Source organism: Tamandua tetradactyla, chromosome 10 (genome assembly GCF_023851605.1).
Source record: "Tamandua tetradactyla isolate mTamTet1 chromosome 10, mTamTet1.pri, whole genome shotgun sequence".
NCBI classification, from domain to species: domain Eukaryota; kingdom Metazoa; phylum Chordata; class Mammalia; order Pilosa; family Myrmecophagidae; genus Tamandua; species Tamandua tetradactyla.
Genome location: NC_135336.1, coordinates 85953999 through 86076597, shown reverse-complemented (window position 1 = coordinate 86076597; position 122599 = coordinate 85953999). Strand labels below are relative to the sequence as shown.

At 37.1% G+C, this 122599-nt stretch overlaps 1 protein-coding gene and 1 non-coding gene across 2 annotated transcripts; one reads left to right on the top strand and one right to left on the bottom strand.

Annotated features, from left to right (window-relative positions):
* The first annotated feature begins 6833 nt into the window (after positions 1-6833).
* On the top strand, positions 6834-64185 carry ADAMTS5 (ADAM metallopeptidase with thrombospondin type 1 motif 5). The gene is made up of 9 exons (XM_077118785.1): positions 6834-7155; positions 7473-9326; positions 20729-20861; positions 32509-32676; positions 40773-41056; positions 42894-43077; positions 43733-43908; positions 45548-45723; positions 57598-64185. Exons 2-9 carry the CDS (start codon positions 8223-8225, stop codon positions 58163-58165), a joined length of 2793 nt encoding a protein of 930 aa, XP_076974900.1. The 5' UTR covers positions 6834-7155; positions 7473-8222; the 3' UTR covers positions 58166-64185.
* Positions 34963-35079, bottom strand: LOC143649028 (U5 spliceosomal RNA). Its single transcript, XR_013158906.1, has one exon. It is a non-coding gene; the product is annotated as a U5 spliceosomal RNA (small nuclear RNA).
* Positions 64186-122599: the final 58414 nt, after the last annotated feature.

The window sequence follows — 122599 nt, the reverse complement described above, 5'->3', positions numbered from 1 at the left end:
GCCCTTACGTCGGGGGGGGGGGGTCTTATGGTTAGTTTTGCTAATAAACTGTAAACAGAGATAAAGTAGGCGAGGCAGGAAGAGAAGGGGTGCCTTCTCCACTCCCTTTCCTTTCCATGGCAGTCCTGGAGGTAACAGGTTGAGGATGAGGCAGAGTCACAAGATGGAACAAACTTGTTTCTGATCGACTGCTTAGAGTAGCACCCTGCCTGCCATCAATCTACGTTGAGCTGTGATATAAGCAAAGAATAAATTTTAATTGAGTAAGGCCACTGAGAGCGAGAGTGTTTATTATAGAAATTAGACCTGTCTCTTTAATGCATGGTCCTTAGACCCTTTGACCTCAGAGAAAATGTGCATTTTACCTAACGACTCAAGCAAATGTCCTGAGTGGGAATCCAATGGCAAAACTCTTCCTGGAACCAAGTGCAATGGCCAAATGTGGGCACTGAGTGGCCAGATTTACTATCAAGTGCCCAGATCTGTGGCCCTGAGACAGACAGACATGCGGTCAGCCTTACTCAAATACGTGGGCTGGGTTTCCCTGGAAAGGTGTTTTACACTATTAGAAAAAGGATGATAAAAAAGGTGGCAGATAAATATCATTAGATGCCATATGTGTGTATTTGTAAACATATACATACTTTAAAAAATAGCTAGCGCATCTGTTGTACATAGGTAACATGTATCTATTCATGCCTTTTTGTCAGCTGCTGACCTTCAAACTGGAGATACAATGGTGACAATGGCGGGCATGGTCGCTGTTTTCACAGAGCGTACCTCTAGTGGGAAGACCAACAAGAAAGAAACAACGAAATTGAGAGAGGGAAAGAGGAAGGCTGAGAATAACTCTTAGACATTGAGTCATCTTCAGCATACAAATAGTTTAGTCACATAGGAGGGGCCCAACCATTAGGCTGTTGTCAACAATCAAAAGCAAAACAAGAGTTATAAGAGAGCGGAAAGGGAAGAAAAAACAAAACTCATAGTCTCAAAAACCTATTTTGCATTTTTTGGAGGTTGAACTGATTAGCTGGAAGCTAACAGTGAGTCCACAGAGAACAGCCCGTTCTTTATACTTGGCTGATGACCAGCATTAAAAACAATTATTAGTTATGAATTCTTTGAAAATTCTAAAAATTTTAATTGTGAAATATATGTAAGAGGTTTTCTCTGTGTTATAACTCCCAATATCCTTACTTTGGTTTGATCTGCAGCATTTTCCTTATTCAAATTTTCTAAAAGAAAGATCTCTATTAAACTGATAAGTGAACTAATTCCCTATTTAATTAAGGTTTTGTGTTGAAACAAGTAAGAAACAAGAGATGCAGAAAAATACAGACTAGAGATTGCATATTTAATTGTAAACATGTGTTTAGTAATTTATTAGACTATGGGTAATTAATTTTATATTGCCATGAGTCTAAAGAACCCCTTCAGGGGGCGAGGCACGTGGCTCAGCAGGCAGAGTTCCTGCCATGCTGGAGACACAGGTTCGATTCTCTGTGCCTGGAACCCCTTCAGGTATCATTCAATAGACTCACTGGAACCATTTGGACCCCAGAAGACATGTATCATCAAGCATGTGATTCAACCTTTGTGGACAGATCTGTGGAAGTCTCCTCTTGGGGGACGATTTTGAACATGGACTTGAGTCTCATGAGTGATGGCATAACAAACTCATCCTTTTTTACTCACTTCTGTTCTCAAAAAAATCTTGGTACCCTAAATCCCTGAAAGAAAAAGAGGACATTGATTCCTCTGTAGCACTGAAGCCAATTTGTGTGGGAAACTGGAAAGGGGTACATGAATTGGAAGAGAAAGCTGAAGGGAGGAGAAATTGGAATAAAAGTGAGAATTTGCTCTTGAGAAGAACCTAAGGAAAACGTGAGTGCCAAAGAAGGTCCCCAAAGATATCACTCTAATGAAGCTCACTTCCTTTTCTTCTTCTCCTACTACCTTCAACACATCTGCTCATATTTTGGAAGACCAGAGCGGCAATTTTGTTTGGACCCTGAGGTTCTTTAGCTAGTGGTAAAAGGGGAATTTTGAACAGGTGCAAGCCTGACCAGCTGGAAGGAGAAAAGGTGGAGGGTTGATGGTTTATTGCTGATTCCTTCTTGGGACTTAGAATCAAATCTTCATTCAGTCAATAAGTCATGGTGGTGTTATCACGTCATGTTTCCAACATGATTTGGGGGTTGGGAAGCAGGGATATCAGAAAGAATGATGTCTTCTATGTAAAAAAAGAATTAAAACTTTAGGACTTTTATCTGAACTCTTACCTTCATTTAGGATTATAAACCAGAATAACTGTTCTTCCCCCTATTAGCAAATGACTGGGAAAAGTGTGTGTTACAGAAGTGATTGCTAGATCAGGGATGGTCCTGAAAAAAAGAGACTGTATATCTCTTCCGTAGATCATGTTAAAAGATGGTTCTAAAACTAACCTTAAAACAAAACAAACAAAAATATAGTAATTACTGGGCTGAAAGACAATGATGGCTACAATAACAAATGTAACTACAACTATTACTTGTTCAATCATTTAGAATCTTTGCTTGAAATTTGCCATCACAAAGGGAAAAAAATACCTCAAATGTTTCAAATTACTTTTGGCTGGAAATTCCTGATTTTCCATGTGTTTCCAGTAAGGTTTGCTTCTGAGATGATTTCCGGAAAATCAAAAAAAAAAAAAGGAACTCGGGTAAGTCATAAAAGCAAGTAATATGTGCATAATCACGTGAAAAAAGTTAAACTAACATTTCACAGCTGGTAAGCATAAAAACTGACTTGTCGGGTTTAGTTTACAGATAACACCTGTATGTCTTAAATAATACATATGTACATTACTCATTTGAAGACTTTTAAACAGGGTAGCATTTCTGTTTAGAAGAAAAATGAAAATATACCTCTTCTACAAACTAATTTTTTTATAATATCAGGAAAACTGATTCTCAAGCATATGTTATTCTTCACAACAGATACTGTGTTCTTATACATCCTAGTCAGCAGAGAAAAGGGTTTGGGGCTGTATCAAGCAAATAACTAACTTCTGTGAAAAAAAAAATTTATATGGCAGATCTTAAGAAAGTCTTCTTTGCAAAAATTGTGGGGAAAGGAGGGAGTTGGTGTAAGCTTCTCTCCTATTAACCTAACTCTGATCAGAACTTTCTATCCACCCACCAGGGAGTCCTAGAAGGGACCACGAGTTAAGGGCAAATGTGGGCGTGTACTCATATATGCTGACCTGTATGTCGTGTATGCTAATACGTGTGAGCTTGTGCGTGTGCACTGTTGAGGTAAGATGTATCTTCCAGAAGGGGCATAGGAGGAGATGGAGAGTGTAATGGTTTTAATCATATCCCTCAAAAGATATGTCCAAGTCTTAATCCCTGGTGCAGTGGATGTGAACCCATTTGTAAATAGAACCCTAGCAGGTGTTAATAGTTAAGGTGAGGCCAAACTGAAGCTGGGTGGGCCTTAATGCAATATGGCTCAAGTTTTTACAAGGAGAATAAAACTGAACACAGTAGGAGCAGGAGAGAGATGGCTATGTGAAGGAAGTAAAGATTGAGTTATGGATGCTGTCAAGCCATTACCAGAAAGTTATAGACTTCTAAGAAAGCATGATCCAGTCAACACATTATTTTGGACTTCTAGCCTCCAAAACTGTGAGAACACGCAAGTTTCATTGGTTAAGCCAACTACCCCTAGTGTCTGTGCAAGGGAGAAAATATTAAGAGAGCTCAAAAGATAGAGTCTAGAGGATGGATCTTGATGTGCGGAAAGAAAGCTATTACACAGAAGTGGAAGACTGTGATTCTCCTGCATGGGAGGTAAGGAGCAGGTGTTTGGCTGGCGGGAAATATTTTAATGTCAGATTTTTCCCCACTCTTTACGATTAAAATCATAGATTTGGAAGGAAAAGGGAAATGACACTTTAGCAAATGGAAATTTGAGAAAACATTATTTACAAGGCCAAAAAATCCTATGGAATGAAGTTGTACTGGAAAGACATAGCTCGGAACACCTGCAGGACTTATTCCTTTGCTCTATTTCCCCTCCATATTTTCCAGCTTGTATTCCAAGAATCTGTTGGTACAACTGGCTCTATCTCCGAATGCTTTGAGAATTCTGAGCTCTTTGAGAATGTTAATGATGGCTTATTCATCTTTCTATGTCCCCACAGAGCCTGATATTGCAGTTTGTGGCAGTCCCTCCAAGGAGCTTTATTCAGTTGCATAGATTGTATGAGTTGTTACAGATTGAGCACCAAATAAGAGTCAGGAGGTTTTAGGAGACCTGGCCACAAGTGGACTTTAAAACTTCAGGCAATTGACTTTGGACATCAGGCCTCAGTTTCTCATTTTTGATGAGGAGGAAGTCAACTTAGATGACCGCCAATGTTACTTCAAACTGTAACATTCTAAGAATAGAGAGGCTTTCTTAATTTGGGGAAATGCAAAATTGCATATCAGTTGTATTTGTATCACATTCTATAAATTTTATGGACATTTCTCATTAAATATGTACAAATAAAATTGGGTTTGGAATAATGAAAGAATAAAGTAGCTGTTGGTCTACCTAAATATGACTGTTAATGTATTTATATTTCTACTCTAAAAACAAAATAAAATTCAAACTTTGGCTACTTTCTACAGTGCAAATTACTTCCTTAGACTGAACAATATTAATTTTTTGGATCATAGCAGCTCATCCTAATTCACTAGAATAATATTTCAAAAATTTTAGCAAACTTTCTAAAGTGTCCAAGTTACTTTCAAAGAAAAAAAATTATAGCCAACTAGAAATTCTGAATATATGAATGCATAAATAAAATTTATAAATTATAAATATATTATGTTTATATTATAAATATATAAACTAGTAAACAAAGTTTATATTTACTAATTTATAGTATTACACAATGCTATAAATTGTATAAATACTAATATATATAATATATATTAATGCATTGTAATTAATATTATATTAATATATTAACAATGTCATATATTAATATATTTATATATTACTATTAAATATGTAAACATAAGAATTTGCTCTCATTAAATTTATAAGGTTTATTAGTTACTTTCCTTGTGAATATGTGGCTGTAAGAAATATTTACTACATGGTAGCCATTATTGGGACTTCATCAGTTTCTAGTCTCTTCTTCAACATACTTCTAAACATTTGTATAATCTGAGTGCAAATGTCAATATGTAATTAAACTTAAAGACATAAAATTCAAAGGCATGATCCATGTGATAAGTTCAACATTTTTGAAAGAGGAGAAAAGACTTCATTATGAAAAAGATCTAGTTGAATTTCCTTAAATGTTAAATAAGAACATCCATGAATGCAAGGAACTGCATTAAATACATTTAAACCACAGTAACCCCAAATGCCTGTTTATCAAAATGATCCTTTGAGAGCAACAATGATGAAATGCCTACATTTACTGAATCAGGGTTGTTTTCTAGGTGGTATTTAGTGCAAAATACTGTACTATTTCTTACTGGAACTAACACAAAATAATGCCAGCTATCTAGAGGTTCAAAGCAAAGACCAATGGAAGGAGAATGGCCAGTATAAGGCTTGTAGACAGTTGGGAGGATGGCGGTCACAGCTGGAACCTAGGATCTTTTCCTCTATATGCTGACCTGTAACCTCCCTGGTTCCTCTTAATAATAGTCAACTCTTAGTGTTGGCCTTCGGCAAGGGACCACTGAGAGACTGAGAAGTTGTGGAATTGAACGGCAACGTCTTCTGAGACTTGTGGTATTTCAGAAGCCACCAGGAGCTGTCAGGTGTTCTGTGAACCCCAGTGATCACTTAATTTGTAAGCAAAAACAGTAAGTACAGCAGGCCACAAATTCACTCTGCCTCCCATACAACTCCAGAAGGTGCTCCCGACACAGGGCAGTGGGCATCCTTGTTGGGCAATTCTGGGATTCCTTCCAGAGTTTTAGTCCCACTGGAAGATGTCAAAACAGTCCAAGAACCCTCCAGATTCGCATCCTGAAAAAACAGATCAGTTTCCCTTAAAAAAATGATCTGGGAAAATTATCAATAGTTTGGTAGCCAGTGAGCCCCACCCCCAGCTAATCCCAGCACCAATATAAATTAGACAACTGTGAAAGGACAGATACGGGCTAATTACACTGCATTCATTCATTGGTGCGTTCCTCACCTCCCCATAATAATGATGCAGGTGAGAGGCGCTCTTGCCCTCAGGGTGGACCTTTTAACCACTAGTAATTAGAACGTCCAGTTGTTTTCCTTTTTCCTTGTTAATGATGATAATTTGAGAAAACTCAAAAGAGGAGGCAGAAACTGAGTAGCAGTGACAATGCCAACCCATTATGAATAAACAACCCCTCGCCCAATGTATTTTTTTTCCTCTTAAAAGGAATTTTTGATGACAATAAGTTACAGCCTAGAGCAGTAAGTGGTTATAATAGGAGAAATATATGCATTTATAGGTCACTTAAGCAGAAGGAAGAAGAGACAGTGTGGCACCGATTTTTGTAATCTTTTGGGGAAAAAAAATAAGCGCAAGTCCCTTCAAGTATTAACTCTTTCAACCCTTGCCCTTTTGAAGCCAAGGGCGTTCCAGTCAGCCGGGATTAGGTGACTGACTGTGGGCACTGGCGAAAAGGCTCGCCGGCGACAGTGGGAGTCCGCCGGTTGCACACAAAGGCGCGGAGTTCCCAGGCCTCCGGCCGCCCTGGCCTGGCGCACCGCAGCGCTCCGGGAGCAGGGACGCGCCAGGAAGCGCCTGCGGCTCTCCGGTGGCCCGGCCCCTCTGCTGGTGGCCGGGAGAAGTTAGTCACCCGGAGCCAGAATCCGACGAGCGTCCGAGCTCGAAGAGGTCGGGGAATGGAGAGGGAGGAAACCTCGGACCCAGACAGCGCGGACGAGGCTAAAGGAGCGCGGGGGCGCGGGGGCCACAGGGAAAGCTGAAAGCCCATCCTGGTGGATGCAGTGCCAAGGTCTGCGGGGGCAGAGCTCACGGTCGTGCAGAGGGAAAAACACGCGACGGGAACTTCCTACCGAGAGAAAGAAAAGCAGGAGAGAAGGCAGGGAGAGACTTGAAATGTCTCAATAACTTTAAGAACACACCAAAACACCAGTTCAGGAGATGAGGTAAGCCGAGGTTAGCCAACCCCGATTGGTTGTGAAATATCATCCCGACCCGGGGCCGCTGTGGCTTTAAATGAGGCCAAGGAAGTCTTCTGTTTTTCTTACCAAAATACTTTTTTCCCCCCTCGCCCTTGCTCCCGCCCTCGTCCCTCCTTCCACCTCGCCGGGTCCCTTCCTCCTTCCCGGTCTCACTTTCCTCGATCAACCCCCCTCCCTCCCCCATCTGATTAGGCGCGGAAGGGTTAGGGTGGGAGTGGTGGGGGAAGCTCTCCCTTTAAGAGGCAGCGTGCAGTGACGAATTGTTGAAATTGCCATTGCAGGATGGCATGCCGCTATAAATTCATTGTTCCACCTCCTCGCATCTTCACAGCGCTCGCGCTGCTCTCCGCGCTCGCAGCAGCCGACTGGGGATGACCGCGAGCAGGAAGACACCGCATCCAAAGGAACACAGCCGCACCGCTTCACCGGCTCGCCGCAGGCCGCCCCCGGCATTTTTGTTTTAATTTTTATGACTTTTTCCCCCTTCTTTCTTCCTTTCCTACTGGTTTCAGCAGAGCCAAAGAAACCCACAAAATAAGAAAGGAAGTGGGCCCTGGAGCTTGAAACCCCTGCCGCCGGCTGGTCCAGAGGAGCGAGGGGCGGGAGGCAGCGCGCACCGCTTGTCCGGCCAGTGTGCGGCACCTTTCTTACTTTTCTTGGTGCAGCGATAGTGGGTGCACTGGGGGTCGGAGTTGGAGTCTTAGCTTATTTTTTCCACCTGGCCCGTATTTGCTGAATCTCCACTGCCGGCTTTTTTTTTTTTTTTTTCTTCCCTTTTCTTTTCTTTTCTAACCTCTTTCCGGGGCACGAATCCAAACATTTTTTCCAAACCAACAAAGAAAAGTTCGCACGCTGGCACCGCGGCCGGGATAGGCTGGCGCTACTGCCGAATCGCCCTTCCTCCGACACTTGACTCAACCTTGCTAGCAAGTGTGTGTGTGCCCCCCTCCCCCGCCCCGGTAACTTCCTTAGCGAATAACAAATACCCATCAAGTCCCGGTCCCGCAGCCCCTCCCCGCGGGCAGCGCACTATGCTGCTCGGGTGGGCGTCCCTGCTGCTGTGCGCGCTCCGCCTGTCCCTGGCCGCGGCCGGCCCCGCCGCGGCACCTGCCCAGGATAAAGCCGAGCAGCCTCGGGCCGCTGAAGCTGCCGCCCAGCCCCACCGGCGGCAAGGGGAGGTGGAGCAGGAGCTGGCCGAGTCTCCCGGCCATCCGCACCCCCCGGTATCCCGGCGTAGGAGCAGCGGGCTCGTGCAAAACATCGACCAGCTCTACTCGGGCGGCGGCAAGGTGGGCTACCTCGTCTACGCGGGTGGCCGGAGGTTCCTCCTGGACCTGGAGGGGGATGGTTCGGTGGGCGCAGCTGGCCTCGTGCCCGCAGGAGGCGGGCCGAGCGCGCCCCGACGCCACCGAGGCCACTGCTTCTACCGAGGAACGGTGGACGGCAGCCCCCGCTCGCTGGCAGTTTTTGACCTGTGCGGGGGTCTCGACGGCTTCTTTGCGGTCAGACACGCGCGCTACACCCTGAAGCCGCTCCTGCGCGGACCCTGGGCAGAGGCAGAGGCCGAGCGCGTGTACGGGGACGAGTCCTCGCGAATCCTCCACGTCTACACCCGCGAGGGCTTCAGCTTCGAGGCCCTGCCGCCGCGCGCCAGCTGCGAGACCCCAGCTTCCCCGCCCGGTCCGCGCCAGCGTCTTCCAGCGCACGACAGCCCGGAATGGCGTGGTGCGCTGCCTCCGTCGCTCGCCGACCAGTCTGTGCCCTCGCCAGCTGGGGCCCCTGGACCACAGACGTGGTGGAGGCGGCGGCGCCGCTCCATCTCCCGGGCCCGCCAGGTGGAGCTGCTCCTGGTGGCGGACGCGTCCATGGCGCGGATGTACGGAAGGGGTCTGCAGCATTACCTGCTGACCCTGGCCTCTATAGCCAACCGGCTATACAGCCATGCCAGCATCGAGAATCATATCCGCCTGGCCGTGGTGAAGGTGGTCATGCTGGGCGACAAGGACAAGAGCTTGGAGGTGAGCAAGAACGCAGCTACCACTCTCAAAAACTTCTGCAAGTGGCAGCACCAGCACAACCAGCTGGGGGACGACCACGAGGAGCATTATGATGCAGCCATCCTGTTTACGCGGGAGGTAGGTTCAGCCTGGGTGGGTGGTCTCAGCATTGGTAAGGAAGCAGGTCAGAGAAGTAGTCTTACAGTCTTCTTGGCTTCACCCACAAACCTCCTGTCACTAAACATTTGCATAACATTTCTTCCCGGAAACCCAGCTTGCCTCCAACTCTGCCCCTGAATTCAGGGTAGCCGCAGCAGCAGTTCCCACCTTAAATGACCAGAGCTACTTAGACATTCCATCATCGGCCAGTCAGACAGGGTGTCAGCCAGTCTGAGATACGGTAGCATAGGTGCATAAACATGAAAAGAAGAAACTAGAAAGCTTGGACAGATATACACAGTTCAGTGGGTAGAGGGGAAAAGCAGGATTGTGTGTGGATTTATGGGTCTGCTACTTTGCAATGTAGCCCAAAGTATAACTGGTCCAACCTATTAGAAAGGACTTGATGGTTCCACCCAATGTAGTCACATTTATCCCATGATCTTCCTTTGTAAAATGTCCATATCTTCTTACTTAGGACACCCTCTGTTGACACAAGTAGAGGAACTACTCTCAAAAGGCCTTGTTTCTCAATTTGGCTTCCTAATGGGGTTCTAACATATGTTTCTTGGCGGCATCTCCATTCCTGTGAAGGAATGAATGTGAGAGGCCAAAGAGATGCAGAAACCCAATCAGCTGATGGGAAAAACTTGAGAGGATTTTTAGCACCTCCTTTCCTTTTACCCAGTCGACCAGTGCACTGCAGACTTTCTCCTCAGCTGTCACTGAAAGTTCACGTCCAGCGTGCATATTTGGCTTTGGATTAATATGTTTCTGAAGCCCCAGGGTGGGTGAATTACAGGCATAGAGTCAACACATGAGGAAGGAATGGTTTCCCAGGATTTCCCCTTCTTTCAGAAATGTTAACAGGGAGAGAAATTCATCTTTCTAGGCCCCGATGCCCTGGAAGGAGCACGGTATCTACTGACACATTCATTAGACCACCACTACCACACAAGTGTGACAGTTGGGCACAAAGTCTCGATTGCTTTTGAGCCTGTCTTGATCATAATTCTGAGCTTCAGACTTCACAACTCTACTCTGAAGAGCATTTTTAAGCCATGTCTCTCAAATGCCTGGTAAGAGTCAACTTTTAAAGCTCACTCTTTAAGTGTTTGAGACCCATCCAGGAAAGATGAAAAAAACTTGGAAATATTATGCAAAATCATGGTACAAAATGGAGCAAACAGAGCAAGGATAGGAAATGAATGATGGATTGCAGGAGAGTTCTGAATCACACCGCTCCACTACCTATTTATTCTATTTTTACCACAGCACCCCTGGTATGAAGGAAAAGTGTTGATAAATTTGGAGTGGAGAAACACTTGTGGTTCATGGAGTAGACATAAATGTAAACCGCATGTAAACAAAGACAGCAGAGGGCAGCAGTTTAGGGAGAAGCAGGCAGTGTGTAACACTGCACACAATGGAAAATCCTTCCTGTAATTAAGTGATCTTCTGGAAAAAAAATCCTTTAATTTTGCTGCATGATGTTAGTCTTTGAAGTGGTAGAACATTCGTTTTCTAGCCTTCCTTGTGAAATGAGATTCTCCTGTAAAACTTCCTTTCTTAATTGGTTTCTAAGTCTTTTTTTTTTAAAAGCAACTTTCCATGCCTAGGTTTCCTTGCTTTGCTGCATCACAAGAGGCTGCCCGCCAAGAAGGATGCTTAGGAGAGTTTAATGGAAGGTGGCTCTTTAAAAAGAAGAGGAAAAACATACTTTTGTTGGCATACTGCTCCAAATAGTCATTTTAAGATTTCCTTTCATATTTGAATACAAAGGCATATTGCAATATAATTATATTGCATAATTATAAAATAAATATGAATTAGAAGAGAAAGCCCTTTACTTCTGCCTTCCTGTCTGTATTTTCCTAATTGCTTCCCAGAATAAAGGAAACTAGTCAGTGGTTCTGAATGATCTGTCTCTAGCTTTTTTTCTGGATTTTTTTTCAGTAGTTAATATTTTCTGTTTTCTAAGCTCTGAAATATTTTAGCATATTTTAAATTGATAAAAGCAAGAGAGAAATAAATTGTCTTTCTTAATAAGAACTGTAATATACATTCTTCAAACAAGTCTACACCTGGAAAATATTTTAGACTACTCCTTCCTTTCCTCTTTGCCAAGCAGAAGCATACTTTTAGTAAAGTAAATCTCATTTAGTTTGAGGTTGGCGCTCTGGTACATACATATAACTTGATGAGAACCAAATATTTGAAAAGCATGTGCATTATGAATATATGCACCCAATTTAAAAGAGTGCTATTAATTTGGGAGTTGAGAGAAGATTCCAAAACCTTTATGCAGACTGCATCTGAGAGTACTTTAAAATGTAAAGTTAATTTCCATCTAATGTTTCAGAATGTAAAAAACAAGAGGGTTGGAAGAAAAGTGGCCTGAGTTTCTAGCTATCACATGGAAATCAAATATCTTAAGTCCTAAAGAAAAATTTTCATGGTTACTTCTTTTTCAATGAGAAATACCCAGAGTTGGCACCAGGACTCTACTTTTACAACATTGTTTTGAATGTAAAAAGTATGTTGCTTAGCAGCCAGACGCCAAGCCATCAAAACCATGTTTTGATGGGCTCTGAGCACTGTTCAAATTCTGTGTCCAGATGTCTTCTCCTAAATTGCTTGTTTTTCAGGCATGAAGCAAATGTGTGAGGGTATGTTTTCCACCCCTGTTTGCTAGCTGAAACCACCTTGAACATTATGTTCGAAAGCCAGAAGAATAGTGTTAGTAATTCATTTATCAAAGTAACGCATTTTCCTGTGTATACTAGCACTCTGGCAGGGTTCTAATTAGAGAAACTTAGCACCAGTCAATTTTCTGGCATAGGAGCCATTTTCATTCTGGAATGGCACTTATACTGGAAATCACACCATTTCTGCCATCAAACAGTAGGAATCTGACCTCCCCAGGATTTAATTTGGCTTTTCCAGACTCTTTCTTGGTTCCTGGCTTCCTCTTTTATTTTAAAACAGTTTCTTGAAGGAGAACCTGTGAAACTCATTTCACAGACCATTCACTCTTCTTTTAGAAACAAAAGCCCTACCTACTTGATCAAAAGCCTGAAAATTGTTTATCATCCCTCCACCCCTGCACAATACCAATGGAAGCCTTGCTCTTTTGTGTCTGGCAGGCATTGGATTGAAATTGAACCATCTACAAGACCATGCAATATAAAAGGTTCATTCACTTCCATTAATTATCCGTGTTCCAGTTAATAGCCTGTTGGCTTTCAGTTAAAAACCCTCCTCTAAGTTTTGCCTCTTGATGTTGGGTGGAACTCAACAGACTGCTTTTCTCCTTTACCAGCTGGCTCCTTGTTAGGTTCTGACAACAGAGGTCACAAGAGGGAGACCAGAAGTCTGGAAGAAGGAGAGGGATGCACTTTTTCAAAAAATTTGCTTTGTTGGACTAATGAATGCAATCGCATATTCGAGCTTGATTCTCCTTTAAAGTCAAAAGTGAGTCCTTATCAAGTAATAGTAGACTATAGGTTAATCCCAATCAATAAAAGGCTAAATAACCCAGATGTGGGAGACTGGGGGTGGATGAGGTGACTGCAGTCGGGATTTACTAAATAAATTGTGATGAACGTTAAGAAAAAAATTTAATCTGTAAGAGGCTGTACACCACAAGACAGACCTATTTTGCTGTTGTGTTTCTCACATTAAATTTATGTTTATAAGCACCTCTTATATGTGGGGCACTAGTTTAGCAGCAAGATGGAAAATACCTGATTTCTGACCACAGGCTGTTATCACTAGGGAAGAGGAAGCAGATACACGCATAAACCACTGTAATGCTAGGATAACTGATAAAGGCTACTTGTATAAACACAGTCTGTGAGAGGAAGGGGAGGAACAATTAATTCTGCCTATGGATCTTTATATGGATTTTATTGCCAATGTAGAATCAAATCCATCTTCAAAGGATGGATATTTGATTTGGAGTCAACCAGCTCTCATTGAACATTTCTTTAGGAACTATCCAGGACCATAAGCCATTTCAAAATTAATCCTTTCAGCAGTCTGCATCCATAGCATCATCTTAATTTGACAGGTAAGAATATTCATGTATGGATGGGCAAAGGTGGCTCGGTGGCAAAGTTTTTGCCTGCCATGCGGGAGACCTGGGTTCGATTCTCAGTACCTGCCAATGTATATAAATAATAATAATAATAATAATAATAATAATAATAATATTCATACAATGGGAAATGAAGATAATCTTCTCAGAGAAACAGAGCTGGCAAATGGCAGAGAGAGATGATAGTCCTTTCTAGTGCTCTCTAAATTAAAAATATTTTGACTAGTTTATTCAAACATTTGGTATGTTCCTAACAGGCAGGAAGGGATTCAGAGATTTAATTAAAAAACAGCCCCTCTGCTGAGAAGCTATTCTGGGAAACGGACAATAAAATGGATAATTGTTGTACCAAATGATGAGTTTTATGATAGAGGTGGGCATAAGATACCATGGAAGGGCATAAGAAGGTCACCTGGGTGTTTGGATAGGAGTGGAGGATTGGATGGAGACTCTGATGGCTTCCTTGATAAGTAACAGCTGACTTCAGTTTCAAAGAAAGAGTAAGAATTAGCCAGACCCAAAAGAGGAAGTAGGCATCGCAGACACAGCAAACCATCATATACAGCATCCCTCAGGATGGCATGGTGATTCTACAAAATGTAGGTACTTGAAACCTAACCAGGCACACAATATGAATATTGGTTGGCAATAGGTTAAACTGGATACAACCATAACGACCAGATTATAGAAGAACTTGTATGCCCTTTGCTAAGTGGTTTAAATTGTAATTTAAATGGGGTGGGACTCATCTAAAGAGCAGTAGTGGGCAAACAGCAGTGACTATGTGTTCTGGAATGAGCCTACAAGTCAAAGGAGTTGGACTGGATCCCGTGAGGCCTTTGACAGGGTGTTGCAGTAATCTCCAGAAGGATGCTAGAGGTGTTCTGAACTCAAACAGTGTCACTAGGAATTGCAAGGCAGTGTTCCAGTAAAAAATGTTCAAGACAGGTAAATGTGAATATTTTGAGCTTAGTTTTGGGGGCTGAAAAGTTAACACGATATGCAGCAAATGGTAGACAGGAGGGAGTATGAGGGGAAAGTAGAGACTGACAGGAGGACTGGAGTTGAATTGGGTACAGTTTTGAATGATAGGGTAAGGTCGGTGTGTCGTCTGCCTTCATGAGGATTCATCAAAAGTTTCAAGTTTTTTGGGACCAGAGGAATCTTAGATCTGTACTCTAAGAAGATAACTGACTACACCATTGGATAGGGAAAGGAGCAGTGAGAAATTGCACATGACAGCACAGGGAGGAAGGAATAATGGAAGAAATGAGAAAGGGAGGACAGCTACCTACATGAGACATTTGGTACATGGAATCAGTAATTCCAATGACAGATCACATGCGGCAGGTGAGGGAGAGATGCAGGTTAACAGTGTCACCAGGTTTCTTAGCCTACACTTCCATTTTCTTGTTTTCTAAAATATTTTTCTTAGTGCATTTTGTATATATTTAATATGCCTCTAAATCATCGTAGTTTACTAAGCATACCATAATAATCATGCTGTTCTTTATTTGCTCTGAAAAGCAATTTACTTGACCACAAAAACAAAACATAACAAAGTGTCTTTTTTCTTTTTACAAAACTTGTGCTTCAGCCAGGTTTATGGCAGTTTTCACTCGGAAAATGAAGTCTCTTTTAGGTGGAAGGGAAATAAATTTTCTTTGCCCAGTTTATAGAGACAGAGTGGACCTTCTTATATGAAGCACGCCACTTGATTAAAAAGAAGGATAGATAGTTATTCTTAAACTATGGCGAAAATCAGATTGGTTCTGAGCTGTAGCAGTGTCCTATCTAATTGGCCCACATTGTAAAAACTTCTAATATTTATCAGAGTCCATGCTTCAAATCCCACCTTTGTCTCCGAGGCCCCCATGGTTTGCCATAGATAGAATCATGTTGAGGTCAGCAAAAAAAAAAGGCCCCATTTGGAATCAGGTTGAAGAAATGACTTTCTCACTCATCAAAATTCCACACACGAATCTTTAATCAATTTCCAATGTATTCTCAGGCTGCTGGTTGGAAACTTTTGCTACCCATACCACAGAGGAATTCAGAATCCTAAATAAGCAAATACCTTCCTTATTGCCTGCCTACCTTTCTTTCTGTTTCTCACCTACCTCTTTTCTATCCCCAGTTGCCCCTCACATAACATCTAATATTGATAATTAATACCTACATTATAAAAATAAATCTGTTAACTCAAAATTTGCATCAGAAGATAGTGGTGATAGTAGGAAGCCCCGTGCTTTCTTCTGGTTATTTCCACATGACCTAGTATATCAAAAAATCCAAGAATCAGCAGCTGCAATTTGGAAGTGCAGTTTTATTACAAGGTAATTATAAATATATTTCTCTTTTTATGTCCTCACTCTAAATCATTTTACACTGTAAAACTTAAAAATAAGTTGAAATGTATGAACTGTGTTAAAAATCTAGCTCAATCCAAGGGCAATATGATAAAGCAATAAAAACATGGGCAGATATGAAAATAAAGAAACCTGACATTATAAATTTTGGGGGTCTCATTTCTGTTTTGAAATGTAATTGGTAAAATAAATTTTGAGAATAACACACATTAATATAACGGTGCCAAATGAAGTAAGTTGGGAATTGGACTGTTCAGATCTAGGTTTGAATTTCACCTTTGCCAATCTCAAGCTTTGAGACTTTGAAAACTTAGTGCCCCTTAGCTTCATTTCTTTATCTATGAATTACAGGGAACACTACAAATCTATAATGTAATTATCAATATGCATATACCTGAAACGAAACCTGCCTGGAGATCATCAGGTCCAAATTCCTCATGTTAACAATGAATGAGATTTGTCTTGAAGCATAATAAATGATTTACCTAATGCTTTTTACAGATAGCATTAGAAATTAAAAAAAAACAATCTACCTTCCATTCACTGCTTCTAGTCAGCTGCAATTCCTGTTCTCCAAAATGGCTCTTCCAAGCATCTACTCCCTTTAACCCCCAACTTGCTGCCTCTCTTCTTCCCCCTTATTATTTCACATTTCTAAGAGAAAATTTCTTATCCTGAAATTCTGGACCCAACCTTTATTTCCAACTTCACCTCCTAGCCTTTCACTGAACAAAAACCGTACTCCAGTCACAGCATACTTCTTGTCATTCCCTAGAGACCCTGCCATTTGCCATTCCATGAGGCCTCCACTAGTCTTTCTTGTTAGAATTCATCCAAGACTGCCAAACTTCTATTCAACCCTCAAGACCCAGTCACCTCCTTTGAGACACTTTATTAATTCCCCCAAGGCAAGTTGGTCACTTACTCTTCCATATTGTTTCAACCATCTTTTCATGGTAGCACATTTTCTTCTCTCTTGAAATATGTTTTGCCCACTAGCTCATGATATCTTCTAAGGGTCAGGACCAGCTCTTTCTTAACTATAGTGTCAACAGTTACCATGCTATAGGATGGATTGTAGGCACTCTAATCCCCTTAATCCAGCCTAGTTCTCTAATGTTTGGTATGACTTAGTTGTACCCAGAGAAATAGGTAGTGATTTCATCACACGGGTAGTTGTAATTGTTGGCCTGACAACCTAGTTAATAGTAGTCCCTGGTGAGATCCAAACTCATTAGCGTCATGATTGGGGATTGCCATATAGATATCCAGAAAGGTGGTAATCTCCCACAAGTCAGATGTACAGGTCAGATAAGCTTGGGGGAAGTGTAAGTATATTTGTGTATACTATACATATGACTAATATATATACCACACCAAATTAGTTCTTCTGTCATTGATCTTTTGTCCCTAGGGATTGGTAAAATCTGCTTTTCTACAGCTGGGTAGAAATCTCAAGCCTATTTTAATACTTTTCTATGCCCTTTCCTTGAGCTGCGTGCTTGCTCTTAATGAGTAGTAATACCTGTAGAAGCAGAAATTGCTGTTATTTAATTCTAGACTCTCCTATACAAGGTGTGTATCCTTAATTTTGCTGGCTGATGCTACGGTTGTGATGATATCTGCTCTTATCAGCATTTATGTTTCCTATAGCTCCTTCCCTCAGCACATTTATGCTCCATGGAAGTCTGAGTTCTTAGTCCAGGCAAGAAATCCTGTAACTCTTGTTATTTGCCCCACTTTGCATCTTCATCTCTGTTTGTTTCATTTTTCCTGCCTGTCACAGACCACTGGGATATTCCAGGTCATGCCATCTTCTGGACATCTGCTTATCAAGGCAGCTTTCTTTGTGGGCTCCCCGCCAACCAACCCTAAGACTAGGTCTCAAGTACCAAACCTAAATCCCATGATAAATCACGGGTTTTGCCATATTCATTGTTCTCTGAAGGCTGCACCTGGTGAACTATCTTAATGCCCATGTCCTCCCTGTCGAATCATTTTGGGCTTGCAGACCATCTCAGCAGTAGTTTTCAGTTAGACACAGTGTCCCAATCTTGTCCCCTGACCAAAACCTATCCACATTTACATCTCTGCATACTCTCGCAGCTCTTAAATTTTACTAACTCTTCCACTCCATACATAGTTTTCTTCACACTGTGGTGCTAAGATATTGATCCTGTATGAAAAAAAAGCCATCTTTAATGTGACAAAAATGTAACTGACCTTCGTATCACACTGACCAAGCAGAAAAGCTCTTGTGAGCACTTTTAATTCATTTAACTTTATGTGGATATTTTTTGTGATTCACATTTCTTCAGGATACAGCTGCCTTTAGATTAACTTACATATATAATTCACTATATAGAAAATCAATGATATATATAATCAGTTTCTTCCGATTGTGTCTTTACCCCTGAATTTTTAAAAATGATAATTTTTATAAACTTTTAATAAGATTTATACGTGTAAATGCTGTTAAAAATCACCATCAGAAAATAGACAATTGTGTGATATGCTGTAATAATTTGATACAGAAGGTGGGTTTTAAGCCATTGCAATCACACTGAATCACAAAGAAATACACATTCCATTTTCAGTCTTAGGATGAAATAATAAATTTGCTGCCAAGGTTTGAGAAATGCATGAGTGAGATGAAAAATTTACCAGTTTATGTAATTACAGTTACAGAAATAGATTGTGTCTATGTGGTCAAGGGGTTAAATCAGTGTGGTTAAAAAAAATAACAAGTGCTTCCATTCATAATTTTGTCATGTGCACATATTTCCATGGCAAAGGGCCACGTGCAATTCAAGGATGGAAAGGAGGGCTGATAGCCTCTAATGAGCTATTGATTGATTAACAGTAAACAAAGAAATATTAAGAAACCAATTTAAAGTCCATTTAGAACAGAAGGGTCACTTCCTTTCGCTATGGTGCTTCGCTTGAAGCTTATCAATGAAATATGGAGTAAGAAGAAGACACTTAATTCTTGTATTTTATTATTTGAAGATAATAAACTGTAATTTATGAAGATAATCATCAGAGAGTGTATGTGTGCAGAAATGACCCCACAGTATTTAGCAACTCTCTTAAACCATGACCAGGGTCTTTGGTACTAAAATGATTGGAAGGAAAAATAATTTAAAATGTATTGTACTATATTATTTTCTCAAAGACTGATTATATGCAGAAGTGTGTTCCAATTCAATTTTAAAAACTACTAATTTATTCCCAACAGCTGTAATTTGAGTCATCCTGTGGGATGACCCATGAGGTTCCACAGGAAACTTTAGAAGGGTATTGTTAGTTTGGTGACTTGATTTGCCAAGGCTATTTGGCCAAGTTTTCCACTGTCTGAAACTACAATAACATGGTGGCCACATTGTAATTCATCACAGCTTGTAATTCATAGAGAACACAATGAAGACCTGAAATGCACTGAAGAGAAGAGTTTAGGATGTATCTTTTGAATATTCTTCACCTGGGTTGGATTTTTATGCAGTGAAATAGGAAAAGGGTTAGAAGAGACACGTATAATTGTATACTTGTTGCTTGGAGTCTGACAAAGTCCTGCTCAGCGTATAGCATATTAAAAGTATGTGAGGGGGCAGTGCGGTGGTGGCTCAGTGGCAGAATTCTCACCTGCCATACTGGAGACCCGGGTTCGATTTCCAGTGCCTGCCCATGCAAAAAAAAAAGTATGTGAGGAACACATTATACCTGACTGTATGTCACCACTTAATTTAATTAAATATTTGTTGAATTCCTACTATAAGTCAAACATGGTAGTCATTGTTGGGGATACAAAGACAATAGCTATAATAGTTGCATAACATTATTTCAGCTAACAAATGTTATCTTTCACTCTAATTAATATTAAAAAAAAATCCTTCCACTAGTATTAACCTATGGCTCACTAGAAATATTAGTTTGCTTTTTGGCATATAGATCTACACACTGTTCATAATTTCTAGTTGAACACAAGAAACTCTGTCAGTTGATGCTCAGATAGCATTTAAGGTAAAGTACATCATTAGCAACTCTGTCGTGTAAAAATTTTGGCTTGTATTTTCTCTTAATGCTTGATATCTTAAAAGTCTTATTGCTGTCCCTTTCATCTAAACCAATAATTTTTAACCATTCATGAAGTGTGATCATACTCCCCTTTGAGAATCTCTTAAAAGCTATGAAATTTCACACAAGAAAAAATGCATACATTCAATATCTTACTTGTAATTTCTGAAGATTCAAAGACCTCACAAAGATAAGTTCAAGAAATCCTACATTAAATGCTCTAAGAGTGCACAAATGGCAGAAGACAAGACCTCTGCAAGTTATCTCGCAAACATCCTGTGAAAATCGTCCTATGAAATTACAACTCAATTTGTAATTGAGGAGCTGGCCTTTTGAGGAATTATGCTTATGCATTAAAATTTAATTTCCGATCCAAATTAATGATAAATTTGAATTCTGCAGCAAATGCATCGTTGCAGTTAGCCCATGTGATGGAAAATAAATTATTAGGACAGGCTTTGGATAAATTTAGCATGGATTTAGGTCAGAATAGCAGTGCTTTCCTAAGCATGACCATATGCGAAAGTGATCCGTGACAGATGTGCTTGCAAATATGCATTACAGCTTTGTTAAGGCGGAGGTGGCCCTTCAAGGACAAGCTACAGTCCTAAGGCTCCTTTTAAAATGTACTTGAGTCCCCATCATCCTTCCATACTTTGGGATCCTAGAGTAGCTTAGAAAAATCGCTGCCTTGAGTTTGTCCTTGTTGCATTTCCGGAGGCGAACAGGTGACATCGTAAACATATCCCAGTCTTGCCATTTGGGGTGAGCAAGTGGCAGTACATGGTGGCTCCTGGATGTCAATTGATTTTAATGATTTCTTTCTTTCTCCTGGGCAGGATTTATGTGGGCATCATTCATGTGACACCCTGGGAATGGCAGACGTTGGGACCATATGTTCTCCGGAGCGCAGCTGTGCTGTGATTGAAGATGATGGCCTCCACGCAGCTTTCACCGTGGCTCACGAAATTGGTATGCAGCGCCTTTTCTTTTCCCTCGCCAAATCAAACACTTGTAACAGCTGCAGCAGGAACCAAAATACTTGGCAATTAATTCCAGATTTCTCCTGGTTCAGATATGCCATCAGGGATTACGTTTGTTTATATTTGCACTTTAGGGTTAACTAATAAGAGAGAAGGAAGGCAAAAGCAGGCATCCAGTAGATGTTTCCTTTCTGACAGTGTCACTTGAAAGCTTAACTGAAATTCGCTACCACTACTGCCTTTTTACTGTCTTTTAAACCATCCTTAAGTGATTCTCAGTTGAAATTTGAAATTTGTCACAGTTGACTATGGAATGTAGGGATGTCCTTTGAAAAGTGATTCAAGGCGAAATTGGCTCATCCAGGGCTAATGAGTTTGCACAGAAATATAATAGGATTTACTCCACTGGGCCTGATACTTGTAAATTCCTGAAAAAAGGTTATCATTAGCTTAGGGTAAACATTCCTGTCTTGTTTTTAATAACGAAAAAAATGTAACCAAGTCCAACACTCAACAGTTTGTTTTAAAATGTCACTTGCCTGATTTGTTTGTTGTAGGAAACACATTTAAATCCTAGAACTGTAAATTCAGAAATGAGTTAATAGATGAAAAATATCTCTGTGATTAGGAATGTCTTTCTTAATCATTGACCTAGGTTGCTAAGTGTGTGAGGAGTCTGCTTAGCACTTAAAATTAGACACGCTTGAGCTCAATTCTTACTATAATCCTTTTTACCTGTATCACATTTGTCTAATTATTTAAACTCTGAGCTTCAATTTTCAAATCTGAAATATATGCATAATAGTTCCTATTTGGGTTCAGATTGGTGAGGGTATGGATTCTAGCTGTTACCTATATCCATGCATACTTCTGCTTTAGTTTTTAGTTAAATAATATCCTTTTTTATTATGCTTTTAAATGAATGTATCACTTTTTAGCATCATCTTTTATGGGGCAAAGTATGGTTGGATAATTATTGATTTTTTTTGCTGTATTTTTATTAAATATATTTAGCTCTTTTTTTTTAGCTAACACCATAGTTTTCCCGTGGAAATTAAAATCTCTATTTCACTTTCCATAGGCGGAGAACATTTTTACAAGGTCTCGATTTCTAACTGCTGTGTTTTCTATGGGGAGTTAAAATAACTTCTAATCAAAGGTGTAACAGCATAACTCCATATATTGCAACAGTGAAACAGAAATCAGTAGTAAAATTTCAATTCTTAAGTAAGTCCATTACTTTAATTTTCCTAACTGACACACTTCTTACCATCTAAGCAAAATAAACACAAACATCACAAACATTACTGTAAATACTTGTCCATCCATCACTGATAATAATTCATTTCAACACTCTATTAATTGAGGTTCTTTGGCTTCAGGAGCAAAAGCTCTGAGATGGAGTCCCTACTCTGCCTCTGGATCCTCTGTTGCATTTGTTTTATTTCAAGCAGGTCATTTAGACACTGGGGTCTCTGTTTCTTCCCCTATAGGAACGACTCATGATGCGACATGGCTCTTGTGTGGTCCGCTAGAAAAGCTTCTGTGTTTAGAAGTGTTTTTAAAACTCCAAAATGCTAAGAAAGAATATTACACTCATGCCATTCGAGAGACTCGTGTCCTCAGCTATCTTTTACTCATGCCAATTATGCTGATAAAAATGCAGCCTAATATAGATCATTAACCAATACTGATTACAAATGCATGTATGTAAATGAGTAAGTGGAAGAAGGTGAGAGCTGTCCAAGGTAATATTCTGATTCTGCAGTGGAAACTAAGAAAAATTAATCCAAGTATTCAAGAGGTTTGTAATTACATAGAGGATATATATTTAAAGTACAACAGTAATTCATCACCATTTCTCAGAATAAGAGAAGCCCACAAGAAAGGTTCTCATCCCCGGGAAGGCAGAGGCAGATTGGTCTTAGTCTGGGTGGCACACTCATTGGGAATATGCAACAGAGGATTTTGAGCCTTAAATCTGGATTTTCAAAGGAAGAAATGACAAATTCTGCGAAGGAAGGGCTGTTTCTTACTTTTCTCCTGTAGCTACTTCTTTCACACATTGACAGCATCTTGGAGGTTTCCCTGTAAGGGAACCCATGTGGATATAAAGATGCAGCTTCTTCAGAGTTGCTTTAACACTGAAATCAACTCAGCTCAGCTAGAGATAGAGACTTCCAGCACCATCTTTCCCATCCTAAAAGTCTTGGGTTACATGGGCAGATGCAGTCTGAGATGTAGGACACCTGATGCTGATGAGAACAAAATTATATTAACATATTTATATGTGTGCATATATGTTTATATATATATAAACGAACAGGAAAGAAGGATGTGATGTGAACTTTTCTTAATAGTAGAAGATAGACATATTTATTTAAGAGAACAGTGGAGGCGGCATGTGGACTTCCATATGAAAATCCAAGGGGGAATCTTTGACTATGCCCTTGTGTCGACTTTAATTTCTTGGTTGAGTCATCTCTGTTTACTTCTTTGGAATTCCTTAGAAATCATTCTTCTCCAATCAAGACTGCCTACCTAATTTACCTTCCTGTGTTACACATGACCTAATCTGAGAAATTTACAGGCTGGCGGTGAGGGAACATGGGTTTAATTCGTTTTTCAGTAAAGGATCATTCACTTTATTTTCTAATTGCTTTATTATTTTTTTAATTTTACTTTTCACCTAACAATTGTGAACACGTGATATAAAGTATGAGCCTTAAAAAATTTAGAGAAAATAACCTTACAAAATGTCTCCCTATCATCTGTTTATTATGATTGTCTTGCCATTCTAATCTGTGTGATCTTGGGGAATGCAGCTCACTGAAGTGGTTCCGGGGCTTTATTTCTGTATTGTTGCAGGAAGCCATCAGCCTGAGCTAACCAAGCTCTGTATTCTAATTCTGCTTCACTGATCTCATGTAATGGCACCTCTTCTCTTTTATTAGACAAATTTCACATTTGGAGGATATGTATACAAGCTGGGTACGGTGATGAAAATGTCAGTTTGAAACCTCATTTTACCGGACTGCTTTGAGTCTGTTTGAGCCTCATTCCAAAATGTACAATTTGCTTCATGCAAACAAAGTGCAACTATGTTACCAAGTTCAAAACCTAGACTTCTAAAGAGAGCATCCAGGCTGCATCCATATTATTCTATGGATTCCTTCTACAAGTAGTGAGAGGACACATTTGATAAAAAGTAAATAAATAGCACCTTCATTAACTGACTTAACAGGTCCTCATGGGAGTACCCTACCATTTCTCTTTCTGTACATCATAGTTTAAAATACAAACTTAGGTCCATGTCATGCTGGAGCAAATTGAGTCAAAACAGTCTTTGTTCTTTTACCACCCCCCACACCCCTGCCATATCTAATTTTTCTAAATTGAGAGTTAATATGTAAGATAAATAGAGGCAAGCCTGAGGGTCCTACCTTGAACCTTTTCTATCCATGGAGTTAAATTACCTAAAGTCAGAGTGACATGGGTTAAATAAATAATTCTGAAAAGCTGCTACTGTTTTTTTTTAAATACCACATGCTAAGTAGACACTTCTCTTTTCCTTCAAATTCTTCCTAAAAAGAAACTAGATTTTGGAGGTATACAGTAAATGATATCAATACAGGCTTCTGGAAAACAAAGCTTGAATTTCTGGAGACTGTGCATGTCAACATTGACCAAATTAAGACATTTAAGGAAGTTGCTTTAACCTACTAAGAACACGATTCCCATCCCTAGACTTTGATTGAGGGTAGAATCTGATGACAACCATTTTACAGTCTAAACTCGAATAGCAGAACGTTTTGAGATAATGCGCTTTTACATTCTGCACCTATGTTTTTCATGAGTAGAACTTTTATTATTGACTTGTAATAATAAAGATTTCACTTGCTATACACATGGTTCTTAAAAATAATAGTTTCATTGATATTGGGCCAACTTCTAATATGCATCAGGGAATCATCTGAATATATTTACACTAATATAATCCGTAATTTGTAAATATGCCTAAGCTTTCCTATATAGTAGGAAAGCTATATAGTAGTTGATTATAAAATGTGCTAAGTAAATCTCTCCATTACAACGGATTCTAAAATGCTTCCTAAGCTAAAGTCAGATGTTAAAAAAAAAAAAAATTCAAACACAAGTATTCAGCCAGAGACTTAGGAAGTGGTTGAGACACAACAGCATCATTGCCTGGGTTTTGCTGTGGTTTGAGGGTGTTCTCTGATTGTGCTGATGTGTGTGTGACTGTGCTCCCGTAGATGATTAGATGAAACAAGGCCATGTTTTGAAAAGCTGCAGATGCCCTTGAAACTCCATAGACCAAAGCCAAGTACACAGAATCAGATGTCAGGACTAGCCAGATGTGAAGTGAAAAGGAAGTTAGGATTCAACTTGGTATTTACCCCCAAAACCATCACTTTAATCAACACACACTGACCATTTTTCTCTTTCCAGTTTGGAACAAGGCCACACTGTGTCTTCCTTGGCCCCCAGATGAAAGGTGGTAACAGATCTTTGCTCTATGCCAAGCAGCATTGGGATGTTGGGTGTTTATTGACAGTTTTTAAAAAATCAAATACCAATCAATGTGTTCCTAGACACATGGTTTGTCACGTGTGTGCAAACCCGGCAAGTTGAAGTTGATATAAAAAGTAAATCTATCACCTTTACTATGTGATTTTTCCTCTTACGATTAGAGAACTTTCCCATTCCTCCCAAATCAAGAGTTTCTAGGAATATCAAAATGTATTCAAAGCCACTGAAGTTTAGAATACTGTCAGTGAAAGTTTAACAAACCCAGGATCTCAGTGATGAGTATGAAGTTAACTAACAACTACTGAGCACTTGTTGTATGTCAAGCCTGTGTTCCAGGCACTTTGAATCTTTTATCTCTCATTCCACAAAAATACGCTGAAGTTAGTACTACTGGTGGGTGACCCCATAGGAAACTGACAACCCAAGAAATTGGGAACTGGTCCAAGGTCAACAACTAGTAAGCCCAAGATTTTGATTACTATCTTGTAATGGTTTGTTAAACGGTGTTCATGTTGAAGGATAATAATCTTGAATTTGATACAAAAGGACATTCACAGCTAAGGTCAAACTAAAAAAAAAAAAAAAATTAAAGATTTTTTTTCTCCCTTCTAAATCACATAATTGATACCACATTTGCCACTTATGTTTAGTATTGCGAAAAAGGAGCTTAAGAGTTTTATCACTGTATATAGGGAATTATGTTCAAGTAGACATGCACAATCCAATTATTGAGCTGATAGCTCTCCCCTTGGAGGATTCTAGATCCTGATCCCATGTGAGCTGTTGACTCATTTTTCAACCCTTGGCAAGACCTCCTTGCACCTCAGTAATCCCAGCTGGAAAATTAGATCAAATAAAAAACATGACTTCACTAAGAAACAGCTGCTTCATCTGAGTGGTACCTTCCAAGTAAACACATCATAGAGCTTCTTGTGACATTTTTTTTTTTTAGGATATGATGCTCTGTCCTCTTGTCCATTGGTTAGTCTGAGGTCAGGAGATGAGAGGTAGATATTCTGTTTAATTTGTAGACCCAAGTTGATAAAAACAATGAATTTCCCTCCTGAGGTTAATGTAAATCAGCCTTTTGAATAAGAACCTGAACCAAATTTCCTTTATGGTAAAGTTTCCTCATCTGAGGTGGGGGGATGTACAATCACAATTTTTCTAGAGCCAAATTCACTTGTGAATTTAAGGAAGCAAGATGCTCTTTAAATCTATATTGTGAAGATGAAGTTGTGTCATCCAGTTGTCAGATAAAGAAAGGGGATTATCATACTAGAGAAACATGATCAGGTGACTAACTTGTTTGCTATTTCTGAGCTAATAATATAATTTATAAGGATCTTGATTGTTTAAATTTATCTTTGACATAATTTGTTGTTAAGTTCATTCCCTTGGCATAATTTAAATTCCTTCCTGATGTTAACATTGTCTGATGGGCGCTCGTTAGCAGAACTGTTGTGGCACTAATATTTAATATATATTAAGAATGAATTGAAAAAAAAGAATGAATGAGTATTTGCTGCAAAGTGCTTACAATTTACAACTTTTGCTTATGATTTAAAATAGAGCACTGTGGCCAGCATCACTTGGGAAAGTACTTGTGGTTGATAGAGTGGCATTATTCTTTATATTTTACTTTGGCTTCTGGTTTCTCTTTTTATGATTTAATCTTTAGATACAGACATCATTAACAAGTACATCCACTAAACAAGTGTGTGTGTTCCTTAGCTGCCTCTGTATTTAGGTAAGAAGGTTCCAATTTTATCAATCAAGGATTAAGGATTTGCTAAGAAATATAGCTTTATAAACATTGCTTGGCATAATTAAAGAAAATAAACTGTTTTTCAATCCTTGGCATGTTTGCTGGATGGAAATATTCTAAATACAAATGCAATTTCTTCCCTAAAGCACAACTTGCCTTAAAGTCCTCTCTCAGTAGGGGACTCTACGTCTTGTTTTACTGAGGGAGCCAGGTAAGCTTGCTCAAGACCCCTCTGGTCCCATTTAAAAGTGCTCTGGATTGTCTCCACCCTTCTGTTCCTACACTTGAACTTGGGAAAGAAATGTCTTTCTGTCTTTCCAAGGCTTAAGATTGTCTGTCTCTCTGGGTTTCTGGATTCCATTCTCCTGCCTCCTCCAAGACTTTGCCCATCAACCGACTCTGTATTGCTCTACATTACTCTAAAAAGTCATCATAAAAGACATTTTGATGAAAACAATGAAAAATTAGTCGAAGAATTGTAAACATTTTCTACAGCACTTCTTTATATTCTCCACTTGCTGTTTCATTCTGAGACGCATGGTGTAAATCCCAACTGCTGCTCCTCCTCCCAGAAATTGCTTGTCAGGGCGATGTTTTACCTCCATTCCACACCTGTAATTTAATGCATCTCCATGGGTAACTTATGAGCAAACTATCATTGGAAAAGGTAGGTGTCTAAAAAGCTAAAGACTGTCCCAGGAAATCAGTGACATCAGAATAAGTTCCAATTCCCCTTCAGGACACCCACTCAAAATGCACTGTTCTCAACTGTGGCACTATAAATAAATTTCCTAAATCCCGGATTTTTTCTCTATTAATAAAAGTCTTAGTAGCATTGTACTCTACCTCTGATGTGAGTCTCTCTTCAGAATAACATTTTGGAGATTGAATCATATACCCCAAAAAAAGCATGTTCAAATCCCAATCCCTGATCCTTAGGGTGAGGACGAATTGTGAATAGGATCTCCTAAAGACGTTACTTCAATTCAGATGATACTCGACTGAGTCGGGTTGGGCTTTGGTCTGGATTACTGGAGTCCTTTATAAGCAAAGTGAAAGTCAGTTGGAGAGAGAAGCAGTGGGAACAGCCAGGAGCTGGAAGTCAACAAAACCTGGAAGAGATGGAAAAGCGAAGGAACAAGGATAACAAGCAGCCAGCTCCAGAATGCCAGCTCCTTTCTCAGGGAGAAAGTTTTGCCTGCTGTCTCACTTTTGAATTTCTAGCCTAAAAACCAGGAGCCAATAAATTCCTGTTACATAGGCCAACCCATTGTATGGTATTTGTTAAGGCAACTGGGAAACTCAATTTTTTTGGTACTAGAAAGTGGGGTGCTGCTATGACAAATACCTAAAAATGTGGAAAAAGTTTTGTAATTGGATAATGGCAGACACTGAAAGAATTATGAGGTACTTGATAGAAATAGCCAAGATTGTTTTGAAGAAATTTTTATTATAGATATGGTTATTAAAGCTACTTCTGATGAGGCCTTAGAAACTGGAGGAAAGGCAATCTCATTATAAAATGAGAGAGAATTTGGCAAAGTTGTATTCTCATGTCAGATTGAACGTGGTGCTTGTAAATGAAGAACTGTATATTTTTCCCTGGAGCAGACCACACCCTTAACTAATATTGATAAGGCATTATACTGAAATGAAATTACTGAAATGATTTAAGGCTTTGGAGATACTGTGATGGAGTGAATGCATTTTGCAGGTATTAGCAACAAGTTTTTGGGAGGTTCCAAGGGCAAACTGTTGGGGATTGAATCATACCTCCCACAAAAGACATGTTCATTTCCCAGCCTCTGGCCTGTGAGTGTGGACACATTGTAAATAGCATCTTTTGAAGATGTTACTTCAATAAAGGTGTGGCCTAACTGAACCAATTGGGTTTTAATCTGGATTGCTACAGTCCTTTATAAACAAGAGTGAATTTTAGACAGTGGGAGAGAGAGAAACCAAGAGGAACAGCCAGAAGCTGGAAGTCAGTGGATCTCAGAAGAGAAAGGAGAAGATGTCACCTTATTCATTGCTATATGACAGAAAATCCAAGGACTAAGGATCACCAGCAACCAGCCCCATAACGCCACAGTCTTTGAGAAGAAAGCATCAGCATGCTGGTTTCCTGAATATGGACATCTCCAAGCCTCAAAAACATGAGCCAATAAATTCCATTGTTTAAGCCAACCCATTGTATGTTATTTGTTTTTGCAGCTGGGAAGCGAAAGCATTGCATATGCTTTTGTACACACTTTACCATTACAGGGCTCAACCGTATTGGCAAGACTGTTGTTCAGACTGTTACACGTCTTAGCCTAATGGATGGGTGGCTCATATTTGAAAATGCCACTTCTTTCCCTGTTCACAGGCTTTAGCATGCAAGTCGTGTCTCTCCTGAAGAGGATCCAGACATCTCTCACCCTAATTATCTGTTTCAATTCCTGTCCAGCTCCTGAAGGGAAGTCGCATGGGCCACCTACTTTGCCCTGGTTCCAGCTACCGTGGAACTGGGTTCCTGCTTATTTGGGTGCTGAAAAGTTCTTTCCATTGCCGTGACTCTCACCGCCCTGGAGAGCGCAGTCCTCTCCCAGTCGGCTGACTGGCATCCCCATGGAGGATGGCGGTTTCATTGGCCCTCAAAAGACTCAGTCTCTCACAGTTGACCATCTGTTTCTGACCGATTTTTGGAGGTCTTAACAGAATCCACATTTCGTTTTAGCTTTTCTGAGGTGAAACACAAATGTGTTCATGGTCAGAAGGAGAGTCTTTTTTGATATAATTTCTTATATATATTTATATATCTCCATATATTATATATCTCTCTTCAAAGAGACAATTACATGACATTGATAAATTAGTAGATTTGAGGAACAAAAAATTCCTATTATGCCAAATAGCTTGTTAAAAGAGTCATAAACTATGCCAAAATATTTTAAAGTAAATTAAAAGGAATTTATATAAAAATTACATAAGTAAAAATTTTTGCTTATGTAATTGAAATGTTTAAAATGGCCTGTTTCACCCCTCTGTCTGAAAGAAAAAAAAGTTACTCACCCAAGCCCCTCGAGGTTAATTTGGTGTTTACCACATGGCCCATATTTTAAATCTAGAATCTAAATTCTACCCTCTAAATTAAGTGAAAATCCCTTGATGCAGTAATAAAAATGCATATGGAAAAGTGTTCTCTATTTATATAGCTTTAGAGGAAAATTAGCATGAATATCTTATGAAATCACATGTTTTTAAATATAAAACTTGGATTCAAAGGAATATCATGTTTCAGAGGTCACACTGAGCCACTTTAACTGTCTATCTTCCAAATTGGAGAAAAAATCTCAAATTTGAAATTTACATACAAATCTCACACTGTTAGCTAATAAAGATTTTACCTTGGAAACGTTCAGGAAGCACAAAGTGAATTCTCAGTATGAGCTTGATGATACTAAGTGACTTTAAGCAATTTTTAATAAGGCATGAATGAAAGATTCTGCTCTGTGAGCTGTGGGTCCCCTGAAAAAATTCGGCAGACAACTCCAAAATTGGATGAGTCTCTGCTGATATTCCTGTTTATGTTATTTGGAATACATTTCATAGACTGGTGCACATTCCATGATTATAGGTTACCAGAGACCAGGGGTGCAGGGGCATGAGTGAGTTATTACGTAATGGGTATAGAATTTCCGTTTGAGGTGATGAAAAAGTTAGGCTAATGGATATTGGTGATGATAGCACAACATTGTAATTGCAATGAGTACTACTGAATTGTACACTTGAAAGTGATTCAAATGAGAAGTTTTGAGGTGACTTGTACAGATATTGCTACAATAGAAAGTTAACAAAAAGTAGTGAGTGATGGTAGGAGAGTTTCCCAAAGAAAAATTGCTAGCCTGGTAAATAATATTGATACAAGGGACTGAATAAGTAGCATAAAAATGAGAAACCTCAGAAGGTCACAAAACCCTGGCCACTCAATTTCAGCCACAACAGCAGCCAGCTGCTCAGTGGACAATGTTTTTATAAAGTGTTGGTGATTTAGCTAGTTGGCCCAAAGGAGTTGGAATGAGGCCTGAAAACTTTCATCTCTGCCTCGTTTCACTGGTGCACATTGAACTACATGCTTTCAGGAACCCAAGGAGAATGTAGTAACCACTTGGCTATAATATTTTCCACATTCTTTTTAGTGGTTTGTATATGACTTTTTAAAGCTTTGCAAAAAAAAAAAAAAAAAAAAAAGAACAGTATTGGGGCGATTTGTTGTGTACCTTTTAGAGTTTCTACAAACTGCTGTCCAGAATTTTTTTAATAGCACTTTAGATCTATCAGAGAGTGCCATTTTATCCTTAGACTGAGAATTAATTTTATGTGGTAAAAAGCATAAATCAGTGGGATTATAAGAATATAGCTGTGTACTCTATGAAATAGTATCTGACTTGATGGAATTGAAATGCCACTGGTCTGGGATCCTGGGAAAACTGGTTTGGAGACCTAAGCAGAAACACCATATGGCTGAGTAGTTTAGGACAATTTTTTACCTCCCCTTTTTGTTTTCCCTTCAAATTCTAACCTCATTATGGACGTCTTGGTATTTTAAGCATTTCTTAACTGTAGTGAGATATATTTTCAGAATATGCCATTTATCAGTGAGACTAGTAAACATTCACAACTCAGCAAAATAACTCAAAGAAACATGGGCAAAGCAACCATATATTTGCATGGAACATGACAGTTACTAATTTCCCTTCTCTTTGTTTCCCACCCCTACTCCTGTCTTATGTAGCCACCTATTTACTTGCCAAGAACATAGTTTCTGCCATTCAGAAACCATCTTTTAAGTGTTTACAACTTGTAGATGTTGCATTGCCTACAGAGGTTTCAATGGTGGATAATGGAAGAAGATATTCATTACTCTCTGCTCTCACGTTGATCAGAGAAAGCAGAAAACTAAACATCACAATAATATGCAGTGAGGACGATGACATAATCCCACAGTTGCCTCGCAAATTCTGGATTCTAAATAAGAATTTGTTTCTCCATATCATTGAGCATATGTGATCCAGATGACTTATGGTTATATCCTTGGTTTAATTTTTCAGTTTTCATTTAAACGTTCCCCAACAGTGACTACTAATTTCATGCAGCTTTAGTTTCCCCTGGAACCCAGTTTCTGGGTGAGAAGACAGTTAAAATGAAATGACCTACAATTGTAAAAAAAAAAAAAAAAAAAGAATTAATGAAATAAAATGCTAGCATAATTGTTACGGAAACATAAAAATGTGAAATCACCCATTATTTGCACTTCCTATATTCTCTTCCTTAGGACATCTACTTGGCCTCTCCCATGACGATTCCAAATTCTGCGAAGAGAACTTTGGTTCCACAGAGGATAAGCGCTTGATGTCTTCCATCCTAACCAGCATCGATGCATCCAAGCCCTGGTCCAAATGCACCTCGGCCACCATCACAGAATTCCTGGATGATGGCCATGGTATGTATCATTAAGGACAGCACAGGCTCAGAAACAAAACTTGGGAATCTTACTTCATTGTATCCTTCCTAATGTTTAACTTGCCCTCTAAGACAGCGATTGTTTATGTAGTATCAGAAAAGGACCACGGGGATTGTCTATTGGTGTGTAGTGCCAACGTCTTTGGTGGCATTATAACTATGGTATTTTTGCTTTTGAATTGAAAAGTTCAAAAGAGAAGCAATGTGGGAGACCACACAAAATGCCTAGTTAGTGCCCTGAAAGCTTGGCTTTTATTCCCTCTTTCACCACTGGCTTCCTCTGAGACCTTTGGCAGACATCTTCATTTCCCTGCTATTCGTATGACTCTCAGAATTATTGTTACATGCCTATTAGAGGGTTGTGCTAAGATGTAGGTGATGATTCTGTTAGGTTTTCTTCATAGCAACATAAAGCCAGGAAAGGAAGCCCTTTCTCAGTTTGCATTGACTGAGAGAACTTGGGTTTGTCCTGCCAGGGGATTCTCTTAGAAGTGTAGTAAAAGCTGCAGAGCAGAATGAGGAAAAACAATTTAAATGATGGGAAAACACTTGAATTTCAAAAGAAATCCACGGGCTTTTTTCTGTTGGTACAATTCAAGGGCATAGTGTACTTTATTACTAAATTCTTTAGGTCTAGGATTAATGCAGCAAATTATATTTTAAAAATCCAGATAATGATTTTGGAAATAATAAGTTCCCACCCCTAAAGTCTTTGTAACAAGCTATTGCAAATTTCCTAGCATTCTATTTTTTTAAAAAAAAAATAACAGAAACTTAGAAGAATAGATATGTTGGAGTTGAGATGAAATCTTCAGATATCAAGGAATTCAAACTTTTCATCTTACAGAAGTGAATATATTCTTATTTCTTTTGCTTTCTTTCTTTTAAAGTTTGTCTCTTTCTAAAGCTGATGGTTACATTGAAAATAGCAGAAATTCTTGATTATATTTGTATTCATATCTTATGATGTATAGGTCAAAGTTGGATAAAAAGAATTTGTGACAACTGTTTTCTCCAGTTCCAAAAAATTTATGACTTCATGTTTTCTTAATTTTGTAGTGATTTAGCCATACTGAGCTTTGGCTACATAATGCCAAAACAAGTGATAAATAAATCAGCTTCAGACAAAATAAAAATTTAGCTATACAATTCTTTGTTTTAAGGTGGCCAAAATCAGTTCAACTCATTTTTTGTTACTTATAGCAGTTAATTGGCAATATTTTAATTACCTGCTCTGATCAAAATTTCTTGTTCTTAGAATTCAGGTTCAATTTGATTTCAAATTTCTCTCAATACCAAATAGATTTTTTTTTTTAGTTAAAAAGATATTCCAAATGTTTTTATTCCAATACTAAGAAACAGTATACTAAGCTTTCCATTTAGACTAATTATAAACTGGTAGTTTTCTGTTTAGTTCAGTTTACCATATACTGATTGAGCACTGATAGAGCCCTAAAGTTAACATTTGCCCAATTATCTGCCAGTCTGCATTGAACATGTCAATATTTAACTATTTATGCCCCCCTTTGGTAGAATCTTAGACTCCAGTCTTGATATAATTATTTGCAGTCCCCACCCTAAGGTTTTTCTGTAAATGAATTAACATTGATATTTTATTTTAAAATCACGCGTTACACATTCCAAGTGGTTGAGCTAAACTTTGAATCACTAAATGAATAGATTTAGTTGCTAAGGCAGCAAATACTTATGGCTAAAAGGGGACCATATTTTTTTCCTGTACAAGTATTAGGTCAGCTAATTACAATGCAGTGCAGAATTTTGTTCCTTCTTGCCATAATTTTAGAGTGATTCATTTATTTCATGTTTGTGGAATTTATGATCTTACTTTCTGTGCTGTAAATGTGTTTTCAACATTATCCTCACTCTTTTTTAACATATTTCTGTATTTAAATATCTACACTCTGAATTTTAAAAGTTTATAAAAAATTTACATATGCTACACATCTCTTCTGTTTCTTTTCCAAAGTACCCATGATAGAGAACAAGCAAAAACACAAATTTAGAAGAAATACATCTCATCCATTTGCAGGAATAAAATCTTCACCAAATTGCCCACATGTATATTAAATAAATAAATTCAATTACCAAGATTATTTGGACAGAAAATTCTTATTTTTTGATTTATTAATTTATTTTGCCAAATCTAGGTTCTCTCTCTCTCATCCTTCAATATGTTGTTTAGGCAGTCTTTTTTTTTTCTTTGTTTATTTATAAGTTAAGTTTCTATTTTTGGCAGCTTCTATTTGGCCTTACCAAAGCAAGACGTCAAAAAATTAGTCTCATAGCTAGCTATTGTTTCTCTCCACAGAAATCTTTAGTAAAAGGCGACAGGTTTACATGATCTGAAGAGAAACCTGAGTATAGGCAGTCTTTTTTTTTTTAACCCCGAATAATTCTATTTTATCAGTAGCCTACCATGATTAAGGTAATTTCAGAATAATAAAAACCAAAGAAAGATAGAATGGTACAACGGCAAATGTCAACACAATCTTGTTTCAAAATAGCGCAGGAGATATGGATTTGAAACAGCGATGCTCTCTGTGTTACACTGGTGTTTAAATTTTAATTCAAGTAATTAAGTATTTTTTAAATTGTGACCAAAATACTGATGTAAGTCGGTTTAAATTTAAGCATGGCCATAGGAAGTAATAGACCTGATTTTGAGATGGTCACCATTTTGACATTTCCACTTCAGGATTCAAGAAAGAACCAAGAAAAAAAGTCAAAGACTAAACCAAGGGGAAAACAAATACATGCATCTTTTTGAGAAGACTAAGCTATATAAAACCATATCATAAAACTTTTTCACTTGACTTATGGGGAATTACTCAGACTTCCATTCCGAGCACATTTATTCATATTTGATGGTTCTACTATTTCTGTTCTACTTAATTTTAAACAATAAAATAATATTAGGGAGAGTAGGATACTTCAGGCAGGTAAACTGAGTGTACAAAGTGGTATCATATGACAAAGAAAGAGTAGCCAGAAAAGCCAGAAAATGTAACCCTAAAACAACATAAAAGCATGTAACCTGGCATCACTTACCAAAAGGTCAAAACCTTGTCATACCATTGTGATTGCTGAAGCTACCTCTGTAGTTCAGCATGATACAAAAACTAATACTCAGAAAAGCAACTTCATTCATTTAGAAAAGGTTAAACTATTAAACTAATATAAAGACATCAAGGCAGTGACTGTTTTTAAGTAAGTACTCTCTCAAAATGTTACAGCTTTTAGACGATTCCTAAAAGAGTCAATTATCTGGAAAGTCCCTTTACGTGTACGATCTCATCCCTCATTTCCCTAACCCCCAGCAGTGCTGGAGAAATGAGGTCTTAGAGTAAAATTAAATTCAAAGCACTTGACTTATTTTTAGACTTATTAGCCATTAAGAAGCTGGACGTTTGTAGCACTTGGCTGCTGCTGAATTTAAATTCATTAATACTGAGTATTTCCTGAATTAGTTCCAGTGAGAAATACACAGCAATTAGGTTACAGCTGAGAAGACAGCATACATATTCTAGAGTAACTGGAGCCTGCAGATTTGTGATTCTGAAAGGAGAAGTCATGTCTCATGGGACCCCCAGCCTGGCAGAGATACTTGTGGACATTCTGTAGCATTTTACAAGTTAGTTCTAGGCAAGCTGACTAGGCGTGTGGTCCTGGAAAATGAAGGTAAGTACTGGCAGAGAAATTGTGCCATGAAGGCAGGTTATCGAATTGCCTTTCTCAGATGCTTCATAACCTTGAAGCCAAAAAAGTTAGCTATGTCTGCTGTAAACCCACAGCTTAGATGGTGAGGAAGGCCATTGCCTAAACAGATACAGGTCAAGTACACTGCAAGACAGGCTGCTCTGGAAAATCTAGAGACAGTTTTGAAAATTAACATATAGCCTATAAAAAGATCTAAGTTTACAGTCACTTACTGTATGCAGAACTTTTGAGATAAAACAGTATTAGAAACCCAGTTTTCTGTGTTTTTTGTTAGTATATATTGTAAAGCTGGCAATAAGATCTGAACATTCAGTTTTTTTAGGTAGTATTCATAATAGTCAAAGTTCATTATATCTTGATTTTCCCAATAAATATGTTCTTTAAAAGAGTGTACAAATAAGATAACTTATTTCATGGCTGGTTGACTTGTATTTTTTTTTTAAACCTAGGCTTTGTCCATTAGCAAAGAGAATTTTTCGTCTAATTTATTTGGCCTTATGTCTACTAAACAGTGCACAAACAGACCCCTTGAATTACTTTTGGTCAGCCACAATTGCCTGTCCTTTCCTTTGCCAATGCCCTCGATTCATCAAAGAGCAGACAAATGTACCAATTTCTCTTTTAAAGTGTTAGACATTTTAATAAAGACCAGAAAGAAGAAGTGCAGGGCAAGGAGATTGATGGTTTTAAGTAAAATGTGGAGACAATGCCCTGCTGTTAGGCTTCTTTGGATGAGTTTCCTTAGGAACTTTAATTGATTCCTCCTAGACCGTGGACATTTGGGCCAATGCTTGTGCACTGAAAAGAAGAGAAGACTGAAATAACGACAGTGCTAGAAATAGGGAAGAAAAAAATGAAAAAAGTGAAAAACGACCAGTCTTAATTGATAATTTCCATTAATCATTAACATGAAAGATGAATGGTGCTAGAACTCAGACATATAAAACCAGAGATCTTTCTGGTCCATTTCCTGGAGTCATGGGATTCTTTCCATTACCCGTTAGTGGAATTCCATCACCATAAAGAGACTAGCATATTCTTTTTTCCACCCTGTTCCCTTTTCAAATCACTACATTTTAATTTTTAATTGTTCACCTTACTTTAAGATTTAACTTAGCATTGAGGGTAAAAGCATACATGCAATATGCATGCGTACATTCCTATTGTCTTTATTTTAGAAACCATAGATTTATATACACAAACTGATAAGAAGAAAAGAAGGGAGAGAGAAAAAAAGGAAAGGAAGAAGGAAGGAAGGGGCAACTTGGCAATTGGAGTAACAGGACAAACAGGCATAATGTTAAAGTCCAGAGAGGATTTCAGACTAGGGTAAATAAAAAACCATTGAAGTAGATATGATTGATATTACATGTGAATGGAATTAAGAAAAAAATTAGCGGATTAGATGCCTTTGAAGGTCAATAGAAATGACAATAGAAGACTAATCATTTTCTTCTTTCACCCTTCCCCCAAATTGTATACTTTTAAAAATGGAGAAATGCATATTCAGTCCATTATTACTTAGATTTTAAATATCTATACCATGAGATTCAGCCTCAGGCTCTGCATTGATCTGCTACTGTGTTCCCTGGCACAAGTCCGCCAGTTGGTAGAGGTACCTGTACCTATTTTATTACAAAAGGACATATTTCAGCATAAAGATAAAGTTGTTTGACTATATATTTCAGTGTCAACAGAAACAGATCCTAATATTGAGATCATGGGTAATAAATGGAAATAAATCATTTTATTTTCAACAAAAAAAGCTACCCTCCAGATGACCTCTAGGAGAAAACCGTAGAGCTGATATACTGCAATTTTAATAGCAAAGCAAATATGGTATTCATTTTTAAATTTATCCTTCCATATTAAACCTCAGAAAGAAATGCCACATCTCCTCATTTGTAAGCTGCTTTTAAATTGTTTGCATTGTACATTTCTTTTCGCTCATCATCTACTGGTGAGGTAGAATGCATGTCAGTGGCTGTAGATCCATAAAGAGGCAGTGAGTTATTTTGGCTGTAGATAAGTGAGAAAGAAGCATGCAGCGTGAACCCACACATGTGAAAGACTTCCTGGCTAATATTTAGTTACCCAGCCTTATGGTCTGTGTTTTTTAGTTAAGTAAGAAGGTTTCTTAAAGCAGCACTTTTGAAGAATTGGAAAGCATTCATGCTGTCTCGGAGATTTATCGACAGTCTTCTAACATCCCTAATCTGCTAAACATTCCCTAGTTTCCAGAATGCTCTTTTTAATGTAGCAATGAAGATAACACTTTTCTTGGAGTTTGAAGAATCTAATCTTACTCTTTCTTCTAAACAAAGCTTAGTGGGGTTTTACTATCATTCTTTCCAATTGACTCGATGTTGATGTTTTTCTTTTAGCTTGATGTTTTTCTCCCAACGTTCTCTTTGGCTGCACATTTCTTTTTAATGCTTTTCCTGGCTTGCCTTAAGAAGCTTTACCTCTTCAAACGTTCTGGCACGGAAGTTAAATAGGAACTTTGCTCTTTAGTCATTTTCATATAATGTCTCCATGACAGATGGACAAATGCTAAGGTATTCTCTTTAAAGAAGCTTGAATGTAGTTTTAAAAACATTGCAGTATTCTTAAAATGTGCTGAATATTCTATTTCTCAGTGGAAAGGAAGACTCAAATATGATTTTCTTTTGTTGAATAAAGAAATAACTCTAATACATCTAAAAGGTTGTTAAATATGTCAGGCATGGTACCAATGAGCATGTGCTTTGGACTTTTCTGCTCCCCCCTATATCACTGCTAGCTCATTTTACCCTTACAGGATCATAGTCAGAAGAGAAACATTTCACAGATCTTGAAAATTAATTAGGGAGAGGTTGACTAATTCAGCCAAGAGTATTCAGCCATTTAATGTTTAGACAGGATTAGACTTTATTTAGACTGTATGCTTCTGCCATTAGACCCATTGTCCACCGTTTAAGGGCTCCCCACACAAACTTGTTTTCTAGCAAAAAAGAAAAACAGCAGGAAAGCGAGCCACGTGTTAAGCAGAGACAGGATGGCATGCAATGGTTGTCTCTGGACATTCAATTCTAATAGCTGTTTGACCTTGGACAAATGGTCTATTTTTTATGTTCCTCAGTTTCTTCTCTAAATAAAGAAAATCATAGAGTCAGCCTCTTAGGGTTTTGTTATGAGGACTGAATGAGCAAATACATGTAAAGTACTAAGAACAGTGTAACTGGGTAATATAATGGTTATTTTTGTAGCAGTGTTCCAGTTAAAGCACAAACCCTAGAATTGGAAACAGAAAACACAGAAGTTGATGTGCAGTGTGCACGCTAGTGTTTGACAAAAGATGACTGATGGTGGTAACTCTCTTTGGGCAGGGGTTTTTAGGGAAGCTTTTTTGGGAAAGGTGAGGCAGAATTCAGCCTCTGAATTTGCAGTCTGTGTCTCAGCTTCTGTTGATTCCTATCATTCCTTTTTGCCCTTTTGGCAGATGAACTTCAAATACCCCATGAATACAAATTCCAATAAATAGCAGGCACAAAGGAAAGAGAACAGAGAATAAATTTTTTTTTAGAGAACTGGCCTTGTCCAGTGTTACCAGATTGTTTCTTTTCCTCTTCCATTACTCATTTATTCTATGACTTTTGAAAGCTTTTTATTAAAATTCTTATCAGTCTGGAGAAATGATTTATTTAGCCTATCTCTTTCACTTTAATGGGAGATCTTCAGGAAAGAAATGGGTTTTTCTCCTGTAATCCTAATATCTGGTATGCTTTCTTGAACATCAGAGGTGCAAAGCAGATGCTTATGAGTGAGCACAAGAATGAATGCGATCTCACTTTGGTTATTATTTCTGGGATTAGTAGAAAGGGGACATGTAATGTCACATGAGGAAGCGGAAAACTGGAAATGGAGAACGGTGTGTAAATATAGGGCCAAGGACAAATCTGTTTCTCAAATTGGTAGAGTAAATACCTAATTTTTAAAGAAGTATTAACTCCACTGGCCCATTTCTCCCAGGTCCATCTTGATTTCTTTCAGTGCTTCAGTGCAATAGCTATTTTCATAACTAACGATTATAAAATACTTTGGTGTAATTGCACCACGGCCAGGCCCACCGCGGCTGTCGAAGCCCAGTGAGAATCGGGGAGGGTGGCTGATGAACTCATGTGGGCACCAGCCCCTGCCCGAACCCCTTCTCCAGAGTGGCTCACTGTAAACCTGTTTTAAACCTGTTTGGCCATGCATCACCACCAGCTGGAGAGTCTCACGTTTGGAGCCATGATTTCAGTGCTTCGAAACCTAGACTCGGAGCAGTGAGGGGTCTTATCTCGGTTATTCTTGCAGGTCACTGTTTGCTAGATCTGCCGCGAAAGCAGATCCTGGGCCCCGAAGAGCTCCCGGGACAGACGTACGATGCCACCCAGCAGTGCAACCTGACGTTCGGGCCAGAGTACTCGGTGTGTCCGGGCATGGACGTGTGTGCCCGCCTGTGGTGTGCGGTGGTACGTCAGGGACAAATGGTGTGTCTGACCAAGAAGCTGCCAGCCGTGGAAGGGACGCCCTGTGGGAAAGGCAGGATTTGCCTGCAGGGCAAGTGTGTGGACAAAACCAAGAAAAAATACTATTCAGTAAGTGATTTGCTTGTCACGCAGCGCCTGGGGACCCGAGATCTGAAGTGCATCCCTTTGCCATGTGTGGGTCCTGTCATCTGAAGGCTTTATTTCCTAGTCAAAATTACTTTCCTTTAGAAATCTATTTTCAGTTTCATGTTGAACCCGCGGTACCCTTCAAATACTCAAATGCTGGGTGGAAAAATGCAGATAGTAGGGTTTCTTACCAGCTATCTCCTTTAACAAGTAAATAGTTCAGATTTTGTTCAGCTGAGTCCCCAGAAATCACTTTCAGACTTTTCTTAGTAAAGGTATCTAAATACATTTTTCTGAATTATTTGAATTGTAGAAGGAGCTCACATATTGGGTTCATGTCTTCTTTCTTGTAACAAATTAATCTAACTTTAGAAGCTAAGGTAACCTACACCAGTGCCAGGGAAGCCCCTCCTCCACCTCACTCACAGGCCACCTTCAGGTCACCAGATGCCACCCTGCATTTTCAAAGCCCAAGCAGCATGTTTGTTCATTTTCACTCACAGGTGTTTCAAAATCCCTCAGTGGACATTACCATATTAGCATTGCTTATGTCTTTCAAGGCTGCTATGCAACCAAGCACATCAGATACCCTGGCACAGGAAGCCAGGGGATGTTTTTTACATATTCCCTTGGCAGAGGCGCTTGCACTGCTCTACCTTTTGGAGTCTCTTGGCTTCCTCCTGTAGAGTTTTCAGACTCATGGACCCGGAGTCTCACAGCAGGACTTTCAGTCGCTGTGGTGTGTGTGTGCATGTATAGGAATGAAAGCACAACGTTATTTGTCATATTTCCTCCCTTATGGGTGAGATCTTAACTTAATTAGGTATCAAGCCAGGCCCAAGTCACATCCCTTTATGTATGTTTCACAGGGTCTTTTCACAACAGCGTGTGTGATAGCAGTAAGAGCACCACAAAAACTTTAATGCCACAAAGGAAGAAAAAGATATCAACACCATCAAATAACACCCAGCATCATGCAAAATCTTTAGCATCATACAGTTCTGTATTGAGTCAAGATGAGTGGATAAAAGTTAACTGTGGTGATGTGTTTTCTGCATGGTTATGTACTACTCGTGATTTTATCAAAATTTCTAAAACTTAAATTACATGGTAAAAGATCTGTAAAGGGCTGCATAAATGTTAGCACATAAAGACAGCTGTAGAAGTTGAAGATATGATTGCTATATTCCAAATGTTTATTCCCACTCAACATATTGCCTTCTAAACTTTCTTTTGTTTGCTCAAAGCATGACCTTAAAGATATGTTTAAGTTGATGGACATAATACAGGGTTCCTACACTGTGTTGGCACATGTGGGTGGCCCTCTGTGTCCTAGGTATGTGCACACAGGTGAGTTTCAAGCTACAGAGTGAAAGTTGGTTTGGATCCTCTTCATTTCATTTGTTTAACTTTTCTGTTGTTTTTCTCTGCTTACATATATTCCTGTGAATAAATCCTTGCTAAGTTAACCCTTTTTAAAAAAAAGGTTAACTGCGCTTCACTAGTTTTTAACAGAAATATACCTATCAGTAAGCATAAGTATAAAATGACCCGAAAAACCAGGAGGCAACTTTTTACAGTGTGCTCAGTACTGAAGGTGAAGCTTTTCAGATTATCTAGTGCCAGGAGGATCTGGAAAGATTAATTGCCTAGAATTAGAAAGGTTTTGCGTTCCCAGTGTATCCAAAACTTACATCTATGCTAAATTCACTGAAATTTCAACTATATGTATGATGAAGTTTCCACTGGGTACTGTGTCATTAAATGCACGTGTTTTCCTCTCTTCTGAGTTGAAATATCTTCTGTTTTTTTATTTCAGACTTCTAGCCATGGCAACTGGGGCTCCTGGAGCTCCTGGGGCCAGTGTTCTCGTTCATGTGGGGGAGGAGTTCAGTTTGCCTATCGCTACTGCAATAACCCTGCACCCAGAAACAACGGCCGCTATTGCACAGGGAAGAGGGCGATCTACCGCTCCTGCAATGTCATGCCCTGCCCACCCAATGGTACGCTGCTCCCAAGTGTCAGCAATCACCCTGTGCCATGTGTCGTTTGTATCCTAACAGTAGTAAATAGGAAGAGGCTGGATAAATGGTATATTAATCTTGATCGCATGGTTTCACCACCATGCAAATCAATAACAAATACCAGAGTAATTTAATTTTTTTATCATGGACAATAGTTACAGTATTCAAGCAATTGGAAGAAAATGGTCACTATTTTCAACTCTTTGTATAGACAGATAAAATCTTTCAGTAGTAGTTCATAAAGAAGTTCTGCAAAAAAATGCTGCCATCTTTTCCTTAAAATTAATTATTTATTTGAATTTGGTTAAATGGGGAAATTCTAAATTGTATATATTTTATTAGAATAAGTTTTTTTTTTAAAAAATCCATGGAACTACACAACACAGACAGTGTCTCCCAAGGTAAGCCATGACTAGTTAAAGGTACAGTTATAAAAATATGCTTTCATCAGTTGTAACAAATGTACCACACCAATGCAAGGTATTGATAACAGGGTGGCATTTGGGAACCCTGTATGTTATGCATAATTCTTCTATAAACCCACAACTTCTCTAATAAAAATAAGTTAATCCGTGCACTTAAATATATCTAAGTTTTAAATCAGATAAAATAATATAACATGTTTGTTTTCTAGGTAAATCTTTTCGTCATGAGCAGTGTGAAGCTAAAAATGGATATCAGTCTGATGCAAAAGGAGTAAAAACATTCGTGGAATGGGTTCCCAAATATGCAGGTGTCCTGCCAGGGGATGTGTGCAAACTGACCTGCAGAGCTAAGGGGACTGGCTACTATGTGGTATTTTCTCCAAAGGTAACTAAACATTGATTGTCCAGAAACCATATGCATTTTGGGGGTATCTGCACATCCCAAATATAAAATTTTCTGGGTGGCAAGGTCACAAAGTGTTTTGCTTTCCTATATTTGCAAACGTTACACAATGGAGAAGCATTATTTTACAAACAGCACATAAGTATCGTAATGGCTAATTTTGAAAAATGTAGCTTTCTGTCAAGGAAGGTGAGGTGTAAGCTTAAATTCAAAATAACCATAAAAACAGCAAGTATTTCCTACTTGTTAAAAATGAAATGATTCAGTACATTTATAAAGGGGGCTGTAAGGCAAGAAAGCATTCTTATTTTTCTATTATTTACTTAAAAATTCCTTTGGTGATTCATGAATACAGTTTTCAAGATCCTTTGATGATTCATGAAAATAGTTTTCAAGATCATTTCTGATCCAGACTTTAAAATGTCTCCTGTCCTTAGCATGAATCAATGTCCGTCTAGTTACAAATGTTGTAACACATGTACATATATCCCTTATTTTTCACAGAAGATCATTTTCTAAATATTCAGCAGTTTCATTTCTTAAAACTCATGTTATGGAGCAACAGTTTATTTAATTTGCACACAGATGCTACATTTAAAACAACGTCTTAAGCTGGGCATTGGATATTAATGGTATGTTATGGAAAAATAAGCTAATGCCCAACTTATCTAATTTTTAAATAAACAAATATATATATGTATTACAAAAGAGAGTACATTTTCATTTTTAAAATTTTACACAGGAATATAAACAAACCCATCACCTGGAAATACTTCATTTAGATATAAGTAGTGTTAGCCTATTGAATCATATCCTACTTTGGTTGCCATGTGTGCACAAGCACACACACACACACTCACATGTGCACACTCATATATGAAAAGAAAGAGTTTGGTATGTACCTAAATAGAAAATATCAATGCTTATTTCTATATACTTACCTGCACCATATATAGTATTTTATAACTAACTTTTTTACTTTATATATATATTAATTCCTGTATTCAGTATATATTTGGTCTGTTCCAGTAAATGCTTTTCTCTGGCTGTCTTAGCATCCTTTTTGCTACACTAATCTGTCCATCTCTATTTTGGTGTCTGCTAATTCAACACACAATAGGGAATGCTTTCATCATGACGTGATTTTAAATGTCAGGTTTAGGGTTTCACATTTGTTGCTATAACAACAATTATGCAGCAACAAAAAAGGGTCTGTGTGTTCTTAAGCCTGCTCATATTTAGCTTTCTGTACCAGCGATAGCCCCAAACACAAAGTAAAAAGAATATATCTATGAGTGTAAAAGGAAACATTATACTGTGGGAACATAATATGCATTCAGACATGGAGACGAGAATCTTGCGTCTACTAATATGATCAGAATTAAGATCAAGTAGCGAAAAACAAAGTACATAACCTAGATTTATCCCAGATCATGCTGAGATGTCAAAGATTTATTAATTAGAAACTCCTGTAAACTATGTCTTTCTTTGTTTACTTATCAATAAACTATCTATCCCAGGCAAACTCAAAACTCACAAATTAGAACTTGCTGGTTTGCTAAAAGAACCAAAGACCTATGCTCAGATGTTTCACTTTGATGGTGTGTTTCTCACCACTCAGGTGACTGATGGAACCGAATGTAGGCCCTACAGTAATTCTGTCTGTGTCCGAGGGAAGTGTGTACGGACGGGCTGTGATGGTCTCATTGGGTCAAAGCTGCAGTATGACAAATGTGGCGTGTGTGGAGGAGACAACTCCAGTTGTACAAAGATTGTTGGAACCTTCAATAAGAAAAGGTAATATGATAGAACAGTTTGCCCTTTTATGAGTTGAACAAAGCTTTAGATCTTGCACAACTGATTAAGAGGGGGCTCATGTTACGTCATGCTCTGTGTGGGAGGAGCTCTAACGTGTTTCAGGTAGCGCATTATGAATATGAGAAGGGTAGAAGGGGATATGAATAATGCTGTGATTGCAGAGTGGAGACTTAGGGCGTCTCTAGAAGCAGATAAACTTGACTGGCTCTGGGACAAGGTCTTGCACAGTGCTCAAATGGAGAAGGTAACATGAATGGAAGTCCACTTTAGTAATGTCTTGTGGATCGGTATTTCCTGAAACATAATTTAGAGAAGGACTCCTGATTTCTATGTCAACTGTTTTCTTTACAAATTCTAACTGGACTGTATTTTTCTTGAAAAAAAAAAAAGTTTCTCATTGCAAAATGTAAGTGGACTGCAGTGTTGTGTGCAATTATCTCGTTTTATAGTGAACTGTCCTGATTTATATCTACCCTGAAGAAATACATACAATAATATCTGCCTCCTCTTCCACCCTGGGCCCTATGTTACACTTGTTTTAAATATACAAGTTTATGAAATACTGATCTCTGACATGAAATATGCTATCAGATAGGATGAGTGAGTCAGCTTGAAGAGTCTGCTGGGATAGAGAGTTTTTTTCTTCTTCACCAAACCACTCTTATCCTGATGATTTTGCAGTGTCTGTGCATTCTTGATGTATGTGCTATGTTATCCTTAACTTGAGGGTAATGCACAAACCAAGCTTACAATAAGGATGTATTTTAAAAATGGAAACATTTTTTGGTATGATAAAATATGCATGGTTGAAGAATTTATTCTGAGTTAAAGTAGGCATTAGCTGTGCTATTTACTAATCATATAATGATTATTCACCTAATTATGTTGGGCCATCTATGTCAAGTCAAATTATATCCTGCATTTTCATACATTTCAGAGGGGTAAGACAGCTTACAGATAGTCAGGTCCAAACTTCATCTTGCAAAATGAGGACACTGAGACTCTGAAAGTGTATGGTTTACCCAATTTAACACAGTTGATTAATGCTGGGACAGAGATCAGCATTTAGGTAATAAGAGACACATAGCTCATTTTGTAAGGAAAAAAAAGGAAAGAAAGAGAAGGAGTTGGAAGGGAAAGGAATAAAATTTAGAAGCCAAACCAGGAATGAAGATGTTTTAAAATAAAAATAGCAATAACCTTTGTATTAAATGCTTTGCATTCCTCTTGGATAAAGTTATAAACCACCTTCTAAATGATAAATTTAGAAATTTAAGTTTTTTGAATTGACAACCAATAATTTCATATTAGATGGTACAATTTAAAAAATGAAGAAATAGATTAAAGCAACATTTTGCTTGTAGAATAACCACTGACAAAAGGTTATTTATTTATTGCAGAAAAAAATCATACAGAAAACACAGAGTTCATATAATCACCCTCACACACACAGTTTTCCCTTTTACTACAACTTTGTATTAATGTGGTAACTTTGTTACAATTGATGAAGCAATGTTACTATAATTATATGACTAACAATAGACCATAGTTTACATAAAGGTTCACCTTTTTGTACAATCCTAAATTGATTTTTAAAATGTTTATTCTAGTAACATATATAGAACCTAAAATTTCCCTTTTTAACCTCATTGAAATATATAATTTAGTGCTGTTAATTGCATTCAAAATCCCCTACATCCATTAACAAAACATTCCATCACCCCAAACAGAAACTCTATCAATTAGGCATTAACTTTCCATTCTCTATGCTCACCCTAGTTCCTGACAGCCTAGATTATAGTTTCTGACTCTGAATTTGCTTATTATTTATCCTTTTATGTCTGGCTCATTTCATTCTGTTCATCCATGGTATTGCATATATCACAATTTCATTCATTATGTGGCTGAATGATAGTCCACTGTTTGTATATAACATATTTTGTGTAACCATTCATCTATTGAGGGACATGGGATATGTGAGTTGCTTCCATCATTTGGCAATTGTGAATAATGCCGGTTTAAAATACCTGTCCCTGCTTTCAATTATTTGTGTTGTATAAGAGGGATGGCCAGGCTATATGATAATTCTACACCATCTAGGGAACCACCAAACTGTGGCTACACCATTTTGTATTTCTATCAACAATAACCAAGTGCTTCTGTTTCTCCACATCCTCTTCAAGACTTATTTTCCATTTTGTAAAAATACTAGGCATCTAGGAAATACTATTGATTTGCATTTCCCTGATGGTTAGTGATGTGGAACATCTTTTCATGTACTTATTGGACATTTGTGTATCTTCTTTGGAGAAATGTATATTCAAGATATTTGCCCATATTTTAATTTGGTTGTTTGCCTTTTGTTGTTGAGCTGTAGGATTTCTTTATATGTTCTATATATGTAAAGATTTTCTTTCTATGCTTTAGATATATTTCTTTATATGTTGTAGATATTCTTTATATGATCATATATATTTTATGTTCAGATATGTGGTTTCCAAATATTTTTTCTGATACTGTCTGTTTTCTTTTTACTTACATGATGAAGTCTTTTGATGCACAAAAACTTACATTTTGATGAAGTCCCATCTATACATTTTTTCTTTTTTGCACATGCTTGTGATTTAAAGTCTGATATGCCATTGACTAATACAAATTCCAGAAGATGCCTCCTTAAGTTTTCTTCTATAAGCTTTATAGTTTTGTTCCTTATATTTAGGTCTTTGATCTATTTTGATTTAATTTTTGTAAATGATGTGAAGCAGGACTTTATCTCATTCTTATGTTTATGGGTATCCAGTTTTCCCAGTACTATATGAAGAGATTCTTTTTTCCCCATTGATTGGACTTGGCACTCTTTTCAAAAATCAATTGTCCATAGATATGAAACTTAATTTCTGAATTCACAATTCAGTTCTGTTGGCCTGTATGTCTGTCCTTATGTCAATACTATGCCACAGCTTTATGATAACTTTGAAATTGAGAAGTATGAGTCCTCCAACTTCATTCTTCTTTTTCAAGATGATTTTGACTCTTCAGAGCCCCATATCCTTTCATATAAACTTGATGATTTGCTATTCCATCTCTCCAAAGAAGGCTGTTGAAATTTGATTGGTGTTGCGTTGAATTTGTAAGTTAATTTGGGTAGAATTGATATTTGACAGTCTTCCAATCGATCTGAACATGGAATGTCCTTTCATTTATTTAGGACTTCTTGGATTTCTGTTATAGCATTATTTTGTGGTTTCCCATGTACAAGTCCTGTACAACCTTGGGTAAATTTTATTCTTGGATATTTGATTCTTTTAATTGCTGTTGTGAAAGAATTTTTTTCTTGACTTCCTCCTTAGAGAGTGTTGTTTAATTTCCATGTGTTTGTGAATTTTCCAGTTCTTCCTCTGTTATTGTTTTCTGCCTTCATTCCATTATGGTTAGAGGAGATCCATTGTCTGATTTCAATCTTTTTTAATGTATTGAGACTTGTTTTGTGACATAGCATATGGTCTCTCCTGGAGAATGACCCATGAGCAGTAGAGAGAATTTGTATTGTTGGGTAAGGTAGCCTATATATGTGTCCACTCAAGTCTTCTGTTTCCTTTTGATCTTCTGTCTAGATGGTCTATCCGTTATTGAAAGTGGTGTCTACAAGTCTTCAAATATTAACGTAAAACTGTCAATTTCTCCTTTCAAATCAGTCAATATTTGAATCATATTTTGAGTCTGTGCCTTAAGGTGCATATTTTTTGTGATTATTAAGTATTCTTCATGACTCCTCTGTTGGTGTGTAGTGACCCTCTTTGTATATTGTAACAGTTTTTTTTTACTTGAAGTCTATTTTATCTAATATTAGTTTATCTGCCTCAGCTCCCCTTTGGTTGCTATTTGCTTGGTATATTTTTCCATCCTTTCACTTTCAGCCCACTTGTATCTTTGAATTTAAAGTGAGTCTCTTGTAAACAGCATAGTTAGTTCCATGCTTTTTTTTTTATCCATTCTGGCATTCTTTGCCTTTTATTAGAGAATTTAAGCCATTTACATTTGAAGAAACTACTGATAACGCAAAACATTCTTCTGCCACAAGTGCTTGTTAAGCTTTGTGATTCTTCTGTCTTTTTGTATCTCAATTTTTCCATTAGTGCCTACTCTAATTTATTTTATTTTGTTGTATTGTGCCATTTTTAGTCCCTTCTCCTTTTTTTCTATATATATATTTTAAGATAGTTTCTTTGTAGTTTAAGCCTTGGAGCTTAAATTGAAAATTTTAAATCTGTAATGATCACATTTGATTTGATGCAAACTTAACTTCAATGGCATGCACGTATACTGTTCCTATACGCCTACTTTACACCACCTTTTTATTGCACATGTGCAATTTTTTGTCTTTGTATATTGTATGTCCAAAACCATAGATTTATCATTACTTTTTATGCATTTGCAATTTAGAACTTGCAAGAAAGAAAAAGTGATGTTACATACCAAAAAATGCAGTGGTAATGGCATTTACAGTTACCCATTTGCTTACCTTTACCAGAGCTCTTTATTTCTTTAAGCCATTTTGACCCACTGTTTGGTGTCCTTCCAGTCTGAAGAACTGTCCTCAGTATTGCTTATGTGGCAGATTTAGTGGTGATAAACTCCCTCAGCTTTTGCTTATATTGAAATATTGTAATCTCTTCTTCTTTTTAGAAAAATGGTCTCACTGGATATAAAATTCTTGGTTGGCAATTCTTTTCTTTCAGCACTTAAAATATTTCATCCCCCTGACTTCTGGCCTCCATGGTTTCTGATGAGAACTTGATACTTAATCTTATTGAGACCCTCTTGTAAGTAGGCTGATACTTTTCTCTTGCAGCTTTCAGAACTTTCTCCTTCTCCTTGGTGTTCAACAATTTGACTAACGTGTCTGGGCATGCTTTTCTGTGAGTTTATCCTGTTTGGGGTTGTTGGGCATCTCAAATAAGTATAGTTATTTCTTTCATTAAATTTATGAAGTTTTCTGTCATTATTTCTTCGAATATTCCTTCTACCCTTTCTCTCTTTCTTCTTCTTCTTCTGGGACTCTCATAATGCATATATTGGTATGCTTGATGGTGTCCCGCAGGTGCCTTAGGCTCTGTTCACTTTTTTTAACTGCAGATTATATTGAGATATAGTCATGTACCATATAATCTATGCAAAGTATATGGTGTTCGCAGTGTCATCACCTAATTGTGTAATCACCACATTCAATTTTAGACCATTTTCATTGCTCCAAAAAGAAAAAATAGCAAATAGATGTAAAATCAAGAAAACCCAAAATACCCCATATTCTTTATACATCCCCATTATTGACTCCTAGGATTGGTATTGTACACTTGTTACTGTCGATGAAAGAATAGTAAGATATTACTGTCAACTATAGTACATAGCTTATAATAGGTATTTCCCCCCATATACCAGTCTGTTGTTAATTCTTTGTACAAGTATGTACATTTGTACTAGTTCATGAAATAAATTATCCATATTTGTAGTGTTTATCTTAAACAACAATCCACCTCAAGGTTCACTGTATTATGCAATCCTATATTTTAACCTCTAGCTTTTTTTCTAGTGATATACATGACTCTGAACAACTCCTTTCAATCAAATCTACGTATATTTCAATACTGTTCTTTATAATCTCAATAATAAAGCTGCACTCATCTCTGTTCATTCCCAAATATTTAAGTTTAACGTAGTTAAAAAGTATGCGTGTAATAAGTAACTGCTCCCCATTCTCTAGCTTCAGTGTACCTCTTAGTAACCTATACTCTACATTTTATGACTATGAATTTACATATTCTAGTTAAATTCTTACTTGTGAAATCTTAAAATATCTGAACTTTTTGTGTCTGACCTATTGTACTCAGCATTATGTCTTCAAGGTTCATCCATGTTGTCGCGTCCGTCAGGACTTCATTCCTTCTTACTGCTGAATAATATTCCACTATATGTGTATTCCACATTTTGTTTATCTAGTCATTAGCTGATGGACTTAGGTTGTTTCCAGTTGGTGTGCAAATGTCTGTTTGTGTCCCTGATTTCAATTCTTCTGGGTATATACTGAGTCATGTAATTGCCAGGTCATAAGGCAACTCAATATTTAGTTTTTTGAGGAACCACCACATCATCTTCCAGTGACTATAGCATTTTACATTCCCACCAGCAGGGAAAAAATGTTCCTCTTTGTCCACATCCCCCCCCTAACACTTGTAGTTTCCTTTTTGTTTAATAGCAGCCATTCTTATAGGTATGAGATGATATCTCATTGTGGTTATGATTTGTATTTTCCTAGTAGCTAAAGAAGATGAACACATTTTCATGTGTTGTTTAGCCATTTGATTTCCTCTTCAGAGAAATAGCTATTCATATCTTTTGAACATCTTATAACTGGGTTATTTGTCTTTTTACTGTTGAGTTGTAGGATTTATTTATATATACTAGATATCAAACTCTCATCATGTATGTGGTTACCAAATATTTTCTCCCGTTGAGTTGGCTGCCTTTCCCCCCATTTGACAAAGTCCTTTGAAGCACAAAACTATTCAAACTTGAGAAGTTTCCATTTATCTATTTTTTGTTTCATTGCTTGTGCTTTAGGTATAAAGTCTGAGAAGCGACCTCCTATCACTGGGTCTTGAAGAGGTATCCCTCTATTTTTTTCTAGGGGTTTTATGATACTGGCTCTTATATTTAGGTGTCTTCATTCACTTTGAGTTAATTTTTATAAAGGGTTTGAGGTAGGGGTCCTCTTTCATTCCTTTGACTATGGATATACAGTTCTCCTAGCACCATTTATTGAGAAGACTGTTATGCCTCGGTCAGTGGATTTGGGGACCTTGTGAAAAATCAGTTGACCATTGATTTGAGGCTTTATTTATGATCTCTCAATTTGATTCCATTGGTCAGTATGGATATCTTCATGCCAGTACCTTGCTATTTTGATGACTGTGGCTTTATAATAAGCTTTAAATTCTGGAAGTGTGAGTCTGTCCATTTCATTCTTCTTTTCAAGATGCTTTTGACTGTTTGCTGCCCACTTCCCTTCAAATATTTGATAACTAACTTTTCCAGCTCTGCAAAATATATTGTTGGAATTTTGATTGGTATTTTATTGAATCTGTAGATCAATTTCGATAGAATTGATATCTTAATAATAGCTTTCCCATCTTGAACGCAGAATGTCTTTGCACCTTTTTAGTTCTTCTTTGATACTTTTAACAATATTTTGTAGTTTTCTGTATACAGGTCCTTTACATCCTTCATTAAGTTTATTTCTAAATACTTGATTCTTATAGTTGCTACTGTGAATTGAATTATTTTTCATAATTATCTCCTCAGATAGCTCGTTACTAGTGTATAGAACCACTACTGATTTTTGCATGTTAATCTTGTATCCTACCACTTTGTTGAATTTGTTAATTGGTTCAAGTAGTTTTGTTGTAGCTTTCTCAGGATTTTCCAAATATAAGATCACATCATCTGCAAATAATGAGAGTTTTACTTCTTCCTTTCCAATTTGGGTACATTTTATTTCTTTTTCTTGCCTAATTGCTCTAGCTATAACTTCTAGCCCAATGCTGAATAACAGTGAACATCTTTGTCTCACTCTTGATCTTAGAGAAAAGGTTTTTGGGTGCTCACCATTGAGTACAGTGTTAGCTGTGAGTTTTTCATATATGTCCTTCAACATATTGAGGAAGTTTCTCTCAATTCCTACCTTTTTAATTATTTTTATCAAGATAGGGTGCTGAATTTGTTCAAATGCCTTCACAGAATCAGTAAGATGATCATGTGATTTTTCCCTTTTTGATTTCTTAATGGGTTATATTATATCAATTGATTTTCTTATGTTGAACTTCCCTTGCATTCCTGGAATAAAACCCATTTAGTCCTGGTGTATAATTCCTTTTAATGCGCCATTGGATTCAATTTGCAAGCATTTTGTTGAGAATTTTTATAGCTATATTCATTAGGGAGATTGGTCTTTACTTTCCCTTTCTTTTAGTATCTTGACTTAATTGCTTTCTTAACACTGCTTAAGCTGTCCACAATCTGCTTCAATTGCAGGGCTCATTCTGAGAGTGGAAGCCCGAGATGAGTTTCCTAATTCTACTGCCACCTGATAGATTGGCACTGACATAGTAGCCTTCAGGACTCCAGTATGTGCGTAAGGGTTACTCTGCTTCCTCTGATCAGGACCAGTGCCCCACAGTGGAAGCATAGCCTGGCTCCACATTGCACCATGAAGGCTTTAGGAAGGGGCCATCAAGTGTGCCACAAGTTTCTACTACCATTTTAATGCTGATTCTCTGGATTCAGCACACAACCTGTTACTTGACTCTTCAAACTATTTAGAGAGAGATTTTTGGAGAGAAAGATGGCTTTGCCAATTCTTGCTAGTTCAAATATTCCATGAGAGAACAGCAGCCTGGAGCATCTTATGCCACCATCTTGGTCAACCAGAAGTCCTGCAAAGTGATTGATCAAAGTTGTATTACATAGTGCAAATAACTAGTTTGTGTATCTTGAATAAATTATCTTAGCCTAGTATAATTTAGAACAAGCTGGAGGACAAGCTGGAATACTTGCAGTCCAGCTCTGGCTTTATATAATCTACTAGCTATGAGATCTTTGTAGAGTTCCTTCAAAGATTTCATTATATTCCTCAACAGTAGAATGCAAATACTGTTTTGGCAGATGATATGACAGTTATGTGGATAAAATTAAATAATACATATTAAAATATTTTATCACATTTAAACCTATTTGCAAATATAACCCAAACCTTGACTTACTCCTCCATCAGCTGTGCTCATCTCAGTAAATGGCAATTTATTCCTTCTGTTGCTTGGTCCTAAAGCTTTAGAGTCATCTTTGACTTTCCATTTTCTCTCACACTTGTGTCCATCCATCAGAAAATCCTGTCAGTACAATTTCCAAAATACACCCAGAACCTTGCTGCCTCTGGCCACCACAATCACTGCCACTCCAATCTAAATGGTTATCATCTCTTTCTTGTACCTTTACAGCAGTCTTTTAACTACTGCCCTGACTCTTTCCACCAGTGTCCTTTCCACAAAGCAAGGAGAACCATCACTTTATTATGTAAGTCAAATCATGGCATTCCTTGGTTGAACACAGTCCACAGGCTTCCATCTCACTTAAAGTCAAAGTCCTAGACCATTTTGACTGCAAGATTTGATGCCTCTTTTCTCACTGTTCTCCTCTTTAACTTCTGGTCCAACCACATTGGACTTCCTGAACTCATCACACTTGATAAATGTGTGCCCTCTTCCAGGACTTGCTGTATGCTCCTTCCTCTGCTTGGAGCCCACTGCCCCAATTGATCACAAGCCTTCCTCCAGAATTTTTTAAGTGTCTGGCAAATGTCACCTTCACAGAGAGGCTTCCTTGGATACCATAAATGGGTGGGAGGCCCTCTCCCCAACCCCTGCCTCTCTGTTTCCTTATCCAGTTGTATTTTTCTTCACAGATCTTATGTCACATATTTTGTTTAAGGGGAGGAAGTGACAGGGTCTCACTGTCTCCGCTAGAACGTCACTTCCATGACTGCATACTTAGTATGAATAAATGATTGAATGTATTCGTTCACATCAGAAGTTATTCTTAGGACTATGAAGATGACCGCAAGAAAAACAAGATTCTCTTGCCCTGCCAGGCATTTATTATAATTGTTACATGAAAACAGCCACATTCATTTGTATAGCCAGGGAAGTTGATTAGTGCCCAAAATTTAAGTGAAAGCAAGCTTGATATAAAGAAAATAAAGAAATAATACTAAAAGGATACTATTTTACTATTTAGAAATACTAAGAAGATATACTTTACTATGACACTTAAGAAATCAGGGCCCTGCTTCTCATACTTACTAGTGTCTTATAAAACACAATTTGAAGATCTGCTACAGTGCTGACAAGTCCCAGAGATTCTCATGAATATGAGGCAGACTCTAAAGAAAAAGGAAATTATAAAATAGGTCACTGCCTGATTCGCCTACCCATCATTCTTTATTTTCTTTTCATCCAGACTGGTTTCATTTAGACTCTGGACATCATCCAGTGTTTATTTTCATTTTATTTATAAAGTATGACTAGCAGGGGTCAGGATTTCACTCATGGTGACATGGTCAAAGAAGCACATTGGGGAGCAAGACACCTGGCTTCTAGGCCCAGCGTTATCACTAGCTAGTTCCTGAGTGAACTTCTCTCAATATTTTAATATATTTCCACATCATATTCTTTTGTATAAGATGAGGACTGCCTCCAACATCCCTCCTGCCTTTGTGTGAGACCATTTTAGGTCTCTGTATCATCTGTTTATATTAGAGACCTTAAAATTCCTATTAGAAAGTTTAATCCAAAATATATTACAAAACTAAAATAATCATGTTGGACTAAGTAAGTGACATAGTCAGCAGTGCATCTTCTCTTGGCACTACAGAAAATGCTGACACCTGTTTGGCAGTCACTGCAGGTGGCCCTAATGGACAGGGGCTTCCCTGTGGTTGAGCCCTCTCTCCATTTCAGAGGCAAAGCTCCAGGCAGGGAAACACACTTGGAGTTTTAGCATATTAGTCAGTTACCCACCCCCAACTTTTTATCTTAAGTAAGAATTTCAAATTAGATAATTCAGTTCCACAGACATCAGTCAAATGGCACAAGCAATGATATTTTTATTTAAATAACTAGCAAAGTGAAATATATAGGGATCTTGTTAGAAAACTACTTATAAAGGTATATAAATGACTTTATCTCACTGGTATAGACCTTTGGTACTAAATTAGCATTTCTGTGCTACCAATTTCCACAGGCTTCTGAGTATTCATCTCTTATATTTATTTCTGCTTTTATTCCTTTTCTTGAGTAGATAATAGGCTATAAGAGAGCTTATCTTATTTGAGATCCTCTATAGAGCCTCCTTCATAATGCTTCATGAGCCATGGACTATAAGCCTTCAAAAAAGTTTGTTAACAGCTTCGAGATTCCTTTCTTGTTTTTATGACAGTATTAAACTATTATTATCAAGTTGCAGAATTTTATGTTCCATTTTGTGTCTTGCCCCAGGAAATCTTGAGTTCTAGTAGAAGTAGAAATACCGTCTTCACTCTTCTCCAGTCAAACAGATAATTAAATCAATCCATGGTTCTCAGGTTAGCCTTCACATTGGAACAATGTGGGAATTGTCCAGTGAGCTGCTATCTGTGTCCTCTCCTGGAAAATGGGGATATCATTGGTATGGGATGTGGCCTGGGCTTTGGAATTTTTAAACAATCCCCAGGTAATTCTAATGTTCAAACAAATGTGAAAACCCACTGCTTTAGAGATTTCTATGCGATTACATGAAGACAGATTTTTTTTAAGTTGTGCTTACATATATTCCATCTGGTGCTATAAAGAACATAAAATAGCTCAGCAAAGATAATAAGGATGGTAATGTTTGTATAAATCTTTCAGTAAAGTTTATATAAATCTTTAATGTAAAGACTAGTTGCTAACACTCTCCTAAATTTGAACATCTCACTAAAAATGCATGCCGTGTGATAGTCTATTGCAATTTTATTTTGTTGTAAAAATAATTTTATAGCTGATTTTAAGGTAATCCTAACTATTTAAGGTGATTTACGCAAAGTAAAACTTTGCGTCTGTAAAGTAATCTTAACTATATTAAAAGTTTGCATGAAGGTAAGACGTTTAGAGTCATTCGCTTTGGTTACCCATTTCCTGTGTTTACTTATTTACATTCATTCTCTCCACCTCCTCTTTTCCTCTGCTGCCCTCTCCCTCTCTCCTCTGTGGACCTTCCTGTTCCCAGTAAGGGTTACACAGACGTGGTGAGGATACCTGAAGGGGCAACCCACATAAAAGTCCGACAGTTCAAAGCCAAAGACCAGACCAGGTTCACTGCCTACTTAGCCCTAAAAAAGAAAAATGGTGAGTACCTTATCAATGGAAAGTACATGATCTCCACTTCTGAAACAATCATTGATATCAATGGAACAGTCATGAACTACAGCGGTTGGAGCCATAGGGACGACTTCTTGCATGGGATGGGCTACTCCGCCACAAAGGAGATTCTCATCGTGCAGATTCTTGCAACAGATCCAGCTAAGGCCTTAGACGTCCGTTACAGTTTCTTCATTCCCAAGAAGACCACTCCAAAAGGAAACTCTGTCACTAGCCATGGCGGCAATAAAGTGGGATCGCAACCGTCCCAGCTGCAGTGGGTGACAGGCCCGTGGCTGGCCTGTTCTCGGACCTGTGACACAGGCTGGCACACAAGGACGGTGCAGTGCCAGGATGGAAACCGGAAGCTAGCAAAGGGATGTCTTCTCTCTCAGAGGCCTTCTGCATTTAAGCAATGCTTACTAAAAAAATGCTAGCCTGTGGTTATGACCTCGTACATGACGATAACTGGATAATTCATCACTGATACCATCGTGGTGAGTGGGAGGTCTACCAAAAGCACAGAAAGTCCTGCTTCAGTGGCCATTGTCAACAGGAGTCAAATTATGGGCAGAATCTGCTCTCTCCGACCAAATGAAAATGTGCACTGCTTCGTGTGACGATGGTGACCTTGGACTATAAAACGACTTGGGAGTTATTGAACATCCCCTGGGCCTACAAGAATGAATAAGAAAACACTGATGAATGTAGAAATCAGGGGACATTTGAAGATGGCAGAAGTCTCCCCTTTGTCACCTACCTCTTATAGAATGTCTTTAAAGACATCATAACCATTTTCACCCCTGATGCACAGTAGTTTATTTTTACTGTTTGTAAATACATTCTCCCTTGATATGTCACTTTATATCACTTGGTTCTATTAAAAAATTATATTTCTATAAAAAAGTGTTTGACCAAAGTAGGTCTGCAGCTATTTCAACTCCTTACAGTTTCCAGAAAGAGCTGTGGATGTTTTACTGGAAATTAAGAAGTTGCTGCTCTTTTAATAAGATTTAGTATACTCTCTGACTACAGGAGATAAAGTTTTAGTCAAAACCTGTTTGACAGCAAGTATCTTCTGAGAAATTCTCAAAAGAAAGAGGATCTCTGTGTATCTATTCATTTAAATATATACATGGGTCCACTTACTTAAGTCCCTTGACTGCCTGTATTTTTTCAGGCAGCCAGCCGAATTAATGCATAATTAGGATAAAAATATCACGTTTGCCAGTGTGTATGTTAGTAGTATTCGAGACTATAAAAATTCATTTTTTCACATCGGAATTTAAAAGGGAAAAAAAAAGCATATTTCATCACCGTTTCAAAATATATTTTCACAACTGCTTACAACTACTTTCTCTTTCAATGGCTCTCATCTCACAATGTGTATTATACATAAAAAAATGCACTGCAATAACTTTTTTTCTCACTCTCTTTACCTTCAACACTGGTGTACCTCTTACCAGCAAGCCTTTAAAATGCATTTGTTTCCACCTGTTTGTTTGGTACAAGGGTTCCGTAAGAACAGCAATGTGTTTTGTATTTCTTGTTGACTTAGCTTAACAGAAATAGTAAAGATCATTTGCTAGTTAGACGCCTCTAGAAGTGGTTATCATTAATACAGATAAGACTGTTTCCACACTATAGGCAAGAATGCACTTAAGAGGAAAAAAAAAGATGCAAGTAGATCACATTGTACTAAGGATTTTTCCCAATTGGAAAGCATTAGATTGTACTAATAAGTGTTGGAGTGACGAAACCTGATGACTTGGGGGAAGTTTCTTACTTTTATTGCCATAGCCTGTTTAGGTAGGTTGTAAGTTTGAATAGTTGGACAATGAAATATTTTTACAGTCATACACATAAAATTCTCATTCCAGGCAGCTGAACTGTAGCCCCCACCCCATAGCTCAGAAAATTTAAAGGCATTTCATTTCATTTAGATTTCTTTGTTGTTGTGAAATGTCACAAAGCCAGTTTTTTTAATAAAATTTTATAATAATCATACCAAATGTGCCTGTTGTTAAAGATTTGCATAAAAGAATGTTAGGGCTCCATTGCCTGAGTTCCATTAAGCCCATGATATTTTATTTTTATCATAAAATATTTTTAATATAAAAAATATGTATTTGATGCTTCTATAGCACACTCATTTCAGTGGACCAGGAGATTGAGTGGCTCGATGTTTAAGAAATTTCCTAAGAAATTATTTTGTAAAAAAATAATAACTGTTTTACAAAGCTCATAATCATGCTTTTGCTTTTCATAGACTGGCTTTGTCTTAAACATGGTAATTATTTTCTTAGTAAATTGTCAGTTAAAGAAATGAGGCCTTACTGAGACTGTAACTGACATTTGCTCACAGACACTAAGGGCAGGGAGAAAAACATGTCAAATCTGTCAGAATAACAGCATCCAAAACATCTACCACGCCAGTAGTTTGGTTGGGTGGAAAGAAGAATTAATAGACGCCAACGTTACTTTGTACTTTTTGGAAAATATTAGTCAAATAATCCAAATGTGACAAAATTTACTTTTATCTGTTATGGTTATATTCACAGCAACATTAAAAAAAAGCAGAAGAGTAAAAATAGCTGTATCTTACGCTGCTTTTCTATACTGTATACATAATATGATTTATCAGTGATTCGTATTATTTTTTCTTCAAAAGAAAATAAGGTCTTACACTTCTCATTGAAACGATCCTAGAGAGCTTAGAACAAATAAACCACTATTCTATGCCATTAAGAAGTTTTCTCCACTATTCTTTTTTCTTTTTGAGTATTAATAGATTGAGGAATGTATGACTAAATTCCTTAGAAAAATGATATAGATTAGAAACTGAAATTCAAGAAATGAAATGGTAAGAGGCTAAAAAAATGATAAACAAAGGGAGAACCCCTTATAACTCAATCTAATTCAGTCCAGTTGAACTTTGGACTGTGCTTTTGCCTTCCCACAATTGCATCTTGAATAAAAAATAACTTGGATTCAGGATGCTAGGGGTTATTTCCTCAAAAAGAAAAATGGAAGGTTATCTGAAAAAGTTCAGATTGGTAAGAATGAAATGAGAATCCAGAATAAGCTTCTTTAAATGGAATGGGAGTCCAGAATAAAATAACATTTATTTCTTTTGGAATATAGAAAATGTCGAATTAATTTATTCAAGAAATTCAACTTCCTTTGCCTTCCTGTGGAAACAGTTTTATACCATTAAACTAAGACCTAAGGGATTAATCACGAACAGAAAAAAGTTGCAACACTGAAAAAAAAATAGTAATTTATTGTTTTTGCAACTGGTATGTGAATTTGTGTGAAAAATTATTTATTCTTATTTAACAAAAATATGTGCAAATTCTTCTATATTTAAAATGTTTTGCTGTTGTCCTGCTTTTTTAATTTATGCTTCATGTTTGTGTATAAAGTACACTTTGTGAGTTTACATAATATACAGCACTGGTTGCTTTGTATTTTTTTACAGAAAACTTCTTGCATAAAACAGGTGTATATGTATATACTCCACATGTATCCTTATTCTGATACTACCATTTTCCTTTCTAAGGAAATTTTAAATTTAACCTTTTCATGAGATGTAATGTTCATTACTTGTTGTCACGTTAATAGGTCTTTTAAGTCCTAATAACAACTAACTTTTCTACATCACAGATAAGGAAAATGCTAATTCAAGCAAATAAAGGTCAAGTTTTAAACTTGGGTACATAAATAGAATGAAAGTTCAAAGAAGTCAAACACAATTAGGAACCAGGTCTACTTGTGTCGCTGATAAACTCAGACAAGGACCTGTTGATGTATTATATGAAAGTTATGTACACACAACCTCTGAGTGATATAAATCATATCAAAACCAAATATTTTCTCATGCTGTTTTAAAAACACTCTTTAAATTAATGTCATTTACTCTAGTGTCTTTAGAACTCTATAAGATGAGCTCAAACCATTTGGGTTTGTATGATGCAGTTGCTAAAAGAGGTCATAGTTATTTCTTCAAATACACTGATGGAATGTGGCTTTTAACTACTAATGAAGCTCCTGAAGTGATAAGCAGACTTGGGAAAGGCAGGGCCACCTCTGATAACATCTGCTTGCCTTTGACTATGATTTCATAGTCTCTTGACAGCAATAAGGCACAACATCCTTGGAACCACAGCACAATTGGCTAGATCAGTCTGTGATCTTCATCATTCCCCATTAACTTTCTCCTTGTTAACAGGGTTCTCATGACGGTTTAGGCGAGGACAGCAGCTGCGTTCAGAAGTCCAGGACTAGTGCCATGACTTACTTTTCACTGTCCGTGAAATAGATTGAATTTAATAATGGTCAAGCTTTGTTACTACTGTATAGCTGAGTGTGAAAATTCATTGATCTGATTGATGAATATTAATAATCCATTTCTCATTAAACTTGAGCCTTATGTCTTTGAAAGATATCACAGTTACAGAACAAAATAACTATCACTACAGAAATGGTCATTGAAAGCTACAATAGAACTGATTTCAAAGTGATTTATCATTTAGACACTGACAAGGGACTTTTATGTTTTCTCCATTATTTTTCTCATTTACCAACAACTGATAGCTTTAGATTGTCAAACAGGAAATTCAGCTTAGCCAACTAGCTCACTTAAAAAAAAAATCTCCAATAGCCCTCTGTTTGCATAAATTGCTGAAATGACATTTATCAAGTTATATCATCATGAAACAAACCAGGCTATAACACATAATTGTGTTCCACTTGATTAATGTATATGAACATGTTGAAATACAAAATCATGCCTAAGTCAGCCAGGAAACACAAGTACAGATGGTGTTCAGAGCAGCTCAGCATTCTATGTTGAATTGCCTTTGTGGTACCGTGATATCATTCTTAATGCAGGTTAATGGAAAAAGATAAACATGTTATTATAAAGATGTTGATTTTCAGAGGGAATAGGACTGAACTGATTTTCAAAGGGGATAGGGCTAACACTGATTAACCCAGTAACTGCACCCTGCTAATACACTTACACCTTAGCAATATGTTTGCTGTTTGTGGCCCTCAGCTTATGGCTCCAACACCTGTCCATAAGTCAAATGAAAAAACCAATAATGGTCCATTGTCCTATAGGGCACTGTCACATCAGAGTGACCCAGAGTCTACCACTGGGAAGAAAACTGTGATTTGTAAATAAAATAAAGCAGGGCACTTTTTTTTTTTTATTTTCCTTTGGCACATCCAAGGAACAATTATAATTTTTATAAAGGTGCTAACATCAGTTCTCAAATGTGGTCTTTTCAATTTACTAATTTTTTTCTACAGGGTTTTGTAATTTGCAAGAAAGAAGTCTAAGCTTTTTGAGACACAACATGAGTCTCTGAGTTTGGAAAATAAGCACAATGATCAACTGTGGTCAGAGTCAGTGAATTAAATCATATGTTTCAGGGCATGTTTAAGGTGATGTAGCAATTTGAGAAACAGCAGCCTTAGATGAGCCATGTCTCAGCACTTATTATCAGCATTCCTGTCAAACGTCTGTGCATACTTTTTGCCTGACTTATTTGAGCTCTGCAAATATTTGATGTCCATAATAAACGCCTAGCTACTCTAACTCAGTCTTTTTTTTTTTTTTTTAACAATTTACAACATAATAGAAACATTTCTCCTCTACTGAAATGTTTAGGACTAAACATTTTGTGAGGCTAGCCATTTTGCTTGAGAAATATGTATTCTTTCTGGATGAGGTTTTGATGTTAGGCACTCAGGCATGACATAAACATTGGTGATTCTTGCTACAATTAGAATTTGACAAATACAGCTTACATATAAGTGTGGCATATTAGCGAGAGGGAAGAAATCACATACATACTTTGTAAATAGACTTTGCAGTTAACTAAGCCAAATGCAGAAATGTGTTCAATTTGACACAAGCAGTAGCATGATACTTGATTTGTTTTAAAGTCTGCACGAAAAGTCAGATAATAACCTTTAAGTACAGCTGAGATCTTAAATTGTGAAATATATTTTCAAGGTGGAGTCAAATATTGAAAATTTACATGCTGTATCTAAGCAGTATAATGTAAGCTGCTTGTTATCCAGAAGAAATGGCATTTATCAGCAGACAGGATGCAGTTAAAAAAACAAAAATCTGGGAAAACTAAGATGGGTCTTGTTGAAAATGTCTTTTCAGCTTTGGCAAATTTCAAACCTGTATCAACTGTTGAAAAGCATTATTGTGTCTTGTAGCCTTCATTCCTCAACAGCTCTGTTATTCAGGTAAACTACTTGAACTGAGCTGTTTGGGATCTATACTGTAATATTTTTCATTGAGGAACAATATCCTGTTTTGTAAAGCATTTCCCTGTATGTGACTTTAAACTGTAAAATTAAACATTGGTTTTGTGGTTTCAATGAGCATAATAAATATAAATTATAAACTAGGTGAAAATATATGCTACAATTAAGATGCTTTAGAATTTTGCAATTTGTCCATTTAATTTTAATTTTCGGCATAAGTGTGGTAGCACTAAGCTAGGTCTTAAGGAAGCGCTGTACTGTAATTTCTATCATCCATCAACCACTTTGCATAGACAATTAATACTATTTCTGTCTAAGTTCAAGAATTATGGAACTGTTGCTCCAAGCCTTGTCCCCTTTTAACCTGACTCTCATCCCCTACATCTGCCTAGTATAGAAATTCTGGTGTAAACTTGAGTATTATACAAAAGATAGGTCAATTGAAGAAACGACAAGCATGTAGTTCGCCTGCTTCATTTTGTTGCTATGGTTTTTAAATCCAGACATAACCCATATATAAAATTAAAGAATTGAGATCATAACACAAGCATGGCAATTAATACAGGATTGAAATTCACTAGCAAAAGTCTTTTTTTTTAAATCTTTGCTAACAACTTACAGCTTCAACGTTCTTAAGAACATTACTTCCTTGGAAGCCCAAGATGATTATTGCTTAGTGTGCACTGCAAATGTGAATTTCCCTCTCATATCCAACAAGAGTTTAGAGTTGTGGTACTTTAAATTTTCTTCTTAGTCAGCTGTTTACTTTAAAAAGAAATTATTTAAGCACTTATTCTCATAATAATACAGTATATAAATCTAGTTGTTGTATTATGGCTAAGATTGATTGAACATCTCTTTGGGTCAGGCCCTGTGATAATGCCTCACAACCTTTCACTTGTTTCTCTCCATAACCGTGTGAGGTTAGTTTTAAGATTCCAATATTATGTATGATTATCACACCATAATAACTATTAATGCATATTCTACCATCACCAAGTGCCAGGTACTGTCAGAAGCATTTTGGATATTTATTATCAATTATTGACTTCTTTAAGCACAGAGGGACTTGCATTCTTATGGACTGTAGTTCATAAGACATTGAGTCTGAAGAAGGGATTGTAGGGTGAATGCGAGACTGTATAAGATTGGGAAAATGGGGTGAGGGAGTGAGTTAAGATGCCCTAATGCATGGACAACCTGAGTGATTTAGAAAAGTTCTCAAATGTCAATAAAAGTGACAGGGGAACTATGGGAAGCAAAAGGGTTGAATCAAGAGCTTAAGTGGTACAAATAACTGTTGTTAAAGGAAAAAGAATTTGATTTGGAAAACTTGTCAGTTGTTGGTTCAGGTTATTGTGTTATATTACCAGCTAATAATGAATTGAATTCAGATGAGAAAGGCGTGGGAATGGTTCCAGGGGTAGCTTTCAGATCAGGAGTAGAATGAACAAAGGAGAGGTTAGAAATGGAACTATGAACTTTTCAAAATCCCAAGTCCTCTTCAGTTTCTTGATACTGTGTGTCTTTCCTGATATATGATTGCGTGTTTTATCCATTCAATTTAACTCAATTTTCCCAAAGAATAAATAATGATATTTCTTTAGGAAGGCTCAGATGAAGGTGTGTTTTTCTTGGTTTCCCTCTGTTTCTGTTTCCTTGGCTGCTCAAGCAAATACCATACAATGGATATTTATTAGTTCATGGTTTTGAGGTTAGGAAAAAATCCAAATCAAGGTGTCATCAAGGCAATGCCTTCTTCCCAAAAACTGGTGTTCTGGGACTGGCTGCAGGTGAAAAGGTGATCCTGGGTCCTGGGCCTTTCTGTTACATGGCAATGTCCATGGCAGCCTCTCCTGGGCTCTCCCTTCTATTCTAGGTTCCTGATCTTCAGCTCTTGTGATTCAAGGCTTTCTCTCTATCTGTCTGGATTTTATGCCACTTATCGTACTCCAGTAAAAAGACTAAGACCCATCTTGTTTGAATTGGGCCACAGCATAACTGAATTAACTTTATTAAAAAATCCTACCTACAGTGGGTTCACACTCACAGGAATGGGTTAAGTTTAAGTACATGTATTTAGGAGGTAAAAAGTTCCAAACTACCTCACCTCCATGTACATTACATGAGTAAAGAGAATCTAACCCCTTAAATGATTTAAACATCATTCCCGGGAATGAGGGTTGGATAGGGGCAGCCTTCTCTTTCCACTTCTAAATACCCGTAGCACTTTGCCCCCCAGTTCAGCATTGATCAGGGCTTGCCTTTAGTCAGATAACAGAATATTGTTATTATTAAAAGCATCAAACACTTGAAAAGCTGGAAAGAAAATTTCTTAGTCATGTAGAGTAGACTCATGTCAAAAATAGTGTATGAGCCTTGAAGTAGTTTTGAATCAAAAGAAGTTCTTCACCTACAAAAATGTTGGGAACCATTAATTTAAGTTCTAAGTCTACTGCCTACTAGATGTTGTAAAGAACTTACCTATGTTATATATTTTTTCACTCTCAAGTCCATTAACATCCATTTGGCTATTCAAGGGTATTTTCTCTTGCTCCTAGAATTTTGTTGTATTTTTATTAGGCAGTTTCAAGATGGAAACTTAGAGTTTTACTTCCAGATTGGACTAGGCAGAAGATACAATAGCCAGAGCCCTGGAGAAGTGCCTTTAGCCAGGACCCAGGTGTGCGTATGTTGGACATAGTATTAAAATCAAAGAACAAGCAATGGATGTCCCTTATTTCAAGGTATATCCTAAAGCCCTTCATTTCTTATCTCCTCTGTTGCTGGAACCCTACTCCAAGCCACCAACCTCTTAATCCTAACAACATCAAATGCTTCCTAATGGGGCGTCCTCCTTCCTTCAACAGCCAGACAAATCTTGGAAAATCATAATAAGTCAGATGGTCTAGCTTCTCCACAAAAAGTTCTCCAGTGCCTTCGCATTTCAGAGTTTAAAATAACATCCGTTACATGGCCTACAAGACCCCAAAGGATCTGGTCGCCACCACTCTGTCCTCCTCTCCCACTTCTCTTCCCCTGGTTTACTTGACTGTGGTTGCTTCATTCCTCTGCTCTTCCTCACATGGGCCAAGCATAATATCCATCCATAATTCCAACTGGAATGCCCTTTCCTAGATATACCCTTGCTTCTTCTTTTCCTTCAAGTTTTCTCAAATGTTATCTCTCAGAGTGACCTTCCATGGACATCTTGAATCAAATAAAACCATCCTTCCTTCATTTTTCTTCATAACACTTGCCACTTGAAATTTCTTCAAATACTTATTTGTATATATCTGCTATATTTTTAACGCCATTACCATTGCTGCATGACCAGCAGTGATAGGAAAGCCTTTGACATACAATAACTGTTCAATAATACTTCTTGAATGAATGAGTGAAGATATAAGCAGATGGCAATTTGGGTAGATAATCACCATTAGGGGTCAATGAAAGGCTCAAATGGTATCTTATCAGGTGGGCAAATTGTAGTGACATAAATATTTTAAACATGTAGCAATGGCATTTTGGAAAAGAGTCAAGCCAGGGTCTGGCCAAAGAAGCAAGGGAGCCAGGTAGATGGGTAGTATAGCAAGAGCTTGGCTCCGTGATTCTAATACAGATCTTTACTTCCTGGAATGACAGATTGTAGGAGGCAGAATGCTAAAGATGGACTTCCCAAATTCCTATCTTCTTGTTATTCAATCAAACACTAATCTACTTACCCTGTGTAAATATCTTATAGATGAAATTAAGGTTACTAATAAGCAGACCTTAATAGGAGAATATTATCCCTATATTGGATTAATCAGGTGGACCCAGTGTAATCACATGAACCCTTAAAAGAAAAAGAGAAAGAGAAAAGGGGGAATCGGGGAGACATTATGGAATAGGGAAGCAGAAGAGATGCAGCTGAAAGGGAAGTCAGAGAGATTCCAAATGTGAGAAGGATTCCATAACCTTTTTCTGGCTTTGAAGATGGAGAGAAGACAACAAGACAACAAATACGGGAGGCTTCTAAAAGCTGAGAAGCTTCTAAAAGCTGAGAAGCCAACTCAGGGTGAGAGCCAGCAAGGAAATGGGGACCTCAGTTATATAACCAAAAGAGACTTGATTCTATCAGCAAACAGAATGAGCTTGGACTCAGATTCATCCTCAGAGTTTCCAGAAAGGAACACAATCCTGCTGATACCTCGATTTCAGGTAAACCCAGACCAGCGGTCCAGCTGAGTCATGCTGGGCCCAGAATTCTGACCTGAAGAACCGTGAGATCATTTATTGGTGTTATTTAGCACTGCTTAGATTGTGGTGATTTATTATGATAGTTATAGAAAATAAATACACAGGTGAAAGCAAGAAACTGTCTCGATCTAGAATGAATATTAGAAGAGCTGTGGAGACCCAGGGCCTGGGCTCCCCCTACATATTCAGAGTAAGTTACTGCACATAGCTGCCTACGTGAACCGGACAGAAATTGAAGATCAAGACCCTCCACAAGAAGAAAAGAATGTATGGATGATATCGTAAACCACTTATCTTGGAAAGCATTAAAACTGCTTTCCCTTGATATACTGATAACAAATCTCCAAACCTCCAAGTCATGAGACCCTGCTGAAACTCTGTTCTCATACCTTATGGAATGTCCTTGTCCTAAACCCTTATAAGCTGCCCCTTGCACCCCCCTGTCTTTGTGGAGTGCTGACATTCATTTGCAGGTGGCTACCAAAAGGAAAAGTCTTCTCCTAGTTGGCTACTATTGGGAAAAATCTCCCATTCGTAAGTACTTAAAACACTCCTGGCTGACTGTGCCTGGTGTATTCTTCTGTCTTGGGGATGCAGCACCTCGAGCCCTTCAGGAGCTGGGTTGGAACAAGGGTTTTCATGTTCACCCTTAAACAGCATGAACAAGGTTAAGACTCAGTTATTGGGGGTACAGTACAAGAGGAGTGCATAAGAAAAAAAAAGAAAAAAAAAACAATCAGAGTTACCAGAACAAAAGCTAGGAATAGCACCAACATCCGAGCTAATATGATATGGAATAATTTGAGCTGCTGAACAAGGGGTCCATATATACCCTCAATTCAACCACAGGGTTAGCTAAAAAAAACTGGTATAGAGCGAGAATCTAGAGCCACAACAGTAAGAACAAGCTAAAACAAGGCTGAAATCAGGGGCAGGAGGGATACAAGCTGATGAGATGAGCAATCTATTGCCTGGGAGCAATGATTTCCAAAATGTAGTCAAGGCATCATTTGTTTTACAATAAATTAGTGAATAAGTATTTTGATCAACTAAGTTTAAAATTTAACAGAGTTCTGATGATCTTTTTTTTTTTTTTTTTTTTTATTAAAGTTCCTAGGAGGAGAAGGAATTGCTCCAAAGCTTACAGGAGGAACTTGGGAAGGACAATCAATTTGGTGATGGCTTATTGTGGCTGTGTTTGCAAATAACACACAATATCTAGGTTATATGTTTGTTTAGGATAGCGCATAGAGACCAGGATGAAAGATAAAAGCCATTGTTTGTCGCCATCATGGGGGAGGAAAAAAATTTGCATTTTTGCTAAGGTGATTTTCAGCAAAATAGTGTTAGGTGAGATTGGTTAGCAATATCTGCTGCCTCTTAGCACTACCTTCTTTTTTTCTCTCTATTCATTGGTGTCTTTTCTAAACACATTAGATAGATATTAAAAATAATTAGTACATATTTATAACATGCACAGATGCTGATTTTGAATTATTTGTTACAGGAACACAATGCCTCAACCAAAAGAAATAATTATCTGATTATCTCTTGCTGTTAACAAGACATTCCAAAATCTAATGGTTTAAAAGTCTAGTTTATTCAGCTGCATGACTCTGTGAGTCAGGACTCAGCTGTTCCACATGAATCTACTGGGATCATTTGGTGGAGTGTATCTGGGGGCTGGACTGGACTGGAGGGTCCAAGACGGGTTAATTCACATGCCTGGTACCTTGATGGAGATGGCCACAAGGCCACTCTTAACTGCCACTCATGCTCTCTTCATGTAATCTCATGGCCTCTCCATGTGGCCTCTCTAACAGCACAGTCAGGCTTCTGACAAAGTAGTTCAGAATTCCGAAAGCAGGTGTTTCCAGAGAATCATGTAGAATCTACAAGGGTTTTTATGCCCCAGTCTTAGAAGCTCCAGAACATGCCTTTTAACACAACTAAATGAAATTTGCATACTATAAATATCTGCATTCAAAGATTCTTCCAAAAGTTGAGAGATTATAAAATAATGCTGTTCTTTGTATTTTAGCAGTATTTTGAAAGTAATTTTCTTTGCTAACATCATATTTCTACACAAAATAGTTGGAGAATTTCATTTTCAAACACATTGTTTAGAATCGTATGAGTAGAAAATTGAACAATTATGAGAAAATTATTATCCTTTACTGAAGTATGTTTGAAGATAAAGCAAGCAACTTAGAGACAATAAATTACTGAATAAAGTGCTGGACAAATCCTGACTCTGGGAAACCTGCCTGCTTGGTTAGGGAAAATGAATTGATTTTTACTGCTTGTTGTATTTTGCTTTCTTTTGTTTTCCAACTCTCCATGCCTTTCCGTGAAAAAAAAAGAGAAACAAACATTTCAACATGTTGGAATGTAGTTGTCATTTTGTGGACTAGGAATGTCTGACTAAAGGAGACTCCAAATTTAAGATTGCAGAGAAAGCTTTGGAACTCTGTTGCTCTTAAGGAATTGGACATCTACATTTTCCAGAATATCTTAAACCATATGTTTACAATAGCATAATAAGATGTTCAATCATCTACTGGATCATTCCATGAGAATCATAACCCCTCCATTAGATGGATGAAGATTTAAGAAATGTGATATTTGGAAAATGTTTATAGCACTTTTATTTTGTTTTATTTAATGAGCCCATGTTCAAGATCAGGCTTTTTCATATGACCTCACTCCTAAACCTCACCCTCCCCCCCCCCCCAGTTTCTCTGCCTTTGGTCATATAGAGAGCCAGGAAGATATTATAGCTAAATCTATATAAATCCATCAAAATGGGCTTTAAACAGCATGAACTGCTGTTAATGGGTCAGAAGTTCATAGAAAGGACAGCTTATATGCTGTATCCTTTTTCTATTGAGAGAACCAAACTATTTTAATATTGGTAAAGGGTTTCTGAAGTCCATTATTTTTATTCATATAATCCACTGGAAATAGAATTCTAAAACTTTTTGGAATTTTGGCTTTGACTGGTTCCCATTGTATGAGCTCAGTGAGAGAACTAGTCATTGCAGATACTTTCATACTTCGGAGTCATTGGAAGAAAGGAAATCTCTCCAAAATAGGCCCTTTGCTGGTTGTCCTATTTTCCTGAAAATAATTCTCCTCTAAGAGTATTCTCCCTTTGATCTTCCCTCTATCCTTTTCTGAAAAATTTACAGTGTGTGGGAACAACATTTCTTGGGCCCAAATGCCACTTTAAGAAGCTGATTAAAGTTTGTGATTAACCTAATAAATAGATGAACGTGCACACAAAGTATTACATACAATTTCTAGAGAGTCCATGGCCCTTCAGAAGCTAAACAATGTAACAGAAAAAAAGAAAATATGTTGTCAATGGGAATTTTCTTCTAAATAACTTTCTGTAAAGGTAAACGTTGCTTTTAAAATTAGAGCATATTTAGAATACATTGATTATTGCAACTAAGACCCAGCTCCAGGACTCAGAAACCTAAAAGTTGGGAGATGCACCTGTAAATGACAAGGATTTTACATGGCAGTAGAAATGGCCTCTATGATATAGGTAAATAAAACATCAGTGGCGTAATATGGCCACTAAAGAATAAGAATGCTCTTAAAGTACATTAATGCAGTTATGAACAGTCATTCTCCTTCTGTTCTGCACAAAGATATTGTGGCAGACACTGCTAATACCGACATCCATTTCACCCTCCTGCATTGCCCCATACTAAGGAGAGTAGGTAGGTGCTGAACTGGAGGCTCAGACCGTGAACAGCTTCACCAACAACCAACAACCTTTGGAATTCTTGTCTGTGAGAATCTTTTCTTAAGAGGTTTAGATCACTGATGGAGTTTATCCTTTTTTTTTTTTTTTGGCAGAGAAATGCATTTTTAACTGATAGAGTACTTATTGCAACCCTGGCAATACCAACTTTAAGAAAGATATAAACAAATTGAAGCTCCATTAAGGCAAAGAGATTAAAAAGATGGAAGGACTTTAAACTATGTACTATTTTGCATGACCAAAAAGGGTTGGGAAAGGAAATTCAGAATAATACAGTAAATATTTTCAAATAATTGAAGGAATATCATGGGAAAGAAAACTCATAATTATTTTACATAACCAGAAAGGTAAAACTAGAAAAAAAGGACTTGGTCAAAGTAAGGAGTGAAATAAGGAGCATTTCTACCATTCTCATATTCTAACATTTCTCCCAAATAGCCAAAGGCTGTTTTAGAAGTACCATAAATTTGGAGGTTTATATTTACCACTCCTCTCACCCAACAAAACATTTTTCAAAAGTGTCAAAGTTATTTTGTATATATATATATACAGCTGCATTACTTTTTAGGTATGCTTAATAAATATTTGCTCTATTAGTCCCGCTCCTCCTATAGACTAGTACATACTTTATGAGGGCCCAGTACGCAATTTTGACCAATTACAAACTCCTACTTTTAGTTACCCCTAGAACAGTGGTTCTCAGCCAGAAGCAGTTTGGCTCCATGGGGGACTTTGGCAAAGTCTGGAAACATTTCTGATTATCGTAAGTGGGAGGTAAAAGGTGTTATAAGCATCTAGTGGGTAAAGTCCAGGGATACTGCTAATTATCCTTCAATGCACAGGATACCCCTCCACAAAAAAGAATTTTTGATGTCAGTAGAGAAACCCAGCCTTGTAAGCGACTGTTGTCCTGCTCTACTCATGTGATAAACATTCTCAGAAAACACTTCTTGCTAATTAGAGTTAACATTCTTGCGATGCTTTTCTTCTTGCTATCATAGAAGCTGAACCAGCAGGAGCTAGAAGCCAATGTTTAGTGCTTGCAACGTTGGCATTTGGTGCAGTTTTCCAAGAACCAAATAACCTTAGGTAAGTTATGAGTCCTGTGAATTTGGAGGACAATTGTTAGATTATGCATGTGAACATGGCATACACCTATGGCAGGCAATTACTATAAATCACCATTAGTCCTACTTTCAGCCACAGGAAACTGATCACAAGAAGTCTATGGAAACCAACCCTGGCCCATCCATTTTAAAAAATCAGCATTGTGTCCAAAGCCAGGTTTGCACATTTTCTAAATGAGCTAAGTGGAATGTTTTCTATATAGCCAAATGAAAAGAATTGAGAAAAATAAGCATTTTGTTCCTTCAAGGGGATTATGAGACAATATTTTATTATAGGTGCAAATAGTATGTATTTGTACATAGTGAGTGTTCAAAATGAGCATGTTCTAGTTTCTGGGGCATTATAGCAAATTCAAAAACATGGTGCTAAAATAGACATTCCCAATTCAGTTTCCAATATGAGATATTGGTTGTTTTGTTTCATATTTTGAGTTATAAAGACCCTTTCGACCTGTACATGAAGTTATATGCCAAAACATGCGCCTTTCAACTTTGCCATTTTGAACATTCCTAATCTTCTAATTGACTAAAGAGGAAAAAAAATCACAAAGGTTTTTTTTTTCTTGTCACAATATTCTAATTTAGACAGGAAATCACCAATAATGCAACTGCTGGAAATCAGATCAAAACAAAAAAGGAGTTACAATAAACAAAATCTTAGCAGTTAGGAAGAAGAGATCAAGATGAAGAGAGAGGGAGAGAGTACATGGAGGTCACCAGCATTGTGGTTAAGAGCAGGTAAGATGAGCGGAGGACACATTCTCGAATCTTGCTTACCTCTGCATGGGGTAATTATTCACTGCTAGATATTTACAGCGTACCTGCCACTGGATTCCCCCATGCCTAAACCAAAAAAATTTCTGAAGTTCTCATTGATTTCTGCGATCTAAAGCCATTACCTTATACCTCCGAAAAGACTTAACGCCACAAGTTTCAAGTCAAGGCCAAAGATGCTACATCCCTAGAATAGTGTGAGCCATTTGAAAAATGATTGTACTTTGATGTGCTGGGTTTCCCTCTCTCAGCAATTGTCTTCAGTTTTAACAGTCAATCGTGGCTCTATGCAAAGCCTAGTTAGTACGCGGTCACCAGTAAATCAGCGCATGTGAGCCATAAAGACTAAAAACGATTACACTGGTTCTGATTCACTGGCATGTGACGTAGAAGGGGAAATGAATAATTCCTTTTGTCAGTTCAAAGCTTAATTTTGGAGGCAGCTTGTTTTCCTATTAAATCTTCCTGGCTAACTTTACTAGGTCAGAGTTGTGAGCTTCCAAGAAACTGTTGTATTTAGAAATGCCTTGGTCCTCATGTGTGGGAATTCCACACTTTGAAGAATATTTACAGCCCAGTTCTTCACCCCAGTGTGCCTGACTCTGGAATCCAGCAGAAGAACATTCATAGCAGTCAAACTCCAGCCACATTAGTCCCACTATTTTACCCATTCATTCAAATGTATGATTCTGTCATGATGGGTGCTTTCATTCCTGAACTTTGGCCTGTATACCCGTGTGCTGGTTTGTCAGTGCTGGGTACCCCAGAAAAGTCAGGTCCTTTAATCCTGATTCAATATTGTACAGTGGAAACCTTTGATCAGATTGTTTCCATGGGGTTTGATCCCCTAATTGTGGGTGTGACATTTTGAATAAATAGAGATGTGATTTTTGCCCAGACAAGGGGGGTCTTGATTAGTTTACTGAAGTCTTTTAAAAGGGGAGTCATTTTGGAGAAAACACAGTTGCTTCAGAGACAACAGAGATGCAGACATTTGAGCATGCTTGGAGTGCCAACAGAGAGAGCAGATGCCAAGACATGGACTTTTGGAGATGCAGAGCCCAGCAGGTGTCACCATGTGTGTTTCCATGAGATACTAAGCAAGTCAGAACCCAGAGTTGTGTCCCAGAGGAGCTAAGTGAAGGCCCACAGATGTTTAGAGAGAAAGCCACTGGCATCAGAAGCTAGAAGGAACGGAACTGGGAACAAGGACCAGCAGATACAGCCATGTGCCTTCCCATGTAATAGACTTTGGCCTTCCTTGAGTCAAAGTATCTTTCTCTGGATCCCTAGCTTGGATATTTTATGACCTTAGAATTGTAAATTTCTAACTTAATAAATTCCCTTTTTTAAAAGCCATTCCATTTCTGGAACATTGCTTTCTGGCAACATTTAACAAGCTAAAACAGCCCGTGTCTCTGTACCTTTCCCCTGTTCCTTCAGCCTGGATTGCTCTTTCATCATCTCTCTAAACAAAACCCTAGTCAGCCTTCAAAGCCTAGTTAAAAAGTCGCATATTTTTTTCATGAAGACTCCCCTGATCTACTTTACCTTCTCTCTATCTGTCTCTGTCTCTCTCTCTCACACACACACACACATCCCAAATAAAATCAATTACCCTGTCTTCTAAATGTCTACATTATGGTTACCTTATATTACACTCATCTATTTTTGCCTTGTCTTAAAATTAATTGCATTTGTTTGCTTCTTTCCGTGCCTCACCAACGTCATTCCCCACCACCATATTAGGCCATAAATTCTATAAGGACAAGGAGGATGTTTACATCTTTGTATTTATATTCTCCACCAGTATTGTATAAATAATTGCATGAACATGTATTTGAATACACTTTTGGCAAACAGAGAGATTAACCTGTAACACCAAAGAAATCTGTATTTAACAATGCAAATATTTATTTATTTAAAATATTGATGGTTTGCTCATTCAGGAGTTTTTGTATTGATTTCAGTTTATAAACAGATGACATTAATCTAATATTAATTTCATTAGTTAATATGTATTGATTTCTTAGTCTGAGATACTCACTTAAATTTGTCCCTCAAGACAAGTTCCTCACTTTACTCTGGAGCTGGAATATCCATTACCTATAAATTAACTGAACAAAAATGAGTACATCATATTTTTTGTTTAATGTGTTCACAATGTTAATGAAAATCTATTCATAAAGAATCATACAATGTATACTTTAAAGAATTGAGGAAGCTTATAGATCTTATCATCTACACTTCTTATTTTATAGCTAAGGCACCTGATGGCCACGGAATTTAGAAAAAAGCAGTCTAGCACACCACTTTTTCCTCTTTATTTTTGTTTTGTTTCGGGGGAATGCTAGGATTTGTCAGGTGGTTGTTTGGGTTCTATAGTCATGAACATAACACAAATATCTTTCCCTTACAATTGGCACCAGCTTAAGGTCACCGGCTGTGGTAGTTAGATTCAGTTGTCAACTTGGCCAGGTGAAGGCACCTAGTTCTGTTGCTGTGGACATGAGCTAATGGTACGTGAACCTCTTCTGCTGCTCATTACATCTGCAGTCGGCTAGGAGGTGGGCCTGCTGCAATGAATGATGTTTGATTTAATTGGCTGGTGCTTAAATGAGAGAGCTCAACATAGCACAGCCCAAGAGCTCAGCATACCTTATCTCAGCACTCGCAGCTCAGCCCAGGCCTTTGGAGATACAGAAGGAAATCAACCCGGGGAAAGTTGTTGGAACCCAGAATCCTGGCGAGAAGGCCAGCAGAGATCACCCTGTGCCTTCCCACGTAAGAAAGAACCTCAGTTGAAAGCTGCCCTTCCTCTGAAAAACGAACAAAATAAATCCCCTTTTATTAAAAGCCAATCCATCTCTAGTGTGTTGCATTCCAGCAGCTAGCAAACTAGAACACTGGCTTTATTAGTACTATTCTCTAAAAGTCTGAATTCAGCTCATCTTGGAATAATAATACATATCAAATATCAAAAAAAAAAAAAGAAAGCACAAAGACTCTTAGATCATTTTGCATTTTTGGTTTAATTTGTTTGCAATTTGGTATTTACTTTTAACAGAGATGTCAAATTCCTTGGGGAATTTTATAATATACATATTGGAGAAAAATAATTCTCTGTTGCTTTCCAGGAGGTCTCTATTCTTATAAGATAAGGAAATGAGACTAAGAAGAAAATATTCATCACAGCTTTAAGTCAGTGGGTATCATTCTTGTCTGCACATTAGAGTTACCTGGAGCACTTTAAAAAACACAAATACCCAGGCCTATCCTCAAAGATCTGGGGGTTGAGACCCAGGTATTTTATTATCCCTCCTCAATGGATTCCTCTGTTCAACCACAGAAGCAAAGTATTTCTGATACCAATCAAAAGCAGGGAATTCTCAGTCAGATGCACTCAAATAACCAATTCCTGAGACAGCAAGGTTTCAAAGAGAGAAGCAGTTCATTGCTAACATGAAACAGATTAAATGGCCTATTGGCTTAAAAATCTGTCTCTCCAAACTGCAATAACTCTGATAGTTATATAGTATCAAAAGATGGGCAAGTTTTAGGATAATGAGTACAATGGCTTGAGATAATGAAGTTAAAGATGATCTGATTATTGAGCATGCAGAGATTAATTGCAAGCTTAGTAGCAGAATGTATTAAGAAAATGGTAGTCTTGATATGATAATGGGCACTATTTTTAGTATTATAATAAGGTATAGGTCACTTATAGATTAGTTTAAACTACTGTGCATGTCAGGTCACCCATTTTGGTTAGATCTAGCTTCATCTAGCAAGAGAGTTCAGGAATTGAAGTGGATCCAGTTCTGGGATGACTCAAGTTCACTCATTAATAAACTTTAAGGGCTCTCTTTCATGAACATTAAACTCTAAAGTTGAAAAACAGGATTGGGGGTACAAATAGATCCAGTCACAAGGATTTTACAATCATAAGGTTAAGGTTGTATAATTATACAATCATTACTAAAGATTGAGGAAGCTGAGTTACAGTTCAGAAATTTTAGGTATTTCCCTCTGCCTATTTTATAAGCTATGAGAAAGTAAGAAAAGCATCTATATAATAATACAGTAATCACAATTATTTGTTAATTCTTAAATCTCTGTCACTAATTCCACACCTACAGTAGTTTGCAAGCTGCCGGAATGCGGTATACCAGAACTGGAACCACTTTTACAAAAGGGGAATTTAATAAATTGCAAGTTTACGGTTCTAAAAAAGTGAATGTGTCCAAGTTAAGGCCCCAACAAGAGGTTACTTTCACACAAGAAAGGCCACTGGATCTAGAACACCTCTGTCAGCTGGAAAGTCACCTGGCTGGTCCCTCTCCCTTGGGCTCTGTTGTTTTCAGCCTCAGTTCCTGTGGGGGTTCCTCACTTGGTTTCTCTAGAGCTGTCTTTCATCTCTTGGCTTCTCTGGGCTCTCTCCAGATTCTGGCATGCTTGACGTCTCATGGTTACATGTACTGGATTCCAGACATCTCCAAATTTCCATGTCTCTGTTTACTGAAGCAACCACCCCCCAAGAGTCTACATCTGCTCCCTCTGTCATTGCTAAAGCCCCTGTTGCCTCCGCAAACCCAGCTGTTTCTGAGGTTTCTCCAAAATGTTTCCTCTTTTAAGGGATTCCAGTAAACTAATCAGACCCACCTGGAATGGGTGGAGTCACATTTCCATCTAATCGAAAGTTAACACCCGCAGTTGGGTGCATCTCCATCTTTGTGGAGATAATCCAATCAAAAGTTTCCAACTAAGAATATTGAATCAGGATTAAAAGAAAAAGCTGTTCCTGCAGAATTGGATCAGGATTAAAACATGGCTTTTCTGGGGTACATAGTACTTTCAAACTAGCACAACACCTTTCCATATCCACCCAAGCTTTGTCCTACACATTTTTGGGGACAAAACTGCACACCTTTATTTAACAAATCACATCTTGTATACTTAACACACCCACATACGTTGATCCTACAAAATATAATCATTTTTAAAATAAAGTTTGTCGAAATAACAATTTCATTGAACACAAACATATATATACATATATATATATATATATATATATATATTTTTTTTTTACATAGGCAGGCACTGGGAATCTGGGTCTCTGACATGGCAGGTGAGAACTCTGCCACTGAGACACTATTGCCTGCCCACAAACATATTTTTTAACAACTTAAAGATCTAATAGATATATTGCTAGCTTTTTTATCAGAAAATTTGTATAAATTTAGGAGAACATACCTAAGTAGATAAAATTGTATTTGTGTCAAAAAGTTATAAAAACAGGAATTGGACTAAACTATGTCACTGCATTTTTTTTGAGGGTGTATTCGCCTTTTATTTCTATTGGAGAGTAAAAAAAAAATCTCTTTTGTTTTCATAATATCCTGAAATTATGAACAACCTCAAGAGCATACTGACTATCAAGCTCTGGAAAGTATACTATAATTGTTTAATTTGTCCCACACAGAAACCCAGAAAAACTTTTCTATAGCTCTCAAGGATATTTTCCTTTCCTTACTGAAATTTGGCAATTATATCTTATTCAATTATCCCTACCCCAAGCCTGTTGATGTTGTATTCATTATTTATTGTGGTTACCCTCACAAAGGAATCATTAGAAAAAATAATTTAAAATGAGGAATTCATAGAACAAGCATGGCCTATTATGCAACATTTCTTCTGTATCTACCATTTCTAAACTCCAGGCCTATTAGAAAGAATTCTAAACCAAGCCCATATCTCCCACATCTTTTTGTATCCAATTTCTCCCCCATTGCTGCCTTAACCTGTTCATTCATATCTGGCCAAGGTTTAAGCAGTCCTGGGAACAGAGATAGGTGAGACAGAAAGATTGTGGCCTCGTCTGTTGAATTTGGTTTTAACTGAGAGTGGTGGGATTTAAGACCTATAAGGTAGCCTTAGTGTTGAGAATTCCTAAGCCCTTCTTTTAATTGTTTCCAATTATTAGATCTCCCTGAAAGCTGTGACCCAGATGATTGGAAAAGTCTTTGCCGATTCCCAAGGCAGCCCTCTGCTTCCAAATGGCAGATTGTTTCCAATGTCTATGTTTGTTTACAATAATTACAAATACTAAGGCCTCAAACCCTGATACCTAAAGCATTTTTTTTTTTTACTTTTTCTCTGGGACTCAGGGAATAGTAATATATATATAATCTTTAAGCAATTTATCTTTAAGCAATTCAAATAGAGCTTTTTAAGAATTTTTGTTAATTTGCTGTTATCATCCAGAGATATACAAATACATACTGAACAAGATGACAGACACAAACTGAAAGTTAGACATCCCCAAAAAAACTGAAACAAAGAGATATACTTTTGAGAGAGACAAAGGATTGAATATACATCATCTCATTTTATTTCTATTCTCTTTTGCAGAAAAACTTTAAATGTAATACAGTGTCCTTTTCTACAGAAAAGGCCATTTCTCTCCTGATTCTAAATCATATTGAAGCTAGACTGTTTTACAAAACTAAACTATTTCTTCATTTTTTTCATAGGCTTATAACTAAAATCTTTCCAATTTTCCAAAATATAGCGTTACATTCAGGAATAGTATTAGAATTAGAATTTCCCATTTTAAAGAATTTCTGTAGTCAGTAACTAATAAGGAACACTTAAATAATACACATACAATAAAACATCAACTAACAATTTAAACAGACACATAACACATACTATTTTATTTAAGTAAAATACCAACTAACAATTACACAGGCATCAACACTTACCTAATTTCATTAAATTCCAAGTAATTGTTGGAGTATTTATTTTTCAGGAGTATTCAATGAACAAACTCAGGTCAGGGCCTTGAACCCCTTACAGAATTTCATTAAACAACAAAATTCTTGGACTATTTTTTTTTTTTTCAGAAATATACTCAACAAACTCGGGTCAGGGCTCTCCACCCTATATGGAATGATATTGAGAAAACAGAAAATTGTAGAGGTCAGAACAAAGGGGAACCATTTTGGAAGCAGGATCTAGGCTTTCAAAATTCAGGTCCAAGGGACTTGTACCTTGTCATGGCAGGGATATGTGTCAACTTGGCCAAGTGGTGGTACCTGTTTGTCTGGTTGGACAAGTGCTGGCCTGTCTGTTGCAATGAGGACATTTCATAGAATTAGATCGTGATCACATCAGCTGCATCCACAGCTGATTCCATTTGTAATCAGCCAAAGGGGAGTGTCTCCTACAATGAGTGATGCTTAATCTAATCACGGGAAGCCTTTTAAGGATGATTCAGAAGAGACAGGTTCCATACCTGCTTCGGCTGGTGAGCCTCTCCTGTGGAGTTCATCCAGACCCTCCACTGGAGTCGTCGGCTTCACAGCCTGCCCTGTGGATTTTGGACTCTGCATTCCCATGGTCACATGAGACCCTTTTATAAATTTTATATTTGCTAATGTCCCCTGTTGATTCTGTTTCCCTAGAGAACCCTGACTAATACACACCTCTGTTCTCTCTTCCTGATCCACTTTTACCTGAGTTACCTAGTCAGAGGTCCAGACCTGGAGTTGGAGACTGTTTCTCTCTTTGACACTAAATCACCAAGGGACTGGAATTCTGAAAGAACATAAGAAAACACAGTTGCCAAGCCTCTAGAATAAAAGAGTCCACTGGCTGCAAATGACTCAATTGCTGTGCTCACCTGTCCTGCTGGGGCTCTGAACTGCAGTCAGGCTCCTCACTTCTTAGAGACCCCGTCCCACCAGAGTCAGCAAATTGATACCAATCAATAGTGCGGGGTTCTCTAACTGATAACTCAAATGACCAATTCCCCAGACAGCGGTGTTTGAAATGAGAGAAAGAGTTTATTGCTAATCATAAAGCAGGAGATCAGATGGCCCTACCAGCCTAAAAATCGCTCTCTCTGAACTGCAGTAACTCGGATAGATTTATAGCATCAAAATCTGGGTAGGTTTTAGGATAATGAGTACAATGGCTCAAGTTAGGTTAGAGATCTAATTATTGAGCACATGCAGACTGACTATATTTCCTAGTCATAAGGGCATGTAAAAAGTGGTGGCCTTAAGAGAATTTTTAGTATTATGAGGAATTGGTCACTTATAGGCTAAAATTTAAGCTACTGAGCGTGTCAGGTTGGCCGATTTTGATTAGATCTTGCTTTGCCTAGCAAGATAGTTCAGGAATTGGAGTGGATTAGTTCTGGGCTGATTCAAGTTTCTTCATTAATAAGCATTAGAGCTCTCTTTTGTGATCAGCAGACTATAAAGTTGAAAAACAAGATTAGGGGGTGCAAATACACACCCAGTCACAAGGATTTTACAGCATAAGATAAAGGTTATATAATTAAATAATCTTCATCAAAGGTCGAGGCAGCTGGATGACAGTTCAGTAATTTTTAGGTATTTCCCTGTGGCTATTTTACAATACATGAGAAAGAAAAGCATGTATATAATGATTCAGTAATAATAATTATTTGTTATTTGTTAACTCTTGGTTGTATTTCATATTTTTGTGGCAATGTTCTCTTCCTTTAGTCTTTATTTTCTTCTCATAGGCCAGATGTTTTGGTTTTGTTGGTTTATTAGTGACTCATCTTTGACAACAGAAAAAAAAAATCTATCCACATACCATTTTTGCAATAAACAAAACTAAGCCTCCTTGTGATCCATTTGAATTTGAGATTTCCTCTCTGAAGCTTAAAGCAGGATGATGGGGAATAATCTCTAGCTTTTCTCCGGAAACATAGCAGAGATTAATCTATTGGGCCCCTGGTGAATTGGGTGTTTAAAATTGGATATTTAACCCTAACAGTAGGTTGCCCTGTCAATACTAGAATCAGATACAGTTTGCAGCAGCTCTTCAGCTCTTCCATGTGCTTCTAGAAACATTTTCTCAGCTTTATCTTCCTCGAGCCTTCTCTATGTATTGACTTTTGGCAAGCTAAATTTTTAATTTTTGAACTAATGTCAAAAGAGTAACTGATGCATGTATAAAAAATGAAGAACAGAATTTATCTTGGTTTAATTAGTTTGGATTTTAGTACATTGACAGCTCAGCAGTAACTGATTATTTTCAAATGAGAGTGGCTCCTACAACCTAAAATTCAAGGCTTGTAATGAAGAGGTAAACACATGTGCCTCTTTGCTTTGGGCATCTTTTTTGTCTGGATTCAGAGGTTGGAACCTACAGTTATGTAGCCCAAGAATGTGCTTTTCAATTTCTCACAGTGGAGATGCAATTAGAGGAAATCCTTCCTCTGTTCTTCTCCTCTTGGGTTTAATTTATAATGCTCTTGCACCTATCAATCAAGAAATAACAGGGCAGCAAAGCATTTATATGGGGTCTTGGAATTGCAATTTGGGGAGCACAGAGTCAGGAAGCAACAGAATCTTGTCCCATTTTGGCATTTCCAAGCAAAGATTTTTAAAGAAAAAGATTAGATAAGTTGTTTGTGGCTGGTGAATATGTGGGATATTCCAAATGTCCTTCAGGTTAATAGTTTACTGAGTTTTTTATCTTGTGCTTTTTTTATAGTGCCCAGATATCCTTAGGATTTGGAGAAACACTGTTGCTTAAGGCTTTCTGTACTTTGGCAGTTTGTGATGCTTGGCTGAGATTTGCTTAAGAGTAACCTCCAAAATGACCTCCTGACTCTTGTTCTAAATCCCTTCATCACAGTCATTCTATTTCATTTTCTTTTTACACACCCGCATCTTTGTACCAATATGGAAGTTTCGATAAAATAGTAAGATGGGGGGTATACTATTAAGCATGTTCTAATGTAAAAAAATTCACTGTTATTTTTATAATCAGAAAAAAATAAAATAAATCTAGCCTTCTGGTTTTTGCTCTAAATTCTGTAGCATTGGACATAGCCTACATGTCCATGGGGATGCAGGCGAGAGGCTCCCAGCCAGTCTCCTTGCCCCCAGATTTTTTTCTCTGCCTTATTCCAGATCTCCCTTCTCAAAGCATCTTTGAGTCTTGCAGCTTTTGAAGCTTAAGCTTTGCTCATTATACAAACCTGAGTCCCAATGTTTGGCTTATAGATCTTAGGAAATTTTCAGCATCTCTGAGCTTTAGTTTTTCTGTCTACATGATGGGGGAAATCTCATACAGTATTGAGCATGGAGTAATAGTTTCATACATTTTTGTTCCTTTCTTCATTCCTCCTTCCTAGCTTCACAGTTTTCTCTTCATGAAGCTCTACTTAGAATTGTCAATGTCTGCCAAGTGCCAGTTGTTAGAATTAAACTCTGAATCTTGACATTGAAGGGCTTACATGGCCTCTGTACCCCCATATCACTCACGTAGCCTGTGTCCTGTACCACTGGCTCACTCACACTCACATAATATGATTTGGTCCTCACCTGTATTCTGGCATTCAAGGATCCCAACCCTCTCTATGGAGGTATCGATCCGTCCTTAATTATTGAAATTGGGCCTTTTCTGTGGGGCCGATTTGTTTGCCACTTCTTCCAGCTAGCTAGAAGGGCCTCACTCCAAAGACATTCTTCTAAATTTAGAGACTGAAATTCATCCCCTGCCTTTAAAATTGAAAAATAAAATAAACCAAGAAAAAAACAAGACCTTATTTAAATTCATGATGGCATGGACAAATGGAAGAAGAAAATAAACATGCCTGAAAAAAAGGAAACTACTCTAAAATGTATTTTTTAATTTAAAATCCAATTCTTCATTCTTACCTCTTTCTTCTAATTAAAAAAAAAAATATGATGTGCTAAATGCCATTTGTTTCATTTTAGCATAACCTTTTCTCACACTAAAAGAAAGGATGTGTTTATATTAATTCTCTATGTAAATGACATTCTCAGATCCTTGAGGGGTCTGGTATATATCCTGTTTGCAAACTGAAATTTCTTTATGAATGGAGAATAAAAATTGCATATACAGACATGAAATAGAGACTCTGCTTTGGGGCATTACTATTAGTTCCAATCTTTATAATCGGCACATCTAAAATGTTCCCCTTTACAAAGTACAAAGCCTGTTTTTATAGTTCTGCCATAATTTGTTTTCCTAATGCACTCCAATAAGTGTGATGCCAGTGAATTTCTGTTATGTTTATTATATTTTGTCTTTTCTCCACCCAATCCCCCACCCTCGGATCTCACGTTGTGAGCAAACCTTTGAGAAACCCAAAGCTTGTTAGCAAATTTTCCAGCAAATACAATTTTTTGGAATTTTTTCCACCTTTGGTGGATGGCCTTACACTGAGGCAAACCAGTCATGTTTTCACTAAATCTTTAATGGAATTTCACTTCCAGTCACGTTTAATGAATGAATGAAAAATGGAATATACCAAGAAAATCAAGTCATGAATAAAAATATTGAGAAACAGAAAGACACTGACAGTAGCAAAAAGAATGAGGGGAGTTGGGAAAGAGAGTGAATGTTTATTCCTGAGACTTTTGTAACAAATACCAAAAATATATATATATTTTACCTTAAATTGACTGTGAATACATGAATATCTCTAAGAATTTATTTAAGAAGTTGACCCTTTGATCTTTCCATGTAATAGATGCTACTGGGGTCAGAATATTGATAAATCTATACCTAAGGTTTAAGTGTTAAAAGTCACAAAATAAGCATGAAATCACAATGACCTGAATTCAGGTATTAGCTAGATATATCCAGGTGACTCAAGAAGCATGCAATCACAAAGTTCTACACAAAATATCAAGCCAAATGGGGCTCTAAACCTCCTTAAACCTAAAAAAAATCCCTGAATCTCAACTCTACTCATTCTTTCAGGGTTTTTTTGGTCCCAACTCTATTCTTTGACTTTAAATTTTTTTTTTTTTCATTTAATGGCACTTTCTCTTTCTTATCACCATTTCAGAAATGTCAAACCGGTGGCTTTGAGCTTAAATTAATAATTTAACAATCTGAAAATGAAGAAGCAACCAAGCCAAGAAATAAAATCTTCAAAGTGGAAACATCTTGAAAATGGTCATAACCTCATCCTCTAAATCAGTTTCTCAATTTGAGTCAACCTACAGATATTAATTATTCACTTCATTGAATTTGGCTCCAAAGAACTGTGAAGATGTGTGAAGATGATCAGGCATAGACTTTGACTCTAGAGAACACTAATATCCAATCCATTCTGAATATCTCAAGATACACACTTCTAAAACTTCAAGTCACAAGACAAATGATAATTTCTATAGGAAATAGTGTATATTTATTCATAAATATTTTCAACTGCTGCATCAAGTTTTATCTGATTGACTCAGGATAGGTGCTGACTAAATGCATGCCTAAATAGATAAAAGTAAAACTGAAGTAATGTGAGAAACTCTCATGTCTATTTTGGGCTTACAAAATGAGAAAATGAACTGTTATGTTGTAGACAGTGCTTGGTTTGAATATAACCAAATCAGAACTAAAGGGCAAACTTACTGGAAGAGTTGACACACCAGAACAGCTGGAAGTAGTTTATTTACCTATGAGAAAAAACACATGCACTGAGGGGTGACCAGAAACAGATGATGCCAAAACTAATTAGAAAATTTGTGAGCCCTGCCCTGTCACATATTTATGAGAAGAGATCAGTAATTCATGACTAGAAGGCAAATAGTCTGCCAGTGCTATTAATGGTCTTCTTTCATCTATTAATTCAAAGGGTTCAAGTTCACATTCATGTCCTTACAACACTTCATATTTCCATGCCACTTCAGGGTGCCCTTCTATGGCAAGCATGGTACCATGGCCAACCTCTCACCTTGCTTCTCCTTCCACCACAAACACATGAAAACGAACACATGTACATCCAGAAGTACAAATTCATTCTAAAGAGTATAAACTATAAACTAAAAACTGAAACAAACAAAACACACTTGGCTGCTTTGAGGAAAATGGAAAAGTTTGAATTTTGTTACTCTGTTTTGGGGAATTTGCTTGCAAAAAGTTTTATTCTTTAATGCTGCTATCAAAATTGAAACTATATGATGATTCTGACTATCAGGGGTCTCTAAGTCCTTGAGCTTCAAGGACTCAGAAGGTACATAGGCTTTATAAGTCTCGAGCTTACAGATCTGACTCTGTGATGTGCCCCTCTAATTCAGGGCAAGAATAGAAAGGACATGAAGTATGAGAGCAGATAACGGGATCAAAGTGAGATTGTGATCAGTTTGAAGCATTGATTACACATGACTGTGAATGGAAAGGGACCTTTTTATATTCCCATTGATTGACAGAGCACTGTTTGAAGTTTCCAAAGAGGACATCAAAATTTTGTCTTTACATAGTATATACCAGGGATGCTGTTGTTTGTATTTCACATGTTTACTTCCATGGCAAAATAATTCAGAAAAGAAAGCGAAGCAGTTTAAATTCAATATAGGATCTTGTCTTTATGTGCATTTGCTCTTGAATTCAATGCAATGATGTGAATCTAGCATGTAAAATAAAAGAAAGAAATCACAAACATCCAGAAGTACAAATTCATTCTAAAGAGTATAAATTATAAACTAAAAACTGAAACAAACAAAACACACTTGGCTGCTTTGAGGAAAATGGAAAAGTTTGAATTCTGTTACTCTGTTTTGGGGAATTTGCTTGCAAAAAGTTTTATTCTTTAATGCTGCCATCAAAATTGAATCTATATGATGATTCTGACTATCAGGGGTATCTAAGGATTCAAAATTAAAAGCTTCTATTAATAATTCCACTTAAAAGCAGCATATATGATGAACAGGAGGAATTTAGAAAGTACACTATCATAAAATATTGTTTGACACAAATTTAAATTTAAAATAGCGATCAGAAAAATAACCTAGGACTGCCACTTCTGCCTATGACACACTTACAAAAACCAGCTTTCCCATCCTACTATAAACAACTAGAAAATTGACAAAATACATGAAATAATTATATTTGGGCATTGCACAATTGGAAACACAGGACTGTAATATCTGAGAGAAGGGGAACAAGTGTAGTGAACCATAAGATGACGGCAATTTTCTTCCTAAAAACACTTTTTAAATTTTAGAGCAGGGGAGACAGCCCATCAAAGCCTGGTAGTCCCACTGTGTTAAGGAAACAAGAATCACAGTTCAAAGAGGCTGAAGCAGCTAGATGTGTAAGATAGTACATAGTGTACTGAAGATGGAGTTTCTAGAGAAATAGCTCCATGTAAATCTATATAAGGTTAGTGTTAGTCAGGATTCTCCAGGGAAAAAGAACCAATAGAAGATAGATAGATAGATGATTGATAGATAGATAGATAGATAGATAGATAGATAGATAGATAGATAGATAGATAGAAGATAGATAGATAGATAGATAGATAGATAGATAGATAGATGGATAGATGGATAGATAGATGATAGGTAGATAGATGATAGATAGACAGATAGATAGATAGATAGATAGATAGATAGATAGATAGATAGATATAGAGATACATAATAGTATGAGGTTGATTATAGGAATTGGCTCATGTAACTATGAGAATGCCAAGTACAAGTTCTGTAGGGCAATCTGGGAACTCTGATGAAGCTTTTCATTTAATTCCCCAGAAGAAGCTGGCTGGTTTAAGATGGAAATTCTCTCTTCTGATTGCTGAAATCATCAGTTCTCCTTTTAAAGACTTCAACTGATTAGATGAAACTCCTCTCATTGTTGCAGGCAATTTCCTTAGTTCACTGTAGATGCAACCAGTGATAGATGCATTCAACTTACTGATTATTTAAATCCACAAAATATTCTCACAATAACAATCTGCCAGTGCTTGCTTGACCAAACGACTGAACACGACAAGATAGCCACGTTGACACATTAACTTAACCAGCTCAGGATCCCTGAAACCTTGGCTAAATATTAAACAGTGCATGCATATGACTAAATATTAGCAGTGCATGCAAAGGGAAAAACTCCATGAGGCTGGGAAAAAAATGTGAGGTAGCTTAAGCTTAATATTCCCCGAAGCTTTCACAGGAGACAACTTTGTTTTGACTAGCCAATTTGGAGATGGCATCTTCCATATTCAATGACTGGAGCATTTAAAAAAGACACCAGAAATGTCATGTCTTCATAGAACGACTATTCTATATCCACCCTAACAAATCAGAAAAAGGTTCAAAATAATCCATAAATAATTAAATTATCTACTAAAACATATTTCAATACTATTTAAAGGGATAGAGAAAAATATATAGTTATCACAATAAATTCACAATATCTAAAATATAAAAAAATTGCTGAACACGAGAAGCAGGTAAATGTGTCTTATAATAGGGAGAAATGTTGGCCTAAAGAAATAAACCCAAAAAGACAAAAATAATGGAATTAGTTTACAAGGACATGAAAACTATATTATAAATATTTTCAAAGTTCAAATGAAAAATAATATAATAATAATGGAAAATGTAAAAAAAAAAGCACATTTAACTTCTAGAGTTCACAACTAATTGGATTTGCTTAATAACTGATTAGACATGGGACAATAAAAATCAATGAACTTTAATACATATCTATAGAAATTGCAAACTAAATTTCTGAAGTGAAAAAATGCTGAAAAAAATAAATGAGCACAGTTACTGTGGAACAATTGTGCTACCAAAAGAAAGGAGGTAAAGAGAAGATTAATAAATATTAAATAATGATCAAAATTTCCCCCCAAAATCCAAAATATTCAAGAAACTAAGCAAATCAAATACATACAAGCATAACCACAAGAAGGTATGTTTTAATAGAATTGTTGAAAATGAGTAAAACAGAGAAAAATATCGTTGGCCAAATGACTTCATTGGTAAGTTCTATTAAACATTTAAGGAAGAAAAAGTAACAATTTTCAATTCAGAAATTAGAGGAATAGGAGACAACTTCCAACTCATTTTATGAGAATATGTTTGCCTGATACCAAAAACAGATGTTAGAAGAAAAGAAAACTACCAACATTCTTAATAAATATTAACACAAAAATCCCTATCAAAGATTAGCAAATTAAATCCAGAAATATAAAAGATAATACAGTATGACCAATTAGGGTTTATCAAAGAAACAGGAATGCAAGGTTGGTTAACATTTGGATATCCATAAAGGTAATCCATCAAATTAACAGTAAAAGGAGAGAAACCACATTTTATCTCAAAGCATTTGACAATATTCAATATCCATTCATAATAAATGCTCTCAGTAAACTATGAATATAAAGGAACTGACTTTACTTGAATATAACATGATAGTGTACATAAGAAACACTAAAGAATTTATACAAGTCTCCTGAAAATGTCCTGATGAATTTAGAATAAAACAAGGACAAAAGATTAATTTGAAAAACCAATTGTAATTCTACACGCTAGTAACAAACAATGCAAATATTCAAACACTTTAAAATATTTTCAGTTGCATAAATTCAAAATACTTAGATATAAATTTAAATGAGACATGCAAAAACTCTTTGATAAAAAATCACAAAACATTACTGAGAGAAATAAAAAGAATTAAATAAATGTTATACCATCTCATCGGGTAGAAGACGTAATGTTAAGATATCAATTTTCCCAAAATTATCTACAGATTCAACTCTAATCAAAATTTCAACAAGTTCTTTATTTTTTTTAGAAATTATCAAACTAGTTCAAAAATTGCATTGAAATTCAAAGGACTGGAATAGCCAAAAATTTTTGAAAAAAAAAAGGACAAACTTGGAGAAGTTGTACTGGTTTCAAGCCTTACTGTAAACTGTAGTAATCAGGGCAGCATGGCATTTTCATATGTATAAACATATAGCTCAATGGAACAGAATAGAAGCTTTAGAAATAGATCAATACATATATGGCCACTTGATTTTCAGTAAATGTGCTAAGGAAAAACAATGAGCATAAGAGAGTTTTTCAATGAATGTTGGATGAACAACTGAATAAACGTGAAAAAAATTGAACTACAACCCTTACTTCCTATACCAAAAATTTCCCAAAATGGATCATAGACTTTACATGTAAAAATTAAAATTATAAAGCTTACAAAAGAAAACATAGTAGAAGACCTTTGAGAACCTGACGAAGGCAAGAATACCTTAGGGTATAAATGAATTATGGTATAATCATCATACAATGGAATGCTACTCAACAATAGAAAGGGATGAATTTGCCTGGCACATAAAGTCATGTAGTTGACTATCAAAAACATGATAGTGAGGAAAGAAGCCAGGCCCAGAATATTCATTGTGTGCTGGTGGCTGAGACACAGCTCATAGTGCAAAGTCTGGGCTTGTCCAATCAGAAGGATCCAGCAATCTTCAAATTTGGAACTTGTGAAGTACAGAAACTGAGATGGTAGAGAAGCCATTCTGATGCCTGCTGCAGCCACATCCATTTTTCTAAAGCACAGGCAACAACCGTACCTGTGTGACATCCAAAATCCACAGCTGGAAGTAGAGGTTATAAAAGCTGAGATACAAAATTAGGTACTGATGGTCATTGCAAGTCTCTGCAAGATCGTGGCATATCGTCTGTGCAGTCCTATTTCCCAGCTTCCTTAGGTCTTGCCAGGTGCCTGAGCCTGGTTCTCAACCTTCCTGGTAGTTCTGTGAGTTACCCAACATCCTTTCAATATTCTTTTCTTCTTAAATTGGACCTTATTAGTGTTTGTTGCTTTCTACTAGGAACTCTAATGCACACTGCATTACCATCATCTATATCTTGTTGATGTGAAAGTTTATATTTCTTTGACCCCTTCTTCACATGTATAAACTCCTCTTGAAATACTCTTGGATGCAAACTAAACATCTATAAAATGGAACTCTTAATCTCCTCCCCTTCTTCATGAATTGGTAATTGGCCCACCAGAACAGAACATTAAAGTGGTCTTGGAAATAATAAGTTATAGAGTGAGGAGATGTGACTAGGAATGGAAGAAGGCCAAGCCAAAGGCATGATAGCAAGCAGAGTCATACAGAAGGTAACATTGGCTCAATAATTCACAGATATGCAATCTGTATAGGTTTCACTTGAGGCTTGTTCTGATTTCCTAGGGGCTGTAGTATTTACATTTCACCATGCATCAACCATAAGCTGTCCCTGGGAAGAGGTGAATTCCAAGGCATGTTACCTCTGTGCTTTCAGGCAAGGCATGATCCAGCAGTCTGAGAAAAAAATAATGTGCTGGTTTTGGAATAGACAGCACACTGGGAAGTGGTATTCATGAACAGGCAAAGGAGTCTGAGACGACATAGTTGGAGAACATTCAGCATCTACTACATAGCCTGTTGAGCATCACAACTCATTCTCACTTCAGAACGTTTACACTTGAAGTTTCCTCCCTCTGGAATATCCACCTCAAAATAAGACTGGCTTCGGGTCTTAAGGTCTCATCAGAGTGGTTTTCCCTAACTACCCCATGCAAAATATTCTTATCCTTATTAGCTGAACTACAACACTTAAAATTTGTAATTAGTTCATTTATATATTTAGGTTCTTCTCATTTATTTTGTATTTCCTCTGTCTGTGGGCCACATGAGGACAGTAATCATGTCTTCCTTTTAGCACTTCCTTATACAAATGTGTAAAACAAGAGCCTTGCCTTGTACTTGTGTCCAAGATTTGGGATGTGCAATCAGAAAGATATTACTTAGGAAGTAGCATCCTGAGGAAAGTCATGGGAAGTAATTTTCATCAGAATCAACAAATCATCCGGGATATGACAAGGCCACAGATTTCTGAAATCTGGAAGAGCCAACACACTAGCATTAAAAATGATTTTTCTGCTTGTATTTTTTTATTCAATAATGCCTTCTGGATCTCTAAATTCTGTCTACTTCAGTCCAGCTAGTAGTATGTTGGCTCCTCCAGAGTTCAGAACTCTGTGACCTTGGGCCTACATGGGCTGGTCTGGGAAATTGGAAAAAGCCAAGAAAGAAAGACACTATGAGATAACAGGCGACCTTTAATGTTTGATAATTGTGAATTTTTTCTCATAAAAGCCAAGTTCTGAGGAACTGACAAATTCCATGGAAGAGTCAGGGTCATTTTTCTGAAACCAGCCATTAAATCAATTAATGAAGACACATTATATAACATTATTCAAAGAGGAAAAATGAAGATTGAGCATCTAATTAAATTAGTCATCTTTCAACCACTAACAAGCACAAGGCTTAAGTGGGTTGGCTAATAGAAACATAATGCAATTCACATATGTAATTTAAAATTTTCTGGTAATCACAGTAACAGACAAAATTATTAATAATAATATATTTAATTTAACCCAATGTATCCAAAATATTACCATTTTAACATATGATCAGTATGAAAATATTAATGAGATATTTCATACTCAGTTTTAAATTTTAAATTATTAAAATTAAATAAAACTTAAATGTCAGTTCTTCGGGCTTACCATGTGCTCATGTGCTCAATAGCTAGAAATAAAAAATGATAATATGACACTTTCTGAAAAATATTCAGAATTTAATGAATACCTTTATCTTATGCTTATAGTCAATTAAATTCATATTCTTCTTCCAGAAAAGCAAGTGTGATGGTTAATTGCATATGTCAACATTGGCTAGGTAATGGTGTCCAGTTGGTTTGAGTAAACAATACCCAGCTATTATTGTGGAGATGTTTTGTAGATGGGATTAGCATCTACAATCAGTTAACCTTAAATAAAGGAAATTACCCTCCCTAATGTAGGTGGGCCTCATCCAATAAATTGGAGTTTCTGAAAAAAGACCTGAGGGTTCCAGGGATCAGAAGGCTGAGTATCCAGTGTAAGGAATTTGGAATCCAGACTTCAACATCACTCTTGTTGAAATTTCCAGTCTCTAGCCTGCCCTACGAAATGTGGACATTCCAGCCCCTCACAAATTTCTTGACACACACACACACACACACTTATGTACACATATATCCTGTTGGTTCTGTTCTCTGGCAGACCCTTACTTAAACAAGTTGTTTAAAAATTTTCTTGTTGAAAGCATCTTAATGGTAAATTGTCAGTGAGGCTACTTCAGAAGCCAAAACAATCATCACTTATTGAAGGGCATTCTGAATTAAGCAGCTTCTATTTAGAAATTTGGCCTCCTTGGAATGTTCCATGACTTCAACCTGACCTTGCCACCCACTTTCCAGATGTGTGCTACCATATCTGATGTTCTCGCTGTGGCATGAATAGACGTTGAGTCCGTGAGAAGAATCTAGAGAGTTTTAAATAGTTTTGTATATTGCATCAGAGTAAAAACCCTGGTATAAATTTCTCGGACTCCAAATCAGTGCCATTGGTTTTATCCCATAGAAATCAAGATATAGCAAAAAATGAACTATAAATTTAAAAATGGGGCAAGATTTTTAAATTTCCTTATGCTTAATTATAACAAATTCTTTCTTCCACTTCCTCCACTTCACCCTAGAAAACAAGTAACCATGCAAAGTACTGCCTATTGCATACAGGAATAAAACTGGATTTGACTACTTTTTTAGCCGGGAATTTTTTCTTCTATTATAAAATGATGGACACTTAATTTCCATTAAAAGTTGTAAGGAATAATAATCAAGAAGACTATAATTTTATAGGCATTTCTCAGGAAATATTTTTTTTTAATTTTGTTAGACAGCTAAAAATGGCCTTAGGTTCACTAACCTCCATTTCAAACCTCTCCTGAAATAATCCCTAAAATATACAGTGAGCAACACAGTGTGTTTACCAATAGTGAGGCTGAATTAATTACGTTTTGTTCAAGGTATATCTCCAAGTTATCACACACCTTTGTCATTACCCTTAACAAATAACAGACTGAAAGGAAGGTACAAATGACTAAAGATATGCTAACAAAATTCATTAGAAATGTTTGACCAAGAAAAATGAGCAACCTTTCAACACCAACATCTCATTCCATATTTTCCATATCAGAAGTTAGGCTTGATTATCAGAGGACAGCATCTCAACACTCACCCTCCCAAATTTAAATGTGAGCTTATGATACAAAGAAAGATCTATCTTGAATTCTGTTCAGTCCCCACTCACCTAGTAAACTCATATGTACCACAAAATGTAAACAAATAAGTCAAAAGTGTTAGACGAAAGAGCAAAATGCTTTAATCTGCCATAATTGAATTACATCTGAAATGGGTTGGGATAACAGCATTAAGAAAATTAATTGAGAAGGTTTTCGTCTTAGGATGACTTGATAGTCTCAAGATCATTAACATTATCTTCATTAGAGCTATCAGCTTATTGTTAATGATACACACATAATGCACATTAAATATATACATATATCTGTAGCCACATGTTTATATATATATATATACTTGCACATATAGATATATGCATGTATACATACACACATTCTTATAGCTCATTCCGGAACTATCAAGAAAAACTAGCTGCAAAAAAGTGAAACTTCCAGGCTTCACTGCATCAAGTAGTACATATAGATACAGTTCTGAAAAAAAGTCACGGGTTTGCAACTGATTCTATGGTTCAGAGCTGGGTTTCAAACCCAAGCAGTCTACGGCACGTCCTTGATGGCAGCAGTAACACAGAAATTCATTTTTGGAGTGACTTTAAAAGATCATCAGTTCAACTCCCAAACCAATGCTTAATGTACCCAATATTATCCACAACAGTGTGCTAGTTCCCATAGCAGTAAAAACAGGAAAAATGTATTTGAAGCAGAAAGAATATGCGGGGTCTTTTTCTATGTGACAAATTAAAAGAGTCTACAACTACTCTTTAGGCAACTCTGCCATCTGATTTCCACATTTTGAGGAATTATTCCTTCCCCATCTGCTATTCAGTAATCACCTTTTCTACATAGAGAAAAGATCTTATTACACACACCATATGTTCAATAAGAAATGTAAATAAATGAACTACAATTCATTATTTTCTTTTCTAGGGCATCTCTCCATCTTGGGAAAAGAAAAACTGCATTCTAGATTAAGTTATAAACATCAACTGTATAGAATTATTAAGTCAGCCTATGCCATGCTTAATACCCACAATAATGCAACCATTTTTCTCAAAGAAAATGATAGTCAGATTTTCAAAAAGTATTTTCATCTTCTTTTACCTGCAAAATAACATGGGCTGCCTCAACGTTGAGATCTTCATTTGCAGAGAGAGAGAGAGAGAAGCTGTTGCTATGTAAGAAAAAATATCTTGAAAGCAAGAGAAAACAGAAACATCTCCTGTTTGAAACTGTGGTTTCAAATAGAGAACAACCTAAAATCCTTCCATAGTTATCAAAATCAATCATAAAATTGCTTCCTTTAATTTCTTTTCTCAAAAGGACTGGGTGGGAAACATTCACGGTGATCTCTAAGCAAAATTTCAGACAAGATTACAATCCCATTGCCCAAATTCACATATAAACACCCTTACCAGTGATTTGACTTTGTAGTACCCGGACCTTCTGGCATACTAAACAAAGCCATAGTTGGTGCAGGTATACTCAAACTTTGGAGTGAGATTAGAGATGGAAGGAATATCAACATCTACCAAGGCCAATGGAAGTAAATTTAAACTCTCTTCTACCACCAAACAAACAAGCACTGCCACATCTTAAAAGCCACCATCACGATGACTGAATCAGTCCTACAGCCTTGAAGTGGCTTCTTCCATATCTTAGTCCTGTAATTAGTGGCGGGTGTTCCCTCTAGATGCTCAAGAGTTAGAGGTTTGCTTTGAATGTTATTCTGAAGCTTATCCAAATAATGCTGCATTTTTCTTGTATGTGTGTGTGTGTGTGTGTGCACGCATGCCTTCCTTTTCTCATATGTTTTCTTTCCTACTCCACTCCCACCTGTTCAATTTTCTCCTACAGAATCTGTATATTTCCTTCCAAGTCTAGAATTTCCTATTACATCACATCAGTTCACTGCCTGGACCCTGCTATTAAAATAAAAAGTCCATTTTATTTTGCAGATCCTAAAATATAGATTATATTTTCTGTTGAAGATAGTAGCTAAGCTGAAAAATTTCCAAATTACTTTTAACCAGAAAATGATTTTCTTCAGGTTTCACTTCATAAAGCATCATCTCACTTTTTAGGCATCTTCTTAAACAGAAAACAATAAAAGCTAGAATCCGTTGTAGTGAACATTTTAATTATTTGGCTTGTAAGCATCCTTTTCCATTTACTAAGAGCAACATGACTCCCAAATTCTAAAGGAATTGTCCCTTCTCTTCTGATTGGACTATAATTAGGGCCCAATCCACTCCTAACCAAGTTGGGCTATAATTCAGAGTTCCCTGGAATTTGAATCTTTTGCAGAGGGACAGAAAGTTGACCAAAGAGCCTTCTTTACTAGAGCTTTCACGTTATGGGACACTTCCTGTGGTTCTTGCTGGGGGCTCCTGCTTCTGCTTTGCTTCCTTCTTATTTCCAAGCCTAATCCTGCAGATTTTATGTCAAGTCCAAGATACCAATAACGTACTACAGTTGTCTTTGGCTTATGTTAGTCAGAGTCAGTCGCTGTTGCATGCAGCCAAAGAACCCCAACCAATATCTAAATAAGAACTGTCAGTCATTCTCAAGACAGATAATGCCATATGCTGAATTCATTAAATTGTAACCATTTAAGTGGAAGTAACTGATCTCATTTTGTGTGGCCTGTACAGCTCTTGGTGTTGGAAAAAAAAATTATCAGCAAAAAGAATATGTTAGCTTGTTCTCAAAGGGTTTACAGTACAGTTAAAATTGGAGTTCCCATGCATCTAAAGAACACAGAAAGATTGTACTCACTATTCAATAATAATAAGGATTTTTGTCACCTATCTAGTTTCCCAAGTCTGAACTTGTACTTCATTCTTGATTTCTCCCTCTTCCCCACCCCACCCATCTAATTAATCACAATTCATTCATTGAGAAAATATTTATTGGCAAACCAGGTTGATTGTGCTTATTTCTCATCTCTTGAATCCTTTTACTTCTTTCCATCCCCAAAACCTCTACCTTAATTGGATTCTGCAGGATGCATTTCTCTATTGGACTAACGGCAGCAACTTACTAACCAGCCTCTCTGTCTCTGTCTCTGTCTTTGTTCCTTACAATCCATTCTCCTTAAGATAGCTTAATCTTTCTAAACTGCAAATATGATCATGTCCCTCTGCTCCTGAGGCTTGCCAACATCTTAGGAAGAGCTCCAGACATCTTAGTATGGTATTAAAGGCACTTGAAATCTCTTCTGGGACAAAATGAGCTATAAGAAAACAAACAATTGGAGAAGCAAAGTCTTTTATTATCTGGCTCCTGCTTATCTCTGCAGCTGCATCTCTCACCAAGCATATTGAGCTACTTACAGTACCTCCCAGCACCATGGCCTCATCCCCTGGACTTGGCATTAGCTGCTTCTCAGCCTGGAATGCCCTGCCCTGCCGTGATTCCACCTGGCAAGCTCTTACACCCCACCCTCCAGGCCTAGGAGAATTGCATTACCACTGAAAAAGCTTTGTACATACCTTCAACACTTGATTTATCCATCATCTTATGTTTGCATTTTTCTGCTCCTTTCAATATCTTCCTTTCTAGAAGGCAAGTGCTGTTCTTTGAGTATAGAAACTGTATCTGGTTCATCTTTTTATTCTTCAGTGTTTAATAGGACACCTAGGACATAGAAGCTTCAAGAAATGTTATTGACTGACCAAAAACATAAAATATTTTCAGAAATGATGCATTCAGTATCTTTTGTACAAACTCAAATAATAGAGAAGGTCTGGATAGGCATTCTCTTTGTAAACACAGAAAACAGCTTAACACCCAGACATTGCGGAGTTTCAAGACCTTCCTACAGATGCCAAACCTGGATTATAACAAATTTAATGCAACACAGCAAACAAAATTTCTAGATTTGTGTAAAGTTTTCTATTGACTTTATTTACCCATAAATTCTCGTGGAAACATGGGGAAAAAATATGGATGTTCATAAAGTATTGGATATGTGGGATAACACAACCTGTGGATGATTTGTATTTATCTATAATATCCTGGAAGATAACAGAATTAGTTTTACAGAAAAGTAAGTATGAACTAAGCCAGTTCACCACTGCCAAAGAAAAAATATGCATCATTTTTTTACGACCTTCCCTGAGTAAATGAACTCAGAAAAAAAATGATAGAAAAAAATCAGAAGATATTTGGACTATTGCAGCAATACTCTTCTAGTATAAAAGTCTTAGCACATAGCATGGTTTATAGGCATTTGCAACAACAAAAAGCCACATGCACATTGTAAAGAATTTGGTAAGCTGCTTACAAGAGAGATTTGACACTGCCTTTAAGGACTCATCTTCCTTCTAGCTAGAACAGATCTCAGTCACCTGCCCCTTGTCCATCTCTCTCTCTACTTTTTAATCAGCAAGATGATTCTCTCTTGCTATCTAAGATTACTGTTTTAGGGCACTAGTTATAACTGCTTGTTATTATCCCCTGATTTATAACCACTGTCTTCACATCTAATCAAATTTCTGCTCTTTAATATATATCTGTCCAGTGACTGTGCCCTTATCTGAAACAAAATTTATGTGCGTGATTCCATTATTTTCACCCTGAAGTTATTTCCATCATCTATTTCTGTAGAGGTGCTGGCATTCTTCCAGCATCATGTCAGTTATCTCCTTCCTTATCCATATACTCGTCTCTTTTTTTCTCTTGGTCCTGTCTTTGATGCTTTAGGTAATCACCTGCTGTATCTATACAATAACCAACACAGGTCAGATTTTCCTGGTAACAGCTAGTTAGAGTGAGTCCCATCGTATCTACGTGTTGGGTGCATTGTTGCTAACTAACATCCTCCTCCGGATCTTTCGCTTCCATCTTGTCACCTCCTCCCTCCATTTTGATGAAAGACATTTTCACATCAGTTCTCACATTGGCTTCTTACTTTGGAGTCATCATCCCAGTAAAAAATTTTATCCTGTGTAACCTTGACTTAAGCCTACTGTTCAGTCCAAACTGGGTTTTACTATTCCACAAACATTGTCATGGCCATACCTTTGCTCAGAGCCATCTACCCAACATGCCCTCATGGCTTTCTCTATTTATTCCAAATCTTACCATATACTTTATTTTAAACTAAAAATAGAAGCCATTTTTAGCATCTATATTGCTTAAAACATCCAGGTGTGTTATTCTGGATGTTAAGAAGACAATTTAAGCATTTAAACACAGAAGAAACTGATCTTCCACCTCTTCCTTTTTCTCTCATTAAATTACTGAAGAGTCACAAAATGACCATCTGTTTTTTGGTGCCATCTCTTGGGTGGTCTTGTTATTACATAACATCAAAACTGAAACGCTGGGAATTCAGTGTACGTGTATGTTTTAACTGAACTCTAACTGTGAAGATTTTTGAATCATGGAACTCTGTTAACACCTCCTGTTTTATCCTCGTCCCGCAACACGCAAATCAGGATTCATGTTCATGCAAAATTTCCCTCTAAATTATGTCCGCTCTTTCCCTTTTAGGAAAATTGAAAAACCAGTGGACGACTGTCAACACTTAGAGGAGCTATGCAATTGCTTTTGATATAAAATATTTCAGATAAGATTGAGTTTCTTTTCCAGTGCCTCACAATTTGAAAATAATGGGGCACAAATCAAACTCAAGTCTCGTGATCTCCCCCAATATAAGGAAAATATTGACTCTAATAACAGTTCTTTACTACTCATATCTTGATAAGGTGAATTGAACTCCAGGTGAGAAGAGAAATATGCTTTCAGATTTTCACCACAAAATAACAGAATGTACCTTCCCTCTCACATCTAGTATTTTAAAAATTACAGTTCTGAATTTTCAACAACAAAGCTCATCTCTGCTTTCAGTTAGAATTGAAACATCATTGTCTGTGACCCAGCACTGAAAATAGACTGATAGAAATCTGTATTAAAGAATCCATTTGGCACATTACCTACTCATCCATCTAAATGACCAGTGTCCAATTCCTGTAATTAATTAGATCATTGATAAATAAGAAACTTAAAAAAATATCAAGTCAGTTGACACAGAAATATTTCATGAATTTACAATGTAACTTTCAGGCATCAGGTCAGTAAAAATGTCATATCTTCAAACATGATTTTAGAGTGTGTTCTAAACTGTACAAGTTGTCTTGTGAAATTGAATGTTCCTTATACAGGCACCTACTTTACATTTAAATGATTACTGTAAGTAGCAAGTGAATTTGTATCATTAAAATTAATGTGACGATAAGAAAGAAGTAAACCTAAATGTCTTTGCTCCCAAGCAAAAGTCAAACTCTGTACCCAATTATGGGAATTAGATAATCTCAGGTACTTAGTAGAATTTATTCTTTCTTTTCTTTGCTAGTCACCTCTTTTTCACTTTAATTTCATTCCAAATTTCTCTATATTATACTATTTTGACTTTTAAAAATTATCTGAAATCTTGCTGGATGTATCAAGCAAAGACACTATGGTTGCTGCACCTTGTATCTGATGGGAGTAGTGTGGAATAATCTACTGCTCTTGAGTCTTCCAAGATTTGCTGGGTTTTGGCTCAGACATTGGCAATTATGATGGAGAAGTGGTTAAACATGCAAAAAAAAAAAAAAAAAAGATAGCAAATGCAGGATCAGTTGAAAAAATATCTGAGCCAAACATGATGAGATAAGAGGCAAGAAGATTTGCAACAAAGCAGGACCAGAGTCAAAGTTTATTAGTAGGTCTATGAAGCCCCTGGGTCTAACTTAAAAGCTAGTTTAGCAGGACTTTACCAAGAAGGGTCAGGGTGTCTGACTGGAAGCAAAGCCACCATGGTCCTGCACTTTGGAGTCCATGACAGTGAATTTCCTGATAGTAACTCATCAGAGGTAGAGCTACCATTGGAGAAAAAAAGCCCAGTGTTTCACACCAAACCCACCTACTCTGAGGAACACTGCTTCTCTGTGAGAAAGGAGTAACAGGTGTAAAAGAACAATACAAATCTTTAATCAACCAATTATTTAATTCACTCCATACAAGAGTACAAAATTTCAAAGTATGGACTGAGCTTCCATGACTTTTGGAAGTTTTTCCTATTTGTGATAGATGTGATACATCACAAATTTGTTTCAAAGTCCTTGTCTTCTGGAAGTTTGCATGGCCAAGTTTAGGCAGTTTGTACACTGACAGAAATAAAAGTCAGTCAGTGACTTGCTACATATTTCATTCTAACAGACTCCAGGGGAGTTGACTTTGAGATTCACCATGAATGTCTCCCAACATTGGAAAAATTTTACTTTGCAACTTTTCAGAGTCCTTGTGGTAGGTTGCATTACATATCCAATGTGTGTTCTTCATCTTAATTCACATTCCTGTGTGTATGAACCCATTGTAAACAGGACTTTTGAAAATGTGCTTTGTCATTACAGTGTGGTAAACTGAGTCAGGGTGGGTCTCGATTCATATTACTGAGTCAGCCTGACAAAGCGAACCCAGGAATCACAGAAGGCAGAAAGGAGAGGACATTTCCATGGACCAGAAACAGATGTACAAGCCAAGGAACCCCAAGCACCAAAGCATTACGAACTCTGGAAGAAAGCAAGTTTTTGCTGGTATCTTGATTTTTTACTTCTTCTGGCCTCAAAAGTATAAACCAGTAAATTCCTGTTGTTTAAGCCAATCCATTGTATGTTATTTGTCATAGCAATCTGGTGAACTAAGACAGTCCTACTAGCTTTAAATTCAGTCTACTGTAAGTTAACACACACACACACACACACACACACTCACTCATACACATGCATTCAAACTATGCAAATTGTATTGCCCTTTCTTTACTTTGTTAGTCTACCATTACTTCCAACAATGGAAAAATTGTGCTACACCAGTGATTACTATTTCTATTTCTGTTTTTTGTTTACAAAATGGTTCAAAACAGTTTAATTTGTTGTTTATACATCAACAGAATCGTCATTCTGTGCTTTAACAACACACAGACTTAACTTCATAGCATATTCAAGAATTATATATTTGTTTGATTCTTTCACCAGTTGGGAGATGCAGCCTCAGAAATTAGTTGGGTTTTACTCAAATTCATTGAAGTCTGACTTGTTCATTAAACTTTAACAAATCACACTAAAATTTTACGCTGCTTTTGAATTTTATATGTTAAAATTTTGAATAATAAAGTTATCTGTATTGTTCATTAGGTCCCAATAGGAAATGTATGGAGTAAATCTAGTTTATATTTAGGGATTTTTTTACCCTAAATATTTAACAGAACTCAAGTAAATAAATATTTTCCATCAAAGATAGGTGCCTTATGTTCCACCTTGCTTAAATAAGAAATACTTGTGTCATATGATTTTTAATCACAGACATTACAAAAATTAAATATCACCTAATTTTAAGGAAATACAATTTTAAAGCATTAGTTCCAAATTAAAAGTGCATATTCATTATTTTAATTTGCTATTGCTGCTGAAATGCAATATCGCAGAAATGGAACAGCTTTTATAAAGGGAATTTATTAGGTTACAAGTTTACTGTTATAAGGTCATAAAAATGTCCAAACTAAGGCATTCAAAAAAAGATACCTTGACTCAAGGAAGTCCGATCTGGGAAGGCAAGTGACTAGTGTCTGCTGGTCCTTTGGCTTCTGGTTTCAGCAGGTTTCCCAGAGACACTTTCTTTCTGCATCTCCAAAGATCTCTCTCTGTGTTGGCTTTGAAGGTTTTTCCAAAATGCTTCACTCTTAAAGGACTACAGTAAGTGACCCACCTTGACTGGGGAGAGACACATCTCCATGGAAATCACCTAATCAAAATTTCCCACCCCCAATTGGGTGGCTCAAATCTCCATTGAAACAACTTAATAAAAAGATCCCATCTACAATTGGGTGGGCCACATCTCCATGGAAACAACCTAATCAAAAATCTCCACCATAAAAAATACTGAATCAAGATTAAAGAACATGGCTTTTATGGGGTACACAACAGTTTCAAACCAGCACACATCTCATGTCATATAAGTCAATATCCTAGAAAAATCTCTATATGAAAAGCTCCATTAATATAAACCTATAATTAAAAATATTTTACCTAGAAGTTATTTCTGGGTCCTTATGCAAGCTCCCCTTTTAAGTAAATGTATACACATATGTCATAAGAAAATGTAAGGTTTACGTTAATTAAATGGAATAAAATATTTGCTTAAAAATAACATACATTATTTATAAATAAGGTTTTTATGTTCAGTTGATTTTAGAGATTCAAAAAACTTGCAAAGATAATACAGGCCTTCCATATACTCTTTGTGCAGCTTCCTCTAATGTTAACATTTTACATAATCATGACGCAATTATCAAAGCTAATAAATCAGCATATATACACTGGTTAACTAAACTACAGACTTCACTTATTCAGACTCACCCAGTTTCACTTTTAATCATTTTTCTGTTTCAGGATCCAATCCAGGATACCACATTACATTTAGTTACATTTTTAAAATAAAAGTGTTATTTATATTTGCTTTGGATAAATAAAATAAATATTAGTTGTATAATAAATATTATTTGAATACTTATTAAAATATGTGGTATAAGCAGAAATCTAATACCAATATACCGAGACCTAGTACCTTTTGCCAAGATGCTTTAGGTAGCCTAAGGAAAAATAAAAATATATTTGCTTGTTTTAGTATCTTCTAGTGTAATAATTATTTTCATTGTGTTCAGTATGTATTCATATACATATTTTTATTGTATAAGCATAAATTTATATGAAAATATTGAAATAATGATTTCACAGATGCTCTAAAAGAAGTGTAATTATATTTCCATATCCTTTTATAGTATTCTTTTGTAGTACTTTATAGAATAATATATGACTACAGGCTATCTGGGTTGGGAAAAGGACTATCTACATAGATATGCTACGTTGCAGTATTTGAGGAGCTGAAGAGAAAAAGAGAGAGAAAGAAAGAGTGATTGAGAGATAGAGGAGAGAATCCTCAAACCTACAGGGCTTGGGTATTTCTGAGGTATTAATCAGGATTCCTTTCTAAAGGGCTTTATTTAATAAATTTGGATATAAGTATATTTGCTCACATATCATAAAGAGAGGGTATCACACACAGGAATTAAAAGGTTATCAATTCTTTTTTTTTTTTTTTTTTTTTTTTTTTTTAAAGGAAAGACAGAGAGAAGGAAGGAAGGATAGAAGGAAGGAAGGAAGGAAGAAAGGGAAACATTTCCAAACATTTTCTTGCTTTATTGTATTTTGTTTCTCCGTTTTTGTTACATGGGCTGGGGCCGGGAATCGAACCGAGGTCCTCCGGCATAGCAGGCAAGCACTTTGCCCGCTGAGCCACCGCGGCCCACCCAGGTTATCAATTCTTTATACTCAGGAGTAGCCACTTCCACAGTATATTGAACAAATTCTTCAAGTCAAACAATAAGGAAAACTCAAAACAAAACACAGAGAAACAGTGCAAATATGGTTATATAATTAGAGAACATGTTCTTTAAGACATGGGCCATTTACCCAAGAGAAATAAAGCTAGAATCATTCTTTAGTTTTAAATTTGGCTACTAACCAGAGGATGCAATCACTATATCTACTGAACCCAAAACAGATGGAAGTAATTATAACAACAGAAAGATATAAGGAAATAAAGAAAGGAAAAGTCTTCTTGATTATGGAAATTATCAAACTGCTGGGAGTTCAACAATGTTTTGTTTTTAGCAAACAAGGAAATTAGCATTCTGAATTGCCTGTTATTGTGTCCTTGATTTTCTTTTATCACCACAAATGTTTGCATCTTTTAACAAAATGTCTACTTCTGAATGTTTCTAAACTTTATACAAATGGAATGATACTGCATATATCCTACAATATACTTTTATTTGCTCAAAATTGTGTTTCTATAGTTAATGCATACTGTTTTACTGAGAACTCCCTTAATCTCTGGTACCACAAGATATTACAAGCATGTCTTGTATTTTCCCTTCTAGAGCCCAAGAATCAATCACTTCACCACTGATCCCTGATTCCTTTGTGGGAGAATCAAATTTAGAAACCAAGATCTGGGCTCTGAGTGTTCTTTTTGTTACTGAGTTGTCACTGCTTTTAGACCTTATCAGCATGCAGAGTGTGAAGATATGTGTATCTAGACTAACCCATATATACATACACCTTGTATTTATTTCTGTATTTACTTCTCTTTGTATATGTTAAAAATACCACTTCATACAAATATCTCCAATTTCAGTCCCAAACCACAGCATGCATTGGAGTCTCTCCATTTACTTATTTGCTGCTTCTTTTTTTATCAAACAATATAAAGGAAACCTGGCTCCCATTTTCTACAAAAATTTATTTTTCAGTCATAGATACACATACCATAGAAACACATACAGTAGTTTCAGAGTTCTTAACATAAATCTTCATGAGAAACAAGCTTACTCACTACAATGCACTATTTTTGTGATATTCTTTTCGCATGCAGCTTTAAATTACCCACTACCTCTTTGTGTATATAATTGTATGCATTTTGAAAAGTGTATCCATCTCTATAGCTGTGATACAGAACAGTTCCATCCCCCAAAATTCCTTCTGCTGCTCCTTTGTTCTCAACATCTCCCCTCATCCCTCACCTCTAGCAATCACAGATGTTTCCCATATCTGTAATTTTGCCATTTCTGTAATACCACATAAATTAAATTAAGCAATATATAGCTGTGCCAGTTTGAAACTGTTGTATACCCCAGAAAAACCATGTTCTTTAATCCTGATTTAATATTGTAGGGTGGGATCCTTTTGATTGGATTGTTTCCATGGAGATGCGACACACTCGATTGTGGGTGTGACTTTTTGATTAGCTGGAGATGTGACTCTGCCCATTTAAGGTATGTATTAATTAGTGTAGTGGAATCCTTTAAAAGAAGAAAAATTGTAGAGATAGCTCAGAGCCAACAGAAATGGAGGCATTTGAAGATACTTGGTGTGCCATCAGAAAGAGCAGACAACTAGCCATGGATGTTTGGAGATGTAGACCCCAGCAGGTGTCACCATGTGCCTTCCCATGAGATGCTAAGCAAGCCAGACCCCAGAGTTGTATCCCGGAGGAGCTAGGTGAAGGTCCACAGATGCTCAGAGAGGAAACCATTGATATCAGAAGCTGGAAGCAAGAAAATCGAGAATAAGGATCAGCAGAGGCCAGCCACACACCTTCCCACATGACAAACATTGCCCTTCTTGACTTAAGGTATCTTTCCTTGGATGCCTTAGTTTGGATATTTGTATGGCCTTAGAACTGTGAACTTGTAACTTAATAAATCCCCTTTTTAAAAGCTGTTCCATTTCTTATATATTGCATTCTGTTAGCATTAACAAACCAAAACAATAGCCTTTTAGGTTTGGCTATTTTTCTCTTAAAAAATGCATTTAAAATTCATCCACATTGTTTGAAGATCAATAGTTCATTCATTTATATTGCTGAATTGTATTCCATTTTATATCTTTACCACAATTTATTTATCCATTCATTGTTTAAAGGACATCTGGATCACTTCTAGTTCAGGACAATTATGAGTAACAGCTACAAACATTTGTCTTCATTTTTAATTTATCTTGGGTAAATACTGAGAAGTTGATTTGCTGGATCATCTAGTAAGTATATATTTAGCTTTAGAAGAATACAATGAAGAATACAGAAATAGATTCACACATAAATGTATGTGCAAATTATAATAAATGTGCAATTCAATGAGAGAAAGAATGCGCTTTTCAATATCATGATGTTTGTGTGGACTAAAGATGGTCACAAATTCTTTGACATGCTTTCTATTCAAATGTAATCAGTCTCCCCATCCCTTGAATCTGAATCTGGGCTTTCCTGTACCTGCTTTTACTAAAAGAATGTGGGGAAAGAGACATGGTATTTCTGGATCTGACTTTTAAATGAGCTGGTAGCTTCCACTGTAATCTCTTGAAACCATGAACTTCTAGGTAATAAATTCATTTAACCTGATATCACAATTCTGTGAGAATCCCAAGCCACAGGGAGAAGTTCTGGATGAGAAGATACCAGATAGAGATAAAGTGGGAGTAGGCAAGAAGCCCGAGAACCAGACATATGCATGAAGGAGCCATCTTGGAAATAGATTTTCCAGCATATATACCCAGTTAATAACACAAATCTGAGATGAGTCACCTTGCAAAACGCTTCCAAAATTCCTGACCCAAATATTCATGAGTAAAATGTGTGCTTATGCCACTATGTTCTGGGTAGTTTTTATGGAGAAGTTGCCGACTGGAACAGTTATAGAGCATATGGGGAAAAAATAAAATTTGATGCCTCTTTACTTCATTAATACAAACATTAATTTTACATGTTTTATGTTCTAAATGTAGAAGGTAAAATTATAAAACATCTAGATAAAAACAGTAGAAAATCTTTATAACCTGTAATTAGGCAAGCTTTCTTAAGCAAGATTCCGGAAGTAAAAAGCATGAAAGGAAATGTTGATAAACTACTTCATTAAAATTAAAACATCTGCTTTCTAAAGACATGATGAGAATTTCAGATGGCATGCCATTGCATTAGTTTTCTAGGCAGCTTAAAGCAGATACCATGACATGGGTTGGCTTAAACAATTCGAATTTTTTAGCTTCCAGTTTGAAGCCAAGAAAATGTCCAAATTAAGGAAACATCAAAGCTATGCTTTCTTCTCAAAGACTGGCTGCCTGGAATCCTAGGCTCTGTGCCACATGGCAAAGCACAGTGGCATCTGCTTGTCTCTCACTCCTGTTCTGGACATCCCTGCTTTCAGCTTCTTACTTCCATGGCTTTCTTTTTTCCTCCCTGTATGCATTTCATTTCATTATAAGGGACTCCAAAAGTATGATTAAGCCTCATCCTGAATAAAGTGGTCACCGCTTAACTGAAGTGGTCTCATTAAAATTTCCTACTTACATGGGTTTATACTTACAGGAATGGATTAGATTTAAGAACATGTTTTTCTGAGGTACATACAGCTTCAAACCACAACAACCATAGATTAGAATAAGATATACATGATACATATATTTGGTTAGTGTTTGTATACTTTTTCCTAATTTTTTGTTTTTAACCTATCTATATTTTATGCTTCTTCATTAAGATGTCTCTTAAATAAACAGTATATAGGTGGTACTTCTTTATTATTATTTTGATCTGACAAATTTGTCTTTTAACTAGAATATTTAGTATATTTACATTTGGTAACTACCTGTAAAGCTATTTCTTTTGTTTTTTATTTGTCCTATTTTTGCTACTTGTTTTTTCTTTGTCCCAGCTTCAATTGCGATATTAAGTAGAGATGCAAAAATCTTGAAAGTAATGTGTCTTTTTCCTCTGGCACTTAAGGGTTTTCCTTTTAATTTTGGTTTTATGATGAGTGGAGGTACAGTTTTCTTTGTATTTTTATTGAATTTACCTGATTTTCATGAATATATGGATTGATATCTTGCATTTGTTGTTAGGACATTCTTATCCATTATCTCCTCAAATGTTGCTACTCATTTATTCTCTTTTACTTCTCCTTATGAGTTCTAATTGTTCATATGTTATACTGTTTGAGTATATCTCACATGTTTCTTATGCTGTATTCTGTTTTTCTTTTTTTTCCCATTATTTCTCCTTTGGTCTTTAAATTAGGATAATTTATATTATCTTAGCTTATATTTTTCTAATTCTCTCTTCTTATTTTCCTAGGCTTCTGTTAAACCTATCTAATGAGTTTCTAACTTTGGACATATTATTTATTATTTCTACAATATCCATTTGGTTGTTAGGTTGTATTCAATTTCTTGTGAAGAAACATCTCTTTTTTCATTCATTTTACATATATATTCCTCTAGTTACTTCAACATGTTTATTAAAATTGTAATTTTTAAAGTCACTGTCTGGTACTATCTAGATTATCCATGAGCCTGATTTTACTGGATGTTGTTATTGTTTTTTTTTTCTTGATTAAAGAGCATTGTGTTTTCTTCACATACTGTCATTTATTTCAGTTTGCCAGGTTTGTGTTTAAAAAAAATAGAGGCTAAAGTCAGTTTTATTTCCCCAGTTGAGGGCATGCCACTTTCTCTGTAAGGCAAATTGAATAACAGGCTTGTAACTTCAATCCCACAAAAATTGATTTAGATGAAGACAGGGTTGCAGTTTTATTTGTATTCAATGCATTTCCAGATCTACTTGCCTCTCAAGAAAAATCTGAGATGTGCTTATTACAAGCTCCTTACTCTAGAAAGATTTTTGCTTTTAAGCACATGCATCCCAGCTCTCCAGTCTCCCTCACTGACCCGGAATTCAGGAATAATACCATGAGAAAAATGTGATGGAAAAACATAGAGTTCCTCCAGTCTCCATTTGTACTCCATCCCCTGTAGCAAGTCTGTATCATAGCCCAAAGTCAAACTCAGAAAATCCCTTAAATTGGAAAATCACCACTGATCTCTGCCCCTGTGGAAATTACTTTTCCTCTCTAGAATGTAATTTCTCTGTTTATAACTCTCTGCATCCATAGCCTTCTAATGTGCATCAAAATATATTATTCTTATTTATATCTCATTTTGCTAGTTGATATAGTGGAAGCAATGATCAGCTACTACTTTTTTAAATCCTATGAGAAACAGAAATTCTTCATATTAATTCTTGTTTTCAAGTAAGTATTACTTTTGCAGGAGTGCTGTGTGGCCCACTCTTCTACCATATATATTTCACATGTTCCCCTAAGAAGTTCATTAAGAAGCTTTTGAGACTTTTATTTTAGTTGTATTGCATTTATAGATAAATTTATGTGCTAATTGCTTTTCTTAGTTAAGTTTTTCAATCCATACGCATATTATATCAGCCATTTATTTAGGTCTTCTTTAATGTCTTTCACTGAAATTTTATATATCGTAAAAGTCGCATATTTCTTATTCAATTTATTGCCAATACAGTTATAAATGGCATATTTTGTTTTATTTCATTTTCTAAATATTTATTAATGAACTATAGAAGAAAAGTTGATGTCTGTATTAATCTATATTTTAAAAAACTTGTTATGCCTCTTATTAATTTAATTGTATATAAATTATTTAAGGGTTTCTGTAATAGCAATCATATCACACCTATATATATAATTATATTCTCTTACTCTACAATAAAGAATGTTTACTAAAAGTGTTGATGGCAGATACCTCAATTATGTAAAACATGAAATAATTCCTGCCTTTCTTCATTAAGTATAACTTTTGCAGTAAGGATTTTTACCCAAACCCTTCACTGGAACACTAAAGTTCCCTTCTATACCTAGTTTCCTAAGTATTTATTTACAATGAATGGATACTAAATTTTTTCTAACATCCCTCTGCATTTTTGATACAATTGTGACATTTCCCTCCTTCAGGGTGGGCCATGGTGGCTCAGCAGGCAAGAATGCTTGCCTGCCATGCCAGAGGACCCAGGTTCGATTCCTGGTGCCTGCCCATGTAAGAAAAAAAGAAATTTCTCTCCTTCAAATTGTTAAGGTAATGGATTTTATTCATTGATTTTCTTGTGTTAAATCCCTGTTATATTTTTGACATGAGTGACCTAGGCCAAGAAATATTTTACTCCTTTTTTATAAATTACTGTGCAGTTTTGAAACTGTTGCATACCCCATAAAAACCGTGTTCTCTAATCATCAATCAATATTGTTGGGTGGGATACTTTTATTAAATTTTCCCATGGAGATATGACCCACCCAATTGTGGGTGGGACCTTTTTATTAGGTGGCTTCCATGGAGATGTGTCTCTACACATTCAAGGTGTGCATTTAATGGAGTCCTTTAAGAGGGAACAGTTTTTGGATAAATCTTCATAGCCCAGACAGCCAAGGACCTTTGGAGATGTAGAAAGAAAACACACCCAGGAAAGCCGTTTGAAGAAGCCAGGAGAGAAAGCTAGCAGATGTCGCCATGTCCCTTCTCAGCTGAGAGAGAAACCTCGAATGTCATCAGTCCTTTTTTGAGTCCAGGTATCCTTCCCTGGATGCTTTAGTTTGGAAATTCTTATGGCCTTAGAACTGTAAACTTGCAACTTAATAAATATTATATTTGTAGTTTTACTGAAATGATTTAAGGCTTTGTGTTGTTGTAATGGAATGAATGCATTTTATATATAGAAAGAACTTGTCTTTTTGGGATCCAAACTGGAATGTGCCAGTTTGAAACCTTTGTGTACCTCGGAAAAGCCATGTTCTTTAATCCAATATTGTTCGGTGGGATCTTTTTTATTAAGTAGTTTCCATGGAGATGTGACACATTTGGGTGGGACCTTTTGATTAGGTAGTTTCCATGAAGATGTGTCACCACCCTTTCAAGGTGGATCACTAACTGGAGCCCTGTAAGAGAGAACCATTTTGGGAAAAGTTTCAGGGCCAACAGAGCCAACAGGTGACCCAGATTTTGGAGAAGATGCAAAAGGAAAATGCCCCCAGGGTAACTGCTTGAAACCAAAAGCCAAAGGACAAGCAGATGCCAGCCATGTGCCTTTATAGCTAACAGAGATATTTGGGACCCATTGGCCTTTCTTAAATCAAGGTATCTATCTCTGGATGTCCTAGTTTAGACATTTTTATAGCTTTAGAACTGTACATTTGCAACTTAATACATTCTCATTTTAAAAGCAATTCCATTTCTGGTATATTGCATTCTGGCAACTTTAGGAAACCAATAAAATTACTCAATTAGGTTTGCAAATATTTGGTTGAACATTTTTGCATCATTGTTCATGAATGACATCACCTGAAATCTTCTTTCTCACCCCCTCTTTTTGAAGGCTTGGCATCAATTGATGCTATTCTCATATAGTGATCTGGCATGCTCCCTCTTTTTTATAGTCTGCAGTCATTTATGTTAACATTGGAGCTATTCATGACTTGACTCTGGCAAAATTTCCATCCAAGAAGATGTTCTTTCCACCTGAGCTACATATTTTAGGTTTTCCTTAATGAGGATCTATTTTGGGCAGATTCTTGAAAGTTTCCTTTGAATACGTCATTATTTGCTCTCATTCTTACTATTTTCTTAGTACACAATTTTGCGCTTACATTTATTTTCTGTCTGGATATTAAATACATCTTTCCACATTCAAGTATTTTTTGCTGCTGTTAAGAAATCATCTCTCAGAGTGTCAGTTCTTGGAAGAGAGCTGTCTGTACTCCTAGCTACTTTTAAATGTCGCATTTTTCTCTGATTATCTGAATTGTCATTCTTATAAATAGACATGGATTTCCTATTTTTCACTTTAATCTGTCTTTAATTTTTCTTCATCAAACTCCTCAATTTTCTATCCATTGGTACCCTACATTTTGGGAAATTTCTCTGTATATCTCTCCATTTACTAATTTGCTCTTCAACTTTGTATTAGTTAGGGTTCTCTAGAGAAACAGAATCAACAGGGAACACTTGCAAATATAAAATTTATGAAAGTGTCTCATGTGACCGTAGGAATGCAGAGTCCAAAATCCACAGGGCAGGCTGCGAAGCTGATGACTTCAATGGATGGCCTGGATGAACTCCACAGGAGAGGCTCACCAGCCAAAGCAGGAATGGGACCTGTCTCCTCTGAGTCCTCCTTAAAAGGCTTCCCATGATTGCATTTAGCATCACTAATTGCAGAAGACACTCCCCTTTGGCTGATTACAAATGGAATCAGCTGTGGATGTACTGAAGTGATCATGACCTAATCCTATGAAATGTCCTCATTGCAACAGACAGGCCAGCGCTTGCCCAATCAGATGAACAGGTACCACAACTTGGCCAAGTTGACACCTGTCCCTAACCATGACAGTCCACCCCTTGTCAACTTGGCACATATATATATCACCTTAGACCATACTTAATTTCCAAATGAAAACAAATAAGCACACATTTTTTCTTTTACCTGACAATACTCAACTGTCCTGCATATAACTGGAAACACATTAAATCTCTCCAGAATAGCGTGCAAATCCTTGGGCAACATTCATTCTTATACTTGATATCTTACAACTTAAATAGTATAACACGAACAAAACAGCATTACAGTCCTCGTTTCTGTAACTGATCACGTGGTCGAAGTTCATATTTATCACTACCTTCTTCCACTACCCATTCCATGTTCCCTTTCCCCTCAGCAAGCACTTCAGCTGGCCGTGGTTTTTTGCCTGGTGGGGTGACCCAAACCTTCATTCCTGAAGTCTCAGAGCCATTAGTGGTCCTGCCTGGATTGTGTTGTTGCAGTTTTCCATTGATTTTAATCACAGGGCATGGTAGTACTAATAGACGCCCCAGGGGATCTCCTATATTCCAAGAAAACTCTTCTTTACCTCCATTATGTAGTTGCAGTCCTACTTCCTTCTGATAGTCAGGGTCAATTACCCCAGACAATAATGTAATCCCCTTCTTGGTGTGTTGATCCAGAGGCATAAGTAGGCCAAAGTGGCCAGGTGGCAATCTTAACTTCCAGTTCAGTGGTATCACTGTTGTTTCTCCTGGAGAAAGCACACCCCATTTTGGAACTAAAACCTGTAGACCAGCAGAACTCAGGGTAGCAGGGACAGGAAGCAAAAATTTTCCTAGTGGATCACTAGGAGTAATAGTGAGTGGCACCACACCCATTTCCACCCCTTGGTTCCTGGACCCATGGATCCTGGCTATGGGAGAAACAGCACCATACAGCGGACGCTGATTCAGAGCATACACAGCTTCCTGGAGAACATTACCCCAGCCTTTCAAGTTTTTGCCACCTAGTTGGCACCGTAATTGAGTTTTCAAAAGGCCATTCCACCGTTCTATCAATCCAGCAGCTTCTGGATGATGGGGAACATGGTAACACCAGAGAATTCCATGAGCATGTGCCCATTCCCGCACTTCATTTGCTGTGAAGTGTGTTCCTTGATCCGAAGCAATGCTATGTGGAATACCATGACGATGGATAAGGCATTCTGTAAGCCCACGGATAGTAGTTTTGGCAGAAGCATTGCATGCAGGGAAAGCAAACCCATATCCAGAGTATGTGTCTATTCCAGTTAGAACAAATCGCTGCCCCTTCCATGAAGGGAGTGGTCCAATGTAATCAACCAGCCACCATGTAGCTGGCTGGTCACCTCGGGGAATGGTGCCATATCGGGGGCTGAGTGTGGGTCTCTGCTGCTGGCAGATTGGGCACTCAGCAGTGGCTGTAGCCAGGTCAGCCTTGGTGAGTGGAAGTCCATGTTGCTGAGCCCATGCATAACCTCCATCCCTACCACCATGACCACTTTGTTCATGAGCCCATTGGGCAATAACAGGAGTTGCTGGGGAAAGAGGCTGACTGGTATCCATAGAACGGGTCATCTTATCCACTTGATTATTAAAATCTTCCTCTGCTGAAGTCACCCTCTGGTGTGCATTCACATGGGATACAAATATCTTCATGTTTTTAGCCCACTCAGAAAGGTCTATCCACATACTTCTTCCTCAGACCTCTTTGTCACCAATTTTCTAATTATGGTCTTTCCAAGTCCCTGACCATCCAGCCAAACCATTAGCAACAGCCCATGAGTCAGTATACAAACGCACCTCTGGCCAGGTTTCCTTCCAAGCAAAATGAACAACCAGGTGCACTGCTCGAAGTTCTGCCCACTGGGAGGATTTCCCCTCACCACTGTCCTTTAAGGACACCCCAGAAAGGGGTTGTAATGCTGCAGCTGTCCACTTTCGGGTGGTACCTGCATATCGTGCTGAACCATCTGTAAACCAGGCCTGAGTTTTCTCTTCCTCAGTCAATTCACTGTAAGGAACACCCCAAGAGGCCATAGCTCTGGTCTGGGAAAGAGAAGGTAATGTGGCAGCAGGAGTGGAAACCATGGGCATCTGTGCCACTTCTTCATGTAACTTACTTGTGCCTTCAGGACCTGCTCTGGCTCTATCTCGTATATACCATTTCCACTTTACAATAGAGTGCTGCTGTGCACACCCAACTTTATGGCTTGGTGGGTCAGACAACACCCAACTCATGATAGGCAACTCAGGTCTCATGGTAACTTGGTGGCCCATGGTTAAGCGTTCAGTCTCTACTAAGGCCCAGTAGCAGGCCAAAAGCTGTTTCTCAAAAGGAGAGTAGTTATCTGCAGCAGATGGTAAGGCTTTGCTCCAAAATCCTAAGGGTCTGCATTGTGATTCTCCTATTGGGGCCTGCCAAAGGCTCCAGACAGCATCTCTATTTGCCACTGACACTTCCAGCACCATTGGATCTGCTGGATCATATGGCCCAAGTGGCAGAGCAGCTTGCACAGCAGCCTGGACCTGTCGCAGAGCCTCCTCTTGTTCAGGTCCCCACTCAAAATTAGCAGCTTTTCTGGTCACTTGATAAATGGGCCGGAGTAGCACACCCAAATGAGGAATATGTTGTCGCCAAAATCCAAAAAGACCAACTAGGCATTGTGCCTCTTTTTTGGTTGTGGGAGGGGCCAGATACAGCAATTTATCCTTCACCTTAGAAGGGATATCTCAACATGCCCCACACCACTGGACACCTAAAAATTTTACTGAGGTGGAAGGCCCCTGTATTTTTGTTGGATTTATCTCCCATCCTCTGACACGCAAATGCCTTACCAGTAAATCTAGAGTAGTTGCTACTTCTTGCTCACTAGGTCCAATCAACATGATATCATCAATATAATGGACCAGTGTGATGTCTTGTGGGAGGGAGAAACGATCAAGGTCTCTGCGAACAAGATTATGACATAGGGTTGGAGAGTTGATATACCCCTGAGGTAGGACAGTGAAAGTATATTGCTGACCTTGCCAGCTGAAAGCAAACTGTTTCTGGTGGTCCTTACTAATAGCTATTGAGAAAAAAGCATTTGCCAGATCAATAGCTGCATACCAGGTACCAGGGGATGTATTGATTGCTCAAGCAATGATACTACATCTGGAACAGCAGCTGCAATTGGAGTTACTACCTGGTTGAGTTTACGATAATCCACTGTCATTCTCCAAGACCCATCTGTTTTCTGCACAGGCCAAATAGGAGAGCTGAACGGGGATGTGGTGGGAATCACCACCCCTGCATCTTTCAAGTCCTTAAGAGTGGCAGTAATCTCTGCAATCCCTCCAGGAATACGGTATTGCTTTTCATTTGCTATTTTGCTTGGTAGGGGCAGTTCTAGTGGCTTCCACTTGGCCTTTCCCACCATAATAGCCCTCACTGCACGAGTTAGAGAACCAACGTGGGAATTCTGCCAGTTGCTCAGTATGTCTATGCCAATTATACATTCCGGAACTGGGGAAATAACTACAGGATGGGTCCAGGGGCCCACTGGACCCACTGTGAGACGGACCTGAGCTAAAACTCCATTGATCACCTGGCCTCCATAAGCCCCCACTCTGACTGGTGGTCCAGAGTGATGTTTTGGGTCCCCTGGAATTAATGTCACTTCTGAAGCAGTGTCTAATAATCCCCGAAATATCTGATCATTTCCTTTTCCCCAATGCACAGTTACCCTGGTAAAAGGCCGTCAGTCTCCTTGGGGAAGACTTCGAGGAAGGTTAACAGTATAAATTTGTGGCAGTGTAACAGGTTTCTCCCCCATAGGGACCTGGCCTCCCCTTCATTCAAGGGGCTCAGGGTCTGTAAACTGTTTCAAGTCTGGAAATTGGTTAAGGGGCCGTGACTCTGTGTTTTTGTAATTCAGGTTAGACTTCTGTTCCCTTGACCTAGAACTCTTTTGTTTATACAGCTCCAACAAGAATTTAGTAGACTGCCCTTCCATTGTATTTCTAGGCACCCCATGATTTACTAGCCAATGCCACAAATCTCTGCGTGTCATATAATTTTGATGCCTCCTTTGAGTTTGTTGTCTATTATAATACCCACGTCTACCCTGTCTTTGGTGATTAAGTGCTGCCACCTGGCTTCTGCCAACTCGGGATCCTGTCATCCCCATTGTGTTTAAGGATTCCAGCTCAGTGACAGCAGTTCCTACAGTAATATCTGACCTACAGAGAAGTGCAACCACAGAGCTCTTGAGGGATGATGGTGCTAGTCTCACAAATTTATTTCTCACTGTTCTGGTAAAAGGTGCATCCTCTGGACATTCCTGGGGTGTAAGAGCAGACTTTGCATGATAAATCCACTCTAACATCCCAATCTCTCTAAGCTTCTGGATCCCCTCATCTACATTATACCAGGGCAGTTCTGGCATTTCAACCTCAGGTAATGTTGGCCACCTTTTGATCCATGTTTCAACCAACCACCCAAACAAGCTGTTAACACCTTTTCTAACTGCTCGAGCTATAACATTGAATGCAGAATCTCTGCTTAGTGGGCCCATATCAATAAATTCAGCCTTATCCAGCCTTATATTCCTCCCACCATTATCCCACACTCTTAAGATCCATTGCCACACATATTCCCCTGATTTCTGTCTATATAAATTGGAAAACTCACACAGTTCTTTTGGAGTATAACGTACCTCCTCATGTGTGATACTTTGTACCTCACCTTTAGGGGCCTGTTGGGACTTTAGTCTAGTTATAGGTCTAGAAGAAATGAGGGGTGGTGGGGGTGGGTCATGAAAAGAATTAGAAATGTCTTCCAAGCCATTTGCTTCAGGGCTTTCATTTGCAGTTTCATCTGGTGAAACAGGATTAATAACTCTAGGGCTAATCCCTTCAGGAGGAGGTTGGGTGGCCAATTCCTCAAGGTAGGCTGGAGGTGGGGCGGCTATGTCCTCAGGGAAGACTATTACAGGGTTATCTAAAGAAGGCTCAGCATGGTCTAGGGTTTCAACCTCACCCCCAACATCATTATCAATCCATATGTCACCATCCCATTTTTCAGGGTCCCACTCCTTTCCAATCAATGCCCTCACTTTAACGGCAGACACCATGCAAGACTGAGATTTCAGTTTACGTTGTAAAGTTGCTACTCTAACAATAAGATTCTGAGACTGATTTTAAGAGATCTCAAGTCTACGGCTACAGGAAATAAAATTTTCCTTCAGGATACTCATAGAAACCTCTACATCTTTCAGACGGCACTTAAGCTTCTTGTTTGAAGCCTTAAGCCCATCCCTTTCACCCTTTAATGTAGACAGTGTATCTAACAACAACCAACCAACATCTCTATAACTCTTATTTCTACAAAACTCTGTAAAGGTGTCAAAAACATTATCCCCCAGAGTCTGGCTTCATACAAGCGAAGCATTAGGAGAATCGAATGATGATATTTTGACTATCTCCTTTGCCAACTCAGTCCATGGATTGGGAGTGTCATTCTGATTATGGGAATCAGAGTCCTTAGTGTCTCTGAGCCCAGTCAGAGTAGAAAACCATTCATAAAAACCCATTTTTAAGATTCTGTTCCTTAAGAACCACTCCTGGTACCAAGATGTATTAGTTAGGGTTCTCTAGAGAAACAGAATCAACAGGGAACACTTGCAAATATAAAATTTATGAAAGTGTCTCATGTGACCGTAGGAATGCAGAGTCCAAAATCCACAGGGCAGGCTGAGAAGCCGATGACTCCAATGGATGGCCTGGATGAACTCCACAGGAGAGGCTCACCAGCCAAAGCAGGAATGCAACCTGTCTCCTCTGAGTCCTCCTTAAAAGGCTTCCCATGATTGGATTTAGCATCACTAATTGCAGAAGACACTCCCCTTTGGCTGATTACAAATGGAATCAGCTGTGGATGTAGCTGACGTGATCATGACCTAATCCTATGAAATGTCCTCATTGCAACAGACAGGCCAGCGCTTGCCCAATCAGATGAACAGGTACCACAACTTGGCCAAGTTGACACCTGTCCCTAACCATGACAAACTTTGTCGATTCTTCTGCTAAATTCATTTGTTACATTTTTTTTTCACTTGACAGTTTTTATAACTCTCACTTTTAGCGCATTTCCAAGTGATTATTTTATATTTGTGCCTAATAATTCCAAGATCTAATGTTTTTTTCAGATTTGATTCTGTGGTTTGGTGGTTTATTTTTTTCTACATGCTCTCATTGAACATGACTTGCTTATTTTGTTTTGTTTTGTTTTGCTTTGCTTTGTTTTTGTTTTTACTGTGAACTCATATTACTGTAGATATCAATTGAGCCGTGAGCTGTGGTAATTTTCTTGAGAAATGAGTTTTGTCTGGTCCTTCAGGTTCCTGGAAGTACCGCTAACCACGGACAAACTTTACATTGAATATTTGTGTATAGAGTATGAAGACCACCCAGGAAGTGTAAATTCAAGCTTATAAAACTGAAATCAGTTGACTTGTGATTCCAAAGTCTGGAAGGAATATTTTTCTTTCTGTTCCTTACAGTATTGAAGTTCAACACAAAATATTGTTCCTGTACTGTCTTAAGATGTGAGTGAATGGAATATGGTGGATGATGCCCTGTGAGTATACCATCTTGCGTAGATCTGGGGTTTATCTCCTTTTCCTACTTCCAAAGAGTCCCTGAAAACAAACTTACCCACACAGCAAGTCTCCTCAAGGGGAACTGGCTTCTGAGCTTTATTTCTCTCTGTTGGTTCCATATTTCACATCACTTTTGGATTCTGATGGTTCCTAACTTTAAGTTTGATCATAGATGCATTCACAAAGACTGGAGAATATTTTTTCCACCTTTTTTTTGTTGTTTTTAGCAGAAGGGCTCTTAAAGCAACTACCTGAAACAGAAATGCAAGTCTACTAATGTTTGAATACTGTAATATAAAAGTAAGTACCAACTCTCAGTTCTCAAACATGTCTATAATGAAGAGTTCTTACCATAAAAATTTAATATTAACTCAATAATTTTAATTTTAACTGGATAAATGTTACTTAAGAAATATAAATTTAATGTATGGCAAAATAAAACTTCGCAAAAAAACAAACAAATTCTTGTATCAGAAAATATATCACTTAAGGAATTTTCTTTTTTCTGAATCCTATAATTGACAGCCACCATTCTCATATTCATCTTAATGCCTTTCATTTTAATTGAGTTGAGGTAAGGATTTGTTGGGTGACTGAGAATTCAACAAAAATGTGCAGGTAGAGAAAATATACAGCCTTCTTATTCTAGAGGAATTTATACTCCAATGGGAAAATAATATAAGTAACCAAATGATTGCATCAATTTGATATATGTAAAAGTTAATAAGAACAACTGTGTATAAAGTACAACAAATAGAAGAATGGTACTTGTTATTTACTCAGCAGGTTTCTTTGTGTAGGGGTGGAGAAAGAAGTGGCATCCTCTGGTATTATTTTCACAAAAGAGAAATCATAAAAGCAGAGGATCGAAAAATGAAGTTTTCAGGCATGCAAGAGAGTAAGATTGTTTTGAAATTTGGGGATCTTAAAACCTGTGGAGGATGAAATATGTGGAATACACATATGCATTTCTCTCTGTTCTTGCTTTTAATCTTTATCTATTTATATTTGACCTAGTATCTTCTATACATCATCTCTATGTATTTCTGTAAAATTTAATCATTTAAATGGAAATATATCATTTTATATGTATATCATGAAAAATTCTTTTACTGTCCCATGTAGCCTAATCTTTCCTTCACTGAATCAAAATATCACTTTTTTCATAAACTAATTTTGCAAATAATCATAAGTTGATCCTAGTCTTTGTCTATGGCATATTTACCTATTCATATACTGGTTGTTTTAATAATAGTAACTTTATGACATATTTAAAATCTGTAGGTTCTCTTCTATTGCTCTTTTTCAAAGGTAATTTCCCTGTTTTTCACGTTAATTTTTACACAAAAAATTCAAAATGATTTTGTTGTATTACAAAGGAAGCATCATTGAATTTCTTCGGTTTCAATTTTTTATTATTAATTTTAAAAATATCGACCTAGCTAAGAATAATAAAAAGGAATAAAATGATGAACAGTAGAAAATTTATCTCCCATACATTTTCCAAAACACTTAATTCCCTTCTGCAAAGATAATCAGTCTTACTAATTATTATATGTCCTTTATGATAACTTTGATGCATATACATACAAATTTTGGTTTATCTATTTTTCCTTCTATAATCTGTGTTATTCCCTAAATTATGTTGTGGGAAAAAATGTGATTTTTTTGGTTAATTTGTTTTCCTTTTCTTCTTTCAGTTCTTCAAAGGTTTTGCTATATTGTCTTCTGGCTTGCATAGTTTCTATAAGAAGTTTGCTGTAATTCTTACTTTCATTCGTCTCCGAGTAATCTTTTTAATTTTACACTGTGCATTTAAGATTTTCTCCTTATCTTTTGTTTTGGCAGTTTAAGAAGGCTAAATCTTTTGTTTTGGCAGTGTCTAGGCTTTCTAAAATTAATATTTTTATTTATCATTCTGAGCTCTTTGCATCTGTGGTTGGTAGTCTTTCAATAATTTGTGGTAATTCTCAGCAATGATCTCTTCAAATATTTCTTCTGCCACATTGTCTCTTCTTCATCTGGAAGTTCAATTACATATATGTTAGGCAATTTAGATACTACCTCACATTTTTTGGATTCATTTGATTTTTTTTGCGTTATATGTTTACTATTTTCCTCATATCTAAATCTGAATAATTTGTATTGACCTATCTTCAACGTATTGGCTCATTCTTCAGTTACCACCTGTCTACTGTTAAGTCCATCAAAGGGATTCTTCATATCTGATATTTTACTTTTATTTTTAGCATTTCCATTTGACTCTTTTTTAAAGGTTTCCTC

What these genes read in the sequence shown, in the direction of transcription:
- ADAMTS5 (XM_077118785.1), top strand. Translation starts at nt 8,223, where the DNA reads ATGCTGCTCGGGTGGGCGTCCCTGCTGCTGTGCGCGCTCCGCCTGTCC. An exon ending in ATGTGGTATTTTCTCCAAAG is followed by an intron (nt 43,909 to 45,547) that starts GTAACTAAACAT and finishes CTCACCACTCAG; the next exon opens with GTGACTGATGGAACCGAATG. An exon ending in GGAACCTTCAATAAGAAAAG is followed by an intron (nt 45,724 to 57,597) that starts GTAATATGATAG and finishes TCCTGTTCCCAG; the next exon opens with TAAGGGTTACACAGACGTGG.